At 43.0% G+C, this 117079-nt stretch overlaps 3 protein-coding genes, 1 non-coding gene and 2 pseudogenes across 4 annotated transcripts; 4 read left to right on the top strand and 2 right to left on the bottom strand.

The window, feature by feature from the left end:
- Window positions 1-13107: 13107 nt before the first annotated feature.
- Znf786 (zinc finger protein 786) lies at window positions 13108-25115 on the bottom strand. The gene is made up of 4 exons (XM_020186086.2): window positions 25007-25115; window positions 21874-22000; window positions 20066-20218; window positions 13108-18838 (listed from the first exon to the last, which is right to left on the bottom strand). Exons 1-4 carry the CDS (start codon window positions 25097-25099, stop codon window positions 16797-16799), a joined length of 2415 nt encoding a protein of 804 aa, XP_020041675.1. The 5' UTR covers window positions 25100-25115; the 3' UTR covers window positions 13108-16796.
- Window positions 21232-21335, bottom strand: LOC141421186 (small nucleolar RNA U13). Its single transcript, XR_012445843.1, has one exon. It is a non-coding gene; the product is annotated as a small nucleolar RNA U13 (small nucleolar RNA).
- A 17801-nt stretch (window positions 25116-42916) lies between the features above and the next one.
- Znf398 (zinc finger protein 398) lies at window positions 42917-82937 on the top strand. Its single transcript, XM_074061212.1, has 6 exons — window positions 42917-43160; window positions 45800-46195; window positions 60336-60462; window positions 61004-61117; window positions 71366-71479; window positions 73305-82937. The coding sequence occupies exons 1-6, from the start codon at window positions 43137-43139 to the stop codon at window positions 74459-74461; spliced, it is 1932 nt and encodes a 643-aa protein (XP_073917313.1). The 5' UTR covers window positions 42917-43136; the 3' UTR covers window positions 74462-82937.
- Window positions 55977-57938, top strand: LOC141418893 (centrosomal protein of 83 kDa-like; annotated as a pseudogene).
- On the top strand, window positions 57788-58657 carry LOC141416821 (uncharacterized; annotated as a pseudogene).
- Window positions 82938-86269: 3332 nt separating the features above from the next.
- On the top strand, window positions 86270-110778 carry Znf282 (zinc finger protein 282). Its single transcript, XM_020159289.2, has 8 exons — window positions 86270-86542; window positions 88768-89187; window positions 96878-97004; window positions 97488-97607; window positions 99474-99593; window positions 101073-101186; window positions 102073-102186; window positions 107733-110778. The coding sequence occupies exons 1-8, from the start codon at window positions 86378-86380 to the stop codon at window positions 108509-108511; spliced, it is 1959 nt and encodes a 652-aa protein (XP_020014878.1). The 5' UTR covers window positions 86270-86377; the 3' UTR covers window positions 108512-110778.
- Window positions 110779-117079: the final 6301 nt, after the last annotated feature.

Here is a 117079-nt window from a genome sequence, read left to right as displayed (position 1 = left end):
AGCCAGTTCGCTGGTGACAAATGGAGAGAATGGGTTCCCGAATCTGGTTTTTGTTCGTGGCTTCTTGGTTTCTTTTTTTCTGCTTGAGCATAAAAAGTTTGCATTTCCTGGGTAGTGGATTGAGGGGTGGGGCGCGGGTGAGCGTGCAGCAAAGTTAGTACGGAGTTAGGAAACCCCGATTTCGCCTTACGAACAAGCCATCAGATTTTTGTCTAAACTTTGCCGTAATTTTCTGCAAAAAAAGGAGAAATATCAGATAGGCAATCTAGTGGTTTACCCAGATCTAGATACAGTGTTGAGGTTTTCCCTGTTGACTGTTTTGGAGAGGAAAACTTAAGTTTGTATATCTGAAAAGATGCCTTTGCTGTGCATTAGGATTTGATATATATTTTTTTAACACCTGGGGATTAATATGCCTGAAAAGTTAAGACAAACAGGGGGAAAAAAATCAATAAAACTCAAGTGTCCTGTAGTGTTTTCGTGTGTACACAGATTATTGAGGTAGAAAGTGAGGCACTCAAGTTAGCAATTAGAAAAATTTAATCAAATTTTACTGAAGTCCTATGAATCCGATGACTCCGCAAGTCAATTTTGTAGAGCAGAAATACATTATGCAACCGACTTTTGACACCAGAGTAGATAGGAAATTGTTTTCTTTAAGTGCTATGAATGTAGACTATCAAAAATTCAATATTATCTTAACTGTCCAAAAGGAATGAACCGAGTCAGATTTTTGTAGTTTCCTATGAATTTTTATGACACTGAGAAGTGAAGGCCCCGTTTGCCCAGATATGGGACAAATACACTAAGCCACTGTTGACATGGGTATAGAAGGAAACCTATAGAAGTGCAGGTACAACCCACACATTTTGTGAAATTAAGGTAATAACATTCTTCTTAAAAGCATTTAGAGCATGGCAATAGAAGTTCATTCAACAGCAAACCATGATTCTTATCAAGTTGGAAAGCTTTTTCATTCCCAAGTCTCATGCTATTTTGTTGTAGGTACAAGTTGTGTGGGAGACCACTTGCGCATCAGAGTGGAAAATGACAAAGAACATCTCTTAAAGGAGGGGGTGGGGGAAAGGGGGGAGAAATGACCCAAACATGTATGCACATATGAATAAAAAAAACTCTGAGATCTCCATAATTGATTATAAATTTAGAAAGGCTGTCTGTTAAGTCACAGAATTGGACCCTAATTGGAAATTCATATAAATGAGCATCCTCCTGGTTTGTCCCCTGAGTTGTTATTTAATACTGTTAGGTTAGGTTTATAGGCCAATTTGAACATGTGTTTTCTTCCACTCCTGCTCAGCACTCTAGAGAAGTGGCCTATGGGGAAATAATCATCCCATGTAGACCATCTCCAGGTGGATCTGTGACATCCTGGCACTTAGGATACCATCACAAGTGCAACATCTATGGCTGGAAAACTAAAATGAAACCAGACACCCACACAACCTTCGTGCTCTGCATGCATGCGGTTTATGAGCAGTCTATTCGAGAATTAAGCCATGTAAGATGTGCTAGAGAACTCAGCAATGGCCCCACCTTCCCTTGATTCTGCTATAGTTTCCTTTCAGTAGAAAGGAGAAAAGAAGCCTTCAGAAGTGAATTCATTTTCAGAAATCTTTGCTTGTAGCCAAGCATTGGTAAATTGTGCCTGTAGTCCCAGCTACTCGGGAGGCTGCAGCAGGAGAATGGATTGAGTCTAGGCGTTCGAGGCCAACCTGGACAAAAGTGAAGCTTTGTTTCAAAACACAACAAAACCACACACACCACCACCACTAGAAATACAAATACATGTAATTTTATATCCTACATGTTGCTGAAAAATCACAATTTTTTTCTGTGCGGTTACATGGTCTTCTGAAGGAATTTAGCTCCTCTGAAGAACCCACCTTGATTCACAGTTACAGACTGAAATGAAATCCTGGGCCCACACTCAGAACTGTCTCTCAGGCAGCTGTGTGAAGATGCCTACTATATTAACTCCACTCTGTGCATTGCTAAAACACCATGCACAGATTCCATAGTGTTTTAGAATATAATAGTTCAGCTTCTGAGATTTTTTTTGCATTTCCCAATAATTTGAGGTCCTGATTGCCTTGGATGATGGAGGCAATGCTCACATACATAGGTGTGGCCAGCGAGTCACTGGATGGGGTGGCCAACTTGAAATTTTTGCAAGGGATTGCCTGTGATAATTTATTTCCAAGTTTGCAGAAATGGATAACTGGCCCAGGCATTTCTTTGTTACACCAATGGTCTTGGTCACTGTTTTTCCTATTCTCAGGTAAAGTAATTAAGAGTTTTACCACCTTGGAATTGAACCCAGCATCTACCACTTGTTAGAAATAGCTTTAAGATATTGGGGTGTCATGAGAGAGCGATGACACAACTCAGAAATCAACAGGCAAAGCAAAATTTACCTCTGCAGAAGGGTGCCCAGTGGGGAGTCCGCTGGGGTTTTTATTTCTAGTGTAATGCTACCGTCCCCTGAATTGGGCAGGTTCTGGGCTCACGGTCCAAGCATTTGGCTAATTGGAAAGAGGATATAGGGAGGGGGCTTTGAAGACGAAGTTCAAAAGCTGAGGGAAGAGTCTTTGCTCCCATTTCCTGTGTGGGGAACAGGAAGTGTTTCTTTTTCTCTCCCTGGCCCCAGTCTATACTTTATCCTGTTGTACTAAAATAAATCCTTACTAAAATTTAAAAAAACAAAAAAAGCTCAGGGAAGCAGTAACTGTTGTAGGTTATCAGCCCCAGGGCCTCTAGCTGAATTTTGTACAGCTGAGGATAACAGCCCCTTGTTTTTAATAGCAACTTTTATCACGTTAAGCAGAGCCCACGAAGCAAGCTTAGGGGAAGCGAGTTAGTGACACTACCATTTGTAACGGCAGTGGTTAGCGACTAAATCCTTCGACAGAAAAGACCCCACCTAAGCTCATTCTCACACCCTGAACCACATAGCGAGCCCCTTAAGATATTTATGATTCAAACTAAGAGTATTCTCTTACATCTCAAGTTTCACGATCACCAAATGCTAGAATATTTTAAGCATTTGGCCCTGTTATTAAAAAGACTGACACTATTGGGATTTGTGAAATTTAAACAGTAAAACTTAAATAGATACAAAACATTTCATATTAGAGACAAAAGGTATTGACTTTTTTTAGAGCAGATGTTCTGGAGTGAAACTGAATGGCTTCGAGTTAGGCCACCACTTTCCTCATTCAATATTTACGAAACACCTACTATGTAACAAGTAGTTTTCAGTGGAAAAATCTTGCATATATTTTATATTTCTGTTATCTTAAGAACATTTTTAAAATGTGGTTTCCTATTCCTCATTTCCAGTATTATATAAAAACCATTGATTTTGTATCTCAACCTTGATAAACTCACATTAGTTTTGGTAGCTTTGCTATAGACTCCATTTCTACACAAGCCATGCCACCTGGAAAGATAGATCGCTGCTTTTCTCTTGGCTGCCTTTCATTAGTTTTTCTTTCCTTATTCCACTGACCAAACCCTCCAGTACACTGCTGAAGAGAATTGACGGGTGTGGATATCCTTACCTTGCTCCGGATCTTCCGGAAAAAGAACTCAGTCTCTACCAGTACACGAGGTTGGCTATAAGTTTTAATAGATGCCTTTTATCAAACTGAAGAAATTCCCTATTCTTGGCTTTCCGAGGCTTTTTTTCCTTTTTTTGGTGGTTCCTGTCTTTGAACTCATGGCCTCACGTTTGAACCACTCCACCAGCCCAAGGAGGCTGTTTTGTTTTTTTAATTAGAAAGGGATCCCATGATTTTTGATTTTTTATTTATTTTTTTTTTTAGTATTGTTAATACAGATTACATATTGATTTAGTTTCAAAAGCAAAACTATTCATTCCTGGCTGGTGTCGGTGGCCAAGCCAGGATCAGTAGGATTGCGGTTCAAAGCCAGCCCGGGCAACGAGTTCTGCGAGACCCTATCTCGAAAAACCCTTCACAAAAATAGGGATGGTGGAGTGGCTCAAGGTGCAGGCCCTGAGTTCAAGTCCTAGAACTGCAAAAAAAAAACGAAACAACAACAAAAAACCCACTATTCATTCCAAAGGCAAAACTCATTGAGTCAGGATATATTACTGTTTTTATATATTGTTGGGCTTGGTTTTTTAATTTCATTTTTCTAACAGTTCTAGGGGTTGACCCCGCTTGTGCTTGCTATGAGCACTCTACCAGTTGAGCATCCCAGCCCTATTAAAAAAATTTTGTTTCGAGATAGGGTCTTAATAATTTTTTTCTGCGCTGACCTTAGTCTCACTGTCCTCTGGCAAGAGGACCTCCCCAGTTGCTGGGATTACAGGGATATACCACCATTCCCAGCTTGCTAAAATTTTGAGAGTTTTTGCATCTATCTTCACAGAAGATACTGGTCTTTAGTTTCTTTTAATGTATCTTTGGTTGGTATCGCAGCAGTGCTGACCTCATAAAATTATTTAGTGTTTTTTTTCTTTTTCAATTTTCTGGAAGAGTTTCAATACAGTTGGTATTTCTTCTTCCTTAAATTTGATATAATTCTCTAGTGAAATTTTCTTTGTGGGAAAGATCTTCACTATAAGTTAATTGTTTTTTTGGGGGACTGGAGTTGAACTTAGGGCTTGGCACTTGCAAAGCAAGTGCTCTACCGCTTGAGCCACATGTCCAGACCATTTTGCTCTTGTTATTTTGGAGATTGGGGGAGGGGGGGTTGGGGAGTTACTCAAACTATTTGCCCAGGCTGGCCTTTCCACTAACTGCCAATGTCACTGAAGAGAAAATAGCCAGTCGCTGGTGGCCACACCTGTAATCTAGCTACTCAGGAGACAGAGATCAGGCAAATCGTGATTCCAAGCCAGCCTGGGCAATTAGTTCTGTGAGACCCTCTCTCCAAAAAATCCTTCACAAGAAAAGGGCTGGCAGAGTGGCTCAAGGTATAGGTGTAGACCCTAAATTCAAACCCCAGTACTGCAAAAATGAATGAATGAATGAATAAATAAATAGAATACCTGTGCAGGTGTATGGTTACCACACCAAAGAGTCCTGGAGGAGACAGACAAGAGCCCTGAACCTTGCATGAGTGAGAAAGTAGACAATAAGGGGCACGGTAGTTCAGACTTGTAATCCTAGCACTCAGGATGCTGAGGTAGGTGGATCTCAAGTTTTGAGGCCAGCCTGGTCTGCCTACTGAGACCTTATCTCATAAAATTAAAAAAAGAAAAAAATATAAAGGAAGAAAGGAAAAGAAAGATACCAAAGCTTTTGGTAGCCAGGTCATTTATTTCAGATCTTTGGTTAGACTTTGAAAATAACTTTTGCCTTTTTTCTATACTTCCTAGAGCAGCCTTGCCTTTGAAGACCACCCAAAAGGCAGCTATCCTTATCTGTGCTGATGTGATCCTGATTCCCTGGGGTTAAAGTTATTCATGACTGGTTGACAACAAGATTAAAGAACAACCTGAATGTAAACTCTGACATAAGACACTGACAGTGACCTTGCCGTTATAAAAAATCTACTTTTCCACAAGAAACTTTTTTCTAAAAATACTGCAATTTTCCAGGTGCCAGTAGCTCACATCTGTAATCCTAGTTACTCAGGAGGCAGAGATCAGGAGGATAGGTCTCAAGACCCTATCTCGAAAAACCCTTTACAAAAAAGAGCTGGTGGAGTGGCTCAAGGTGTAGGCCCTGAGTTCAAACTCTAGTACTTCAAAAATAAAATAAAATAGTCCAACTTGTGCCATCAAATGTTCTTTTTTAACAACATTGCTAACCCAACTAGACCATGAGATTCATCTGTAATAGGCTGGTCTAGAACAGGACAGGTAGCAGAGTGCAAAGCGCCTTGTACTTATCTAGCTGAGCAAGCTAGGGCTTAACTGATACGAACAAAACATAGTTCCTTTTCTCTGCTCACCTTTCTCAGAATGGGCTCAATTCCCAGGTATTCTATCCCTTCATGGTTGCTAAAGGAATCTTCTAGCAGTTCCTGGACCTACTACCCTCCTTCTTCATATCTATTAAGAAAGAGAGACTTTTTGGTAGTTTCCACAGACCTTTTCTTTCTCAGTTCTAGCAGATTTCCTCAGTATCCCTCTGGTCTGAATGGTTATAGGCTCACTCTGAGTCAAATGTGGCCAAGGAGGTAGTGGGAATACACTAAGTGGATTAAGCCCATTTTAGAATAGATTTCTATTCCATCCATGTGTACTGTTTAAAAAAAACAAAACCCTCAAAGCACTGAAAAAAGCACACAAAAGAATAGAAGAATGGAAAATAATGTACCACATTTCATGCTATTCTGAAAAACATAATATTTAGTGAATACTATCCTAGATATTACCCTTCACATGACTGGTATGATAGGGAAATTAGTACAAAGATAGCTAGAATTAGCTTACTAAGTGAAAGCATGCACTTCATATTATATGTGTGTGTGTGTGTGTGTGTGTGTGTGTTGGTACAGGTTACTGGTGTTTGAACTTGGGGCCTCACACTTGCTAGGCAGGTGTCTACCACCTGAGCCACTCCACCAGCCCTTTTATGTGTGTTTTGTTTGTTTGTCTTTGTGGTGCTGGGATTTTAATTCAGGGCCTACACCTTGAGCTAAGCAACCAGTCCTTTTTTGTGATGGTTTTTTTTTTTTTTTTTTGAAATAGGGTCTCTCAAACTATTTGCCTGGGCTGGCTTTGAACCATGTGGCCTTCCTTCAAAGCCTAAAATATTTACTATCTGACCCATAGAGACTGATGTGATTCGGATCTGAGATGTATTCCAAGGGCTCATGGGTTAAAAGCTTGGTCCCCAGTCTATGGCACTGTTGGGAACTGGTGGAAAATTTAGGAGTAGTGTCTAGGAGAGGAAATTAAGTTGCTGGGGGCCTGGCCTTGAAGGTGATTTGGGAACCCTGGACCCTTCCTCTGTCTCTCTACTTTCCTTCTGTCACATACTCCCTGCCATGATGTACTGCCTTGCCATAGGTCCAAATACAGTGGGGTCAAGACCATGAACTGAAACCTCTGAAAATGTGAGCCAAAATAAACCTTTCCTTCTGATTTTTTGTGTTTTTTTTTTTTTGCCATACTGAGGTTTGAACTCAGGGCCTACACCTTGAGCCACTCCCTCCACCCACCCTGTTTTGTGATGGGTATTTTCAAGATGGGGTCTTGTGAACTATTTGCCTGGGCTGGCTTCAGACCGCAATCCCCTGATCTCTGCTGTCTAAGTAGCTAGAATTATAGGGTTTTTTCTTTTTTCTTTTTTTCCTTTGGCAATACTGGGGCTTGAACTCAGGGCCTCACACTTGCTAGGCAGGTGCTCTACCACATGAGCCACTCTGCCAGTCCAAACCCTTCCCTCTTTAAGCTGATTTATCTCAGGCATCTGTCACAGTGACCAAAAGCTGATTACCACACTGACCCTGGATCTAAATTCATAGTTTAAATAAATAGTTTAAATGGGTATCTTTATTTGGACGCTCATCGGGTTCTCTGACATATCAAATTCATCTATTTCATGATTTGTTTTCCCTTCCAAGGCCCCCTCCTCAGTTCTAGGCATCACTGTATACTGGGTAATTAAACTAAAAACCTTGGTTTCATCGTATTTCACTCCCCCAGCTTGCTCATTCTCCATATCTACTGAATATCTTGAGAGAACAACTTAAAAAGGGAGGAAAGGTTTATTTTGGCTCAGTTTCAGAGCCTTCAGTCCACAGCCCTTGGCTCCATTTCTTCTTGCCCATGGTGAGGCAGAACATAATGGCAGCAGGAATATGTAGCAGAGGCTATTCACCTCATGGTGGACAGAAAGCAGAGAGAGGTGACAGAGCGGAAGGAGTAGGGGACAAGATGCATCTTTCAAAGGTACACCCGTCCTTGAAGAAAAAATGAAAAAGGAAAAAAAAAGCTCATCCCTAGTTCCTTACTTCCTCCAACCAGACTCTACTTCCTCATGTTTCCATCAGCCCCTAATACCATCATTGAATTATGAATTCATCAATGGATTAATCCATCTATGAAATTAGAGCCTTCATGATCCAATCACTTCCAAAAGTATTTGGAGACCAAGTCTTGGTTGCCTACCAGTTGGCAACCAAGCCCCCAATACATGAGCCTGTGGGAAACAATTCATATTCACGCCATGATACCTCTTTATCTTGCCATTGTGCTTCCAATCTCCCCAGGTCCAGACTCACCCTATGTGGTGTAGCCAGTTTGCTCTGTAACATACAGATCATACTCTGCTCTTCTCTATAACCCTATGACAGTCCAATGCCTTTAGGAGTTGGTCCGAATTCAGCATAGCATCCATGGCTCTTATGAATTGGCCTCATACATGTTATTTTGTGCTAGTTCCCCCAAAACAATCCCATTATCTAACAATAAAGATGACACTCCTAGAGAGGCACTGGTGGCTCACACCTGTAATCTTAGCTACTTAGGAGGCAGAGATCAGAAGGATCTCAGTTTGAAGCCAGCCCCAGCAAATAGTTTGGAAACCTTATCTCAAAAATACCCAGCACAAAAAGGGCTGGTGGGGTACTTCAAGTGGTAGAGCACCTACCTACCAAGTATGAGGCCCTGAGTTCAAACCCCAATACCAAAACAAAGATGACACTCCTGGACTATGCAGGAAGATTGGCCAACCTAAGCTATAGTGAGAACCTGTCTAAAAAACAAACAAATAAGGCCGGGAGCATGGCAAGGTCAAGGTCCTGGTTTCAAGCCCAGTATGACCAAAACCAAATCATGTCGACCAAAACCAAACCAAGATGACCAGAACCAAACCAAGGCAACACACAGCGGTGAAAATGCTGGAACTGGCATTCTCACTATGTAGACCGGGCAGGCCTGGAACTGGAGAATCTACTGCATCAACCTCCTTAGTGCTGGGATTATAGCAGTGTACCATGATACTCAGTGGAAAATGTCAGACTACACAAAAGTGAACAGGTTTCTCTGCTGTAGGGTTTCTCAGAGCCTCTTAAAATTATGACAGTTGTAAATCTGCCCCCCTTCCTCCTTTAAAAGTAGTTCCCATTTCAAGGCTGGTGCTCTGGAGAACAGGAGAACATGGTTGGAAAAATGGATCCCATTCTAAAAGCATCACTAAGCTTTAAGGAACGGAAATTGGGTCTTACAACAGTCATCTTCCCCATCCATATGGAAGAAACCCATGTATCTGGAGATAATAAGGCTGAAGAAGAGCTGAGAGTGCACAAGAGAGTCCTAAAATATGGGCTGAACCCCTGTGTGTGAATGACAATCTGACCACTAGACTGTCTCCTTACATGAACCTATAATGGCTCATTTTCTCTTAGTTTTAATTTTTGTCATTTGTAACCAAAAGAGCTCTCATGCAATATATGTGCCTCTCTTAGAGGACTCTTTGTTCCTTGAGGGTAGAGATTATATCTTATCTTTCCACTTACTCCAGAATCTAATATATGGGAAGTGTACAATAAATGTTTGATTTCTCCTAAATTAAGAGGATGAAAATTCTGGAAAGACAGACATTGATTTAAGTAGTAACTACACCTCTGGCTCCTTTGTGGATTGTGTTGAAAATAAAGCCAAGATGCAGGGACTCCAAGAAATTGGTGCAATAATTTGATACACACTAGTATTAGAGGGTAATACCTGTATTTTGGAGACATGAACTGGGTGTGATATCAAGCAAATAATTTTTCACAGGAGATCCAACTGATGAAGAAGGTTGCTGTCTTGTTAACGACCAACAAAGCAGAGGTGACCTGCTAAGACTTCCTTAGTCTTTGACTTCAAGAATTACTTTAAAATTTGCACCAAAATTACATCTTGCCTTGAGAAACTAGAATCTCATAGGTGTTCCTCATCACATTCTTGTAAAGTTTCTTTGCATGTCCATCCAGATGTGGCCATATCACCCAAGGTCACTGCCACCTGGGCCACAAACCCATTCCTTGTGACTCAGGATTGCTTTCTCCCCATCCTTACTAGGCAGCACAGACCAGGGAAATTGAGGCATGGGAAATAGCAGCCAGGAGTTTACAAACAAGCATTGTACTAAAGAATAGCTTGATTAAAAGCATATAGAATCTGATTTCTTTGCTTTAAACATCATATGCTCTCATTAAGCTGCAACATTTAGTAAAAAGAAAAAGGAAGGAGAGACCAGCTCTCTCCCTCTGACCTTACCCATTTTGTGGGCTCTGAGAACTAGCAATACCTTTTTTTTTTTCTTTTTTTTAATGGTACTGGGGTTTGAACTGAAGGGTTTGAACTCTTGTTAGGCAGGTACTCTACCACTTGAGCCACTCCACCAGCCCTTTTTTGTGTTGAGTATTTTTAAGATGGGGTCTGATGAACCATTTTGCCCTGGCTGACCTCAACTGACAATCCTCCTGATCTCTGCCTCCTGAGGATTACAGGCGTGAGCCATTTGTGTCTGCTAAGGTCCCACCTCTTAATCCCTCTCAATAGGGATTAAATTTCAACATGAATTTTGCTGGGGCTTGCTCTGAGTGAGCTATGTCAAAAACAGACAAAAATGGCAGCACAAGGATATCTTAAAGAAAGACACTTATCCTGGGAAAAAACTCTTGGGAAAATGACTCCACTGGACATAAAAAGTATCTATAAAGGAAAACACTTATTAAAAGAAGACGGACACCTGCTTTTCTTTTTGGCAGTATTGGGATTTGAACTCAGAGCCTCACCCTTGCTAGGCAGTCACTTGAGCCACTCTGCCAGTCCTGGATACATATCTTGAAGGGAGCATTTGGCAGGACCCATCCTTTGTTTAAATGGATGTTCAAACATCTATGTCATAATGACCCAAATTTAATGAATGGGCCAACCTTGAAATCTGTGAGTCCAATTGATAAGGTAATAGCAAAAACAACTAATCATACCAGGTGTCAGAACGAAGGGGAGCACTTATCCTAAGGTGAATTAGACCCAAAACCCAAAACTCACCTTCCTTACAAATTACCCGCTATCAAAATTGCTCGGTGTGTCCCCCTTAGAGCACCTACACTCTACCTGTTAGTGTCTGCTTTCTGCTTGCTTGCTCAATAAAGTTCTGCCAAATTGTCTTACCATTGTGACTTGTTCAGAAATTTTTATTCTGCAATCAAAGTCAAGGACTTGGGACAAAACACTGAGTGGAGGGTCCCTAACTTAAATGGAAACTTTTACAAATACTCACCAGCCACAAGTGATGTTCATTAGCAAGTTTTAAAGCCCTTTTATCTTTGTTCATATCAAATGAGGAGTTACTAAAGGACTCTTGAGAAGGAATAATTTTCAATATGAGAAATAGGTGAAGACTTTGGTGACATAAATCCAGGAAGAAGCTCAAAATGATTTTGCTAGTCTTCTTTTGAGACAGGGTCTCAATATGGAGCCCAGGTTGGCCTCCGATTCCCAGATTCCCAATCCTCCAGCCTCCACCTCCTGAGTTCTGAGATTGTAGAGCATGCAGAAGTTAACAAACTCTGCAAACAAAGCAGACTGATACCCTGACAGGAGTGAACTAATGAACATAATAGGCCTTTGTTTTACAGGAATAAGTGTGCAAGCAGGAAGTAGTCAAGAAGTCAGTCATTGGAACTGCCCCAGATACTTATTTCTGACTGGAGAAAGGAGTCATTTGATTCAATTAAATGAAAACCCTCCTCAGGACATTGGTAGTTGTGTTAAGCACCTACTATAGCACATGGTATAACCATGTTCTACTGTGTGATAGAGTACACACAGACTTTGCCTTGCACATTTTCTCTGAGATCTGATTACAAACGACCATGTATTTATAAGCAAGAAATAAGTTACATCTGCAGAGACTTCTACAACTGGAATTGTTTTGCTCCACTAAAATGAAATTTAAGCTGAAAACTGACAGTTCGCTTCAAGAACACAACTGTCAGAAATAAATGGCGAACCATCCATTACCTTCTATAAAATTTTTGTACCACAAAATCAAAACATCACTTTCCCTGGAAGTTACAAAGGCAAATAAGGAAAATGTTCTTTAGCTTATTAATTTGAAAAATGTGAACTAGCAGCTTGATTAGATGGTAAAGACCCCAGAGAGGCAATACTGTAAATACTAATCATTGATACTTATGTGTATCTGTTGGAGGGAGGAGGGAGAGCAGAGAACTGGAACTCAAGAAGCCGGGCTCCCCTCTCAATCACGTCAGCCTCTCTGAAACTCACTTTACTCATCTTCGCAATGAGGGAGTTGGATCATCGTCTCTGAGGATTCCATTCAGTGACTTTTTATGTATTTTGCATTCCTGAGAAAGGTAATGATGAATTGCCACGTTTCTTGGGAAACACGGCTTAATTTAGGCCAGTATCAGGAAGCTGAGTTACTGCAATCTCATCCCCCACCCGCGGGGGCGGGGATAGTCTTTGAAAGGCGTGAAACTAAAATAAAATTGCGACCACCATTATAATTTTCTAAAGAGCTGTAACTAAAATGCCGATCTTTATTGATTTCACTTTGGTATATTACTTTCGTACTATACTAAATAGTCCCCTTACTGGACCCTTTCCTTTTCTCACTCACAATTGCTCTTTCCTTTCTCCTTCCAGCCCTTCCTCACTCACCCAGGGCCTCCCAGCATCGCAGGGCGCGAGCGGAGCTCCAGGGAAGCGGACACGCTAAGCCAGCCCTGGACGCAGGACCGTCGCTCATCAACAAACGGACTCCGCCAGACTTTGTTAGAGCGCCCACTGGGGCCCACGACGGATGGGCAACGAGGCTCAAAACCCAGCGTCCGCTTCAAGGAACGCCGCGTGGGGCCGGCACGCGCCCTGGGACACCGGCGGCCGCGGCTGCAGATTTTCCGTCCAGACATTCCGCAGAGGGGCGCGCCTGGCCCGACCGACCGCCCCTGTCCCTGAGCTGGCACCGCCGCCGGCCTCAGCATCTGATGCCACCTGCCGATTCTCCGCCCCGCCCCAGCCCTCTCGCGAGTACTCAGCGAGGGCCCGAGACCGCGGGCGGAGCCCAAAAGGGCGGCCTCTGGTCAGTCTGTGCTCGGGGCGGGGGCTCGCCGCGCGCAAGTGCGCCGGAAGGCCTCGGAAGGGGCGGAGAGAGGGGCGCGAGAACACGCCGGGGGCGGGTTACTCACAGAGTTGGGGAGCCTGGCGGTAAGGAAGGTGATTATTAAACTAATCGTCTGCACACAGACACACTCTAGAGAGAAGGACACTGTTACTGCGTAACCATTCAAGGACCACTGTTGTAACAACTAGCCGGATTCGCCTGTGCAGTCTATGTAGTAACTTGGCTAGATGCCACGGTTCTGTTAGTATAAAGCTCAACTGCGTGTGGCTACCGCTGCTGCCGGTGGGGACCGAGTGACTGGCTGATGGCTGCAACGGATAAGAACGCATGTAAACTTCCCGGCTCCTGTTTGAACCCCGGATCTGCGTGAAGCGGGGTATTTGACTCACAATTGATCTAGCTGGGAGGATAGTGAGCAGCACCGTATGGAACCACACTGTCCTTTTTTGTTCCCTCTACTGGGTGTTTCTCATTAGGTTATGATACTGGTTTCCCCTGGTCACAGTTAAAAAATCCTGTTTTTCTTTACCATATTCCCATTTCATCGTAAAACGTCTGCAAACTGTATTTTGTTACACTTAGAACTAGACTTTTAGCTACTTCACTTAACTCCAAACTGCCCGTTTTAGGATGGAAACACTCCCTTAAAACTATTTTTGTAGAGTGAAGCAATGAATTACATTCAACTTGAAAGAAGTTGCCATTTTGTTCCTAAATAATCCCTTTGTCCCCCCACATCCTAAACGGTTTCCATTAATTCCCAAATTGCTTTTCTTCCCTATTTAACAGAACAGTCCTCTTCCCAGACACCACTGGTAACTGACTACACCTGTTATTTCACACTGAACACTCTTCTCCATTCTCTTGCCCTTCTGTTTTTTCATATTTTGAAAACTGTGGCTTCCCCCTCCTCTTCTGCAATGAACTAGCTGGTTTAGGTAACTGTGTTGGCTTGTTTGAGCATTAGTTATTTCTTACCCATAGAACATGCATTTCTTAGATTTTCTTAGATTTTTCAATTAAGTGCAGTAGAAGAACTCCTGCCATTAAATCAGATCTGCAGTGTCTTAGTCCAGCTACTATCTAAGTATGAGACTGTGGGCAAGACAATTTATTGTGGTTTTTGTTTCCTCTGTAATATTGGAGTTTGGAATAAAAACCTTTCTGCCCCTTATAATTCTGAATGAGCTTAGAATTATTATATATATATATATATATACAGACTTTATATATCCTGTAAATTCTAAAAACAATTAAAAGAAGTCTTCAGACCTCCTTTGGGATACTGAATTTTAAATTTCACTTTTATATTACTTTGTTTTTCATGGTAGAACTGGGTTTTGAACTCAGGGATTCACACTTGCATCTGATGTTATTATTATTTTTGGAGATGGGGTGTGTGGAGAACTATTTTGCCCAGGCTGGCCTCAAACCTTGATCCTTCTCATCTCTGCCTCTTGAGTAGGTAGGATTACAGTCATGGCCACTAGCACCCAGCTCGGTCTATTACTTTTTGAAATTTCAAAATTGCCTTGTGATCACAAGGTAATTACATCTGGGGCTGGTGGAGTTGCTCAAGTAGTAGAGTTCCTGCTTAGCAAGCGTGAGGCCCTGAGTTCAACTCCCATACTGCCAAAAAAAAAAAAAAATGCCCAACCAAAAAAGGTAATTACATCTGAATTTCCACCCCCCATTTGCTTGATTTCTTTTACCCACTCCCAAATCACATCATATATGCATATATATTATTAAGAAATATATAGGGCTGGGAGCCTGTCTCAAGTTGTTAGAGTGCCTGCCTGCCTAGCAAACATAAGGCGCTGAGTTCAAACTCCAGGACCACCAAAAAACAAAACAAACAAACAAACAAAAACCCAGGTATTAATAAAAAATGTGAAGGTAAAAAAGGAAAAAAAAAAAAAACCCTTGGTTAAAAAAGTATAGGCAAAACCCCAGTATTGCACAATTCTTCTCCTTTTACCTTGTTTTCCACCTGTTGGATCTTGTGCTTTATTTTCTGGCAGATTTCTGTGACTAATCCTACTGTATGATTATTTTAGATTTTAGCCATCACACTTTAAAAAATTAATTAGGAGTTAATTTTGTTTTCAGATACTTTATTTTTCCTAAAACTTCCTTTTTATGATAATGGTGCCTTCTCCAGTTTTTCTGAATGTTTCTGAATTTTAGCTTTTATTCCTGAATTATGATTTGCCCAGGATATACATTTTCTTACCTTGGTCTTTCTCTTTTAGTTCAAAGATTTTGATTTTTTTTTTCTCAAATGATTTTTAACCTTTGCCTACCATGCATACTTAACAATGTGGCAATAACAGGTCAAGGTGGTACGCAACTATAACCCCAGCACTGGGGATTGAGCCAGGAACACTGCGTATTCAAAGCCAAAAAAGAATGCAACAATAGACATCTAATTAGGATCATGTGTAATTGTCCATCTCATTCTTTTCCTATAGACAATCTTTGGAGCTAGTGTTCCAGAGAAAATCATCTGTGAAACACTGTTTTAGAGTAATGTCTATTACAGTCCCTTGGAATTCCCTCTGAAAATTGGAGTTCTTTGTGTGGAATGTGACTTTGTCCCTAGGGTATGCACTCTTGGTGTTCATATAACCTTCGTATGAGCAAATGTAACAAACTGGGCAGGCCTCACCTTTTTCTTGGACTTACTTGTATTACTGTGAACATTTGCTTTGAAACTCCCTACTCTAAACTGTTATTACCTAGTATGTGTCCTTATTAAGCTGTTTAGCATTGCTATTTTGTCATAACTCAGCCTTTAGTTCTGCTCAAATATTCACTCTTGGGAATGTCTTCACTCTTTTCAGCTTCAAGTAGCATGTCTTATCCCCTAACTCAACCTCTCAATCTGTGATCCCTTCCATACCTCTCAGCAATTTCAATTTGTTTCCTCAACTCAGATTAGTATTTCCTTGCATAATCACCAAGGAACCTGCCAAGAAACTTCAGCATTCACAGGAACAAAGATTCAGGGAATTCATCTTATTGCTTCAAAATAAATGAACCAAAATCAAATCCAAGACCATCAGACCAGCAACAAAATTCAGTGGACTTAGCCCACTTAAGTTAGGATCATACGCTGAAGAGAGAAAAGAAAAGTAGAATTGACTTTTATGAGCCATTCCCGTCCTTTCAGCCTTGAGAATGGTACCGGAAGGATTTCCATCTGTCTTAACTCAGGCTGGGGTTTAAGAGCTAACTTTGCATTTGGGTAGAAATTACCACCTAAGATGGTAGGCAGATCAAGTGTCTCTTTTTATCAATGCATAGAAAATATAATTAATTGGTGATGTTTCAGAAGCAATAAGAAAATACAGTCAGGTGCCAGTGGCTCACACCTGTAATCATAGCTACTCAGGAGGCAGAGATCAGAAAGATCGAAGTTCCAAGTCACACTGGGCAGAGTTTGTGAGACTCTACCTGGAAAAATCCTATCACAAAAAAAGGGCTGGTGGAGTGGCTCAAGGTGTAGGCCCTGAGTTCAAACCCCAGTAAGGAAAAAAATTTAAAAAAAGAGAAAATGCTTTATGTTTTCCCATACTCCTGATCTGCATTACATTCTTGGTCAAAGTAGGACCCTTTTTCCTAAAATGCCTTGAGGTGGGTTTGGCTGCGGTTGCTGAGGTTTCCTGAGCAACAGTTGGCTGCCGATTTGTTATGCCACCTGCCTTAACTCCAGTCAGCTTCTATCATTGCCAACAGTTGGCTGAGCCGTTTCTTGGTGTCAGGCTTACTTGGAGCAGGACAGGGCTTTGTGTGCACTCTTATGTGCTGAGCCAGTCTAGACTTATAAATGAAGCCCTTCCCACAGTCCCCACAGGCAAAGAGCCTGTCTGGCTTGTGGATGCGCTGGTGCCTGAGCATCTGGCCCTTTTCCCGAAAGTTTTTATCACATTCTGGGCATTGGAAAGGTCTTTCCCCTGTGTGCAGGCCTTGGTGGCTGAGCAGCTGTGCTTTCAAGCGGAAACTCTTGTCACATTTTGGACACTGAAAAGGTTTCTCTCCCGTGTGCGTCCTGATGTGTTCCAGCAGCTTAGACTGTTTGGTGAAGCCCTTACCGCACTCACAGGAAAACGGCATCTCCCCGCTGTGCAGCAGCTGGTGAGCTTTCAAGTCCGCTTTCGTGCGATAGCTCTTGCTACACTCGGGGCACGGGAAGGGCCTCTCCCCTGTGTGCAGGACCTGGTGGCTAAGCAGCTGCCTCTTCAGGCGGAAGCTCTGATCGCATTCGGGGCACTGGAAGGGCCTCTCACCACTGTGCACGCGGAAGTGCTCCTTGAGCTTGGACCGTGTGGTGAAGCCCTTGCCACACTCCCCGCATGAGAAGGGCTTCTCCGTGCTGTGGGTGTGCTGATGAGCCTTCAAGATGCCCTTCACACGGAAGCTCTTGTGGCACTCAGAGCACTGGAAGGGCCTCTCCCCACTGTGCACTCGCAGGTGATCGCGGAGCTTCCACTGGTGGGTGAAGCCCCGGCCACACTCCTTGCAGGAGAATGGCCTCTCTCCGCGGTGCTGGAGCTGGTGGGCTCGCAACATGCTTTTCAGGCGGAAGCGCAACTCGCACTCCGAGCACTGAAAAGGCTTCTTGTCTGTGTGCATCAGTCGCTGGTGCTTCAGCAACTGTCGCCTTAGGCGGAAGTTCCTGCCACACTTGGCACACCAGAACGGCTTCTCCCCGCCGTGCACTTGGACATGCTCTGTGAGTTTACACAGTTTGGGAAAGGCCTGGCCACACTTCCTGCAGGAGAATGGTATCTCCCCACTGTAGACACGCTCTTGGACTTGCTGCAGGTGGCTGAACGGGAAGGGCTTTTCTCCTGTGTGCGTCAGGCAGAGGTTGGCCAGCTTGGACCTTGAATGGCAGCAGCTGCCACCTTCTGTGCATGAGCAGGGCTTTTCCCCACCGTGGCTGTGGCCGCTCCACAGTGCCTGGGAGACGCTGTCCTTGTGGCAGCACTCCTCAGAGTTCAGGCCCAGGCCTGGCTTTTGTCCTGAGCATACACAGGTGCCTTCTCTTTGGGAGGCTGGCCCCACCACGCCATAGTGGCAGTGGTGAGCCTTTGCACTGCCCATTGAGAAGAAGCTTTTGTCACATTTGGGGAACTGTGTAGGCTTCTCTCCCTTGTGCAAGAGGTGGTAGCTAAGAGTCTGCTCATGATGGAAGCACATTTTGCATTTACAGCTCCAGAATGGGCTCTTCTTTATACGGTTGGCCAGGTGTCTCAGCAAATACTGCTTCCGGCAGAAGCGCTTCCCACAATCAGAACATGGAAAGGGCCTCTGTGTCCCCACAATGGTCCACTGCTGTTGTGTATCAGCTTGTTTGTTGACCTTCCGAGCCCTACACGGTGGGTCCTTTGAGTGGTTCTTTTGGTGCTTTGCTAAATCATTCTTCTTCCAAAAGCTCTCTCCACAGACAGGGCAAGGATGTTGAGTACTCTGCCAGGAGGGGACTTCATGCAAGCCAGGGAGACCCAGAATTCTGTCACATGAGATTTCTTTTTCTTGGTCAGACTCACTAGAGCTGTGCAGCACTGCAGTTAAAGCCTGTGTGTCATGTCTCCGTGGGTTTGTGAGGCTGATGCCTTGGTCAGGCCTGAAGGAAATGTCTTCCCTTTCTCTTATATCGGGCCCAAAGGAATACTGGCTCTGAAGAGGATATAACTGGAAATAACATTTAGTTTCTCCTGATTCCACAGCTTTCTGGCTTCCTGAAATTGAAAACAAAAAATACAGTCTTAGCCAGGCACTGGTGGCTCATGCCTGTAATTCTAGCTACTTGGGAAGCAGCGATCAGGAGGATTGTAGTTTGAAGCCAGCCTGGGCAAACAGTTCAAGAGACCCTAACTTGAACATATCCCACACAAACAGAGCTGGCAGAGTGCCTACCTAGCAATTGTGAGGCCCTGAGTTCAAGTGCCAGTACTGGCCCCTTCTTCCCCCTGGAAAAGAAATAGTCTTCCTGTCTATGGCCCAAGTAAAGATCATTAGTAAGGTGATCTGTAATGGTGACCTGGGATGTCTGAGCACCTTGCTTCCACTAACCTACCTAAGCACGTAGGGTGATCTATTTCGTGACCAAAATGAGTTTGGCAACAGTCTGCTGAAACTGAACTGAGCAAACCTATCTTATAATAATATTGAAAAGAGGAAAATAAGCTCTGGAATCACACTGCCTGGGTAAATGAAACCCATCTGCCCACTTTGTGAACTCTGTCACACTAATCTCTTCTAGCTTCGGCTTCTTAGCCTGTGAAAACAAGGAGTCAACAGTACTTTAAGAGGGCGTGAGTAAATGAGATAATGTGCATGAAGTGCCAAGCATGGTGCCTGGTATGTGTGTGTCCTCTCTGCAACTGCTGAATACTGACACAAACAACTGCAGGACCCTCAGACCCACCCCAGTTTATGTAGAGACTTACCTGGAGCCCCAAGGTGATGATGGCATTAAGTTCCTTAACAATTAACTAATACCACAGCTATAGGTTGTCTGTGCATTTCTCTGTCCCTAAGCCCATACAGCAATAATTGGCTCTATTTCTCTCTCTCTCTCTCTCTCTCGTCTGCAGGTAGTAGAGAAGCCATCTTGTTCTGTTTTTCTTCTTTACCATCTAGTACTAAGAACAGCTTCTGTTACCAAGCTCTTATTGTGTGCCAGGGGCCACTTTAACACTAGACACACTAAGCCTGTTTCATGATGTAGATACTTTCACTAGCTTCATTTTATAGGTCAGGAGTTGAAATGTTGAGAGGTTCAATGACTTGTCCAAGGTCATCTGGAAAAGCCAAAATCAGACTCCATCTCCCAAACCCACACTACTCACCACTGTGCTTTACAGCAGAATGTGTAAGACATCAAGTCTCCGGTCAGCCAAACAGGTAGACAAGATCACAAGAAGTAAAATTATGAAATCTCAATGTGATGTCTTAATACTTACTCTCCAACAGCTGTCGATCAATAACTGGGTCAAAATACACATCAGCAGAGGCATGAGTCACTTTTCCTAGTTTCTGTGCTTCTCTCCAGCTCCTGAAGGGCTCTCTTCCATGTTCAATCCAGGATATTAGTTCTGGTTTAGGAAGTCCATCATCTGCACAGAGAAGTTAGACAGGACAGATCAGCTTCCTCGAGCATGATATTTACAGCACGTTAACTTGTTTCCAAATCTCTCAAAAACTGGCCAGGTGTGATGTTGCTTGCCTGTAACCCCAGCCACTTGGGAGGTGTAGATCCAGAGGATGGGGTTTTGAGGCCAGCCTAGGCAAAAAAAGTTAGCAAGATCCCATCTCAACAGGCCCAGGCATGCTGGTGCACATACCTAGGAGGTATAGGTAGGGTGATCAATTGAGGTCTGAGATCAACCCCAGGCAAAAATGAGAGACCTGGGCAGGCAGAGAGGCTTAGGTGGTAAGAGCACCTGCCCAGCAAGAGTGAGGCCTTGAGTTCAAACCCTAAGGCCACCAAAAAAAAAAAAAAGAGAGAGCGAGAGAGAGAGAAAGAGACTCTATCTGAAAAATAAAGCAAAAAGAGGACTGAGTGTATGGCTCAAATGATAGAATACCTGCCTAACCACATGAGGCTAGGTCGAATCCCACTACCACCAAAATAAATGAGGAGCAAAACTGCCTACCCATCTAACAAAGCTTCCTAGTCTATCTGGGCCTGTTACACTAGTTGTGCTGTTTTACTTTTTTATGGTCCCCATAACAAGTATCCAGCAATGCTGTATTTTGCCCCAAAACACAATGGCAAATGTTTCAATATTCTTTTTTTTTTTTTGGCGGGGGAGGAGAGGGGACCAGTACTGGGGTTTGAACTCAGGGCCTACACTTTGAGTCACTCCACCAGCCCTATTTTTGTAATAGGTTTTTTTGAGATAGACTCTTGGGAACTATTTGCCCAGACTGGCTTCAAGCTACAATCCTCTTGATCTCTACCTGCTGAGTAGCTATGATTTATAGGCGTGAGCCACCAGCGCCTGGCTAAACATTCTTAATAGCTATTTAATAATAGCCATATATGAGGGGTTGAATTTTAAAGCTGAGGCAAAAATTTCATTAAAAGGGTTTTTTAAAAATAATGCTTTTTTTTTCTTTTTTTTCACATCAGAAGGGTAATATGCCAGTGTTGTAACAAGGTTTGAGGGAGGCACATATCACGCAAAGACATGAACACCCAGTCATCATGCTTGTGAACCAAAGAAGGATCTTTTTTTTTTTTTTTAATAAAAATATTTCTAGGGTTGAAGCATGGGTCAAGTGGTACAGTGCCTGCCTCGCAAGCACGGGGTCCTGAGTTTAAACCCTAGTACCACTCCCCTCCCCCCACAAAAAAGTACATGCATATAACGTTTGAAAAAATAAAGAGCACAAAGCTCAAGTGCTATCTGACTTTGTGAAATCTTACCATGTTGACACACTTGCTTCAGGTTTTTTAAAGATGGGCAACATCACACAATTTAAGCCCCCGAATTTGGTATTTCTCTCCACAGATAAGCACTACCTTGAATGTGGTGTGTATCATTCCCATGCATTTCTTTTATTGTAGTTTTTCAGAGTTTTTTTTCTTTTTTGGCAATATAGGGCCAAACATTTGCTATGCAGGCACTCTGCCAATTGAGCCACTCTGCCAGCTCTTTTATTGTAGCTTTTAATTTTTTGTGTTGCTGGGGATTGATCCAGGACCTCATGCATACTGAGCAGATGCTACTACTGACCTATCCTCCCAAAGTTGAATGCTTCTTACCTAGAGAGACAAGTGTCTCATAATTGGTTCTCATGACGTGCTTGTAAAGTTCCTTCTGCCATGCCTCTAGATTCTGCCATTCTTGCTCTGAGAAATAAATGGCAACATCCTCAAAAGTCAGAGGTAACTAAAATGATAGAAATATACAGAATAATCATGATTGCTGCAAAAATGACTCCAGCTCCTTCTTTCCATTAATTTAAACAACTTGTCTAATGGACAACTGTTTTGTTTGTTCAGTAGCCCCTTCCTTGGGAAAGATTCTTTCCCCTTGTCTAGTCATCAAATTAATAAAAGTAATTTCTGCTCTAACACTTTTTTGATACATGAATTTGTTCAAACATGACTGATATATTAGGGAATGTGTTAGAAAATTTCATATTTTTTATAAACACTAATTTAGTGGTTCTCAATCAGGGCAATTTTGTCCTCTAAGGGTCATCAGGCAAAAATCTGGAGACTTCTTTTTGTCATCATTGGGCAGAGGGTACTACTGGCATTTAGTGGGTACTGGCCAAGGATGCTGTAAACACCCTATGATAGCATGGTTCCCACACAGAAAATTATCCAGCATAAAATGTCAATAGTGGCAAGGATAAGGAAATGTGCACTAGCTGAACAGAGATCTGAGCGCTGTTGGACACACAGAATGCACACAAACACATCCTTCAAACATCTGCCACTACCCCAGACTACCTTGTGTTATGAGCCCTCCTGTTCCATCTCAATTCATGTAACCTGCCTGTCACCACTTCTGATAACACCAACCAACTTCCACAAGCAAACTGCAGGTAATTAAGGGTTTTTGTTTTAGTGGTGCTATGGACAGAACCCAGGGCTTTCAGTATTCTAGACAGGCTCTCTACTACTTGAGCTATCCCTCAACCCAAGTTTCTTTCTGAATCATTTAACATACACGAAACTGCTATTTTTAATAGGTTCCAATCTTTCCTTTTTAATTTGACATGAAGTTTTTGAGTGTCGTATGCCTAACATTTCTCCCATAAGCTCTAATTTTTATTGCACAATTTTGCAGAGCACTAGGATTTTTAGAACTGCATGATGTATCATAGCATAACTGAATGTTATGTTTTTATTTGCTTGATAAACTTATTCTCCTGGTCTCTGACTTTAAAGTTCTTAAAAAATGCTCAGAAAGCCTTCATTGTTTAAAAGAGCCAGAAATTTAGAGATTATAACTAGCCTCCTAGTATTCAATTTAACTTTTTCTTCAGATTTTCTTTCAGTGAAACAAACAGAACCTGACAGATGAAACAAGTTCCTTTGGTTCCTCTTTTCAATATTGCTAACCTATTCTTCCTTTGAAGATGAATGTGTGACTTTTCAGTTCATGTTTTAAGCACACATGTATTATTTCATATATTTTAGGTATAAATGTTTATTAAAATATAACTTGTATTTTTCACTCAAAATTCTGAGATCTGTCACTGATATATATAGAACTAATTTATTTTAATCTTGTGTAGGATTCCACTGTCATAATTTTTTATTCTGTTATCCATTGACAATTTCTTTTCAGTTCTGTGAACAGCATGGTCATATTTGCTCACACTTTTATTGAAACACATATTTTTATTTATATAACTTCTTTACATAGCTTTAATAAATTAGCATAAATTAATTGTACAAAGGGGTTTGTTATGATATTCATACACATAACATGTAACATGTTTTGATCAGTTCATCTAATTCATAATACTTTCTTAACTCCCCTCCCACCTACGTCTCCTTTTAAGTTTTTAGTGGGTTTCATTATACTATTTTCAATATGCACATATGCATACATATATATATAATTTCTATATTGATTGTTGACTACACAGATACCTTCTCCTTGTCTTTTGCTTACCTTTCATTTTGCTTTTTCTGTTTTATGTTGTACAGAAGTTTTGAAACACAAATATACCAGTGTCTTCTTGGTTCTCTTTTTTGTGTCTTGTTTAAAATTTTCTTTTCACAAAGATACTCTACATTTTCTTTCAAAAGGTGCAAATTTTGTTTTATGTTTAAGCTTTTCATTTCTATTTTTTTAAACACAGAATTTTGCTGTTGCCCAGGCTGGTATGGAACTCCTGGGCTCAAGTGATCCGCCTTAGCCTAGGACTTGGTACTACTGGTTCTAGATTTTTTTTTTTTTTTTTTTTTTTGGCGGTACTGGGGTTTGAACTCAAGGCCTCATGCTTGCTAGGCAGCCAGCCCTGAGTGGATTATTTTCGAGATAGGGTCTCTCCCCCATGTAGCTAGGATTACTGGCGCCCTGCCTCCATCTCCATTTTGTACCTATTGTCCTTTGCTCTGAGTCTTTCTCTTCTGCAATCACCTTAGAATCGAGGAAGGACAGGAATGATGGATAACATCATCATGACAACGGACAAAAACGAACCCCAACAGTAAAGCCTCCTCAGGATGGATCACCTGCCTGACTTTAGATAACTTGGGTACCGCTCTCAGAACAAGGGCTGAGATAATAAACCAGACCACACCTGTGACTGGGACTGTCACAAGCATACCTTTGTCCCCCGCCCCCAGTTCTTTGTCTATTTAAAGCTAAAGTTCATGTCTGTACCCGAAGATGGGCTAAGTGCTTACTCTACGTCTTCCCACGGCATCCTCCAAGCTGTGTAATAAATCTCCTTTCTTTGCCTTCACCATACCTCTTTATCTGGCAAATAGGGGCGAGTGGCCAGCCCTGGCATGTAGAATTTGGGCCTTGGGTCCAAAATTCCGGTTTCACAGCATGTTACCTGTACAGATTTTACTCTTCTACCACTATTATACACACTATCAAGTTAGATGCTAAATTCTGACATTTATGTCCCGCCAAATATTCCAAGGACTCAAACGTTTAAATCTTTAAAAACATCTGCTCTGAATTCAGTGACTTAGCGTGAAGTCGCGCTGGCATGTCACCCGCGTCCGCCCGCAGACCGCTTCTGCAGTCTCCCCGGTGCGGGCCTGGCCACGGATGAGCCCTGGGGCTGCGCCACCCGCTGCCTCCTAAGCGGGACCCAGGCCCAGTCCGGGTCCCGAGCCGCCCAACGCGGTCCTAGGACGCCGCATCCCGGAGACCCCCGCTCCTCAAAAACGGACGTCCGCCCAGGCAACCCCTTACCGGAGCCGGCTTGGCCATGGCCCACGTGCACTCGTTCAACCTGGGCCTCCTGAGATGCCCCTGGTGACACCGCACGAAGCGACTCCGCAGCATCCCGCTCGGCCCCGCCCCCGACCCTGCCAGGGCCGCCCCAGACCCAGCGCGGGCCCCGCCCCCGGTGCGTGCTGGGACGCGGAGACAGCTCTGCCCCACAGCGCCCCCTTCAGGGCGGGAGGAGCGGGCGCTCCGCCAGGTGGGTTCTCACGAGGGTTGCACCCAAAGCCCACCTGTCTGTGATGATGTAACAGGTGCAAGTAGACTGCTTTGCTGAAAAGCACTGACTCCCTACTTGGGCCTTTAACTAAAAGCAGGAGAAAAGAATGGCATCTCTACCTTCTTTTTTTTTTTTAAACTTATATATATTTTTTTCTGCCTTCATTTTGTATCTATGTTTGCTCTAAACCATTCTCTTTGCAATCATCTTTGATTCCAGGAAGGACAGAACTGATAACAACTTCATGACAAGGGCAGGAAACTACCCCTAATAGTAGAGCCTCTTCACGATGAACAACCAGCCAGGATCTGACTCTGGACAACAGCTCTGCAACCTCTCCCAAAACAAGGGCTGAGATCATGAGCAACCACCCCACACCTGTGAGTGGGACTGTTTAACCATACATACCTTTTGTCCCTTGGAGACAGCTGAAAGAATTGAAGAGAGGGTGGCAATTAGAAGATAAAAAGAGATAGAGTCTAGGGACACACCACCCAGAGACAGATCTAGACACAGGTCAAGAGCGAAAGTTGGCCTCAGTTGGTCCCCACTGCAGGCCTGAGCCAAGGACAGGGCTCACAAAATCCACCTGGGTGGCAGCCCAGGAATGGAGTGGGGAGGGGAAGGTGCACACTGGACCTGCAATGAAGTTGTGGAGGAGGCTCCCCCATTTTAAGGAAATTTGGTGGGCAAAGAAATAACAGTATAGATGGAATGTGAGGGGTGGATCCCAGCCCCCTTGGAGGCCCAGGTGGAACAGAAATGTTTCCTTGCACAAGAAATTCAAACCATGGTCCCAGAAAGAGAACACCAATTAAGTGCATAAAAAGGGAGACAGTCAATCGAAAGTGGCCTAACCTGAGGTATAACTTACTCTGAACACTTTTGCAGTGCATTATGCCCTTTGGCGTCCTAATAACTCTCTGGTTTCTCGAAATGTTGCGGGATATTCAAGCAGGGAAACTGGACACCAAGGCTTTTCAGGAAGCAATATTTATTAGCGTGCCAGCAGCGGCTCAGCGGATTCACATCCAAAGGCTTTCCTTATACACCATTCTAGGCAGGTTACAGAAGCAAGAAACAAAGTTTAATGCGTACATATATGGTTACATACTATTTCATTGGCTAGCTTTTTCTCAGTGCTGAGTGACCTTCACGTTCAGATTCTTTAAGTTTTAGCTCCCTGCTATGCCATCCCCTCCCCCCTGCTACATTATCCGAACACAGACTTGTTTGCTTCTTTTCTGTCCCTCCTCCCTGCTACACTAATTCTTGGTAAATTCTTTTACCAACCCACGGCTCCACAAAATACACCACAGCGGTGGCCAGGAACAGGTTATCTGGGTGGACAGAGGGGTACATCTGCCACGATGCTGGGAGACTGTACGTGAACTTCTGCCTTCTCTCAGAGCCAGAGACTGGGTATTTGTCCTCAAATCTTACCGTGTGGGCACTTCCGGTGACCCCAGCACAGGCCAAGTTCTCTCTCTTGTCCAGAGAAGCCCAGGGCAGGGGAGGAGCTCAGCCATCCAGGCCTCAGTCAGCTGTGAGCAGGTGACAGGTGGCCCAAGGGACGAGGGTGGGGTACCCACAGTATTTGTGGGAAAAAATGAGGAACGAAGAGGTGGAGACAGACTGAAAGAGGGCACAAACAGGGAATGAGAGAGCAAAAATGGGGAGAGAGATGGAGAGACACTGGAAGGAGAGTTAGATGGGGAGAGACAGAAAAAGAAGAGAAACTGGGTTTGTGCCTATAATCCCAGCATTAGGGAGGCTGAAGCAGGAGGATCACAAGTTCAAGGCCAGCCTGCAAAACACAGCATGATCCTGTCTCAAACAAACAAACAAACAAGGGGGTTAGGCAGGGAGAGACAAATAATGGAGAGGGTGGAGAGAAGAGAGTGGCAGGCGTTCCCAGACAACCATCCTCAAAATATATCCTGTTACTATTTTAGGTGTCAATCTAAACTAACAAAAAATGTGCAGCTTAGGGGAGGGCACATACAAGAGAACTAAAATAGTCTTTTCATAGGTATGCAAGGGTACACATATATGTGTTTGCTATGGACAATTAAAGATACACATTTTATATTTAAAACAGTTTGTAAAAAATATCGTGCAGATAAATTGGCCTTTTTGGTACATAGTGCTATGAATTTTAACATATAAATACATGTAATTGAAATTATAATCAGGACAGAATACCCTTTACTATATTTGACCCAATCCCTTCCTTCTCACATCTGTAACTCCCAACAAGAACTAATTTGTTTGTCCCTAGTTTTCTCTTTCAGTCTCATATGTGGAATCACAGTTTGCAACTTTTTTTTTCAACTTACAAAAGTTATATAAATCTCAACATAATTCGTTTGAGATCTATCCACATTGTTACCTTTATCAGTGCTACTGATTAGCATTCACAAAGTGGATGCCCCCATCACCCACTGAAGGGCTGCTGAGTTGTTTGAGATTTTGGCAGTTATTAAGAGGGCTACTACAAACATTCATGCCTAGGGTGCATCACCAGAAGTGTTTTTTTTTTGGTGGTACAGGGTTTGAACTCAGGGCTTCATGCTTGCTACACAGGCACACTACCATTTGAGTCACTGCACCAACCCAGAAGTAGTATTTTGAACTTCATGTTACAGGAGATTTGTGTAGGACTGAAAGCCTCTACTCAACCTTGCTGGCCTCAATACTAATTTGCAAGTTACAAATAAAGAAAGCAGGGTTTTGAGGAAAAGGAAAAACAGTTTATTATTGGTCAGATGAAAAGGAGGACAGGGACAGTCAACCTCTCCAAGCTGTTGCCCCACTTCTGAGAGCAAATGTCCGCCTTTTACAGGAGAGGAGAGTTCAGGGGCTCAGCTTGACTATGTGACAAGATGCATGGCCACCGTGGCCACTGGCCATGGTTCTGCAAGTGTCCAGCACCACATCTCTGAGGCTGTATGTCTTGGCTGACAGGTTTACAATTCTGGGCATCAGAAAGAGATAAGGGATAGAAGACTGCCTAGTTTAATTGACTAAAGGGAGCTAATGTTGGATTCCCCAGCATGTAGACAGAGAGGGTAAAAATGTCAGTTGAACTAACAAGCAGAGCAAACTGGCCACCATGCAAGCTGACTATACAAAAAGTTTTTCCCTTCTCTGTTCCCGGTTACATGGGTTGTCAAATCTGAAAAAGTAGAAAGGCTATAGTAATTGACAATTTCATAAAACAAAATGAATAGCCAGGGCTTTTCTTTTTTTTTTTTTTTTCCTATTTTGGATATTCCTTCTATACTGTTCTATTGTACCTGGATGTTAATTTGGTAAGTGAATTCTTTTTGTTATTTGTTCAGCCTGGCCACCAAACATCTTTTTTTAACCTGACAGGAAGGTAAATTTACTGCCACTCTCTTTCTACATGAATTATTTTCTCCTTCTGGTGATCATGTGTGAAGTTAATTATCATTATTGATCATATATTTGAAGGACTGAAGGACAGAATGCAGGAGGTCCCAAAAGGTGATAAGTGGTCAAGGAGACACTTCTCCTCCCTAGGAAATGCCCATTTGCGTCTGAAAGGCATCTCCACCACCAGGCAATGCAAAACACTATAAAACTCCACTCCCCACCCTGACCCATGGGATCACCAGTTTCCGGGTCCCTCTTCATTCCCCAATATGCAGTCTTTCTCTTCTCTTTTCTCCAACTAAATTCTCTACTAATAAAATCTTTCTGACCTCTGCTGTTAGAGTCTGTCTGTGCTTTCATTCTCAGAGCAGCTCAAGAACCCTGAGCACCTGAAATTCCTGCATGTCATCTATGCATCATATTGACTAGTATGATTCACAAGCAGTTGTATCTGAGACTGTCTTCTTAATCATTTTATACCAATAACGGAATAAGCTTTTATTCCTGAAGCCCTTACCACCAAAAAGCAGGCACAAACATTGATGCACATATTTGAGTAACAGAAAAAATAGCTCACATTTCAGCCTTATCATCATATGCTCAAAAAGTACCAGAATTTGTAGGATACCAAAACAAAGGATTTTGGAGATCATACAGCAACTGTAACTGATAAAACTCTTTTTGGGTCAGAATGGTTAATTACAACTCTCCAGGTATATATATCTGAAAATGTGGCAGTTTTAGTTCTACTTGGGTGGAACTCATGGAAAGTAGTTTTATTGTACCAGAACCACCAGGCTACTGAGGGTTTTATTTCTTAGACAATCAGTTGTGCTGCCTGAAAGCCCTGGTGAAGAGAACTCAGCTGAGTGGGGGACTTCAAGTTGTCCTGAGCTGCATTTGATCTAACCACTTGTGAAGTGGGACAAATGAGAATCCTATTATTAAATGGACTCAATACATTTAGGATAGCAAAATTCCAGCCCAATTGGAGTTTTACCCTTTCATGGAATTATGGCTGCACTGTTAAAGGCCAGTTCTTTGCACGAGGTGTCCCTGGTGTTGGCAATAATGGCGCCGATGGGTTTCGGTTCTTACTGCACCCTTAAGCTTCTGTTTCCCAGGGTCACAGTCCTGCCTCAAGTCTAGCTTGAATTCTCCTTCTGCCCCAACCTCCAATCAGCATGAACTATAAGATCCTAACCAATCAGATCATGGCGAGTCTCATTGAGGGGTATTTAAGTCCCTCCCTTTCTCTCTCTCTCTCTCTCTCTTTCTCTTTCTCTCTTTCTCTTTCTTGGCTCACTCCCTCTCCCACCCAGCAATAAAGAATCTCTTGGCCAGATCACTGTTCTCCACCTCGTGGTCACTTTTGGGGCCTACATTTGCCTATACCTAGGGCTACCCCAGGGATATTTCTGGGGTTCTGAGATCTTGTTCATGCTTTAACCTTGGATCTACTGCAGTTTCCAAAAGAGGTACACTGACGAGGCCAGCTGAGCTCTGGCTCAACATGTCTTGTCCCAAGCTAATGTTTTCCTCTTCACAGAGGCATGGTGACTCACCAAGAGGCTTGCGCCACAGGACTGCACCAACTACAGATAGCACTATGTATTTATTTATTTGCCACCTGGGGGTCAAACCCAGGGATGATTCTTATAGAGGCTTTGGTTCCAGCTGATTCTGATTCAGGTAATTTGGATCCACATTTTGTGTTATAGATACAAAATTTATGTAGGATGAATCCAAGGATTTTCTGAGAAAGGAAAGCTGTAAATTCCCTTAGGAGTAATGTTAAAGACTAACAATTCCAGAGACAGGTGAAGGTTTGCTAGAATAGCCTGGAATAAATTACTTTACCCTGAAAGATTACACCACAGAGCAAAAAAAAAAAAAAATGGAATGATATCATGGACTGACAATATCTTTTCCTTTGGTATTTGCCTAAGAGACCCTCAAGTTAAGTGTATTTCTTTAAGAATTGACATAAATGCCAGGTGTGGTGGCTCACGCCTATAATCCTAGCTACTTGGGAGGCAGAGATTCGGAGAATCTTGGTTCAAGGCCAGCCTGAAGTTTGTAAGACTCCCCCCTGCCCAAACTTAACCAATAAAAAAAGCTGGGTGTGATGGTGCTCACCTGTCATCCCAACTACTTGAGAGGCAAAAAAGGAGGCTTCCTGGGCATAAAGTGAGACCCTACCTCAAAAATAACCAAAGCAAAAAAGGCTGGTGGCATGGATCAGCTGGTAGAGTGCCTGGCACAAAGCCTTGAGTTCAACCCTCTAATACCGCACCCCCCCAAAAAAAAGTGTTGAAAACGTAGAGGGGTTAAGGAAATAACATTGCTTATTACAATGGTGGATTTTTTCGGTGATTTAAGTGACTCCAGAAGGAAGTAATAATTATATGGATAATCATTTTCACAAATGAAAGGATGAACACTTATTTTTAGCAATACAGAGAAATTCTCTCAAGAAATAGATACTTTTTTTTTTTTTTCCAGTCGGATTAGGATTTTTCACTCAGGGATTTGCCATAGTAGGGCCGGCACTCTTGAGCCACACTGCTGGTCCAATTTTGCTCTGGTTGTTTATTTTTTGCTTTAGTTATTTTGGAGATGGGGTCTCACGAACTATTTATCTGGGCTGGCCTCCAAATGCCATCCTCCTGATCTTAGCCTCCCAAATAACTAGGATTACAGGCATGAGCCACTGCGGTCCAGCCCTTCTCACATTTGAGAGAAAATGAAAATCCACTATGACAGAAAACCGAAGATTTCACTACCTATTTAAATAGGGAGGTCTGGCAATGGAAAAGCTGGTAGATGTATGGGGGGATCATTTCACTTTGTAATGATTCTTCCTTCAGGCTGTGTTTTCTGTATTTAGTGAAGGGATTCTCATACTTTTGGATGACACGAAAGCTCTGCTGAACTAGATCAGTATGTTTCTTAGGACCGCAGGTCTACCTCTGTGGTAGATTACTTGCCTAGGATGTACAAGGACTTGAGTTCAATCCCCAGCACCACCCACCCAGTCACCAAGTTCCTTCCGTGACTGGCAGTCTTTCTCTTTGCCTTGCTTATCTGACACAGTTGTCAAAGAGCTATCAGGTTCTGCAGATCATGTATCTGTACATATAGCCTGTGTTTTGTGAATTTTTAACCCAGCCTCAACTAGAGTCAACCAAGCTGCTGGCTCTACCTAAAAGGTGTCACTGCACGATTGCTGTATGGTTTGACGCTGGGGGCTTGTCCTTGTCATGTGTGACAATGTGAGTGGTGAGTGCCCCCAGGGATGTAAAGCTCCTTCCACTCATCACAAGAAAAAGGCCTCTCTCCACTATGACGGCACAGATGAGTCTTCAAACTCTTCTTCTGGACAAAGCCTTTGCCACACTCTGGACACTGGAAGGGCTTCTTCCTTTGGTGCTGGAATCCGTGGGCCTGAACACTTCTCTTTAGGCGGAAGATTTTATTACATTCTGTACACGGAAAGTCCTTCTCTGTTGTATGAACTCTGATGTGTTCCTTGAGTTTAGTCTTGTAGGTAAATTTCCTCCCACATTTGTCACAAGAAAATGGCTTCACTTCTGGCCCACCATGGCCCTCTGGTGGGCCTTCAGAGCAGTTTCCCAGGAAAAGCTCCTCCCATTTTCTGAACACCAGAATGGCTTCTCCCCACTGTGGCTGGCAAAGGTGGGCCTTCAGGCTCCTCTGTAGAAGAAAATCCTGCCACACTGTGAACTTGAGAAAGGCCTCTCCCCACTGTGCACCCGGGGGTGCTCAATGAGCTTGCACTGCTGGGCGAAACCCTGGCCACACTCCCTGCAACAGAACGGCTCTCCCCCTTGTGCAAACACACATGCTGCTCCAAGTTGGCCTTGTACCAGAACGTCCTGCCACACTCTGGACAACCTGGTGAGTGGTCTGGCTGTACTTCCGGTAATAGTTCTTCTCCAACTCATCACACTGGAACCACTTCTTCCTATTCAGGAACTTTGGGGTCCACTTGCCTTTCAGATTTCCCTCTGGGTTTGTTTTTGTGCTTTGGATATTTACAGGACTGATTCTTGGAGTGGCTCCTTTGGTGCTGTACCAAGTCATTCTTTAACTGGAAGACTTTTCTAAGACAAAGCAGGAATAAAATCTTGGCCCCGGCACAATTTCCAGGTGACCTGGGGAACCCAGAGGCTTACGCCCTGGGTCTTTCTGTCCTGATTACATGCTGCGATGATGAGATTTTTATCTAGAATCTCTATTTCTTGGAGACTTGGAGACTTTAAGGTGACTGCTTGACCTGATAAAATCTTTCTTTCCTTTCCTGGTAATGTAGCACAAAAATCCTGTTTTTGAAGATCACTTATTAAGTGGCATTCTTTCCCTTTTGTACTGAGAGTTCCTTGATTTTCTGGAGAAAAACTCACATTCACTAGCGACATGCCTGCTTGATAATGGGGTTCAAGGACTATCTTCACATCACGGAAGTGGGAGAGGCATCCCACAGATCTCAATGACCTTGTCAATCTGCCTCCCACAAATAAATAATAAACTTGTATTTCTTTCACCACACTTTAAGAGATGGCTTAACATGAAAAAAATTATGAGCAGATACATTGTATGTACCTACAGATGGTCCTCAGAGGGTAAGAAGTTCATAGACAAAAATGAGCCACTTCGAGAATCTGACTGTACCATGGAAATATTTAAATAACCTAGGGTCATGCTCTTGTCTCCCAGATTCCATAGAATTCAAGAAAAACTTTTTGGAAGAAATGCTAATAGAAAATATCCTAAGGAGTTGGAAGCATGGCTCAAGCAGTAGAGTATCTGCTTAGCAAGTGTGAAGTCCTGAGTTCAAATCCCAGAACCAGCAAAAAATAAAATGTACTGAACACACACACACACACATACACACACCAACTACTGAAATTATTTCCTTTTCCAAAGAAAGATATGGTAGACCCTTGCTGTATATGGAACCATATACCAGAGGTTTTTCCATTGCAGAAAAACCACAAATGCTCAAAGTGCATGGAGTTCAGTATTCTAAAATTCCTCAAATTTACCATACCATATATATGGTGGGTCTGAGCACCCATAACTCAAAACCACATGGAGTAGGCACATTAGTGTCACAAAAATTACTGTTGTAAACATTAATACTGCTCACCATAAACTAGGTCTTCTTTCATCCCTGCATCTCGAACACTGTGGTGCTTGATTAATTTTTCCCATAACACCCCCGCCCACTTCCACTAAAGACATTCAGTCTTTAAATCTAGAAGCTTCATTTTATCACTTCAATTAAGCACATTATGTGCTCTTTTTGGCTTGAGAGGATTACCATAACTTTTAACTTTTACCTTGCTTTTTCAGCACCATTTGCTTCTTCTTCTTGTTCTTTTTTTTTTTTTTAAGGTACTAGGGTTTGAACTCAGGGCCTCCTGCTTGCTAGGCAAGCACTATACCACTTGAGCCACTCCACCAGCCTCCATTTGCTTCTTGAGAGGCAGGTTTTCACAAAATTAAGGGCAGGGAAACACTCAGCAGATCGCGCAACAATTTAAACACAGCTGATGACAACGTGGGACTGACAGAGCTTTTCCTCATCAACCAAGCTGCATAAGGTATGTGAGAATTTAAAATTTTTGTTTCTGAAATTTGTTGCTTCTTATTTGGTGGTAGTGGAATTTGAACTCAAGGCCTCATACTTGCTAGGCAGGCACTCTGCCACTTGAGTCACTCTGCCAGCCCTTTTTTAATGTTGGGTTTTTTTTTTTTGAGATAGGGTCTCAGGAACTATTTGCCCAGGCTGGCGTGAACAGCAATCCTCCTGACCTCTGCTTCTGAAGTAGCTAGGGTTACTGTAGTAAGCTACCAGTGCTGAGCTGTTTAATCAATCAATCAATCAATTTATTTATTTATTTACTTATTTTACTGTGCTTGGTCAAAACCACGTGTAATAAATCCACAAATAAGCAGGTGGCTCATGCCTGTAATCCTAGCTACTCAGGAGGCAGATATCAGGAGGATCATGGTTCAAAGCGAGCCTGGGCAAATAGTTCATGAGCCCCTATCTTGAAAATGCCCATTACAAAAAAGGGCTGGTGGAGTGGCTCAAGGTTATAGGCCCTAAGTTCAAACCCCCGTACTGGGGGGAAAAAAAAATCCATGAATAAGGCAGGATTACTGTACTTATATAAGCAAAGTCACTACTGTTCCCAAGTTAAAGCCAGGATTATAGGAAACAGAGTTCCCTGCCAGATCTGGAGATGACCATTTCAGACCTCCACTCAAGCCAGTGTATTTCACAACTACATCTGGGCAATGGAGCTTACTCACTCGCCCTACCTCCCTTCCTTCCATCCCTCCTCCCTCCCTCCCTTTCTTCTTTCTTTCCTTCCCTCTCTTCTTTCCTTTCTTTCTCTCTCCCTTTCTTTTCTCTTAACCTGAGAGGAAACCTGAGTGGCCCTGCCCAGATAAAGATTCTGTGGTCATTTTATGACAACATGGGTCATGTTTCCAACTGGATCAGTTATTTTGCAAAAAAGCACTCAAAAGCTTCTGCCTAGATCATGACAAAATCATGCCTACCCATCTCTACAAATCCAACTTTTTATCATTGGAAGTTTACACTTCCCAAAAACTTTACTAGGTAGAGGAGCCAATTTGATTATTGGCTGAGTACCATGTAGTACAAAAGGAACAGCATTTATTTTTAGGGATAACCACCAAAGTCCTGACTTAAAACCCCAGTTCCATCAAAAAAAAAAAAAAAAAAGGAAAAGTATTCCCTTAAACATTAAAAGTATTAAGGTATTTTAAATGTTGCATTGATGCAAAGAATTCAAAAGGAATTCTTCCAAAAGGAATTTAAAAATCTCAAGTTATAAACATCTATAATAAAAAATTATACAGAATGGGATAATTTTCATTTGTCTATATTCAACTGGGCACAGGGGTGTGACAGGGAGGAGATTTCCCCTCAGGACTGTGACAAATGGATCCCTTGCTCTTTATAAGTGATTCTCATCTTCTTTCCAGGTTTTTAAAAAAATTATATGTGTGAGAATGTAATTTTTATATATATACATACATATATATGTTATATATGCACACGCATAAATTTCCCTCTTTATAAAAGTAATACATTTTCACATTTGTTATCTATTTGAATAAGACAAACTTGTATTCTCCATCAACACAATGTTTCTTACTGACTAGGTTTGGCCAACTCTTCAGAACGAAAGATCCAGGAAACAAGGCTAGGAAAACTCAAATGATGCATGACTTAAGTCCACCTTACTCACCAAAACATGTCGTCTTACCAGTATTCTTCATATCCAACAGCTTATCTGTAGATGAGCTAACTGCCTTTCTTGTTTTTTGGAAACCCTGATCTCCAAACAAATAGCATTCTCCCTTGTTCTATCCAAGTTCCTTCCATTCTGGCATGGAAGAAGTGCAGCCTACAAAGAATCCAAGCCGGACTTGGGTTTATTGGGTACATGACTCAAAATCACTTAACTTTGTATTCATTCTTCCCAGTGCCTAATGTCACATGTTTGACTTGTCATTTATAGTCCAGAGAGAATAAGTTAAAAATCCCCAAACAAGGAATGAATCCTTCAGATTACACTGAGATTATTTACTAAATTGATATCAGTAGATTTTTTTTTTTTTGCAATACTACGGATTGAACCCAGGGCTTTGCACATGTTAGACAAGCAATCTACCACTTAAGCCATGCCGAGTCCTAGAAATGGTTTTAATGACATAAGAATGAGACAGTATGGATAGTATGAGTTGGAGAAGTACAGTGTAATTTCCCCCAATTTTTCTTAATCCACTCCTTGAGTATTTCCCTGGAGATACCCAAGCATCTGGTTTCTCTTTCTCTACCCAGGTCACCTTTCTTCTCTCTTTATTCACATTGTACTATATTGAGTCTCAGCTTATTCTTTGTTTAGGGGGAAGGGCAGTACTGGGGTTTGAACTCAGGCCTCACACTTCACACTTGCTAGGCAAGCACTCTACCACGTGAGCCACTCTGCCAGCCCTGTTTTGTGTTGGGTTTTTCGAGATAGGGTCTCTCGAACTATTTGCCTGGGCTGACTTTGAACTGCGGTCCTCCTGATCTTGCCTCCAGAGAAGCTAGGATTACAGGCGTGAGCCTCAGCTTTTTCTAACTTAACAACTATGTCTCCTTCATAAGTGCCATTAATTTTTGTGAAGATAGAAAATTTACCTCACTCTGGCAACAGGAGCAGGCACTAAGATATTAATTAAAGAAACTTTAAAACACACTTAAAAATAGTTAGATTACTTAGTAATTCTAACCGTGGGAGAAATGGAGGAGAGTTGGGGAAGGAGGTAAAGAATTCAGAGTACTAATATACTCAGGGCACTGATACCACTGGGTATCACTAAAACTGTTATAGGCCCTAAAAGCTTAAATATTAGCCATTGTAACAAACAATTTCAAACTTGTGCTGGCCTTTTTCTTTATTTTTTTTACTCTGAGGTTTGGCACTCTACATCTTGAGACACGCCTCCAGTGCCCTGGTGTTATGTGTATAATGAGATCTCAAAGATATTCCTCTACTTCATCCACATGTCCTCCACATATAAAAGACTCATCTGTGAACAAATTCTGTCTCCAAAGAACAAAAACCACCAACTTTAGCAGAACACAGGATATTCTAAGAGGTTCCCAACCACTTATGGAAGGATCAAACAGAGAGAGAGAGAGAGAGAGAAAGAGGGTGGGCACAGAGGGGAAGAATAAGATGCAAACAAGGAAAGCTGATAGTTGCTTTAGGATAAGCACCCAAACTGGCTTCAAACCTCGCCCTTTCCTAAGGGAGGCCTCCCCAGTGTCTTGTTCTGTAGCAGGCACTGTACTGCTGAATGACATCCTTGGCCCATCTTGCATTCTTCTCATGAAAATCCACATCCTTTTCAAGCACTTACTAGTGTCCACAGTTTTAAAATTTTTAGACATCCTAATCAGCATGTAGTTATAACTTTTTTTTTCTTTTTTGGTGGTGCTAGTGTTTGAACTCAGGGACTGACACTCGGTAGGCAGGCACTCTACCACTTGAGCCCATGTACGCATATCCTAACACAGTTTCCAATTGCATTTCCTTCAAGGCTAATGATGTTGAAAAAATTTTAATGTGCTAAATTGCCAGTTTTTGGAGAAATGTTCGTTTTTGTCTTTTTACCCCCCCCCCTTTTGTTTTCTAGAAGAGTCTAAGCTTGATACCCCCTTTTAAAAATGAAGCTATTTTCTTATTGTGGAGTTTTGTGAGTTCCTAATGTATGCTGTGTACAGGTCCTTTGTGGGTATATGATTGGCAATTGTATCTTCCAGGTCTGTAGCTTGTGTTTTCATTCTCTTAATAGTATCTTGTGTAGCTAATTAATTTTGGTGAAGTACAATTTATAATCTTTTGGGGGAGATTGTGCTTTTGGTGTCATATCTAAGACCTCTTAGCCTAACCCCAGGTCATAAAAATTTTTTAAGGTTTTTTTTTTGTAGAAGTTTCAGAGTTTTATGTTTTAAATTTATATCTAGAATATTTGTATTTACTTCTGTGTAAAATGTGTACAGTTTAGATTGAGGTTCATTGTTTTGCATATGGAAGTCCAGTAATTGAAACAGAACTTGTTGAAAAGATTATCCTTTTATCATTGAATTGCTTTCACACTTTTATAAAATAACTAGTTGTCCAAGTTTGTAAGGGTATATTTTTGGACTCTTATTTTGTTTCACTGATCTATGTGTCTGTCCTTTTGGCAATATGACACAGTCTTGATTACTGTAGCTGCGCACGAGTGTTCAGTGTGGACATCCTTTGCTTGTCTCAGTCTTCAGGGAAAACATTTAGTCTTTCACTATTGAGTCTGATGTTAACTGTAGGTTTTTGAAGATATCTTTCATCAGTTTGAGGTAATTTCCTTCTATTCCTAATCTTCTCGGAGCTTTTATTATGAGAAGATGTTCGTTTTGTTAAATAGTTTTTCTAAATGTATGGACAGGCACAATCGTCTTATTAAGTGGTGAAAAATTAGAATCTAACTATATAAAATGCCCATATAATGAAATAACACATAGAAATTAAAGTCATGCTTCAGCAGAATATTTAATGCTATGGAATATTGAAGTATATTAAATAATAAAAGCATGTTACACAGGTTAGATATGATAATTATAATTACTCTAAAATTATTTTGCCCAATTGTATTCATGACAGTAAATAAAGTAACCTTTATAAACTAATATTTAGCTGGAGGTGTGGCTCAAGTGGTAGAGCACCTGCCTAGCAAGTGAAGCCCTGAGTTCAAACCCCAGTACCACCCCCCCAAAAAAGAAAGCACAATGTCATTCATTTTGGCTACCTGAAAACATCATGAGGAGAAGAAAGTCCCGTGTGCAACACAAGCATAACGAATCACCTTCGAGACATAACGTGGTTAAAAATATGGAGCGAGTATGAAGGACAGCGTGAAGCAAAGGAGAAAGGCTAGATGAAAAGGAGGCACCCCAAGTACACTTGTTCTCTTTAAACAGTGGGCTTTGTAAGAATGTTTTAAATTAGATATTCCCTCGCAGGTTGGGATCCATGAAGCTTCATGTTATTTATTCTTATCTTTCCCTCCCCTCCCCCCCCTCTCTCTTTCTTCTTTCATACTGGAGGTTGAAATCAGGGCCTCATGCTTGCTAGGCAAGTTCTCTCCCACTTGAGCCATGCCCCCCAGCCCCTGCTTTTTTCTTTATATTATTTTATCTTTTTCGCATTTATTTACATGTGTGTACATTATTTGGGCCACCTCCCTCCCTATTTTTTAAAACTTATAGAAATAATTGCTATAGAGTGGCAATCATTTTCGTTTGTGGTTTTTTTTTTTTTTTCTTTTTTTGGTGGGACTGGGGTTTGAACTCCAAGCTTTGTACGTGCAAAGCGGCACTCTACTGCTTGAGGAGTGGCAATCATCTTCAATAGTTAAAAAGAATTTTTGAGACTCCTCCAAGCTCTTAATTCTATATGTTGATTTCCTTTAGAAAACATTGCTAAAATCTTTTTCCTGATTTTATTCTACTGCTTAATAAACAAAAGGTTTATTAAATTTGCTACCACAGGCCAGGTGTGGTATCTCACACCTGTAATACTACTTCCTCTGGAGGCTGAGATCAGGAGGATTGAGGTTTGAGACCAGCCTAGGCAAAAAGTTGGAAGACCCATCTCAATCAATAAAAAGCTGGGTGTGTGGTGGCCTGCACCTGTCATCCCAGCAACCAGGAACCATAAAGAGGATAGTCATCCAGGCCAGCCCCTACATAAATGTGAAAACCTATTTAAAACCTATTTCAAAAATAACCAAAGCCCTTACTGGGCACTGGTGACTGTTATCCTAGTTGTTCAGGAGGCAGAGATCTGGAAGATCAATGTCCGAGGCCAGCATGGGCAAAAAGCACAATCCTATTTCAAAAATACTCAACACAAAAAAGGGATGGTAGTGTCTTAAGTGGTAGAGCACCAGCCTAGCAAGTGTGAGGCTCAAGTGGTAGAGCGCTTGCAGGTGCAAGACCCTGGGTTCAAACCCCAATAAGCAAACTCCCCCCCCTTCACACACACAATAAAAATTGCTACCACAGTATCTGACATATGACACATTTGGACATGAAAGATCAACAGTTCAACACATATAAGATTAGTGATTACTTCAACTGTTTCTGCTTTCCTGACTTAATGAAAGGTTCCTAGATCTCACACACACAGCAAATCTGACCTTGAGAAATATTTATGGAATATGAATCAATAAAGAGAAGTGCACAAAATACTAATTGCTCATGGACTAAACATGATGAAGGCTATGAGCACACTATAGTTTGTTCACACCTTCAGTTTTACATTCAGAAAATGGTTTTAGCTTAAATTGGCATAATAGAAGATTACTGTTTGTAAGCAGAAACAGTATAGACCACATCTACAATTTTTCTTCAGCTACTTACAAATTGTATTGTACACAAAAGATTTTAAAACTATCTTGTTGTGTACATTTTGCAAGATATTTAAACAAGATGGCATTAAGGTTATGGCTTTCAAAGGCTGGTAGGCTGAAGGCTTCAATTTTGTATTGTCCAGCAAAATTACCAATATAGAGAGACTTACAAATAATGGCTGCTTACAGAGAGAGAGCAGTTTTGAAAACGTGCTGAATAAATTGATGTGCCTTACCATGTCAGTCTTTTTTCCATGCTTCTTGCTGACAAAAATCTTTCTTTGATTCTATTCTAGGAAAAATGCTGAAATTGGTGTGCATGCAAGAAAAAGTAAACTGCAGGTGGGAGCTGTATTTATTTTTTAACTTTAAAGCCAACAAAATAGCTCTATTTCTAGATCTCAACTTTAAGGACAATATTTTCTCTAGCAGTTGTGTATAGTGGCAAGAGCAGACAAAGATGTTAGAAAATAGAAATTAGAAAATATAAGTGAATCTTACATCTGCTTTTGAAAATATATTATCTTCATGCAATACACAAAACTTTGGACACTGAAATTGCTTAATGAATGTCACTGCGATCCAAGAAAAAGAACTTTTCTGGTGGTACTGGGGGGGGGCGGTGTTGAACTCAGGGCTTTGCACTTGCGAGGCAGGTGCTCTCCACTTGGCCAGCCCTTTTTGCTTTTGGTCATTTTTGAGATAGGGTCTCACCTTATGCTGGCCTAGAGCACAGTCCTCCTAATTTGTTTCCCCAAATAGCTGGGATGACAGGCACGCACCATGGTGCTCAGCCATTGGTTAAGAAGGGGGTCGCTTGAATTTTTTGCCCAGGTTGGGCTAGAGCCAGGATTCTCCTGATCTCAGACTCCAAAGTAGCTAGGATTCCAGGCTTAAGCCACTGCCATTTGGCAGGTCAAAAATTTAAATTATAAGTACTACCATGTTGAGGGAGAGAAGCCAAACTTGGGAAGACAAATATCACACATTTTCACTCATATGTGGAATCTAGACCTGAAAACAATAATAATACCACATGAATGTAAAAGGAGCACTGTTTGGGGGAGAGCCAGCTGGAACAGGGAAAGGAGAGTGGTGGTGGGGGGGTGAATATGGTCATAGTGCATTATATGTATGGAAATAGCATACTAAAACTAACAAAAAGCCACTAAAGAGAAGGGGGAAAGGAGCTGTGAAGGAGTAATAGGTGAGGTGGATTTGATCAAAGTACGTTATATGCATGGAAATACCACAATGAAACCCCTTTGTACAATTAATACATGCTAATAAGAGAGGAAAATTACAACTAGTATACTTTTAATAATAAAATTATAAAACAACTTTCTTGGGAAGAAAATTCAAGGTTTTTTGTGATATTCTGATTCAGAGAATGGTGTCATTTGACTATCAACTGTTCACTGACCACAATGTATACTTAGGTATACCTCAAATTACCTACTGCGTGAGTAGCTACACTCTAAAAAATAGTGTAGGATGCTCAAGGTTAATGCCCCTGCAGGATGGTTCTCATACGTCTGTGATTTATGCACACTTTTACTGTCATAGGCACTGACTTGATTCCTTTGCTGAAAAGCAAGTTTGAGAGGACTTTGATTCATGCGCGTTTGAAAAGAGGTGTGTGGTGGAAACCCAGGGTTATGTGACTGTCTCACTGTGACACACGCTGTTAAACACACAACCCCCATATTACCAACTTTCTTCTCACCTGCCCCTTAGCACAGACCTATCAAATCATAACCTTAAATTTTATTTCTGCTGTCCTTAAAACAAATTCCCTTTTAGATCAACTTATCCAAGTAGGGTAATATTTGGTACCAACATGGGCCAGGTGGGATGTGAACCGCTTCACCTTGGCAGCCGCATTTGTACTTTCTGCAAACGGCACGTCTCCATCAGCGCCTCTACCCACGGGCTCGTTCTGAAGCTCCGCCCATTTGTACCTTGCCAAGTAGGGCTGTCGTCCAGCAGAAGCGCTGGACCTCCATGAAGAAAAATACTGCCCAGAACAAGCCCTTACTTGCGGCTGGGCCCTAAAGTATCATTTGTGGGGCCTTCTTCGGATGCGAGAGAAAACAGAGCCCACGTGGGTTGCAGACACGCAGCCTCTGCGCGCGGCAGCCGTGGGGGCCGCCAGGGGGCGCGCTGGCCGCGGCGGACCGCCCGGCGAGCGGCGCGTCTAGGCCTGCGCGGCTCCGAGCGCACTCGCTGCTCAGCCTGCGCCCGCTGAGGGGCCGCTGCAGCCGGTGCGGCGGAGGCTGCTCCCTACCCGGCTCCGCCGCGTCCCCGCGCGCCTGGAGACCCGACTGCTGCGCGAGCCGCGTCAGTGCTTGAAAGACAAGGACGGGCCGTGCCGCGCCGCCTGCGGAGAGGAACCGGCGGCGGGGCCCGTGTGGGGCGGCGGCGGCGGCGGCGGCGGCGGTTCGCGGGGCCGGGCAGCGCAGGGCCATGGCCGAGGCGGCCGCGGCTCCGGTAAGGGCGGCGCGATATGGCTGCGAGAACGGAGGGTCCCTGCGACTCGGGTGTCGGGGAAGGGAAGGAGGAGGGGGGGCATCTGGGGGCGGCGTCCCGCCACGTCTCGCGAGCCCGGCTGTGCAGCCCCCAGGGGCAGCGGAGTCCCTGTCCGCAGCCCCAAATTCTGCTCCTCCGGGGGCGAGGCCCGGGGAACCCCCGGTTGGAGGTTGCAAGCCCAGACGTGCTGTCCCGCGTCATGTCAGTCTGCAGAACCGGGAAGTGGGCTTGGGTGGGGGTGTTTTGCAGGCCGACAGCTTTTCTCCCTGCTGTGGGGACCTGTCGTCACACATTGCAGTCACCTGAGAGTCGGGTGCGCCTGCCAAAGGACAGGCGTGACAGCGGGGCCCCGCGCCCGCACACGGCGAGCCCTTGGCGGATCCGAGCGTGTGCTGATTTACTGCAGGCCTGCAGTGGGCCCAGCAGTGCGCCAGTTGCCAGGGCCACCAAGGCAACCGGGACAGTCCCTGCACGCAGCCATTCACGAAGAGGGACTGGTCAGTAGAAGAATGACTGGAAAACAGGGCTTGAACTCGCCACCTAAGAAGCCTTTGGCCTCCTCCAGGAGAGATGTTTTAATAGGTCAGGAGCAAGACCGGTCCACTGAGGAGTAGCTGGAGAGTGAGAAAAGGAAGAGGAGGAAAATAGAGCAGCAGCAATGGGGTGGGGAGCAAGAAGGGACTGCCACCTTTTCTCTTGGACATATTTTTTTTTTTTCGAAAACCTTTTTAAGATGGTAAGAAGTCATCGTGTGTCCCGTAGAAATGTACTGGAAACCACGCACATAATTTTAAATTCTCTAGTAGTCATGTTTAAAAAGTAAAAAGAGCAGGTGTAGTGGGGCACACCTGTAATTCCAGCACTCAGGAGGTGGAGACAGGAGGATCCTGAATTTGGGGCTAGCCAGGGCTACATTGTAAGACCCTGTCTCAAAAAGACCAAAACAAGGGCTGTGGTGTAGCTCAATTGATAGAGCACCTGAACCTCAAGTGTGAGACCATGAGTTCAAACACTAGTACTGTACCCTCCCCCGCACCCCCAAAAAAGAGAAGGGGCTGACATTCAGGGCATAAGTGGAGAGATTGGCTTTAAGTAGGGTGAAACTTCTGAGTCAGGAAGAAGACAGCGTGTATTAAGTTACTGATAAGTAGGAAGTGAAAAGGAATATGGAGAGAAAATTGGAAGAGTGTAGGTGGAATTACTTCAATTTTCTTCTCAAAGTAGAAAGCCAAGTCATCTCCTTTGAGTGAGGGGGCCGTGTGGTCAAGAGGTTTTGTACTCCTCATGACTCCCTGAATCAGGAGAGGCAGCATCGCCTGAGATTGTTAAAAACGCAAAATTTCCATTTTCCTCCCAGACCTACTGACCAGACCTACAAAATCTCCAGATTTTTGTACCCATTAGTTTGAGGGTTGGTAATGGCTACCTTATAAAATGGGAAAAGAAGCCTGGAGGGCACCTGACAGTCTTCAGGTCCCCACTGAGATGGAGATCATTGGTGTGTGCTGACAGCAGCTCACGTGGCTGTGTGATTTCCTTTAGTAGGTCTTACCAGCCTGCTTACAGAAACAGAATGACCAGATTGAGTCAAGGCTGGGGATTGGCTAAGCAGGTGAGTCAGAGAAACATGAGTTAAAGAGGAATTAAAAGTGGCTGGAATGGCCAAGCAGAGAAGAAAGCAAAGCCAGGAATAGGCAGATAAGCCAGGAACAAATGGAATCATCAAAGGGCTGAAATTATTATTAATGGAATCGCAGACCAGGTGAAATGAGAATAAAGGACTGCAGTAGAGGAGGTGGTAGCCAGAAAGTTGTTATCAAGTTAGAGAGTTAGAAGGCTTTGTTTAGATCATCCTAGTCCAACCTGCTGTTTGTTACAGGAATTTCTTCTACTCTTTGATTCAAAGTATGTTCAATGATAAAGCAGCCTTTTACTTTCTTGGAAAGATTTAGTTAAAAATTATTTATTATAGACCAAGGTTTGTCAGCCTGAAAAATTTCTAGGTGTTGATCCTAGTCTGCCTTTCAGAGTGATGTAGAGTAAGATTAAGCAAGTCTGTTCTGTCTTCTGTTTTATAACCCTCAAATATTTAAGATCAGTTGTCATGTTTTCTCCAGGCTCACCATCTCAGCTTGTTCAGTTATTACTGAATGGTATGGTTGTGGCATGTAAACTGGATGGCCAATGGGGCCAGAGCATGTGTCTATAAGGGGTTTGTCAGACGGTGCTGAGTTCAGAGAAACCTGGAAAGGATCTTTGTGTACTTTTGCTTTTTCTAGAGATAGAGGAGATAGTAGCAACCTGAACCTCTAGGCCTGATATTAGAGGAGACGTGCCAGACTGGTTCTTAAAAAACCAGTTCCATTTATTCAGTATCTTTCTAAATCCATTTCGGAACCACCAAAACAGTTCTGTTGGCTTGTGATGCCAGTGAGCTCCAAAACAGTTAGACTGATGCAGGCGCTGTAAAACTGTTGTGAAATTGTGTTAAGATTAATCTCAGCCGGACTGTTCAGCAGTCCTTATCTGATTGTTGTTTGGAGTTAGGGCTCCTTCTAATACTCTATGTCTTGTCTATCCCATCTCTCCATTGCTCACAGACTTCTGAATGGGACACCGAGTGCCTTACATCCTTGCAGCCCCTTCCTCTTCCTACACCTCCAGCAACAAATGAGGCACACCTGCAGACCGCAGCCATCTCCCTGTGGACAGTGGTGGCTGCTGTGCAGGCCATAGAGAGGAAAGTGGAGGTCCACAGCCGGCGACTCCTACATCTAGAAGGCAGAACAGGGACAGCAGAGAAGAAGCTAGCCAGCTGTGAAAAAACAGTGACTGAGCTTGGGAACCAGCTGGATGGCAAGTGGGCTGTACTGGGGACTCTGCTGCAGGAGTATGGGCTGCTGCAGAGGCGACTGGAGAACCTGGAGAACTTGTTGAGAAACAGGAACTTCTGGATCCTGAGGCTCCCTCCAGGTATTAAAGGAGATATACCAAAGGTAATACTTCACTTTTAGGTATAAAGTGATACACTGGTAGCAAAGGGATAGTCTTGGTCAATCAGTTGCTTAGATATTTTTACTTTCTTTTTAAATTTCTTAAAATGTTTTAATGGAAGTAACCATGAGGGTGTTTTGTGTTTATCTATTTGGGAAACATTTTATGTTCATTCTGGTGCTCATTTAGAGTGTTAAGCTGCTGGTGTTTTAACACTTTCCCAGCCAGAGTTGGCTATCTGGTAGATGGGTGTTTTTGCCTTTGCTTTCTCCTGTCTTACTTAAACAGGAGTCACTTCTTTGTTTTTCTTTTTTCTTTTTTTTTTTGTTGTCAGTACTGAGGTTTGAATTTAGGGCCTCCCACTTGCTAGGCACATGTTCTACCACTTGAGCCAATCCAATAGGCCTTTTTTGTGTTGAGTATTTTCAAGATAGGGTCTTACAAACTATTTAGCTTGGGCTGGCTTCAAACCCTGATCCTCCTGAGCCATGTGCCAGCTTTTTTTTTTCCTTTTTTTGGCGGGGGGGGAGGGTACTGAATTTGAACTCAGGGCCTCATATATGCTAGGCAGGTGCTCTTACCACTTAAGCCACTCTGCCAGCTCCACTTCTATCTCTGTTAACTTGAAGTTTAAGGGGGAGAATATCAGTGAGGAATCTAAATTCAGTATCAGTTAATTTGAATTTGTTGGCAATTCTGGTGAAAAGTTAGAGGGAGGACAAGGTAAGAGATGTACTGTGACATGGTTAATGTAAGTGTTGGAGAATAACTGTAGGTCTAGGATTGATGTGGATCCTGGCCTTTATAGAAGCAGCATGCTGGATGTGCCACACTGCTCGAGGAAACAGCCCCTAAAGCAAAAGGAAGTAAACCTTATTCTAAAGCTATGGCAGACACCCTTCAGGCAGCCAGTTTCCAAACATGCCTATTTACTGATTTGTTCAACAAACATTTCTTGAAAACTTCCTATTTGATCTGCATCCTAAGGACATAGCAGTGAACAATTCACTAGTAAGCTCTCTTGGGGCTTATATTTTTCCTGGGGAAAGAAAATATAAACACATATACAAATACATTTAAATACTTTGATAAAAGTAAATCAAAATACTTTCTGGTGGTCTGTTTTCAAGAGGATGTCATCTTCTCTGAAATGTTACAGGATGTCAGAGAAGTTCTCATTAAGGAGTAATTTTTAGGCTGCGAGTGAACTTCAGGGAAGGACCCCAGTGAGAAGATTTGAAGAAGAGCTTTCCAGGCAGAATAGAGTAACTGATGCAAAATCCCTAAGGCGCAAGAGATTTGTAATACAAAGGAAAATGAAAAAGGCCAGTTAGCTGATAGGCATGCTTGAATAGGCACATGATTGGAGAAATGGGTAGAGGGTCAAATCATAAAGGGCAGTATTTTTCAGTCCTGGCTGTACATAGGAATCACCTGACTAGGTGGTGTTGCCTGCTTCTAACCCCAGGACTCAGTAGCTAAGGCAGGAGAATCATGGAGTCCTTCCAGATGTTCTTTGGGCTCACTTAAATTTAGTATTTGTTACTAGAAGAGCAGTTTGGGTAAGTTAAAGTTATTGTCTTCCCTAGATAAATGGATAGCATTTAAATTGTCCATCTTGCTGGCAGAGTAGCTCAAGTGGTAGAGCAAGTGTGAGGCCTTGAGTTCAAATCCCAGTATTGCCAAAAGCATATATAAAATAATATGATTCATCCTAATTATTTCTTCATGAAATTAAAATGTATTTGATTCTGGTCAAAATGGTTTGAAGGTGTACTAGATTGAAATATAGAAAATAATTTTTTGTGTCCTTGCTTTGTTGAAAATGCCTTTACTCTACCCTTACATTTAAATGTTAAGTTCTAGGTCCAAAATAATTTTCCCTCAAAAAATTTCTTTCTTTGTTTTTAATTTTAATTAGTTTATTTCTTGATGCTATGCTGGGGTTGGAACCCATGGCCTCATACATGCTAAGAGAGCTTCACGACTGAGCAACATCCCAGCCCTATTTTTTCTTTTTAATATGGTTTTATATACAAAATTTACTATTTTAACCATTTGCTACTTAATGACATTTCAGTGGCCTTAAGTACATTCAAGTAGGAGCAATCATGAGCCCTCTTTATCTCTAAATCTTTTCCATCTTCCCAAACTGAAACTCTATACTTTTACACTATTCATTGCCCACAGTCCCTGGCAATCACCATTCTTTTTTGTGGTGCTGGGGATGGAACCTAAGGCTTGCTCATGCTAGACAAGTGCTGTACCACTGAGCTACATCCCCAGCCTTTACTTTCAGTTTCAATAAATTTGACTAGGCACCTACTATATAAACAGAGTCATGCAGCATTTGTTCTTCTGTGAATGATTTATTTCATTTAGCATGATGACCTCAAGGTTCATCCATGTTGTAGTATGTATCAGAATGTCCTTCCTTTTTAAGGCTGAATGATACTCTAGAATTTTAAAGTCATTGGGCCTTTGTCTCATGACATCAAATGCTGTCATTATGAACTCCTCATTTGTTTGTATTTTTCCCTGTCTGGAAGCATTGTATGTTTTTCTAAAATGTATTGAGGGTGTGTATGGGTGGAAGTTTAAAAAATTTTATTTTCACCAGGCACTAGTCGTTCATACCTGTAATCCTAGGTACTCAGGAGGTGGAGATCAGGAGGATCGCAGTTCCAAGCCAGCCCAGGCAAACACTTCCGCGTGACCCTATCATGAAACACCCTTCACAAAAATAGGGCTAGTGTAGACTTGAGGTGTGGCTCAGGCAGTAGAGTGCCTCCTTTACAAAAATAGGGCTAGTGGAGTGGCTCAAGGTATAGGCCCTGAGTTCAAGCCCCAGTACTGAAAAAAAAGTTATTTTCAACACTTAATGTGACAGAAGTCTGATGTCATCAGCTCTGAGAAGTTTTCTCTTATGTTTCTATTTTTGTAATACTTCTTTTCCCTTCTCATTTTTAACAATTATATATTTAATTTTCAAGAATATTTATTTTAGACTCCTTTTAAAGCAGCCTGAATTTTTAAAATGGATGCTATGTATGCTCAAATTTTGGTGAAAATGTAGATTAGAGGTTTATTTTGGTTTATTTTTCTTCTAGTACTATTGGTAGTGTCCGTTCATCTTGGTACTGTTACTTATTTTTGAATATTGGCTAATCCTTGGCTGGTTGTTCATATTGACAAGTAAAGAATTAGGTTGATTAACAGTTATATGAAGCCGGCATGCATCTTCTGCAATGACACAGGTCTTTTTATTCAAGAGTTTGTTCTTTGCAAGACAGGACCCTTCCTATAGGTGTTTCATCACACCAAGATGCCTTGGCAAGGAGCAGATAGGTAGAGACCACCCAGAAAGTCAGGTGGTACCCTAAGTCGTCAGCACCCTGGCTGGAAATCCATGCTGTCTCTAGGCAGGTTGTTAAATTTTTTTAGAGGTGAGGGCTCTGGTTTCAGTTTTGAGATAAATGCTGCTGCTGTCTCTCTCTGGCAAGACTGATGAGGTGGAAAAGGAGGGGCCACTGTTCTAAAAACAGGCCTCTAAACTGCTGTTCATAACCACTTTTTACTCCTATGTGTCTGCCAACTTTAGGTTCAGAATTTCTTTGGGTTCCTTGACTGTGGCTCTCTCCTGTGTGGCCTCTCTCAGAGGAGCTGACTATTGACTATTGAGAACTGCCTAACTCCTCAGCTCTCAATGAGAATCTCACCAAAAACTGATCTACCCAATGGCCCCTCCTTGTTCTTTGTTCCATTGTGGATATAGTCTCTCCTGACCTTATTTACTAGTATGTCAGTGGAAGAGGAAAGTGAATGTGTTTAATTTAAAATTGAAACAAGAGCTCCATCCTGGTCCTTTATTTTTGTCACTATTTTGTCAGATGTATTTTGTGTGTGTGTGTGTGTGTGTGTGTGTGTGTGTGTGTGTGTGTCTGTTGAACTCAGGGCCTCAGGCTTGGTAAGCAGGTGCTCTAAGGCTTGAGCCACTCCACCAGCCTTGTTTTGTGTTGGTTATTTTCGAGGTAGGATCTCACAAAGTATCCCCCCGGGCTGGAACCGCAATCCTCCTAATCTCTCCCTCCTGAAATAGCTAGGATTACAGGCATGAGCCATCAGTATTCATCAGATGTATTTTTGTTATAAACTAAAACAGATTGCTTGTAGTTAGGCTAAACAAAAACAGACTATTAACTTTATAAGTTTATTCAGCCTGATTTTAGTTACTGAGCAGAATGTAAAGAATAGTAGTTTATGGTTCTAGCCCCTAAGGAACAAAATTTCTAACTAAGGAGAAAATATCAACACAAATAAAACAATTAGAGAGGGAAAATAGTATTAATAAGAGCTATCATAAATTAATAGTACTGTATGGATCTTGAAATCTTAAATACTATGTTAAATTTATGAAAGGGAGTATGTTAAGACCTATACAATACCAGTGAGTTGTGATCTTATGTAATAAGTTAATATTCAGTGCAAACTATACAGAATCTGGAAAATGGACTAGAGAAGAAAGTTAGTCTATATTCAGCTCTGTTGAAGTTTGTCTTCATTTTTTTTAGAATAGTTTCTCTAGTCTGGGTGTGGTTGCTCATATCTATAATCCTAGCTACTTGGGAGGCAGAGATCAGGAGGACTGCATTTGAGGCCAGACCTGGCAAAAAGTTCAGGAAACCCACACCTCAACCAATAAAAGCTGGGTATGGTACACACATCTGTCATTCCACTATGCTGGAAGCTTAAATAGGAGAATTTTGGTTCAGGCCGGCCAGGGCATAAAGTGAGGCCCCATCTCAAAAAAAAAGCATCCAGGCACAAGAGGCTCACGCCAGTAAGCCTACCTATTTTGGAGGCATAGATTAGGGGGATTGTGGTTTGAGGCCAGCCCAGGTAAATAGCTCTATCTTGAAAAAACCCAACACAAAAAAGGCTAGTTCAGTGGCTCAAATGCTAGAGCGCCTGACTAACAAGCGTGAGGCCCTAAGTTCAAACCCTAGTACCACTAAAAAAAAAGAGAGAGAAAGAAAGAAACTTCCTAAGAAAAGATGCACAGGAGGCATACTTTTTGAGTCCTTGCATATTTGGAATATCTTTAATTCAATATGGGATTGATATTTTAGTTTTTAAGATTTTGTGAAAACACTTCTCCCTCAGATTTTGAGCTATTACTTCATTATCTTTTACTATACAGTGTTGTTTTTGAGTAATCTGATTTTTATTCCTTTGTAGAAAATTATTCCTTTCCCTGGAAGTTTCTGGAATCTTCTTTGTAGAGTTGATAATATGAAATACCATAATGATGTGTCTAGACACAGATTTTTCTTTTACCCAGTTGTGCTGTGTGTTTAGTGTACTCTAAAAACTTGTATTCTCCTAGAAAATTCTCTTTAATTTCTTAGTTTAAAAAAATAAAATTTTCTCCATTTCCTCTGTCCTCACTTTCTGGAACTCTTATTAGTTAGCTATCGAACCTCCTAGGTTTAGTCTTTGTATTAATTCTCTCTTTCTCTCTCTTTCACTTTCCCCTGCTTTCTCTTTCCCTTACTCTTTCCTCTCCCCCTCCCTGCCTCTCTTTCTCTTTTCTCTCCCTCTGTTCTTACTTTCTGGAATTCTTACTAGTTAGATATCGAACCTTCTGGATTTATTCTTTGTGTTTATTCTCTCTCTCTTGCTTTCGCTCTCACTCTCTCACTCACTCTGTGTCTTCACCTCCTCTACCTTTCCCAGTCTCAACACATTGCTCAGGTTGGTTTCTAACTGTGGCCTCAAGTGATCCTCCTGCCTTACCCACCCAAGTAGCTGCTATTTCAGGTATGTACACCACACCTGGTTCTCTTTTCTTTACCTGTCTTTGTGTTCTATATTCTGACAGACTATCATGACTTTATCTTCCAGTCCTCTTATTGAATTTTTGTTTTCATTTTATTTATTTACCTTTTTATTATTATTTTTAGTAGGACTTGGGTTAGAAGTCAGGGCTTTGCACTTGCAAAGCAGACACTAACACTTGAGATGCCAGTTCATTTTGTTCTGGTTGTTTTGGAGATGGAGTCTGTTTTTTTTGAGATGCTCATGAACTATCTGCCCTAGCTGGCCTGAGGATCTCACCCTCCTCAGTAGCTAGGATTACAGGTATGAGCCACCAGTGCCTGGCTCTTTCATTGAATTTTTAATTTTTTTGGTGGATCTGGGGCTTGAACTCAGGGCCTACACCTTGAGCCACTCTACCAGCCCATTTTTGTGACGGGTTTTTTTTCGAGATAGGGTCTTGCAGGCTGTTTGCCAAGGCTGGCTTCAAACCGCGATCTTCCTGATCTCTTGTCTCCTGGGTGGCTAGGATTACAGGCGTGAGTCACCTGGTGCCCAGCTCATTACGTTTTTTAAGTTTGGAAAAAAGTGTAGCCATACTCAAAGATATATACATTTTATTCACCCAGTGTCTGTTGTCTGTCCGCCTCATTGTCTTTTTTTCCATAGCATCCTGATTTTACTTTATTGTAACAGTGTTTTCTTTTTTTGGCAGTACAGGGGTTTGAACTCAGGGCCTCATGCTTGCTAGGCAAGTGCTCTACAACTTGAGTTATGGCCCCAAATGGTCATTGATACTTAGTAATTAGTTTACATTTAAGAATAAAACTGAGAAAGCTGTCAGGTGAGAGGAGGCAGAGCCAGCCATTACTATACATAACCCAGTGCCAGGATAAGAAAGCTTTATATCAGGTAATGACATCTGCGCTGGGCACTTTAGTTTCTCCAGATAACTCTTGTATTTCTTCACAGAAGAATGTTCCAGTCTTTGCCGACGGATCAGTGCCTATCTTTAGACCATTCTGTGCTGGGAAGTGGGAGATTCTGTCCTGAATATGACTATTTCTTATGTGAAACTTTGACTACAGGGGCAGAACTCATAATTATCCTCTTCAGTTTTCTTGTGTAAATGTAGGACTACAAAAGTCCCAGCCCTTTTAGAGTTATCCCAGCCCTATTATAACTGTTCCTAAACTTTCTTGTCCACGTTATTAATTTGCATATAGTCATATGCACCTTTTGGGCAGAAACTGTATTTTAATAATTATGGTGCTTAGGGAGAAACTTGTATATGTGGATTCTCAGAATGTTTGGTTATGTGAATTAAATACTGCTCTGCAGTTGTTCCTAATGCTGAGTGACTATTTATAAGCAATGGTCTCCTCCCTCCCAAAACTCATATCCTCTAGGTCTATCACCTTATTCCTTAAAAACATTTTGAACTACAGGATGGACTGAATCTTAATTTTTCCAGTATTTTGCAACTAAATAGACGTCTACACTTAAAGATTTGTTGAATGTAGCTGAGTGTAGGTGGCTTAGGAGGCAGAGATCAGGAGGATCACAGTTCAAAACCAGCTCCAACCAAATAGTTTGAGAGGCCCTATCTAAAAAAAAAACAAAAACAAAAACTGAAACCATTCCCTCTAAAATCAGGAACCAGACAAGGATGCCCACTATCTCCACTCCTATTCAACATAGTACTGGAATTCCTAGCCAGAGCAATTAGGCAAGAAGAAGGAATAAAAGGAATACAAATAGGTAAAGAAACTGTCAAAATATCCCTATTTGCAGACGACATGATCCTATACCTTAAAGACCCAAAAAACTCTACTCAGAAGCTTCTAGACATCATCAATAGCTATAGCAAGGTAGCAGGATATAAAATCAACATAGAAAAATCATTAGCATTTCTATACACTAACAATGAGAAAACTGAAAAAGAATGTATGAAAACAATTCCATTTACGATAGCCTCAAAAAAAAATCAAATACCTAGGTGTAAACCTAACAAAAGATGTGAAAGACCTCTACAAGGAAAACTATACACTTCTGAAGAAAGAGATTGAGGAAGACTATAGAAAGTGGAGAGATCTCCCATGCCCATGGATTGGTAGAATCAACATAGTAAAAATGTCAATACTCCCAAAAGTAATCTACATGTTTAATGCAATTCCCATCAAAATTCCAATGACATTCATTAAAGAGATTGAAAAATCTACTGTTAAATTTATATGGAAACACAAGAGGCCACGAATAGCCAAGGCAATACTCAGTCAAAAGAACAATGCAGGAGGTATCACAATACCTGACTTCAAACTATATTACAAAGCAATAACAACAAAAACAGCATGGTACTGGCACAAAAACAGACATGAAGACCAGTGGAACAGAATAGAGAACCCAGATATGAAGCCACACAACTATAACCAACTTATCTTTGACAAAGGAGCTAAAAATATACGATGGAGAAATAGCAGCCTCTTCAACAAAAACTGCTGGGAAAACTGGTTAGCAGTCTGCAAAAAACTGAAACTAGATCCATGTTTATCACCCTATACCAAGATTAACTCAAAATGGATCAAGGATCTTAATATCAGACCCCAAACTCTTAAGTTGATACAGGAAAGAGTAGGAAATATTCTGGAGTTAGTAGGTATAGGTAAGAACTTTCTCAATGAAACCCCAGCAGCACAGCAACTAAGAGATAGCATAGATAAATGGGACCTCATAAAGCTAAAAAGCTTCTGTTCATCAAAAGAAATGGTCTCTAAACTGAAGAGAACACCCACAGAGTGGGAGAAAATATTTGCCAACTATACATCAGACAAAGGACTGATAACCAGAATATATAGGGAACTTAAAAAACTAAATTCTCCCAAAACTAATGAACCAATAAAGAAATGGGCAAGTGAACTAAACAGAACTTTCTCAAAAGAAGAAATTCAAATGGCCAGAAAACACATGAAAAAATGCTCACCTTCTCTAGCAATAAAGGAAATGCAAATTAAAACCACACTAAGATTCCACCTCACCCCTGTTAGAATAGCCATCATCAGCAACACCACCACCAACAGGTGTTGGCGAGGATGCGGGGAAAAAGGAACCCTCTTACACTGTTGGTGGGAATGTAGACTAGTACAACCACTCTGGAAAAAAATTTGGAGGCTACTTAAAAAGCTGGACATCGATCTACCATTTGATCCAGCAATACCACTCTTGGGGATATACCCAAAAGACTGTGACACAGGTTACTCCAGAGGCACCTGTACACCCATGTTTATTGCGGCACTATTCACAATAGCCAAGTTATGGAAACAGCCAAGATGCCCCAGCACTGACGAATGGATGAAGAAAATGTGGTATCTATACACAGTGGAATTTTATGCAGCCATGAAGAAGAACGAAATGTTATCATTTGCTGGTAAATGGATGGAATTGGAGAACATCATTCTGAGTGAGGTTAGCCTGGCCCAAAAGACCAAAAATCGTATGTTCTCCCTCATATGTGGACATTAGATCAAGAAACACAACAAGGGGATTGGACTTTGATTACATGATAAAAGCGAGAGCACACAAGGGAGGTATGAGGATAGGTAAGACACCTGAAAACTAGCTAGCATTTGTTGCCCTTAACGCAGAGAAACTAAAGCAGATACCTTAAAAGCAACTGAGGCCAATAGGAAAAGGGGAACAGGTACTAGAGAAAAGGTTAGATCAAAAAGAATTAACCTAGAAGGTAACACCCACGCACAGGAAATCAATGTGAGTCAATGCCCTGTATAGCTCTCCTTATCTCAACCAGCAAAAACCCTTGTCCCTTCCTGTTATTGCTTATACTCTCTCTACAACAAAATTAGAAATAAGGGCAAAACAGTTTCTGCTGGGTATTGGGGAGGGGGAGAGGGAGGGGGCGGAGTGGGTGGTAAGGGAGGGGGTGGGGGCAGGGGGGAGAAATGAACCAAGCCTTGTATGCACATATGAATAATAAAAGAAAAAGGAAAAAAAAACACAACAACAACAACAAAAAACCCAAAACCAAAAAACCATCACAAAAATGGGCTGGTAGAATGGCTCAAGGTGTAGGCTCTGAGTTCAAAACCCAGTACTGCAAAAAAAAAAAAAGAAAAGAAAAGAAAAGTAACATGTCATTGTGTGAAACAAAATACTGAGAAATAGAGAAAATGGTTGGCTGTACCAATACCCTGAGTGTAGGATGGTATCACGTAACCCAGGTCCTCATTACTTGACCCCAGTGCCTTGGTGAGATGAGTTGAGTAGATGTTGATGGTTAGAGACGTGGAAATCTGCCCCACTCAGGTCTGCCTAGAGCACCTGTTACGGTTAAGTTTTATGTGCACTTGCTGCAGTTACTGTGTGTAGGTATGCTATAATTTGACCTGCTGAGGTTTTGCTTTAGCAAGAAGGAAATGGGAAATACTTTTAGAAAGAAAACTGAAACAGTAAGAAAGTCAGAACTTATTTTAACATGGCTCCCAGCTCACTTTCCAATGTGGATACTTTTCCCAATAGTTTTCCTCCCGGTGGAGACAGTGGGCTGACACATTCTCTTGAGCTGAGTTCCAAAAATGTTGACCTTGAAGGGTGAGGATGTGAACATTGTAAAACTAATTGTCAGACTCTGAAAGCCGGACATAGAAGGTTTTAGAATGAGTACATAAAGTTACAAAATGAATTCAAGTGTCTGTTCAGTGAAAAGCAAACTTACCAAGAAAAATTTCAGCTGTGCTTCAAGAACTAAGAGGGGAATTAAAGAAAACTAAAGACTTAGAAGGAATGAAGTTGTAAGGTATTTTCTCCACAAAAATTGGAGTTGTTAAAGAGTCTAAACACAGCAAGAATTAGAAACTCAAATGAGAAAGTGTATTTTTGGAATCTGGACGTAGAAGTGGCCTAAAATAGAGCTGAATATGATAAACTTCTCTACAGACATATGTTTCTCCAGTCAGAATCTAAACATCAGAGGTTGGGGATGTAGCTCAGAGGATGACTTGCATGTGCGAGGCCTTGAGTTTAGTCTCTAGTACTGCAAAATAAAAACAAACAAACAACCCCCTCCAAAAGCCCTGAACAGTATGAAGAAGAATGTAAATGTATTTTTGAAGAAAAAAATAAAATGTGAATCCAAGATTGCAAGGTTAGAGAAAAATGAACTCCATAATCAGATACTTAGTGTTGATCTCATAAGAGATAACAAATGACTTCTTCCTTAACAAGTTGAAGAAAAAGTCCACTTATTTCAGAAATTAAAATACTCAGAAGCTGAAGTAGCAAAATGAAGGACTGTTAAAGAATTTTGATGCTCAGGTAGAAAATATCCAAAGAATACAAGTGTGGCAGTTGTCTGAGATACAGGCTACTGTCAGATCTTCAGAGGCTGAATAAGTCAGCTCTACCCTGGGCTAACTGCTTGGGAAAAAAAGCCACAGTCAGGCTGGGGATATAGATTAGTGGTAGAATGCTTTTGTAGTATGTATGAGGCCCTGAGTTTGATCCCCAGCATACAAAACAAACAAACCGCAATCAAGCAACAATAAAATATCCTTTAAATTAGTAAATTGCATAAAAATGAGCAAGAAATAAATATATTGGTCAGTGAAGAACTGAAAAGTTTAAACTATATTTAACAGATAAAACTGGTGGCAGCAAGATCTAGGAATGAGCTAGAAAGAGAAAAGAATAAAATTCAAGATGAACTGGATAGTCAATTAATTCTCAAATCAGCTGTTGAATACCACATAGTACCCTTAGTAGAGATGGAGCCAAGGGTGGTGGTATGCGCCTGTAGTCCCAGCTACTTGGGAGGCCAAGGCAGGAGGATTGCTTGAACCCAGGAGTGCGAGTCTAGCCTGGGCAACATAGCAAGACCACATCTCTTAAAAAAAAAGAAAAGATCATGAATTAGTATGTAAAAGTATATGCTGGCAAGGAAGTAGGCTGTCAAGTGTTTGTGGTATTGCAAAATGTACAGCTAGAGTTTGAGGTTAGTGTATTCAGTGAAAATGATGTCTGGAGGCAATCTGAAAAGAGTCAGTGTGAAGAGAAACTGTGAGCTTCACAGATGGCAGGAGTTGGCCATAAGGGAACTTAAGGGTATTAGGTTAAATGTCAGCAAATTGTGAACACTGAAAACTCAGAGAAATGAAAATTCTGACCTGAAACAGCAGATCAGTAGTTCTCAGACCAAGTGACCTCATTTGCAGAGTCAGAGAATGATTGCTGAATTTAAACCAAAAATTTAAGGAAACAGTGGAAAGGTTGAAACAGGAATACCAAAATTTAAGAAGCCAAGCTGAAAGTATAACTAGCAGGTGAAAAGACATTGGAAGAGGAACAGACATAATTGTTGAAAGAAAAGCATAGTTTTCATGAATGTATCACAGAGAAGAAATATGTCATCAAGCTAAAGAGAAATGACTGAACTGCAATGGCCTAGAAAGAGAGAAAATCACATCACAAACACAAATGGAAGAGATCGCAGAAGAAAGCAGAAATCTTGGAGGCTCATGGAAAAGAAGGAAACAAAGTCAGATGTTAAAAGGCAAAATGTTCCATTTGAAGAATATATAAGGCACACCCTGGAACTTTGCCCCCCGAACCCGCCCCCAAAAAAGGTCCCAAATTGACAAACAGTAAGAGGAAGATGCCTTTAGAAGACATCACAAGATCTGTCCAAAGGAAGAGAAAGAATGTAAACAGACATCTTTCAGAAATTAAAATCCCAGGCAAGCTAGTCTTGGTGGTTCTTGCCTGTAATTCCAGCACCTGGGAGACTAAGGCAGGAGGATCTCAAGTTTGAGGCCAGCCTGGGCTGTATAGCAAGACCTGTCTCAAAAAACCCAAACCAATACAAAAAAACTAGCCAATATGAGAAGAGGCTTTTCACAGTCCCTTCTGAAAGCTCTTTAAAAGGGAAAATGGGATATAATTAGTGAGAATTTCTGTGGTCCTTAGGGCTGGTGGTGATATCAAAGCTTTACCATCTCTAGTGGATCAGAATACAAAAAACTAATGGGAATCCTTTCATGAGAAGTAAATGATAAAATTGATTCTTTTACCCACAAAGTAAGATTTCTTCAAAAACCACCTTGCTTTGCTGCAAGTACATTGACCAAGGAATAAGCTGTATTGTCAAGTGGTAAGAAAGGATAAAAAGCTTGTATACATCCAGGTGGGAGAATACATATTTTAATTTTTTTATTATACATACATGCATTTGGTTCATATAAACTAAATCGACATATAAGACATTGAAGAGATGAAGATTAGTTCATAATTAAGATCTGACATTTTGAACCTCAACATTCAGGAAAAGGAAAATGAAGACTTTTTACATCATTACCAAAAATCAGTAAATTTGGAGGAAAATGTTTGTTAAAAAACAACAACACAAAAAAATATTCAAGAGCTGTGCGCCGGTGATCCTAGCTACTCAGGAGGCAGAGATCAGGAGGCTCACTGTTTGAAGCCAGCCTGAGCAAATAGTTTGTGAGCCCCTATCTTGAAAATACCCATCACAAAAAAAAAAAAAATCAAGGCTTAGAAAAAGACTTAAAGATATACAGAAAAGGCATAATGAATTTTGAAGTTTAATTTTGGTTCCATACGTGCTTCCGATGTCAGTTCTGTTAGCTCTCGGTCATGAGGCATGGAACGTTCCTTTCCTCCTTATGCATCAAGAGGAGCTCTATTTGGCAAAAGACTAGAAGAACTAGAAACAACACAGAACTAGAGCTAATCTTCTGCAGAATGATATTCTTGGATAAGGGCAGATCAAAATAAGGAAATGAGAGTCAATGAAGCTGGAAGTTTTAACATGTGTAGCACTGAGATCCTTTCTTACTGTTTGCAAAACACTTGAACATGCCTCAAAAAAAGGTGCCAGCAAGCACTTTTTTTGTGTGAGCATCAGTGGCTCACACTTGCAATTCTAGCTACTCAGGAGGCATAGATTAGGAGGATCGCAGTTTGAAGCCCAGCCTGGGGAAATAGTTGGTGAGACCCTATCTCAAAAAACACTACCCAAAAAAGGGCTAGTGGAATGACTCAAGGTGTAGGCCTAGAGTTGAAAAAAAAAAAAAAAACAGTGCCAGCTATGTGCTGTATTGCATGATTGAATGTCTGGAATTTTAGCATTGTACTAATGACAAGCGGAGTATTAAACATTTTCAGAACTATCTAAAATATTCATTGACAACCCTTTGATAATGTAAAGAAAAAATAAAAGCAACTAATTGGGGGGGAAGATTTATTGAATGACTGAATTGCACTGGGAGAAACTAACCCATGTGATTATAATTTTAGGTGCCTATGGCATTTGATGATGTCTCTATCTACTTTTCCACTCCGGAGTGGGAAAAATTAGAAGAATGGCAAAAGGAACTTTACAAGAATATCATGAAGGGCAACTACGAGTCTCTTATATCCATGGGTGAGGCTGAGTTGGCACTTTTTGAATGAGGTGACAGCAGCTCCAGGAGCACTCAGACAGTACCTTTTCCTCCAGTGTCATCATTCTCACTCTGTCCCCACACACTTCAGAGTCTGGTTCAAGCCAAAGAGCCTAGTTCACACTCGATACGTAGGAGATCGTAACCTCTCCTTTTGTCACGTCACAGGGCAGAGAATGAAGTTCCGGGTGGTGAGTGGGTCAGCTGGCATCTCCCAGGTAACCTGCATTAAAAGGAGGCTGATGCTTCCCACTGAGGCATCGGCCACTCTCACTCCATGAAAGGAGCAGGCAGGCAGAGCTAGCCTAGTACACATGCTTTTGCACACATCACATTTCCTCTTACCTGCTTTCCTGAGTAAATGTCATAAATAGTTGGAGGTGGATTGGGGGTGGGAGACAAATGGAATCTCAAATTCCATGAAACTGTGGACTTCACAGATTCAGCTAAGCCTTGATGAAAAATAGGTGTCATACTTGTGTATCTCTTTATTATATACACTCTCCTTTTATCCTCTCCTAGATTATGCTATGAATCAACCTGATGTCTTATCTCAGATTCAACCAGAAGGAGAACATAATACAGAGGACCAAGCAGGACCAGAGGAAAGTGCAATTCCTGCAGACCCCAGTGAAGGTAAGGAGAAGATATTATCCACTCCTCAGCTCACTTTTCTAGTCAGATAAAGGGGATCAACCACTAAGAAAGCAGGACTTAGGGGCTTCCAAAGCCATTCATTGTTAAAACAACCAGACTTTGAATAGGCACTTCAATATTTGGAACTTAGAGATCACCTGTCCAGTGCCTTCACCCAGTAACACCATACAGCTAAGAGTTGTTAATCGCTTTCCCTGATAAAAGTACTGAGACCTAATGGTTTAGTAAAATAAACATGTGCTTATATAACAAAGGAACAGTCATCCTCATCTGGAGTAAAATGGTTCATGGGAAGGTACACTTGGTCCTTTAGAAGCAGCTGAGAGCTGATGACTCACGCCTGTAATCCTAGGTACTTGGGAGTTAGAGATCAGGAGGGTTGAGGTTTGAAGCCAACCTGGGCAAATAGTTTGCAAAACCTTATCTCAAAAAACCCAACACAAAACAGGCGGAGGGCTCAAGTGATAAAGCACCTGCCTAGCAAGTGTGATGCCCTGAGTTCAAACCCCAGTACTGCCAAAAAAGACCCCAAAACAGGATAGAAGGATCTAGAAGTCCATGTGGTTCCTTCATGGAGCCCTTAACTAGTGGAATCTGATGTCACCCACATGGGCAGTATGGATGTTCTCAGGTCTGAAGTACTAACTGGGAAAAGATTAGAAGTCAAAGTCCAGATGTATGTATGTTTCTTCCTGTCCCGCTTTTGCTATCAGAAAATTCTCTTACATTTTAAAGGAACTTTTATTACCATCTCATATATTGTTATTTTTTCTAACATTTTATTATGAAAATTTTTAAACAGTCAGAAAAGTTGAATTTTATAGTGAATACCTAGCTGTCCAGGTTGAGGTTCTACCACTAACATTTTACCAACCTTCTTTATCATGCCTACATACATCTCTTGTATACCAGTATCATCCAGCCATTCATCTATCCTTTTTTTTTTTTGAACCTGAACTACCTAAGAGATCAGACATGGAACTTGCTATATGGCCTACACTGGCCTCAAACTCGCAATCCTTCTGCTACCACCTCCTAAATGCTGGGATTACAGGCGTATACCATATATGGCCCATATATGTTATTTTTTTAAAGAGTATGTAATGATTGCACTTAGGTAATGTAACAAATTGAATTTGAGTAATTTCTGTATCACAGATATAAATTACGAGTCTAAAATAATACAGAAGATTACGGAAGGATTCATTATTGGAAGAATCTGTTTAGTCTACATTATTAATTATGTGACATAGCTCTCAGCTAGTATAATTGAGTATATCATTTTATCTTGAGGACAAGGGAGAAAAACATACAAGTAATTTGGCTCCATAGTGATGTTTCCAAGTTTCATTTAGCTACCATCTTTTAAATTTTTTAAAATTTTATTATTATTTTGTGGTATGGGGGTTTGAACTCAGGGCATTATGCTTGCTACGCAGGTGCTCCATCACTTGAGACACACCCCCAGTTCTCATTTAGCAACCATCTTGTGAATTTATTTTTACCTTGTTTTTAAAATTCCATTTCTGAGTAGTCTATGTACTTGAATACATTTTTTTTTACTGAAGATGAACAATGTATTTGATTTGTTTAATACTCTAGTTTTATTGTTGATAGTTTTAGCTTGCATTGGTGATTATCAACTTAGATATTTACCCAAACTTGCAAATAGGATTCATGTAATTTGGGCCAATCAGTAGTAACACTTAAATAAACAAACTCACAGGACTCAGCACATAGTCATACTAAGGCTAAGACTTATTACATCAAAAGGATACAAAGCAACACCAGCAAAGGGAAAAGGTGCGTGGAGGAAACCAGAGATAAACTTCCCAGCGTCCCCTACCTGGGGAGTACCACAGGACACTTGTTTCCCCCAGCAGTGAGTTGTGGCAGCACATACAAAGTGCTATCTATCAGAGAAGCTCATTAGGACTCAGTGTCTGTGCTTTTTCTTGGAGCTGTCACATAGACTGACTGCCTCTGCCTAGCATGTACCAAAATCCAGTCTCTCAGAAGGAGAGCAGGTAGTCGATACAATCCATACTGTTTAGGTACAGTGAAGGATGTTTAGGTACATTTAGGATGTTTTGGGCCAGTCAAGGACAAACTGTAAGGAGGCCATTCTCAGGACAGGCAGTCTCAGGCTGTGTTGAATTTTCCTTCTGTTGGCATAGTAAAAGAGCCCTGGTTCCTTTCCATGGAGAATACTATTTAATCACTATCTGATCATTGAGATATGTAAAATGTCTTGTTCCACACGTGTGTGGGGGGGGGAGGGGGAGTATTCTAATGCTATAGCATGTTAGTCACAGTATTTGTTTTTTGTTTTTGGTAGTACTGGGTTTTGAACTCAGGACATCTCATTTGCTAGGCAGGCACTCTACTACTTGAGCATTCGGCCAGTTGTTTTTTGTATTGGGTTTTTTTTTTTTTTTTTTTTTTGGCAGCACTGGGGCTTAAACTCAGCGCCTCACGCTTGCTAGGCAGGTGCTGTACCACTTGAGCCACTCCACCACCAGCTGTGTTGGATATTTTTGAGATAGGGGCTCACCAACTATTTGTCCAGGGCTGACTTTGAACTGAGATCCTCCTGATCTCTTATTTCTGCCTCCTAAGTAGCTAGGATTACAGGTATAAGCCATTGCCTGGCTAGTCACAGTATTTAAAGAGTATCTTTTTGGACTGGTGGAGTGGCTCAGAAGTGGTACAGTGAGTGGTAGAGTGCCTGCCAAGCAAGTATGAGGGTCAGAGTTTAAGTTCCAGTTTGGCGAAAAAAAAAAAAAAAAGAATATTTTTGATGGATTAGTCTCCATTTAACTGTTTAAATCCTTTCTTCATCTTATTCTGATATAAAAAAATTGATTCTTTTTTTTTCTTCCCAAGCAGCTTTTCTCCTTAACATTATCATGTTTATTTTTATTTATTTATTTTTTTGCAGTACTGGGGTTTGAACTCAGGGCCTACACCATGAGCTACTCCACCAGCCCTTTTTTGTGAAGGGCTTTTTCGAGATAGGGTCTCACAAACTATTTGCCCCAACTGGCTTCAAACCATGATCTTCCTGGATCTCTACGTCCTGAGTAGCTAGAATTATAGGCATGAGCCACCAATATCCAGCTATAATGTTTATTTTTAAACAGTTTTAATATACCTTGTAATTTGTTGTTAGACCAATGTTTTTATATTAGAGTATTGATGTGCTTTTAGAAACCTCAATTTTCTAAAATATAATTGGGATTTATCTATATTTCCTACACAATTAAGCCCATAAATTATTGTTGTATTATTCTATTTAGAGTTAGGAAGAATTACTGTGCATTATAAATGAGTGAAAACACATAGAACAAATACACTTGGGAACACACATTGTACCATGTGGGACCCCCTCCTTCTATTTCCAATATCTTGGAATTAATTTTTACGGTCTACCTCCATCAACATGGTCTGAACCCAATGAAAGAAAAGAGAAGTTATGCCCTCTTAGGGAGCAATCATTTATTCCTGCTGCTTTAGATAAAAATCTCATACAATTAGTGGAGAATAGCCTTGAATGGGAAAATATAAACTTGAACATTTCTGAAATTCCTTAAGTTTATTACTATGGCCAAATAGTAATAACACTAAGGGTGGGTGTGTGGTCATTATTTGGTTACTAGTGGTTTTAATATTGAGCTCCCAAATTTAATTCCTTAGAGAAAAACTTTACCCAATAAATTGAAGTGAAATAATTACTGAAAGCCAATTTTGAACAGAAGCAAAGACAAAAACCACTTGATCATCTCAATAGATGCAGAAAAAGCCTTTGATAAGATCCAACATCATTTCATGATAAAAGCTCTAAGAAAACTAGGAATAGAAGGAAAGTTCCTCAACATTATAAAAGCTATATATGACAAACCTACAGCCAGCATTATACTTAACGGAGAAAAATTAAAACCATTCCCTCTAAAATCAGGAACCAGACAAGGATGCCCACTATCTCCACTCCTATTCAACATAGTACTAGAATTCCTAGCCAGAGCAATTAGGCAAGAAGAAGGAATAAAAGGAATACAAATAGGTAAAGAAACTGTCAAAATATCCCTATTTGCAGACGACATGATCCTATACCTTAAAGACCCAAAAAACTCTACTCAGAAGCTTCTAGACATCATCAATAGCTATAGCAAGGTAGCAGGATATAAAATCAACATAGAAAAATCATTAGCATTTCTATACACCAACAATGAGAAAACGGAAAAAGAATGTATGAAAATAATTCCATTTACAATAGCCTCAAACAAAATCAAATACCTAGGTGTAAACCTAACAAAAGATGTGAAAGACCTCTACAAGGAAAACTATACACTTCTGAAGAAAGAGATTGAGGAAGACTATAGAAAGTGGAGAGATCTCCCATGCTCATGGATTGGTAGAATCAACATAGTAAAAATGTCAATACTCCCAAAAGTAATCTACATGTTTAATGCAATTCCCATCAAAATTCCAATGACATTCATTAAAGAGATTGAAAAATCTACTGTTAAATTTATATGGAAACACAAGAGGCCACGAATAGCCAAGGCAATACTCAGTCAAAAGAACAATGCAGGAGGTATCACAATACCTGACTTCAAACTATATTACAAAGCAATAACAATAAAAACATCATGGTACTGGCACAAAAACAGACATGAAGACCAGTGGAACAGAATAGAGGATCCAGATATGAAGCCACACAACTATAACCAACTTATCTTTGACAAAGGAGCTAAAAATATACGATGGAGAAATAGCAGCCTCTCCAACAAAAACTGCTGGGAAAACTGGTTAGCAGTCTGCAAAAAACTGAAACTAGATCCATGTTTATCACCCTATACCAAGATTAACTCAAAATGGATCAAGGATCTTAATATCAGACCCCAAACTCTTAAGTTGATACAAGAAAGAGTAGGAAGTACTCTGGAGTTAGTAGGTATAGGTAAGAACTTTCTCAATGAAACCCCAGCAGCACAGCAACTAAGAGATAGCATAGATAAATGGGACCTCATAAAGCTAAAAAGCTTCTGTTCATCAAAAGAAATGGTCTCTAAACTGAAGAAAACACCCACGGAGAAAATATTTGCCAACTATACATCAGACAAAGGACTGATAACCAGAATATACAGGGAACTTAAAAAACTAAATTCTCCCAAAACTAATGAACCAATAAAGAAATGGGCAAGTGAACTAAACAGAACTTTCTCAAAAGAAGAAATTCAAATGGCCAGAAAACACATGAAAAAATGCTCACCATCTCTAGCAATAAAGGAAATGCAAATTAAAACCACGCTAAGATTCCACCTCACCCCTGTTAGAATAGCCATTATCAGCAACACCACCAACAACAGGTGTTGGCGAGGATGCGGGGGAAAAAGGAACCCTCTTACACTGTTGGTGGGAATGTAAACTAGTACAACCACTCTGGAAAAAAATTTGGAGGCTACTTAAAAAGCTGGACATCGATCTACCATTTGATCCAGCAATACCACTCTTGGGGATATACCCAAAAGACTGTTACTCCAGAGGCACCTGCACATCCATGTTTATTGCGGCACTATTCACAATAGCCAAGTTATGGAAACAGCCAAGATGCCCCAGCACTGACGAATGGATGAAGAAAATGTGGTATCTATACACAATGGAATTTTATTCAGCCATGAAGAACGAAATGTTATCATTTGCTGGTAAATGGATGGAATTGGAGAACATCATTCTGAGTGAGGTTAGCCTGGCCCAAAAGACCAAAAATCATATGTTCTCCCTCATATGTGGATATTAGATCAAGGGCAAACACAACAAGGGGATTGGACTATGAGCACATGATAAAAGCAAGAGCACACAAGGGAGGGGTGAGGATAGGTAAGACACCTAAAAAACTAGCTAGCATTTGTTGCCCTTAACGCAGAGAAACTAAAGCAGATACCTTAAAGCAACTGAGGCCAATAGGAAAAGGGGAACAGGTACTAGAGAAAAGGTTAGATCAAAAAGAATTAACCTAGAAGGTAACACACGCACAGGAAATCAATGTGAGTCAATGCCCTGTATAGCTCTCCTTATCTCAACCAGCAAAAACCCTTGTTCGTTCCTATTATTGCTTATACTCTCTCTACAACAAAATTAGAAATAAGGGCAAAATAGTTTCTGCTGGGTATTGGGGAGGGGGAGAGGGAGGGGGCGGAGTGGGTGGTAAGGGAGGGGGTGGGGGCAGGGGGGAGAAATGAACCAAGCCTTGTATGCACATATGAATAATAAAAGAAAAATGAAAACAGAAAAAAAAGAAAGCCAATTATGTAGCACTTGTAATTCAGAAGCCATAGTGTACTCAAGCCAAAATTCTAGAATAACCCAAAAAGAAAATAAGTTTACTTCTAAAAATTGCACTCTTGGGGAAATATCTTTGACTATCATTTTTCTGGGTTTATTGCTATAATTCCATGTTTATCTCTGGACTTTAGTCCAGTAAGGCTATCTGTTCTTAAAGAAAATGGATGATTAAAAAAAGAAAAAAATGGGCTGGCAGAGTGACTCAAGTAGTAAGAGTACTGCCTTGCAAGTATGAGGCCAGTTCAAACCTCAGTGCCACCAAAAACATAAATAAATAATAGAAAATTTATGATTAAGGCATATCTTAATTTATGATAATCTTTTATTTGCCTCAAGACTATTTCAGGTTAATGTATTTGTGAACAATAGTCAAAGCTTAGTACTTTTACACAAGTACTTAACATATTCACCTGGCTATGTTGCAGTCCCACACCTGTTTTACAAAAAAAGATTTTTTTAAGTATTTATCTTTTTACCAACGGTAATTTCATGTACTTTTAGTGGCTGGCAGAGTGACTCAAGTGGTAGTGCACATGCCTAGCGAGCATGAGGCTCTGAGTTCAAACCCAGTACTTCCCCCACCAAAAAGAAATTCAAGTGCTTTTTATTGTATGTTTAAGAATTAAGATTTCAACATGTTTCCTTGTTGTTGTTTATTTGTTTTTTTTGAGACAAGGGCTCATTATATAGCCCAGACTGTCCTCGAATTCTTGATCTTCCTGTCTCTACCTCCTGAGGATTACAGGCGTGTGCCACCATGCCTGTCTCAACATGTATTTAACTCAATTACTTTATCATATCTTTACACAAATCCCTAAACCTTGAGTTTTCAGCACCTTTTCATGAAGTATGGCTCAAATCAATTTAACACACACATATACACAATCAAATTAACTTAATCAAATTCATTCTTAACATAACATTCAACCAAGTTTAATGTCTAGACCTTAAGTTTTTATATTGTCTTGTGATTAGCTTTTCTACTTTTAACCACTCTTGAGCAGGAAACCTTAGCATTTATCCCTTATCTAATCAGTATTTAGTTTTTCTCTATTTGCTGGCTTTCTCCCAAACCTACTGTTTGCATGTTGCAATGATTTTACTTTCATTTTGAGTGTCTTTAAGTATCTGATGTTGGAGTGACATTGTGGTGACCTGGCAGTAGTCGCTATACTGTCATTGAATAGGTATGTGCACTGGGCTATACCATTATCTAAGTTCTCCCATTCCTTTTATTTCACTTCCTCCAGGCCTTCACATTACACACTCGCACCACTTTCACCAGATTGTGGTAGACACTACAGTATTCCATGACAGTAGTGTTGAGAACCAATATCTTAAATTTAAGTCTTAAATTGTCCCTTCTTAACCTGAAACTATTCAAATACATAACATTCTATGAATTTGTAATGATATAATAACATCAAAAAGTCAAAACCACTTGATCACATTTGGCGGTTTCTAGTGCATAAGAAAATTGTGAAAGAGAAGCAGGTAACCATGTGTGAAAGTCATGTGTACAATGGTTAGAAGTTTGTTCTTGGATGTGTTAGGAGCCACTCTTCCCCTTGAACACTGCCCCCTCTGCCTTTTTTTTCAAATACATTTTGTGTGCAAAATCTAGGAGGGAACAAAGATAAGACTGGGCAAGTTTAACATACTAGCCTTGCTTGTGGCTCACAGTAGGCACTGGGAAAGGCAACTGCTGCCCGTGCTGAAATCTGTACTTTCCCGTCTTGCCATATAAAGGACAGTCTTTGGGACCTCGTCTCATCTAGCCTTTTCTTTCTACTCTGGCCCATTGTTATACACCAGCAGTCTCTAGCTGATTTGAAAGGCATTAGGAGAAGTGAATTTGATCGAAGTATTTTAGATGCATGTAGTAAATACCACAATGAAACCCCATTTATACAATTAATTTATGCTAATAAAAATTAAAATTTTACCCAGTAAATTATATCTTGATTTCATAAAATAATATAAGTAAAATATTTTTTCCATGCAAAGGATGAAATGAAGGATAATTCCATACAAAAGGAAACAAAAGACAAATGAGACTAATAAATTGAAGATTACATTGAGATCACAGCTTTTGATAATATACAGTGATAAAACAAAAAATTCATCCCCATGACTTCCCTCATAAAATAAAAACATTTTACATTCTCTGTGAAAAGTGCATTGGATTCTGTCTGCCATCAACAGCTGCCTGTTTCTTACCAATACCAAAATACAAAGTCTACAATATCATCTCACTTAGAGTTTGTGTAGAATTGAGTTCTAATACAGTGGTGAGCTGAGATCAGTTTGTATCAGTTCATGTAGGCTAATCTACATATCCCTTCCCAACTCCATGTTCTGTGACATCACATAGACAGCCTGAAATAAAATATTACCCTGAACAGAAATTGGCAAATACTATGTCCAGGACTTTTTTTTTTTTTTTTTTTTGGGTGCATGTATGGGGGCAGTACTGGGGTTTGAACTCAGGCTTAGCATTTGCTAGGCAGACACTCTACCACTTGAGCCATGCCTCCAGCCCCTCCCTGCTTTATTAACTAAAAAAATTTTTTAAAGGACATTAGGAAACCAGTTGTGGTGTTGCACACCTATCATCCCAGTTTTGGGAAGGCTAAAGCAAGAAGATCATGAGTTCGAGGCCATCCTGGGATACACTGTGAATTCAGAACAGCCTGGGAAACATAGCAAGACCCTATCTCAAGAATAAACCCCAAAGGAGGGGGCGGGGTGCATTGAGCAAAGCAGTTAGTTGTGTTAATTTGCTAGGACTAAAACCATAACCTACCTACAAGGATTTTTTGAGAAATAACTATAGAGGTCTTGAATTTACTCTCTGGATCTTTTCAGCTTGCCAGATTGTCCTTTTAGGCTTAAAAAAAAAAAAGTCACCTGGGCTAGAATAGCAAGCACAGATGTTTCCACACTGACCAAATGAGGCGTGCTTGTGTATTTGTGAATCCTTCGGGAGTGCTGCTGTTTTCTTTCAGAAAGAATCCTCAAGACCTGAAGGACTTGGTGGTGTGTTTTCATCCCTTCCAGGGCCCAGGAAATAATGACCTATATCATTTAAGAAACAAAAATAAAATGATCTCTTGGAGAGAGCCAAGAATTGGGAATCTGAAAAGTATGTTTCTGAGAGTCAGATTCTGTTTAAACTGACCTAACTTTGTAATTCTAGAACTGTACTTATCTTTTAATTAACATTTTTAGAAGTCTTTTTCTTTGTGTTTTTTTCCCCTGGCATATTTTAAAGATTTGGTGTTTCACTATAAGTACTTCCTTATTGGCCATTTGTTTAACTTCTGTAGGCCCCTCTACTTAAAGGGAGAAAATATTGGCTGCTCCATTGTTTCACAAACAGAAAAAAAATGGAAATATTTTTAATATAGGAGTGCTACCAAAATGAAATGTAATATTGGTCCTATATTAGTGCAATGTGTCATCTCTAAAATAAAAATCACAATTTGTCATCAAATGGACTCACTAAAAATAATCAGTGAGTGATCAGTGTATTGTATATAAATACCTCAGTTTGATTTAATTCTGAAATGGTCTCCAGAGTTGTGTGCATTTCTTTAAAGGAGGGTTCTGTTTAAGTGAGTTAGAAATAAGTACTTGGAGCGTGGTATGGTGTAAACCTATAATCCCAGTACTTGGGAGGTAGATGCAGGAGGATCTTGAATTCAAAGCCAGCTTGGGCTACATGGCAAGAGATCCTATACCAAGAAATAAAACAAAATGAACAAAGGAAAAAACATAAGTATCTAGGAAAAATGCAGTGTTCAGCTAATTGACATGATTATTTTACCTTCTTGTTCAAGTCCCTGAAAACCATTCTCTTTTCTCCCCCTCAAATAGAGCCTGGTCTTTCAACATCAGATATTCTGTCTTGGATTAAACAAGAAGAAGAACCTCAGGTTGGGGCCCCACAGGAGTCCAGGGAGAGTGACATGTACAAAGGCACCTATGCTGGTAAGTAACAGATGGAAGGGATGCTCATATCCAGATCCAGCTCATGCCAAGAGTAACTGAAGAAAATGCAGCTGAAATGTAGCTGTAGGAGCAAGGAAGTGGGAGGACAAAAGAAAGATGTGGTTAATTGAGTTAAAAATGAAATCAAAAGACCATTGAGATAAATTTTAACTGAGCAAATAGAGTACTTTAGTGCAAAAACAAATTAGATTATTAAGTTGGGTGTTGTATCGCACGTCTATAATCCCAGCTACTACTAGGCAGATAGAAGCAGAAAGATTGTGAGTTCAAGGCTAGCTCAGGGAAAATTAGTGAGACCCTATCTCAAATACTGGGGGTGGCTCAAATGGTAGAGCACTCGCCAGTCATGCTGGAGATCCTGGATTCAATCCCAGTTTTGCAGTATTGCAAAAAAATAAAAATAAATACATAAAAATTGGTGGGGTTGGGTATATATAACTCAGCGGTGAAGCTTGTGCCTAGCATGCACAAAATCCTGGGTTCAATCCCCAGCGCCATATTAAAAAACAAAAAGAAAAAGAACTGTCAGAGGAAGAAAAATAGTGCATATAGATGGACCAAAAGAATGAGGATGAGGAAAAACAATATTTGAACATAAATGAGGAGTAATAGGGAGATAGGCAATGGAGACAAAAGCACTGGAGAGATACAAAAGCGAAAGTTAATTCTGAACCCTCTGCCAGTGAAGGGAAAAACAGAGATGGGAGAAGAAACAGCTTTTCTCTGAGGCATTTAGCACCATCTGTGTTTTGCCATTTGAATTTAAAAGAGAATCTCAAGGTAACAATTGATGCCTTCTGAGCGAGGGGCTTGGCTCAAGTGGTAGAGTGCCTACCCAACCTGCAGTTCAAACCCCAGTACCACAAAACAAACAAAAATACAATTGTGTTCCTTTAGACTCTGAGAAGTACAAATGAAAAAGAAATAAGGGCTGGGGGTATGGCTCAAGTGGTAGAATGCCTGCCTAGCAATTGTGAGGCCCTGAGTTTTTGGCCCGTATTGCCAAAAGTCTCAAAACCAAACAAACGGTATCTTCAAGAAACTTAGACTTAAGGATACACTATCAAGCTAGCATGCCTGTTGTAAAGTGCCAAGGGTGAGTAGAATGGATGACGTATGAAAGAAATGATACGTGTGCAGACCATTCATCAGTTTTAATTGAGGTATTTAGAAAAGGCGTAAGGAAGGATAGGATGCTGCCAATAGTCTTAGAAGACTGACTGGTTTGATATGGCTGGATATAATTTGGGAAGATGGGAAGAAAGGAGAAGCATTCTTCAAAAGGGAGGACAGAATGAGCAAAGATGCAGAAGTGGAAATGCTCTCTATAGTGAAGAATTTATCTGGCAAAACAGAGAGGAAAAGGAGTAGATAAATAGGTGATTTTAGATTCTACCACACACAACAGGCAACAGAGAAAGTTCTCGAGCAGAGGTGAAGCATAATGAAAGTAATGTGGAAGAGATTGGTGCAGAGGTTTTCCTTTTCCAAGCAGGGAGCATGGCAACCTTGACCAACCTGTTAAGGCTGGATCAGAGGGGTTGGTAAGACAGCTGTAACTTTTTGTTGGTATTACTAGGGTTTGAATCAGGGCCTCGCATTTCCTAGGCAGGCACTCTACCACATGAGCCACTCCACCAGCCCTGTTTTGTGTTGGGTATTTTGGAGACAGGGTCTTGTGACATATTTGCCCTGGCTGGCTTCCAACCACTTTTCCTGATCTCTGCCTCCTGAGTAGCTAGGATTACAAGTGTGAATCACTGGCGCCCAGAGACAGATGTAACTTTTAAGTCCTTTCTTTCAGATGAAGAGCTTGTCATCAAAGCCGAAGGCCTTACTAGAACCTCCTTATGCCCTGAGGCACCCGTTGCCTTCTCTGCTCCACCACCAGCAGCTGCAAAAGATGCTTTTTCAGACGTGGCTTTCAAAAGTCATCAGTCTGTACCCATGACTCCTTTTGGACGTGCAGCCACTGACCTGCCTGAAGCCTCAGAGGGACAAATGACCTTTACTCAGTTGGGTAGCTACCCCCTCCCACCTCCAGTCGGGGAGCAAGTGTTCTCATGCCACCATTGTGGTAAGAGTCTCAGCCAAGACATGTTGCTGACGCACCAATGTAGTCACGCTGGTGAGCACCCCTTAGCCTGTACCCAGTGCCCCAAGCACTTTCCCCTGCAGTCTGACCTCAGCAGCACTTCCCAGAACCATGCTAGTGAAACACCCCCCACCTGTCCACACTGTGCCCGGACCTTCACCCACCCCTCCAGACTCACCTACCACCTTCGGGTCCACAGCAGCACCGAGCGCCCTTTCCCCTGTCCTGATTGCCCCAAGCGCTTTGCAGATCAGGCGCGACTCACCAGCCACCGGCGAGCTCATGCCAGTGAGAGGCCCTTCCGCTGTGCACAGTGTGGCCGAAGCTTCAGCCTGAAGATCAGCCTCCTGCTGCATCAGCGGGGACACGTCCAGGAACGCCCCTTTTCCTGCCCTCAGTGCGGCATTGACTTCAACGGCCACTCAGCCCTGATCCGCCATCAGATGATCCACACGGGTGAGCGCCCCTATCCGTGCACGGACTGCAGCAAGAGCTTCATGCGCAAGGAGCACCTGCTGAACCATCGGCGACTGCACACTGGCGAGCGACCCTTCCAGTGCTCGCACTGCGGCAAGAGCTTCATCCGGAAGCACCACCTCATGAAGCACCAGCGCATCCACACTGGCGAGAGGCCCTACCCCTGCGCGCTTTGTGGCAGAAGCTTCCGCTATAAGCAGACGCTCAAGGACCACCTGCGGACAGGCCACAGCGGAGGCTGTGCAGGTGATAGTGACCCCTCCGCACAGCCATCGGCCCCACCTGGTCCACTCTTAACTGTGCTTGAAACCGCTGGCCTAGGTGTTACCATAGAAGGTCTAGAGACCAATCAGTGGTATGGGGAAGGGAGTGGAGGGGCAGTTTTGTAAATCTGTGGCCTCATTGTTATTTGTGTTCAAAGCAGGGCAGAAAGTCCAGGAGAAAGTCCACGAGCCTCCACTGTCCACAGTAATTATCTGGCACATCAAGAAAGTTGTGGTTCTCAATCCTCAACTGGAGACATGCTTTGTTTTGAAACTTCATGGATAGTACAAGAATACTATATTTTGAAATCCAGAAAGGCCTGTAGAGGAGTCCAGCATCCTTATCTTTTCAAAAATACCACAAAAGCAGAAGTTATAAGTACTGCAGAGAGGTTGGGAAGCAATAGTTGTCCTCCCATTATCCTGTCATGGGATAGAAGAGAGTAGATCATGTGTCTGGGAAAAGAAAGATGTGTGAGAAGAACCCCTAAAGCTTGAAGCCCATTGTGAGGCATGAGAATGTTCAAAACCTTTTGCTAATTCTTTGATAGGTGAGGTGATTGTTGGTAGAATGTACTTTAGCTGCTCTTGCTGTTGCATTCTTGACACCAGCTAAGCTCTGTTCATACCTTCGTAGTCACCTTTCCCTGAAACATGATGACTCAGACTGCCTTCCTAGATCACCTAGATTGAATCTGCTAATACATTTTGTTTAATATTGAGTGAAAAAGAAATCTGACTTTAATAGTTTATTTATGGGAACAGTTCTTAGCTTATACTGGCTTAATTTGAAGCATTCAGACTCATACTGGCATTTAATCTGCCAGAAACCTTTGCCAAGGTCCTGGTTAAAAAATTGGGAGCAGAGTTCTCAGTCCAACTTTAAAAAGTTAGAGATCCCAGAGAAATATCTGGCACAACAGTGACAGAACAGCCTAAAGTCTGTGCCCAAGCCATGTTTTTGGAGTCACTTATGTTAAATATCCCTTAGATTTTCCAAGCCAGTAAGCTGGCTTTTCCATTCCTGGTGTCTGATTTTCTTTAGTCATTAGCAGCAAAACTCACAGCACTTTCTAGAAGCATTAAGAAGTTTTAGAAAGTGCCACTGAGCTCTGGGCTTTCATTTTCTCAGCAATGCAATAGCAGTATTGCAGTGTGTAACTCTTGAGTCATTAAAAAAGGTGTCTGCTCCCCCCACCTGTCCCTACCCCCCTGGCAGTAGGCAGACAGAGGCAACTTCTAAACCACTGAGAGCTACGCATCATATGTAGACAAGAACTGCCTGTCTTGCCTGTGGTGCTTTTATGGAGCTGGCCTACCATGTGTCTTTTTTTTGGGGGGCGGGAGGACTCATTCAATCACCTGGGAGCATCTGAGCCTGGTTCTGTTCATAAATGTCTTTGCAACTGGTGTAAATTCTTTTCCCTTATGGCTCTCAAATTTTTATCTGTAAGATGAAGCTGTTGAAAGGGAAAAAGTGAACCTCTAGAAATTAAAAATAGAGCAAAAAAAAGAAAAGAAAAAATCTTGTGGTATATTACTTCTGTGCCAAAATCCTGTCTCTTATCTTTGGCTTCTGTCCAGGTGAAGCCAAATGAGGCAGTAAAATCAAAGCAGAAAAGTTCTTGTAGAAACTGGATTGAAATCAATTTGATTTGTTTTGTTCTTACTTAGAGCCTGAAGTAGAAGACAGAATGCAGAATCCCTATATCTTGGGCAGAAAAGTTGTTTATTCCTACACTCTTTTGTTTGTCATCTACAATGCCTGGAACAAGGTCTGGGACTATTTAGACACAACATTTTCTTGATAAGTGGTAAGGAAGGGACCCATTTTCTCCTTATCATTGAGCCCAGCCTTCATTCTGACTAGTTATTTATAAACATGCTAGGAAAGGATGTTAGCCCAGTTACCTGTACTCCTGGAAAGGTTCTGTTGTATTATTTGCAGTTCTTTCTCTCTCTCTCTCTCTGTCTTTTTTTAATTTGGTAGTACTGGAGTTTGAACTCAGGGCCTTATGCTTTTCAGGCAAGCACTCTTCCACTTGAGTCACATTTCCAGTTTGTTTTGCTTTAGTTATTTTTTGAATAGGGTCTTCATGTTTTTGCCCTGGGCTGACCTTTGCCTCCTGTATAGCTTGGATTGCAGGTGTATACCACCATGACAGGCTTATTTGTTGACATATGGTCTCACTAACTTTTTGCCTGACTGGCCACAAATCATAATCCTCCCAATCTCTGCCTCCTAAGTAACTGGGATTACAGGCATAAGCCTCCACATCTGGTAAGATAATCACATTTATAAAACACTACTTTGTGATATACACAATACCAAGGACCATGGGTGACATAAGAAATGTGTATAAGACTTGGCCTGCTGTCTTAATTTTCAGTCTATAGGCAATGAAAAAGCCCAAGGGAATAGATAGGCAGATGATAGGCAGATTCCTGGTGTATTGGGACAAAGAGCTTTCTAGCAGAATCTGACCCACCCATGGGTAAACGTGGGAGTTCTGGGAATTCCAAAGCCAGTGTTCTGGCTTCACTGGATCTAGTAGGAACTTGAGTGTGAGGTTCAAGTCTGGTTTGCATCTGGACCACCCAATGTAAAGAAAAGAGTCAAAGCACTATCTTCATGTACTGAGCTCTTTTCTGGATAGATTGGTGCATCTGCCATTGTGCACTGGAGAAGGGATTTCAATCCCAGGTGAGATGTGACATGTGGGACTAGATAGTGCCCAAAATTCATTTTAACTCAAAAATTTTATCCAGGACACAGAGATTAGTAAATTAGTAATGAAAAAGAACTGTGTACTCCAGTTCTGCATATGGCTGTCATTGCTCCTTCTAAGGAACTGTATCCAGGAGGGATCTCAACTTGGTAAAAAGTGAACATAGTTCCAATACCAGCCAAGCCAGAGCCATAAAGCTGGATGGAAGGGAATGTGCAGGGCCATTGTGGATCCTAACCCTTAGCCTGGGTACAAGCAGGTGCTCAACTATTGTGCAGTGCATTCTCCTTTCCCTCCATCAGTCCCTACCAGGTAGAGCCCAGGCCACCTCTGTGAAAGATTAAAAAATGGATCATTGGAAAAGGTAAGGTAAAGTCCAAGAGAAAGTTTTCAGCATGTGGAGGAGGAACCCTTGGTCCATCAAGTACTCCTGAAAGAAACCATGCATTTAACCCTGCAGTTAAAGAAACACCTGGGGCCTGGTTGTCATGACCAGATGACACGGGGAAGAGGAAACCCCAGAAGTGTGTGCCTCACCTGTCTGCCCTCTGGACTTTTACACATAAATTCTATCTCCATTAGAGTGGGTCTGGGTGTTGACTCTAACCAGATTCACTATTTGCTTACTAGATTTTTCATTGTCACCATTGAATGAACTTTTGGTTCAGCCACAGATATGAAAATAAATGAAATTGGTTGATTAGAAAGTAAAAGATAACTTTGATCCTCTGCTACTGAACATTTGGTAGTAGAAACACCTTAGCTGGATTCTAGTTGGAACTGGGTTCTATATAACTTCCCTCATATTAATAATCAGGTTTGCAAAGTTCCTGGGAGTGGCTCCCCTGGGCTTCTCTTGAGAGACATGTCTGGGCTCGAGGTGTGGCTCAAGAGGTAGAGTGTCTGCCTAGCAATTGCAAAGTGCTGAGTTCAAACCCCATTCCTGCTGAAAACAGAAACGAGAGGCATGGGTAGCTATGTCTATTTTGACCAAACCCTGTGTCTTATTAGGTGACAAAAAATGCTCACTGTCTCAGTCCCCCAAAAGCCTTGTTGATTAAAAAAAAAATCTTTAAAATCCCAAATTTGTCAGTCTTCCTCTGAGGAGAGGCAGGACATTTCTCTCTTCCCATGCCTTAGATTTTTAGACAACAAAACACCCGCAGTTGCATGAGGGCTGCATACTAGGAAGTCTTTCCCAAAAATACTCTTAGAACTGAGGATCTCTGACATATAAATCTTTTCCTGAGTGATTAATGGATACTTCTGGCCCTGTTCGATTCACTTTGGTTGTTGTTTGTAGAAAGGGAACAGTTACTTCTCACACACTGTACACATTTGTTTTGGCAAGTTTCAGACTCCTATACACAGATAGTCAAAGATTAGATTGGTGGGAGGATGAGGTAGGGCAGGGGTGCACAGGACCTTAACATAAGGGTGGTCATGAAGGCTATATAGTATTAATGACTAAGAGCAAGGACTCTGGAGTCAGACCTAGATTCAAGTCCTAACATCATAAGGAATGTAACAGATCTATTATTTAGCCATCTTGAACCTTAATTTCCTTATCTAAGGTAGGGATAATGATACCTGTGTCCCACAGGTATTAGGGCTTAAGAGGAGACCAACGTAAAGTGTTTGGTACGTGGCCCATGACACAAAGAAAGGAGTGGTTTTACAAGACCAATTGGAGAGGAGGTCATGAAGCCAGGTTGAATGGGGATGGCAAGTGTCAAGAATCGAGGCTGCTCAGCAGAAACACGATTGCTGGATGTCTGAGTTTTTCGTATGCCATCTTCTTTTGCTCCTGTTTAGCCTCATCTTTTATGTTTTTCTGCACCTCCAAGCTCCCATAAGTTTCTGTGTGCCATGACCCCACTTGGCTCTGACTCTTGGTTTTACTTATTTCAGAGTCTATAGTGGAGAACCTGGCCTACCTCCTCTTTCTATGCCAAATCCCAGAAGTTTTCAGCCAATCCTTGGGGTTACATGCTTATCCTGGTTCAAGCTGGAATCAATAGTAAAAGTTTTATGGTCCCTGCACCAGCGTCTGTGGATTTGGTAGACTCATTTAGAGATGGGCAGATAGTAACATAGTGTGACATTTCAGTACTATCAGGGTAGAAAGAATACTTAACCTCTATCAGGGTTCCTTCAAAGACTCTGCTTCATAAGCAGCATCACAGGCCAGAGTAGATTGTCCTTGAACAAAAAACCTGGAAGGTGTGCTTTATCTTGCAAAAGGAGTCATTTGTCACTAGGAGTCAAGGGATGGTGTTATTCATCCCGTTCTGACCCTGCTCCAGTTTCTTTTTAAATGAGTAACTGACCACAATCAAACACACACAGGTGGCTTTACCAACTTGGTCAATTAAATTTGCCTCCCCATCACTCCTAAGACAAAGAAGGCAGAACTATACAGCCCAATCAGAGCAGCCTCAAAAACTATGCTGCAAAGCTGTCCAAGATATCCATTACATTTTGAATAAAGGATGTGACAAAACCTCAGTGATGTGGCTCTGTGTTTATTAGCAAAGCCAGTATTTACTGTAAAACCTTGTTACTGACCTAAAAATTAAGATACCTAGGCACAGATGCTGTATCTTATTTTGGGTCCCTCATGGAGTTAGGCTTGTGGATGCTCAATAATTGTATTGTGGGAAGACCACCAGAATAGGAATTAAAAACTGAATTCTTGTCCTAGTTTAGCATTCTCAAATTGATATGGGGCAGATAATTTATAAAGATCTAATTTTCCTAATTCTAGTGTGAAGATTGAGCAAGATGGTAATATGTGGTCCCTTCCACTTAAAATTACAGAATTTAAGGTTTTACTTCTGGGTCTTCTTTCCTTGGCTTGATTCCGCCTAGGTTTTGCCCTATTGAGTAATTACATCAACACAGCAAAAAAAAACACTTTGCATTACTACAAAATAAAGTATCTCATTATAGTCATTCCAAAGCCACACAAACTGACAAATTTCTAAGCAAAGTATAAAGTTTTGTTTTAAATTCTTATGAAGTAGACATTTAACTGCATTTTTTTTTTCTTTTATTATTCATATGTGCATACAAGGCTTGGTTCATTTCTCCCCCCCTGCCCCCACCTCCTCCCATTTTTTTTTTTTCAGTATTGGGGCTTGAACTCAGGGCCTTCAACTTGAGCCACTCCACCAGTCAGTCCTATTTTTGTGAAAGGGTTTTCGAGATAGGGTCTCACGGAATATTTGCCCAGGCTGGCTTTGAACCGCAATCCTCCTGATCTCTGCCTCCTGAGTAGCTAGGATTACAGGTGTGAGCCACCGGCACTCTGCTTAACTGCATTTTTAAAGCACAGGAAAATAAAAGGAAAACTCCAATATAATGTTTGTGTTAGGGTTGTTTGGTGATTGTTTTTCCCTACAAGTTTGGTGTAATATAAAGCATTTGTGTAAAGCATTTTTCATGCTTTTGTAAGAATGAGCATTATCCTAATGAAAAAGGGCCTGGGAAGGAAGTCAGGAGGCCAGAGTTTTAATCTTGTTTTTAATATCCTCACTTGTTGTGAGGATAATAACCTAGTTTACAAAGGTGCCAGGGTAAATGAGGAAAGGTTAAAAAGTGCTTCGAAACATATTTTGCAGGTTTAAGAAGAAAGTGTTGATACAGTAAGTGTAGGAGAATTGTTGACAAGTCAACTTCCTGGGTGATGTTATACTTTTCTACATTTAAGACTGTACAGTCATCATTTCCTCATTTCCATCTTACTTTCCTGTGCTGGGAAGAAGCTAGCATGAGACTATAATTTGGGGAGCAGCAGGAGAAGCATTTACTGTGCATATGCAGATTAAAAACAAAGTTTAATATAGGAAATACCAGATTTGCCTGTATAATGTGTTGACTTCTACGACGAATATTGTAAGAAAACCAGTTTTATGTATATAAAGAATTATGATAGATCAGGAAAGCTGTATTCCAGGAGAGATTGGATTAAACATGCAGAATTCAAAATTAAGAATGTACATGAATCTGTGTACATCAATCATTCTTGGTCTTCAGTTTATCATTTAAAAAAAAAGTGTCAGAAAGACAATATCTACTAGCCAACCTCAACAAATACACAACAGGATAAAAATGAACAAGAATAAGTAAACCAATCATATTTATGTTATTGGCCACTAAGAAATAATTTAGGATTTTTTACTTCCCAGGTGATGGTGTGGTGCTATGACCCGGAGATGAGCAAGGACTGTTTTACTAGCTTGTTCTTTGCTGAACATGAGAATGACCCTGGGGTGGGGGTTAGGAGCTATCCATGCCATAGCCCACTCTGGGATGTTTTCATTGCTGTGTGATGGAGCTTGAGTGTTTTGTTTTTCCAAATTCCCCCCAAGTAATTCTAATGTGCCTGTGTGATTTAGAAGATCATGAAAGAGAAAATGAGTTACTGAACTGGAAATGGCCAATTAGCCTGCTTTACTGGAACAGGTTGTTGTGGATTGGAGACTAATAAAAGGTCTTTGAATCCACAGTGGGAAGTCATAATTTGATTCCAGAGGCAGAGTTCAAGGAAATAGATGGGGGAATGTTGTCAAAAAAAGTTATAACTGCTTTCCATAGTTGGGAGCGCCACAGGCAGCAAGAAAAGCAACATTCACTTCAGCTGTGCCTACTACAGGCAAAGTCCAGAGACCTTAAGATGCTGGCAGAACTGGATGAGCACAGATGAGAACTGATGCCCCATGCCTATACTGGAGACCTTCCTAATTTCTCTCATGGTGAGGCCTACACCTTCTTCTAAGAGCAGTTTGCTGAAAAACAAAGAGGGACTTTGGTAACTTCATTACCAACCTGGATTTAACAATCATACCTTATTAAGGTTTTTTTTTTTCCAAGATAGGATCTCAGAAACTACTTGCCTAGGGCTGACGTCAATGCTCTCTCCCCCCCATCTCTGCCTCCTGAGTAGCTAGGATTACAGGTGTGAGCCACTGGCGCTTGGCCTTATTAAGGTTTTAATACTTTATTTTTGCATGTGGAAAAACCAATATGTTTTTGGCATGAGCACTAAACTTTATTTTGAATGAATTTTGACCATTTTCAGTAATCAAATATGCACTTAAAAGTTGAGAAGATTCAAAAAAACATACTGTAGTTGCCACCATGCAACATGTTATCTGCATAAAGGGTTTTAAGTCCCAGGGGTCTGTTGAATGAGACCTGTCAAGTAACTGAGCACTTACCTACTTACTGCCACTGAAGGAACCACAGAGTCGTTATATTACCCATCTATAGTGTCAGACCTGTGAATGAACTTGAGGAAAAAAGTCTTTCTTCTAAACTTTGCACAGGCTTAAAGCAATTTTGAGTGAAGCAGAGAAGGAAAGAGAGAGAGAGAGAGAGAGAGAGAGAGAGAGAGAGAGAGAGAGAGAGAGAGAATAAGTTTCAATTAAAATGTTGGCCAAGATGGGCACCAGTGGCTCACATCTGTAATCCTAGCTATTTTGGAGGCTGAGAATCAAGGTTCAAGGACAGCCCAGACAAGTAGTTCCCAAGACCTTATCTCCAAAATAATGAGAACAAAATGGGCTGGAGGTGTGGCTCAAGCTATAGAATGCCTGCTTTGTAAATGTAGAGTCCTGAGTTCAAATCCCATCACCTCCTCCCCCCAAAATCTGTTCCACAAAAATAAATAGATAAAAGTGTTGGGTAAAGGTGGGTCTGCAAAAGGAAGGGATGTTGAAAACTCAATAGTAAGAGCAAATTGCCCTTAAAACTTTTATGAAATTGTATAAAATATTTGGGATCCCCACATTAACACTTTCTGCCACTTCTAAGTAGTCTTGTAGTTTTATCATCCTGCTCCCAGAATCCCTCCCCTCCAGAAAGCCCTGCTTTTTTTTTTAATTTTTATTGTTTAATTATTCATATGTGCATACAAGGCTTGGTTCATTTCTCCCCCCTGCCCCCACCCCCTCCCTTACCACCCACTCCGCCCCCTCCCTCTCCCCCCACCCCCTTGATACCCGGCAGAAACTATTTTGCCCTTATTTCTAATTTTGTTGAAGAGAGAGTATAAGCAATAATAGGAAGGAACAAGGGTTTTTGCTAGTTGAGATAAGGATAGCTATACAGGGTGTTGACTCACATTGATTTCCTGTGCGTGTGTGTTACCTTCTAGGTTAATTCTTTTTGATCTCACCTTTTCTCTAGTTCCTGGTCCCCTTCTCCTATTGGCCTCAGTTGCTTTTAAGGTATCTGCTTTAGTTTCTCTGCATTGAGGGCAACAAATGCTAGCTAATTTTTTAGGTGTCTTACCTATCCTCACACCTCCCTGTGTACTCTCGCTTTTATCGTGTGCTCAAAATCCAATCCCCTTGTTGTGTTTGCCCTTGATCTAATGTCCACATATGAGGGAGAACATATGATTTTTGGTCTTTTGGGCCAGCCTAACCTCACTCAGAATGATGTTCTCCAATTCCATCCATTTACCAGCGAATGATAACATTTCGTTCTTCTTCATGGCTGCATAAAATTCCATTGTGTATAGATACCACATTTTCTTGATCCATTCGTCAGTAGTGGGGCATCTTGGCTGTTTCCATAACTTGGCTATTGTGAATAGTGCCGCAATAAACATGGGTGTGCAGGTGCCTCTGGAGTAACTGTGTCACAGTCTTTTGGGTATATCCCCAAGAGTGGGATTGCTGGATCAAATGGTAGATCGATGTCTAGCTTTTTAAGTAGCCTCCAAATTTTTTCCAGAGTGGTTGTACTAGTTTACATTCCCACCAACAGTGGAAGAGGGTTCCTTTTTCCCCGCATCCTCGCCAACACCTGTTGGTGGTGGTGTTGCTAATGATGAAAGCCCTGCTTTTGATTTTGTCACAGTCAGGATGTGAATGACATTGTAGACTAGGGAGTTGCCCTCGAATCAAGGTCGGCATAACTAGACAGTGTCCTAAAGCATTTTAACCAGTTGTTCCTCAATAGGTAACTGCCTCGAGGTCAACCAGTGATTTCTGGAAACCAGTCTAATGGTAGGATACCTCCCAGTACAGGATCTCTTCTACCCTCAGATATCTCAGCTTTGTCAGCCCATGGTTACCAGAGTACCTGTAACAGGGCTGACAGTGTGGTTGTAGCAGCTCCTCCCTCATGTCTTCTTGTTTTTCTTCTGGGAAATGCCCCTTACTCACCCCATTTGCTACTCTCTTCTTGTATCCGTTAAGGGTTTTTATGGCCAGTGGTTGCTAGGTTATAAAATAATGTTAGTGCAATGAAGCCTGTACATTTAATTCTGTCTGAGTTGAGTAGCTTTGTTTTCATATAAAAGCGAATTGAGCCTCTAGCTCTGGGCAGCCACTCTGTCTACAAGGGGTGAAGGTGTGGATGATCTAGTGAGAAATCCACCTTTTGTGCTATGGTGGTGTTTTACTGTATATAGAGATGTAGTTACAACTTGTTCAATACTTAGGACAGTTAAGAAAGTCTTAACTGTTTTATCCTGAAGAGATTGTTTAACTACTTGGGACTAACCTAGTCCTCCATTTTCCCTCTCTAGGAAAGAAGAAAAATAAGCTGATACTTTATGGGTCAGAGTGTGTGTTCTGAGATGTGGCTTGCTGGTAGAAATGAATTTGCCTAGAGCTTTTCAGACTGAATTTTCCTGGATCCTCTAATAATAATGAACATGGTTATTTACAAAAGGGTGGGAGCAGGGAGCAGCTTGTAGTCAGGGAAGGAAATCACTGGCTTCTGGGAGCATAACCATTACTAACTCCTAAACTTCTTGAGGATAATAATACAAAGCCCATGAATACTCATTTTTATATCGTGGAAGTGTGCCTAACAGGGAAAGTGTCACCAGAGGATGGATGAAGGGGCTCCTACAGCTTCCCAGTTTCCACTCAAAATCTCAAGTCCTTGAGATCCACAAACATTGAAAAGCATTTCAAGGTGTCTCACAACAAGGAGTCTCACAAGGTGAAAGTCCTAGTAAGGATTTATTTTAGTATAGCAGGAATAACATATAGCTGGAGGGAGAAGAAAAAGAGAGATAAACATTTCCTGTTCCCACACAGGAAATGGGAGCAAAGACTCAAAATGGTGGTCCCTAACTCCTAGTTTTATACTGGAAAGCTGGAGAAATACACATGGTCAAAGATAATGGGTCCTGGTGGCTGAGGTGGCTGACAGGGAGGGGTCACCCTCCCAAATCACACCCTAAATCCAATAGGATGCTTTAGAACTTCCTTTCCTAGACATTATTATTCTCCACCCATTCAAGAATCCTTGCAGCTTCCTAACATCTCAAAGAGAAAAGCAGAAGCAGGTAGCTCCTCTTTGTCTCCCAGTTTTTATAACTTAGCATCTAAAAGATGGGAGGGGGCCAGCTGTCCTGACTCTTGTTCCAATGTGAGCGTCTGGCCTTTTAAATATTGATTAAAATATAATTTTCCTGTCTCCTCATCTAACTATCCTGCTTCGAAAGTACTTGATAATTGCCCTTCTGAATACAGTCCTCTGAGCACCTTGCCCCTTGGGTCCATAATTCTCTTTATTTTACTAAGCGAAGTGGAACTCACAGGTACTGGCAGGCTTGCCTCTCCTCAGGGTGATCAGCTTGGAGTTGTCTGTGGTTAATAAGATAAGGACCGGTTATTTAGGAAGACAAAGTAAAATGATGCTGTAGATAATTATAAGGACTTATTTTGAGTGGAAAACTGCCTTTGCTGAGGGCCTATTATATACCAGGTTTTATTCCCATTTCATTTAATTTTTACAACATTAAAATAGACTAGACTAGGCATTTCCCTTCGCTTATATGGGAGAACACGGGAGGATCAGAGACATAATTGCTAGGATTTTGGAATTTAAACTCAGGTGTTTTCAACCACAAAGCTCATTCTCTGCCTAAACAGCATCTGGAGCTTAGTAGGTATTCAGTAAAAATTTCAAAGGGCCAGGCACCATTTTCTCCTGGGATGCCCCAATAAATATGTAGAATTAACAGAAATCAAGCCCAAGGTCCAGGACCCTGCACGGCTTGAGACTTGAAAGCAGGCCATCCCAGGCCAAGGGAGTCCTGACCTCCGTCCGGGCCAAGATGCCCCATCTCGGTGGGGGGGTGGCCCGGGCGGGCCCCGCAGGCGGGCAGGAGCTCCGAGGCCATTGGCTGGCGCGCCGGCTGCGGAGGGCGGGGAGCCGCCGAAGGGGACTGTTTGCTCCTACGGGCTGTAGATGGAGCTGTCCGGCCCCGGCGAGGGGGAAGGCGCCTGGAAAACGTTCTTCTTCTCCCTGGCCGGCCCGAGCGGGGAACAGCACTCCCAGGATGCAGTTTGTGTCAACACGGCCGCAGCCTCAGCAGCTGGGCATCCAGGGCCTGGGGCTGGACAGCGGGAGCTGGAGCTGGGCCCAGGCTCTGCCCCCGGAGGAGGTCTGCCACCAGGAACCGGCGCTGCGCGGGGAAATGGCCGAGGGAATGCCGCCCATGCAGGTGGGTGCAGCCCCCACCGGCGCCATGGCCGCGCCGCTGCCGTGGGGGCGGGGCGGGGCCGGCGGGGCCTGGGGGAGCCTCGCGGTGCCCGCGCTGGACGCGGCCCCCGGCGGCCGGGCGTGCGGACCGACGGGCCGAGCGGGCCCCGACGCAGGCCCCGGGCGGCAGGCCCTGCCGTGAGGCCGCCGAGGAGCTCTGCCGGCCGGCGTCCGGCCAGGCCCGGTGCCCACCGCGATGCGGGGGTCCAGGCTGCACTGCCCGGGACCTGGCGTGGCCGTGCGCCCTTCACTGGGCCCGGCCGGGGCTCCCCTTTGCGCCTGGCCTGCCGAGGCTCTTGCGGGCAGGCCTGCTGCCCCGCCGCCAGGAGCGAATACCTCGTCCATGTTTACACTGTAGCCAGTTTGATGAAAAGATTTTAACGTGTTTTACTACCTTCTTTCTCCAAGTACAAGGAGGAATGCACTTTTTCTCTGCCCCGGGGATGATCCAGGGAAGGGACCACGCAGAGGGAGGGGACTTTGTGGTCTTGGGTTGGCAAACTTGGCTGCGTATTGGAATCGTTTGAGCAGCGTTTAAGACAACTGACGACGCCCAAAGCCGCGTCCCGGAGTCGGTAACCTTCGAGTCCCTGGGAGTTAGGAGGCACCAGAGTGCCAACGAGTTTGAGAAGCAGTGCCCCAGTGATGGGCATCCAACAGACGGAAGAGGGTTGAAAAAGGCCTGAACGCTTCCTTAGAGGGGAGTCTTGGAGCTGTCCCCTGGCCAGACTCCACACAGCTCCCCTCTGCTCCCACCTCATTCTCAGCTGGGTTGTAACAAGTCAACCAGGAGTTACTATGTTGCCTTTGATTTTTTCAGCCTTAGAACTTCAAACTCAGGAAAACTAAACTGGCCCCCGAATTAGCAAACTTAGCCTCTGTCCACCCTATCCTCTTCCTCTGGGAGTGAAACCTACATGAACCCATGGATGGCTTTGCTGAACATAGGGCTGCCCCTTACCCAGCAGGGGCTGGCATTCCCAGGGTCTTGCTCTTCTCGCTCCCATGTCAGGGAAAAAGGACATTGTGAAGTGGTCCTCTGACTGTCACAGCTGGTTTGAGAAAATGGCTTCATGCTTGTCACAGGCTGTCCAGCTCAACTCAAAATAACAGGACTCCATGTTACCCACCCTGAGGGCCTCTTCAGCAGCAGCAGTGAGAACAGAAAGGGTCGCCTCCTCCTGTCAGGGTGAGAAGGAGAGTCGGTTATCAGCTTGTGTCATCATCCTGAGAGCCTGGGTGCTGGCACAGTATGTACCCCGCACCCAGATTACCAATGAACCTTTACCACCCTCCCCTCTCCTCTCTTGGCCATAGCTTTCAGCCTAGGCCTACTGGCCTCATCTTTGAGATGAGTGTTGTTGCAGGAAGATAAAGGGGTACCCCCTCTCCAGGAGTCAGGGAGGGGCCCAGAGCTTTTCATCTTATTCCCCTTAGGGGTGAAGGTCTCTAATTAGTGTCATTTAAAAAAAAAATCTCTTTTCATTTTGCAAAATATGTGAAAAAATAGTTTTATATGAAATAATAAAAAACAAAACAAAACAAGTGCTGGTCTGCTCCCTAGCTTAAGTGCTCTGGCCTCTCTCTTGGTTACAGTCCTGGTAGAAATAGTGTTGGCAGCAGGTTTGCAGTGTTTGTGTTACCTGTGGCACTAGCCCTGCGCCAGATAGCAGCGCAGGGCAGTGCTGTGGAATGACCAGCGGCTTCTCTGTACCTCAATTTCATCATCTTTCAAGCAGAGATAATCATTCTTGCCCTAACCTGCTGAGAGATTGCTGGGAAGATTAGTGTCAGACAACTTACATGAAAATTCTTACCTTGAAACAAAAAAACATGAAGCAAATACGAAGTTTGTTAAGTCTAGCCCATGAAGAAAGTAGAGAAAGGGTTCGGGACATTTTAGGCTTTGACTTGGCAAGGATCAAGATAGGCAAACTAGGTAGCAGCCTGTTTCACATGGCATGATGGGAGAGTGGTTAGTTGAATGGGTGGATGGCCGGTCTAGCTATTGCTGGGGGCACCATAGCTGGAGGTGGGGAGTTGGTTGACAAATGACAGCATGGAAATTATTTGTCCCGTTTCAAGCTATTTTCTCCTTCCCACATACTCCTGTTTTTTTTTTTGTACTTTTTCTTCCCCCCCCCCCCACATATTCTTATCCCTATCACTTTCTCCCTCTGCACACAGGCTCAAGAATGGGACATGGATGCCCGGCGACCCATGCCTTTTCAGTTCCCTCCCTTCCCAGATCGGGCCCCTGTCTTCCCTGACCGCATGATGCGGGAGCCCCAGTTACCCACAGCAGAGATCTCTCTCTGGACCGTGGTGGCCGCCATTCAGGCTGTGGAGAGGAAGGTGGATGCCCAGGCCAGCCAGCTGCTAAATCTGGAGGGACGCACTGGGACAGCAGAGAAGAAGCTGGCCGACTGTGAGAAGACAGCTGTGGAGTTTGGCAACCACATGGAGAGCAAGTGGGCCGTGCTGGGGACTCTGCTGCAGGAGTATGGGCTGCTGCAGCGGCGGCTGGAGAACCTGGAGAACCTGCTACGCAACAGAAACTTCTGGGTCCTGCGGCTGCCACCTGGCAGCAAGGGGGAGGCCCCCAAGGTATGTGGCGGGCTAGGGGCAGGGCTGGAGGTGAGGAACTGCACAGGTGAACAAACCTTTGATTTCATCTTGTTAGGCCTCACAGACTTGGCTGACTCCCTGTTGTCTCATTCAGTGTCTTTTGTCTCTCCATAACCTGTCTTGAATGTTGTACCCCAGCAGGGCTGACCTTTATTCCCACAGCCTTGGTGGTTACCATCCCTCACTCTCCCTGAGTTGTCTGCAAAGATCTGTGGCTCTTTACTAATTGGTTTTCTCACTCAACACCAACCAGTGGACTATTTGTCATTGGTTATCTTTGTATATGTCTGAACTGTGGCTAGAGAAAGTCCCCAAACCATGCTGGCTGAAATCACTTTCAAGTCATGATCACTAACCTCAGGTGTGCCTTTCTTAGGTTCAGAATTCATGCTCCCTTGGCTGTCCCACCCTCCTGGCTCATCAACACTGCACTTTCAAATCAATGGCCCGGCTTTCTATTTCTCTGAGAGAATCCCTCAAAAGAGGCTTCCCTGTACAGCAACTCATTCCTCTATCTGCTGCCTCAGTGCACATGCCCTCTGCCTCCCCTGCCTCTGTGGCTCTGTGCCTACCCCCTGCCCAGTCTCTAGGGAGGTCCCTCTAGCATCCCTCCCTATTCTCTGGATCATCTCCACCAGCATGTGAACTTTCTGGACCCCTCCTTGGTCCCTACACCTCCCTCCACTAAGTGCTTTACATCTCTTTCTACTTGGAGCTTCTTTGTCTTTCTCTTTGGAGCACAATCCCTTAAAAGATTTCTAGGACTAGAGGTGTGGCTCAAGTGATAGAGTCCTACCTAACAAATTCAAGGTCCTGAGTTCAAAACCCAGTACTGCCAAACAAAACCAAAACCAAAAAAGACTATTGTTTAAGTAGAGTTGCTTGTAATTAATATCTCTAATTCTTTCTTCTCCATTTTCTCCTCCTTCCCTTTTTAGTGTAATGGACCTCGGAGTACACATCAGCTTCAGCATTGTCACCTCTTTGCTGGTTTTATTTCTCCTACTTCCTCGCTCCTAATTTTTTTTTTTTTTTTTTTTTTCTGGTGGAACTGGGTTTGAACCCAGGGTTTCACACTTGCAAAGCAGGTGCTCTCAAGCCAAACCTCAAGCCGCCCCAACTCTTTTTTTTTTTTTTTAGCAAACTCCAGACATTAATCATTTTGTTTATAAGTATTTCAGCTCTAAAAGGTAACAACTCTTTAAAACATATCAACCTCCACGTTACCACCACCACTATAGTAAAAGCTCTACTCCAGCATCTAGTTGATATTCAAATTTTCAATTCATAGTTTTTCTTCATTTTTTTTGTTTGAATCAGAATTTAAATAATGTCCACATATTATGATTCATTTGTCTCTCCCATCTTTTTTGCTAATCTGTAGGTTCTTCTTCCATCTCTTATTTTTCCTTGCATTTTACCTAGGAAAGGAACTGGACCATCTGTCCTGTTGAGCATCTTACTAGATTCTGCTGATCACATCCCGTCCCTCTTGGTCTCATTGAACGTGTTTCTCTATTCTGAGTATTCCATTTGCTACCTGGATGACTCTCTGGAACCTACTGTCCTCAGGCTTTTGTTCCTACTCTTCTGTCCTATTGGTCTTACTGATTTCCAAGGTATAAGTCCTATTGATTTCCAAGGTATAAGAGCCACTGGTTGGATCTCAGTTCTCATCCTTCTGGCCTCATCAGCAGCAGTGCATGCAGGTAGCTACTCCCTCCTTGAAACACCTTTCATGTGGTTTCCAGGATTTATCTCTCTTTTAATTCTTTCCCTCTCTTGCTAGCTGCTTCTTCTCAGTCTGCTTTGCTGGTCTCCAGCTCAGTCTCAGCCTTTTGCTCTTATTTGCACTCCCTCCCTCATGACTTCATCCAGTCCTGTGGTTTTAAATGCAATCCGTGTGCTGTGACTCCCAGACACGCTCGTTCCCTCCTCCTTCTCTGTGTCCTGCCCAGGCTTCCTTCCTGGATGCCAGATTCACATTCCTATCAGTTAATTCAGCATCGCCATCTGCATGTTAGTAGCTTAGATTTAATGTGACCAGGCAGAACTCTGGGTCTTCTGCCTGAAGTCTATTCTACCCAAAGTCAACTTCATCTCTGCTGAAAGCGGTTCCATCCTTTCACCCACTCAAGCCAAAGCTCTGGAGTCCTACCTGTCTCCTCTCTTGTTCACACCCTACTTCCAGTATATATCCACAGTGCAACCACTCCTCATTACCTCCACCACCAAACCATCACCTGCTTGGCATCACCCTCATCTTACTGATTCTTGCCACTGCCCCTTGACTGGTCTCCATCCTTGCTCCACCCCATAAATCTGTTCTCAATAAACCAGCCAAAGCAATCCCTTTAAAATGTAAGTCAGTCATACCACACCTCTGCCTAAACCTCCCAAGTGGCTTCTTACCTTATTTAGAATAAAACCCTAGGTTTCATCTGTTCCCCATTTTTCCAACCCCATCCTTTCCACACTCCTTCTTGTCTGCTCCCTACCAACACTCTGGCCTCCTGCTGTTTCCCAGTGTCACATATGCTCCTACCTCAGAGACAATCCACAGAAGCTCCTTTCTGGATTTCTGCATGACTCCCTTGCTTTCACCAGGGATCTGCCCAGCTGTTGCTTTATCGGTGTGCCATCCATGGCCACCCTATACAAGTCCCTCCTTGTATACTCTTTTTTGTTTTGTTTGTTTTGCATCACTGGGGTTTGAACTCATGGCCTTACAGTTGCTAGGCAGGGCCTCCTTGTATGCTCTTTTCCCTGCACACTTTTCCCTATCTCTACTCTAATTTTTTCTTAAGCATTTATGCCATTGGTATGTTAAACATTTACTTTTTTTTTTGATCTTTTGGTTGGCTTTCCTCAACCAAGATGCAGATTCTCTTGGTTCACTGCTGTATCTTTGTGTCTGTTTTTTCAGTACTGGGGTTTGAACTCAGAGCCTACACCTTGAGCCACTCCACCAGCCCTATTTTTGTGGTGGGTTCTTTCGAGATAGGGTCTCATGAATTATTTGCCCGGGCTGGCTTCAAACCACAATCCTCCTGATCTCTCCCTCCTGAGTAGCTAGGATTACAGGTGTGAGCCAAAGACGCCCAGCTGTATCTTTGTGTTTATAATAGCATCTGGCTTAGAGTTGGCATGTAAAAAAAATATTCACCAACTCTCAGTGGCTGGAGCACTACCAGCTCCATGGAAGGGACCAGGTCTTAAATGGCTTAGTATCTGCTGAGATAGGCAACCTGTTGACTCAGAGTTGAGCTGTAACAGTGGCTTTGGTTCCTGCACAGCATTGAATGTGATGTTGGTTATGTTGCTTGTCTAGCCTGATCAGCATTTTCCTTCACTGCCCTTTGCTCTTTTCTGTACTGCATGTTTTAACTCGGTACAGTATCCTTGCCTAGCACTGTCATATGTTATATGTGTTGGGTTAGGCGTTAGGAGTCTTTGGTTGCTGTGTGTTCTTGCATGATGGTGGAATGGTTATGGTGTATGGAATCAGAGGGCTTGGGTTTGAATGTTGACTATGTAGGCCACTGTCAGTTACCTATTGCTGTGTAATAAATTACCCCACAGTTTGACCATCTAAAAAATAGCCATCACCTCATAGTGTCTGTGGGTCAGGAGTTCAGAAGCAGCTTAGCTGCATAGTTCTGCTCAGTCCTGTGAAGTTACAGTCTGGCTTTTGACTGGAGGTGTGGTTATCGAAGATAGCTTCTAAGGTTCCTCCCTTACCTGGCTGTCAGCAAAAGGACTCCTTTCCTTCCCCAAGACTGCTTGAACTTCCTTACAACATGGCAGCTGCCTCCCCCTAGAGTGAGGGAATCCAAGATGGAGCTGCAGTGTCCTCTATGACCCAATCTTAGAAGCTGTACGCTATCATTTATTTGTTTGCAAGAAGCCAGTTTATCAAGTCCTACTCACACTCAAGAGGATGAGAATTAGGCTCCACGTTTTGAGGAACTGTCAAAGAATTCGTGGACGTGTTTTAAAGCCATCATAGACTTAGAGCATCACGAGAATGTTAGTGAAGGTTGCTGGCCTCAGTATAGACCACGCTGTGTACTCTTAGGTTAGATGGGATGCATTCTCTTTATCCGTTTGGATTCAGGAAGGATGTTCTTTCAGATCCTTTGGGCCTGTTTGGTTCTATTGTGTCTGTTAATTGATTCCTAGCTAATTCATGCACCGTCTTTCCAGCTAGAATATAGGCTCCCTCTAGTCTCAGATTTCTGAAGTATCCTATCACAGTGCAGCTTTTTATTTTTTATTTATTTATTTATTTTATTATTCATATGTGCATACAAGACTTGGGTCATTTCTCCCCCCTGCCCCCACCCCCTCCCTTACCACCCACTCCGCCCCCTCCCTCTCCCCCCCACCCCCTCAATACCCAGCAGAAACTATTTTGCCCTTATTTCTAATTTTGTTGAAGAGAGAGTATAAACAATAATAGGAAGGAACAAGGGTTTTTGCTGGTTGAGATAAGGATAGGTATACAGGGAGTTGACTCACATTAATTTCCTGTGCGTGTGTGTTACCTTCTAGGTTAATTATTTTTGATCTCACCTTTTCTCTAGTTCCTGGTCCACTTTTCCTATTGGCCTCAGTTGCTTTTAAGGTATCTGCTTTAGTTTCTCTGCGTTAAGGGCAACAAATGCTAGCTAATTTTTTAGGTGTCTTACCTATCCTCACCCCTCCCTTGTGTGCTAAAGCTTTTATCATGACAGTGCAGCTTTTTAAAAAGTGATGTCTGAGCCGGGTGCTGGTGGCTCATGCCTGCAATCCTAGCTACTCAGGAGGAAAGAAATCAAACCCAGCCCAGGCAAATAGTCCGTGAGACCCTATATCGGAAAAACCCATGACCAAAAAAGGGCTGGTGGAGTGGCTCAAGGTGTAGGCCCTGAGTTCAAGCCATAGTAGTACACACACACACACACACACACAAAAGTGATGTCTGTTTCCAAATGTGAGATATGATTCTGAAGTTTTGATTCTCCAAAGAAATGCCAAAATAGGCAAAGGAGCTGTTATGTTGGAAAAGCTAACAAACTTATAATTTAGTTTGAGGTGCTTATAGACAATTAAATGGAGACACTCAGATGGCTGTGGAAATTTGAAGGGAGCCAAGAAAATTTCAGAGTGTTATCTGCAAAGAGGTAACAGTTGTAGTAAAAAGAATGAAATTGCCAAGGGAAAAGTAAAGAAACAGGGAAGGGTAAGGGCAGAGCAGAAAATAGTAAAGAAGATGTGTGCTGGTTGGACCACAGGCAACCTAGTTGTGGAAACTGAGCAGGAGAAACTTCTAAGAATGTGCTCTGACCTTTCAAAGAGGTCTGAAAGGGTGAGGATTTAGCAGCAGCTCACTGATGATCTCCAGGGTATAGTTCCAAAGAATGACTGGTATATAGGATTTTTTTTTTTCTTTTTTTGTGGTACTGGGTTTGAACTCAGAGCCTTGTATTATATTTGCTAAATAGGTGCTCTACCATATCCCTAGGCCTTTTGGCTTTTAGTTTTTTTTTTTTGTTAAAGAATTTTTTATATTTTAATTTATTTTTGCAACACTGGGGATCGAAACCAGGGCTTTCCACATGCTGAACTCCAGCCCTTTAGTTATTTTTTGAATAGGGTCTAGCATTTATTTATTTATTTTGCAGAACTGAGGCTTGAACTCAGGGCCTTCACCTTGAGCCACTCCACCAGCCCAATTTTTTGTAATAGGGTTTTTTCGAGATAGGGTCTCATGAACTATTTGCCCAGGCTGCCTTTGAACTGCGATCCTCCTGATCTCCGCCTTCTGAGTAGCTAGGATTACAGGCGTGAGCCACTGGCGCCTGACTGGCCTGGACACTGGTCTTCCTATTTATGCTTCTCCTGTAGCTGCGATAGTAGGCACATACCATCACACCAGCTTTTATTGGATGAGATGGGGTCTTGCAACTTTTTCCCTGGGCTGACCTCGAATTGCTATCCTCCTGATTTCTGCCTCCTAAGTAGCTAGGATTACAGGTGTGAGCCACTGTGCCTGGCTCAAAGACAGATTTTAGGAGGTTAAAGTATGCATAGATTGCAAAAAAGGAGAAATGGAATATGTCTCTTGGGATGTCTCAAATGAAGAGCATGAGTTGAGTAACTTGAGGCAGCAAAGTTGAGGGAAGATTTTTCTTATGTTGGAATGACACTGAAGAGAAAGAGCCAGTGATGGGGAGAAACTAAAGTATAGAAGAGACAAAATTGTTTGGGTTGAGTTTTGCAGGGAGGACATGGAGGAGAAATGAAGGGCACACACTGGCAGGTTTGACTTGGCAAGAAGGAAAGGGCAAGGAAGGAGCTTGCCAATGTCCACGTGAGATCAGAGACAGACTGGTGGAGATGCAGGAAGGCCAGAGGGGTGTTTGGGGAGTGAAGTTTGAAACAACCTTCCTGGGGAACATAGTAAAGTATCAAAAAACAATTGGTTTCTGAAGCAGCCATGGGACAAGTGGTGTGAATTTATGGCAGATGTTGACTAAGAATTCTGTGTTTTATCTAACAACAGGGTATTAAAATGAAGAAAGGAGGCTGTGTCAGTTTTCTTACATTGGGGATTTGCCTAAGTCTGATGGGATGCCCAAGGAGTTAAAAATTCCAGTTATGATTTTATATACACACGGGAAGCACACATCACACTTGCACAGGGTGCGCTTGCAGCTTTGTGTGCTGGCTTGAGGCTGCCATTTCTAATTGTTGTAAGGGTACTGCCCACTCACCAAGCTGTATGCCAGGATCTGTGCAATTGCTGAATCTAATTTGCACCAGTGTGCCACACAGACTGGCTTTGGCCCTGCACACACAGGCATGAAGACTAATGGACAAGGACATGGGGATGGGGGTGAGTGGAGAGATCAGATTTCAGAGTGAGAGTGGGAGGCTGGCTCACCAGGGATGTAAGAGGAGTAGGAAGGAAGCTCGTGTGGTCAGAGAGGGAAGCTCAGTGATAAAAGTCACAAAAGTGAAATCGTTTTGAACAGTTGGGTTCGAGGTGAGGTGGTTCTGGTGAAGGCTGAAATGAGCATAGACAAGGCTCCTGGTCAAAGTGAAACAGTGGTGTTATGTAGCAGATCAGAATACCCTCACTGGTGAGTGATTGATATGAGGCTGTGACCCAGAACACCTTGTGAGGATGGTCTATCCTGAGCTTTCGCATGTGCCTTTGACTTCTGTGTTTTAGTGACAAATGTAACTGTGTACACACAAGTGACCTGACCTGAAATACAGGTTTTATCACAGTGTTATACTATACTTGGCTCCTTGATACCCACACTGAGAACCTTCCACACCTCTGTCACCTGAAAGAAGAACATTGACTACAGCTTTTCCTTTAGGTGTCCAGTTGACCTGGAAGTGAAATAGGAAAGGATAGGGTTCAATGCTTTAAAAAAAGAAAAGAAAAGAAAAAGAGAAGAGAAAGGCAGTGTTGACCGTCATTGCTATTGGAAGCCTGAGAAGGTCAGGGATGGAGAGGTCTGACTTGATGAAAATGGACTGATATGTGCTGGGGTTCAGAGCTTGGGGTTTGGGAGCAAAGGCCAGGCTTTAAGCTAGGCTGACACCCATGGCCTACAGATGAGAGGGGTGAGGAGCAGCAAGAGGCGCTAGACTAAACCTCCTGTTGGCCCAGGTCCCAGTGACTTTTGTCGACATTGCTGTCTACTTCTCTGAGGATGAGTGGAAGAACTTGGACGAATGGCAGAAGGAGCTTTACAACAACCTCGTTAAGGAGAACTACAAAACCCTGATGTCCCTGGGTAAGGACACCTTCCCTGTCCTTTGGTGAGTGCTATCTGGAAAGGGCTGTGACATGTATATTAACCTAAAGGAAGAAAACTGTTTGTTTTTGGTACTAGGAACATAAAACAGTTTATGGTAGTATAGAAAATAAAAAACCCAGTGACAGAGTCGGTCACGAGAGAGTTCTCTGTAGCACTACCATTACAGAGTACAATAAAATAGCACATTTGCTGTTTTGTATGTTGCACCCCAAGAGTGTGGGGTAAGCCATAGTTAGTATGATGTTGGCTTTCAGAGATCAGCTCTTTCTGACAGTGAACCTGGGAATCTTTTCAGGATTCTTCATAAAAGGTTACCTACCTTACTTACATAACTGCTGCCATGCAGAGATGTGCAGATGAGAATGGGGAGGTGGCTAGTGGAGATCTCTTCCATCTCCCTTGATCTAGTTTCACTGGTCAACCTTACACAGCCCTCTATCCCTTCCTTCTCACTTCTAGATGCAGAGGGCTCAGTGCCCAAGCCAGATGGCCCCACCCAGGTGGAGCCCAGAGAAGAGCCTTGTGTGTGGGAGCAGCGGCACACAGAAGAGAGAGAAATCCCAGTGGATACAGACACAGGTGATGGCTGCTGAAAATAGTGCCAGGTCCAGGGAAGGGCGGGAGAGGAGTGCTGGGCATCCCACACAATGCATTGGGAGGCACTACTGCAACTGGTCAAGAGAAGGGTCTCCTGAATTGCCCTTGGGGGCTAGTTCTGCTGTGGTTGAAATGTAGCAGTTGCTTATGGGAAGAGACCTTGACCTAAAACCACACCATGGTTTGTTTAAGCCATGGTAGCTCTGAACTCATAGGTAAACTGGGTAGAGAGATGAGGAGGGACTTAGGCTTGCAATACCTCCCAGGCCTGATTGGGAAAGAGAGAACCTAGATTTGGGAGCAGACAGGCTGCAGACCTAGGCTTAGGGAGTTTGGCAGAGGAAGAGAGAAGGGAGTCTGACGGGGAGGCGTGGTTCCTTACTGCCTGTGTGTGTTCTGCAGTCGTACACCTCATTCTCCACACACACACACTCACACTCACACTCACACTCTGCCCGTAGGTACTCACCCCACAAGGCTCTTTCTTCACTCAGAAAGGAACCCCAAGTCCTGAGAATTCACACTTGGCAGCCTTCACTGGTATGGAAGTTGCTAGGGGCCTAGCCCCAGCTCTGCCCTAGGGGTCTTTCCCCAGGGTCGTAGCTCTCCTGAGCGGGGTGGACAAGGTAAAATCTGCACTTGACTTGTATCTGCCGGGCTGCGTGAGCACTCAGCGGTCCTCAGTCCGCCCTTGTTTGTAAGTGGAGGGAGTTTTCACGGGGCTTGTAGCACTCTTCTCTCTTCTTCCAGTCTTTTCTTTTACTGAGGTGTAATTTGTGGGCCATAGAATTTCCTGCTTTAAAGAATACTGTTTAGTGATTTACAAAGTCCTACAATCTTCACCACTGTCTAGTTCTAGAACATTTTCTTAATGAGAACCCCCATACCCATTAGCAACCACTCCCCAGTCCTCTTCCCCCCAGCCTCTGGCAACCATAAATCTGTTTGCTGTCTCTGTGGATTTGCTTGTTGTGGATGTTCATCTCAGTTGCTCCTTCCCCACCTTCATCAGGCACTGCAGATATTTAGTTCAGTAGCCGTGGTTACAGCAACTAGTGTAATGTGGTCATTTCTTACATTTCACGTCCTGTGACCTCAATAGTCTCACTGAGTTATCAAACCATTGCTGGTCACAAAACATAACATGGACTACTACTGTGCCTACTTTTTAGATGAAACAGACAGACAGACCAAGAGAGGTGAAATGACTCATGTACCAAGTTGGTGGCAGAGTTGAAACCAAGATCTCCACCTTCAAATTCCTCACCCAATCTCTTTTTCTGTTGCCTGAGCTGTCTCTTGCCAGGAGCTAGTACATTGTACCATAGAGTACCAGAAAAAGAAAATGCCCTTCAGTCATGTCTTGGAGTTTTTCCTAAAGGATTCATCATTGGCTTTTATGCTTGAGGATGCTGTGCTTTATCCACCCAAGATCAGGGCACAATTGTGCCTCTTTGCACAGCGTGTCTGCTTCATAATCACATATGTGCTCACATATGTCTGTATATGGTCACTTGGGTAAAAAAATAAGGACAAACAATTTTTACACAAAGATCAAACATGTGACCAAGTCTGGGTTAGTCCCAACCAGTTGCACAGCATTTTGTTTCCAAAGTCTCTCTGGCCTTCTCACACCTCATTTTGCTGTTTACCTATCTTTTTTTTTCCTTGAATGTCGGTCACTTCTCTGCTCCTGGAACCTTGGAGTCTCCTGTGGCTACAGTAGAAACCCAAGATCCCTGTACTCTCCCCCAGCAAGTGCCAGCAGCCATGCTTCTGACCTCAGAATGTCCTGGTGAACAACATACAGAAAAAAGACTCCAAGTAGTATGGTTTTTTTGTCCCTAGTTGCAGAGCCCCTGGTTCCTGCACAGGATGTGCCCTCCCAGGTAAAGCGAGAGGAAGCTCTGTGTGTGCGGGGCCAACGAGGCATGGAGGAAAGAGCCATCCCCACGGAATCCATCACTGGTGAGTGGGCCAAATAGGTGTCTGCCCCAGGACTGGACAGGAGAGTGTGCACGGTCTACAGTCCCCTGCTATAGCATGTGTGTGCATGAGGTTGTCTACCATGTGTGCCAAGCCAGACAGCAGCACAAGTAATGGAAAAACTGTAGGTGAAGGACTGGGCCAAGACAGAGCTTCTTCAGGGGTACAGGTATGGCATTCAGTAGAATTTGCAGCTACTTCTGGCTTGGCTTGTTCTCTTTCCTCTCTTTGTATTACTAGTTTTGAGCTGTGCCTCTCTCCCCTTTAAAAACAGTATCAGAGCAGAAGTACTAAGTGTATAGCATTTTACTAGGTTCTATGGGTGGCAAAATATAGAAGCTGGTAAGACCTACTCTCTGACCAGGAAGAGGTTTCATTGCTTTCTACAAGTGTTTATGGGCTGCTGCGTCCGAGCCAGGCTTCCCCCTGCCCGTGTGACTGTGGGGAGCTGCTCATAGATGCTGTTTCAGCTAGGCTCTGTTTAGGTGAGACTCTGTTGCAACATGTGTGCACAGTCAGTGGGGTGTGTGTGTGTGCGCACGCACATGCACTTACATGTATGTATATATAGAGAAATTTGTTTTAAGAATTTGCTCATGTGATTATGAAGGCTGGCAAGTCCAGAATTCAGGATGGAGACTTAGGAAGAATTGATGTCTGCTGGTGGAATTCCTTCTTCCTTGGGGTTGGTCCATCTTTTTATATTAAGGCCTTAAATGCGTTGGATGAGGCTCATCTACATTATGGAGGGCTATCAGCTTTATTCATAGTCTGCTGACTTAAATGTTACTATCATCTAAAAAATATCTTCACAGACACATTGAGAGTAATGTTTGACTCCAAGTCAAGTTGACACATAAAAACAGCCATAACAAGGTAGATTAACATATTCTAGCTCTTTACATGACCACTGGTGAGCTTCATACCTCATACCCCCTTCGCAAAGACAGCCCCACAGGCAAGAAATTACAGCATACAAGCAGAGGACAGCCCTTCACTGGTCAGATATTGTCAGACATTGCTATCTCTAAAGAGACCTTTAAGAGATAAGAAGATAATAACTGATAAATAAGGTTTAATAGGGTGATTCATCTAGAAAAGTTCTGTTTAAATGATGAGTCTAGAAGTCTTCCTGGAAGGATCATCTTCCTGGGAAATGCCTCGTGCAGATCCTCGGTTCCATGGTAGTCATGACACTGGCGTGGGGACCATATTCTGGTGGGAGATTAAATATCTAGAGTCACATTTTTTTTTTCTGTGGAATCCACTGATTTGCAGCCAACGCTGTATTTCTTGTGGACAGAGTAACTTGAATCTTTAGTTAATTAGAATAATTTAGTTACACTTATGCCTGATCTTTTGGGGAAAACAGGTAATTGCATGAAATCAGGTTTCCTGAAAACACAAATGGCGGCAATTCCTGTCCTCTAATGCCTTTGCTGCTCTCATTCCCTTGAGTAGACTCCCCCATCTCTGCTCAGGAGCTCTTGTCCCGGATTAAGCAGGAGGAGCAGCAGTGCGTGTGGGACCAGCAGGATTTGGCAGAGAGAGATATTCCCACGGACCCCAATTCAGGTGAGAAAGATACGGGCGTGAAGTTTGAAGTCAAAGGAAACATAAATTGATAAAGTATTGTGTCAGTGGAATGGATACTAAAATTGCCTTAGCATTTATTTATTTTTATTTTTTTATTTTTTAGCAATTAAAACAACCAAAAAAGCTTTAAAAAGCTGTATATATTTCTGTGTCAGAAAATAATTTAGATTTCCTGGAATTTCTTTCAAGTGAATACTAGTTAGATATCTCCCATGAAATTTATGGGAAGGGCCCGGGCATTCAGGGATGCTCACTTGCCAGGGCTGTGTGTGTGTATTAGTGTATGTTTGCAGAACTGGGGGTCCATGTCATCCATTCTAGAAGTTCTAACACTAAAGTCTCACACTAGGCAGAGAAGGTGAGAGGCGGAGTCTAGGAATCCTTAGAGTTGGTCACCATGGCAAGGGAGAAATTGAGGAACCCAGCAGATGAGAAAGCTGAGCCTCCTTGGTAGAATCCTTAGGCTTCTCTCGGTTCTGACCGCTGATTTCTGAGTCAGGCCAGTCAGCCATGGCACTTGGGCTGTCAAAACTGAGTTTTCTGAAGGCCTGTTCTGGCCCTGTGGTGCCTCTGGTGCTCAGTGGACAGTTGGAAGATCTGAGTTCCAATGTGACTCTATTGTTGCCCAGGCTTTGGGAGGAACCTCCTTGTCTCTGGCTACCTCAGAATATAGCAAGCAGCAAGTAAGAGCTCATATAGGAAGGCGTTTGAGAAGGCAAGAAGGAGCCCCATAAATGCAACACAGATACTGAGACCGCCACCCACCTGCGAGCTGGAGCTTCTGCATGCATTGGTTTTCGAACCTTTGGTGGGATGCTGGGTGGAAACGAACAAAGTCTAAGACCGCCTTCTTTCCTGGCAACAGAGTCCCTTATCTCAGCACATGACATTTTGTCCTGGATCAAGCAGGAGGAGCAGCCATACCCGTGGGGCCCACGTGACTCAATGGAAGGAGAGCTCGGACTAGACTCTGGCCCCAGTGAGTACTGTGTGCCCCTGCTAAGACGCCGGGGTGTTTTGTCTAGGGCTGAATAGCTGAGGTCTGTGATGAGGGTTGCTTGCTTCAGACTCTCTACTTTTCAGGTGATATTCTGTTGGTGGCAGCCTTTCAGAGTCTGTCGTGACAGAACAGGACAGTGGATGCTCTTGTGTGAAATGGAATTTAGAGTCAGGCATGGTGCTCATGTCTATAATCCCAGCACTCAAGAGGCAGGAAGATTATGAGTTCAAGGCTAGCCAGGACTACATAGTGAGACCCTGTCTCAAAAAAAAAGAGCTAGATGTGTTGAAATGGAATTTAGGAACTTGGCATGGTGGAATGATAGGAGAGATCTAGAAGACTGACCACTGGCACAGGAGGAAATGACATCAGCCACCTCCACAGAGCACCCAGCCACTATTTCTAACTCTGGCCTTGAAGGTCCAGGAACCAACTCATCAGGCACTGCTAGGAAATTCTTCCCCAGCCCTTGTCCTCAGCACTACCTTCTTATTCTTCCAAGCTGGCTAGGAGCACATGGGCCTGGAAGACTGTGCAGGTATAGCAACAGAACTAGGAAAGCCCCTGGAGAACTTGCCAGGCTTTGCAAAGAACCATTTTCCTACTTCAGTTTGGATATGACAACTCATAGGATGGTTTCACTTGTGATATTTTGTCTTTGGGAGGCCTTGGAGCCCTAGCATTGGAGGAGATGCCCAGAATTGGGAAGACAGGCATATCAAAATATTTCTCCAGCTGCCTAGTCACTGTAGCCTCTTCAGGGTTTCTCTTCTTTCTTGCAAAGGGAGCCTCTCTTGCTTACTAACATTGGAATTTGAAACTAGTAACTCATCTGTGGTTTCTTTGAGGTTTAAAACAGATCTAGTTCGGTGTTTGCCAGGGAAAGTTGGATGAACTCTTGTAAGACATGGTATTATGTGGAAGAGTCTTCTGGAAAGAGATTGGAAGGAGAGAGGGGGATAGAAACAGGATGAAATGCAGAAACAGGTGATACCTGGTTTGTCAGTCTCCTTCCCCAGCCCTGGGCTGCTCAAGAGAGAAGGAACTGGTGTCCTGTTTGACTCAAAGTCAGACTTCAGCCTAATTGGACATGGTATTTTAGCAAAAGAGGCTCCTGATTTTATAATTAGTGAGCATGTATCGAGTCTCTACTCACAGACAGTGTAAGTAAGACAGGATTAAAAATCCAGTTCACCCAAAGTTAATTTGTGTGAGCTTCCATTGAAACAGAAGTTTGAATAGGACTTTGGAGTCCAGTGGCTATCATGTTCTTTGGAGGGAGTGGTGGTCAGGAGCCTTGGGCTGAGCCCCAACTACACCCTCTTGAAATTCCCACATTATTCACTACCTTGGATTAAAACAGTGGCCCCCAACCCTTTTTAGTTTTGACATATATTAAACAAAATTATAGGCATGATGGTGCATGCCTATAATCCCACACTTGGGAGACTGAGGCAGGAGGATTGTCAGTTCAAAGCCAGCCTGGGCTACATAGTAAGTTCCAGGGTAGCCTCTGACACATAGTGAGACTATCTCAAAAAAAAAAAAACAACAAACAAAACCAAGCAATGAAAGAAGCAAACAAAAAACAAAGCCCCCAGATTTAGTGCCCTTGCTATGCAGTGTTGTAAGCATGCAGCAGAAGCTGGGAAGAAAGACCTTTGCCTTTGTAGGCAGGGGCTCGATAGTAAGTAAACCAAGAAGCAACCAAGGTCAAGCCAGGGAGTGGCAAGCGCTCCAAAGAAAACAAGAGGAAGAGGAGGCAAGAGGGTTAAGGACAGAGTGGTCAGGAAGTCCTCCCTGGGAAGTGATGGCTGAGTGTTCCCTAGTCCCCGAGAAGAAGCCGACCACAGGACAGACCAGGAGAGGGAGGAGCAAGGGCTAAGGCCAAGGAAGCTTTGGGGGCTGAGGCTGGGGTGGTAGGCAGAGGTCATTGGCCAAATTGGATTGCACTGTAATAAGAAAGGAGTCTAGCAGAGGTGTTCAACAAGTAGTGACATGATCTGATTTCCACTTTTATAAAGTCAATTTGGGAATGAACAGACAGTAGGTATGGAATGAGAGGGAGCTGGGGAAGTGTTTTTGAGGCTGGTAAGTTTGCTGTCGCCCAGGTGAAGGGGTGATGGTTGGTCACAGTTGACACAGTAGCAGTACAGGTGGAGAGAGGGGATGCATTTTAACCGATGGATGAGTATTGGGTGAGGAATCAAGAATGCCTCCTAGGTCTGGGTCCAGAGGAAATGGGTAAATGTTGGTGCCATTTTCTGAAGTCCTGAGCCCTGGGAAACAACCAGGTAGCTGTGCAAAGTGTTTTACTTTGGTTCTATTAAAATTTGAGGTGAGGTGACATCCAAGTAGCAGAGTCAAGTATGAATATAGGAGTCTGAAGTTCATCAGAGAGCTCAAGGCTAGATTGATTTGGGTTATAAAATGAATGACATCAGGCATCAGGTATCTAGAGTTGGGTCACATTTCACAGGTTGAGGCTACCATCCTCTACAACATGGCCCTCATTTCAGCTACCATTTTGGGAGGTCCTAGGTCACCCTCACTTCTGACCAGCTGGCTCCAAAGTCTGGGATTCCCACTATCCCCTCAGGTTCAGGCATGTGCTAGAATGCCTAAAAATCTCAGGAAAGTGCTATACTTATGATTATAGTTTTACTATAGCCAAAGGATTCAAATCAGAACCAGCTAAACTTAAGGGCTATATCCCAGGAGCTGAGGGCAAAGGCAGTCAAATGATTGCATATAGGTTATTTCAAGCTCAGGACAATATGAGCTCTGAGGATAGAGAAGACAAAGTGGGTGGTAAGGGAGGGAGTGGGGGCAGGGGAGAGAAATGACCCAAGCATTGTATGCACATATGAATAATAAAACAATAAAAAAAAATTAAAAAAAAAGAGAAGACAAAGAATTAAAGAAATCCCAGATTGTTGGGCACAGTGACTAATACCTGTAATTCTTGCTACTCCAAAGGCTGAGGTTGGGAGGATCATGTTTTGAGGCCAGCATGGGGAAAAGTTTGCAAGATCCCCATCTCAACAGAAAAATTGGGTGTAGTGTCATCTTAGCTATGGTGAGGAAGCACGTAAATAAGACTATCATGGCCAGGCCAGCCATGGCAAAAAGCAAGATCTTACCTCAAAAATAACCAGAGTGAAAAGGGCTGGAGGCATGACTCAAGTGGTAGACCTCCTGCCTCATAAGCCTCAAAGCCCTGATTTCAAACTCTAGTACTAGGAAGGAAGGAGGGAGGGAGGGAGAGAAAGAGGAATCCCAGGTCTGAGCCTGGTAGAAACTAGAAGAGTATGGTCTCCCTAAACCTGCGAGCGACTGAGTATGCATGACAAGGAAGAGGCTGTTGGAATTGACAAATTGGAGATTGTTGGACCTTGACAAAAGTTGTTTCATTGGAATGGTGGGGATACATGCCTGACTAGTAGTTATAAAAGAGAGAGGTGATTAAGTGGTAAAATTAGTGAGGATAACTCGATGGATGTGGCTATGAAAAGGTGTAGTGCAATGAGATGAGAAGTTGGCTGGGGCAGGGACATGGGACCTGGGGCAGGTTTCCTTTTAAGTTTTAAGTTTGGGGATGACTAGAACTTTGTTTCCAACTGCTTTAGAGCCCTGATGTGAACTGCCTTAAGGAATAAAGTTTATTTTCTTATGTAAGTCCTGAGGCAGTGCAGGGTCAAACTTAGTTGGTTCAAGGACTCAGTTATATTTTTGAGGAACCAAGTTCTTTCCAACTCCCTTTGCCATCCTTAATCATCCTCAGGTTGGTGGCTCATTGGCTCATTTCCTGTATGTTCTAAGGGTGAGGTAATTTCCAAAAGCCTCCTTCCAAACTTCTCCCTCCTCATTAGCCAGAGCTTAATCACATGCTTATATCCGAATCAGTTAGCAGCAGCAACTTGAAAGGAAAAGCCCTCATGTCCATGTTTGAGGAGACATAGCTAGAGAAGGAAGAGAAATGATGCAACTGTTGCTGAGTGGGAAAGCAGAACCCACTAGAGACAAGAGCCAGGACACCAGCCATGAGGTTCCCCTCAAGAGAGTTACGCAGTTTTCTGCACAATACGCAGGAACTTGAGCGAAGTCACAGGATTGCTCCAGGCAAGCACAACTGTGGAGAGAAGAACAAAGGTCGCGTGGGTATTTGCCAGTGAGTAACTGGTGCTGGATTGTGGGAGCTAAGGTGGTCAGTCAGAGAGAACAAAGGGGTGCACAGCAAGATGGGACAGCAAGAAAACAGATGAAGAATTGTCAGAGTAGAATTGTCTTACTCTGGGTTCCTTGGGAAGCATCTCTTTGCTGTGGAAGGTACAGCAAAGACCCACAAAGCAGTTGCCACAGGAGCCACAGCCAATCCCATAGGATACTGGCATACTTATCTGAGACGTCCTGAATTGAGGAGAGGGGAATTAATTTGGCTTTTGTCCCTAGCCATTTTCCTATGGAGATTGTTGTCTACCTAGTCAGTATGGACTGGGACAGAAGGGAGGACCCGGGCCTGGTCTGTGTAAGAGTGTTTTAAGAACAGGCCTCGGTAAGACACCCATGAGCCTGGAAGGTGGGGTAGAAACATGACAGATGTGGTCAGAGAAGCGGACTTCACTTGGGCCTTGGGCAGAGGAGGGAGCATAGGAGAGAAAGAGATCCCAAGAAGAGATGGGGGGGGGTAGATGCAGACTTCACCAATGCCACAGTACTTCCACAGGCTGTCCCTAAATGGTTAGTGGGACTCCTGCAGAGAGGAAGGAATGCCAGCCAGACTGGGGAGAAGATGAAGGGGGAGGCGTAAGACTCCTAAACATAGGGAGCACCTCCGGGGTGGCAACCGAGGTCACTGTTCTGATGTTCAGAGCTTAGACTTGGTCCCCTGCTTTCTCCGAAGGCAGTGGAGCTATGGATTTGTGGCCCGGAGACCCTAGGGTGCAGGGGAAAGGCTTGCAGAGATAGGAGTTGTTTCCCGGGAGGCAGGTTCTGGAGGGCTATGAAAGTGTTATGGGGGGGTGCGGCGCGTGCCCTCAGGCTAGGATAGGACTCACACCATCCCAGCTGCCTGGCCTGCTCTGCAAGCCAGCCCCTCAACCTCAAATCCTTTGGGGGTTATAGTTCCAACTCCCTGCATTGCATTCTTCTAGGCAGGTTTTCACTTTGGATAAAGTTAGACCAATTCTTTCCTTCTGATTGAGAGAATCTCTAGAGATAACTTAGCATTGCCCTTCAAACTAGTTATGTTTCGTTCCTTTCAGGTAGTCTGCCTTTCCAAGGTGGCTTATGGCTAGCAGAAGTGCTTTCCTTTTCTGCTCTGCTACCTGCCTGACACTTCTGATGCATGGTGGTTTTGGTAGGCTGGAGGGCAGTACAGATGACGACCTAGCTATCATCTGTTCAGTCCCCTCACTTTTAGAGAAAATGAGGCCCCAAGAGCCTATGACCTGCACCCCTCCTCAGGGTACTGGAAGAGAATGCTGTCAGCATGTCGCATCTTCATGTTTCCCCCCCCCCCCCAGGTGACAACCTGATGCTGGTGAAGAACCCGCCCCAGCCCCAGTCCCAGCCCCACCAGCAGAGCCTGCCCACCCTGGCAGTGCCTGAGAATCCCGATGGCCCTGTTAATCGCGGGCTGCTGGATGACAGTTTTCCCGCGCTGTCGGGGGAGCGCAGCTCGGTGGAGGCTCAGCCGGGCGGGGAGGGCAGTGCAGGCAGCAGAGGCGGTGGTGGTGGCTGCACAAGCAGTGGCACCGGTGTGAGCGGTGGCTGTGGCAGCTGCTGCCCTGGCGGCCTGCGGCGGAGCCTCCTCACGCATGGCGCGCGCAGCAAGCCCTACTCATGTCCGGAGTGCGGGAAGAGCTTCGGCGTGCGCAAGAGCCTCATCATCCACCATCGCAGCCACACTAAGGAGCGGCCCTATGAGTGCGCGGAGTGCGAGAAGAGCTTCAACTGCCACTCGGGCCTCATCCGCCATCAGATGACACATCGCGGTGAGCGGCCCTACAAGTGTTCTGAGTGTGAGAAGACCTACAGCCGGAAGGAGCACCTGCAGAACCACCAGCGGCTGCACACGGGCGAGAGGCCCTTCCAGTGCGCGCTCTGTGGTAAGAGCTTCATCCGCAAGCAGAACCTGCTCAAGCACCAGCGCATCCACACTGGCGAGCGGCCCTACACGTGTGGCGAGTGCGGCAAGAGCTTCCGTTACAAGGAGTCACTCAAGGACCACCTGCGGGTGCACAGCAGCGGCCCAGGCCTAAGCAGCCAGAGGCCGCTCCAGGCGCCACCGGAGAGAGACTAGGGCTGGGCTGGGGGGTGGGGAGGGCTGAACTGGAGCCAGGGCGGCTGGGGCTTCTGAGGTCCCACCATCCTGCCCTACTGTTCTCAGCGCACCTTCCCACCCTCTTCCCACCTCCTGCTGGAGACCAGGCACAGGAATTGCACTCTAGACAGGGTACCCCGAGGTTGGACAGGGGTACCCCAGGCCTGTCTGACCTGAGTGGACAGCAAGCCCATCTCATAGAGTGGGCCGAGTGGATGGGGAAGGTGCCAGAGGGTCAGCAAGGAGGCGAGAGTCGTTGAATACGCCTCTCAGACCACCTAGTGTGCCCATTGGCCACTGGGGTCACAGATTGTGATCAGGGAAAGCGACCAGGGAGTCTCAAAACCCTCCTGAAATAAGGAAATCCGATCCTAAGGTTCGGAGACAACCTGAGAAAGGAAGTGAAGGTGCAATGGTGAGCTGAGCGGTGTGCTAAGGGGACATCCTCAAGACAACACTGCCTCGCGCTTCTGTAGCGCTTTATACTTTTTTAAGTGTTTTCTATCCGTTATCTATTTTCTCCCTTAGCCTGTCTCTCCGAGATAGGTGGGATAGGGTTTTCCTGATGTGGTAACTGAGGAAAGTGAGACACAGGTGAGATGGTTTACCCAAGATTACACGAGAAGAGCGTGGCGGAGCCACACCAGAGCTCTGGCCCCGCGCAGTGTCTCCACCGCAAACACTGCCTACCTCCGTCGTCTGAGAGACCACTCTCACCTGGCCTTCCTGGTCTCTCCTCTCCTTTTTCTCCCCTGAAGTCCCCGCTCCCTCCCAATCTAGAAGCAACAGGGGCCAATTCCTGGGGTTACTGGGAACGGGGAACGGATTGGCTGCAAAATGCCCAGGCTTGTACTCCAGAAGACTTTCTTCACGTGAGCGCCTGGGCCAGTAGCGCCGTGGATCCCCAGCCTGTCCTTCCCACCTCCAGTCCCTTAATCGGTGCAGCAGCAGCAGCAGCAGCAGCAGCTTCTCACTGCACAGTAGGGCCCCGCCCTCTGGAGGCAGCTGGTGCCCTGGGTCAGACCTCACCCTGATGATTTACTCCAGTTTCCCAGGGCCAAGGGTGAGAGAGACCTCTGCTGCCAGAGCAGCCACCAAGGAACGAGTCTGCCCAGGAGGACTGGGCAAGTGGGTGCTAGAGTCTGAGCCTCAGTCTCTCTCCTGCCCTGGGCCTCCCAATTGGTGCTATGTGTTAATTGACCGTGCTCATGGACGTGGACACAGACCCTACTATGCTTCGACTCCGCAGGCGCCTGGGGAAGCGCCCAAAGAACTCCCTTTCATGTTGGTGCATTGCTCTGGGCAGTGGCAGTCTCCATTTCAGCGTCTTGCATGGCCAGGCACTGGGGTGGGGTGGCATGCCCCAGGAACCTTGTTTGTGTCAAAATGGCTTTTCCTGCTCCCCCATGGATTCCGCTTCTCTCCCAGCCAGGGAGCTCAGTGGGCGGCCACTGCTTGGTGGTACTGCCTTTTGTGAGCGTTCAGCTTCTGCCCTTTGGTTCATCTGCGCTGCTCCGCTTTCCTCAGACCCCTTTTTGCCGTGCAAAGGGAATTCTTGAAATTAAATAAAAGGTGTCCAGATTGCAGACTGCATGTTCACAAGGCTGGAGGAGTCTCCAGCATGGCATCCTACAGTAAAGCCTCAATGAACTGGAATCCAATTAACTGGGATTTTTTTCCTCCCTTCATTCGGCTGTTTGAAGGAGGCAAATTTTAGACAAGTGGAGATGAGAAACACATACAGGGTTCAGTGGAGTGCTGGTACAACAGAAGGGGGCCCTCTAGTTCAGGGATTGGTTGGAAGGGAATGATAGGTTACTTCTCAAAAGCATAGGCAGAAAATATTTTCTTTAAATCATGGAAAGAAAGATCCAAATTGTTTTGGCTGTTGGAAGTGTGAGGAAGAGAGAAATTGCTAATGACATACGGGTTTAAAACATTTGATTGCATAGATTGAATCTAATCACTTTATTTTACCCTCAGACAGCTGGTTCCCAAAGAGGTTTAGTGACTGAGCTAGTGAAAGCCAACACTCTGGTTTCCTGGACCCTAGACTGGTGAATCCCAGCTACATTATGGTCCTCTGGCCTTCATCTTCCAAGTGCTGTGATTCCAGGTGTGTGTGACCATGCCCGGTCAGAAAATGGTGTTCTTTAAAGTATTGTTTTAATTAAAGAATTAATGCATGCAGTAAAAATACAAATAGTGAATGGGAAAAAAAAAAAAAGACAAGAAGAGCAAAGTAGTCTGTTTAGAGCTGCTATAGCCTTCCAGACCTGTGTTGAATTTCCCAGACAGGTGTTTACTTTCTGAATTCCAGGTAACCGTTCTGGACTTTCTGCTCCTAGTAGCCTGGAGAGTTCAACAGTAGCATCAGAGTTGCAGCATTTCTTTCTCTGCACTGCCCCATGACTACCCAGTACAAGCAGAACTCTGTAAAAGCCACTGTTGAGAAGAGCACAGAAAGGTGCAGAGGATGCTGAGAAAGGTGGTCAGCTCAGTGAACTTTAGGTTCGTCCTCATTCAACATTTAGTGAATACCCACTAGTCAATAAACAAGTTAAAACTCAGTCCTTGCCGTCTTCAAGCCTGAAATCTAATAGAAGAAAGAAGATATTTGTGAGAACAAAATGACTAGAAAGCTCAGGAGAGTCTCAGTAAGCTTTACCCCCAGAGCTGATAAAAAAAACTGGTGACCTTTGGTATATTGGCCTTTGTATTTTGTTCACCAAATTACCTTTGAAATGTTTAGCACATGTCAGCCAGCATGGACACTAATGGGGTATGTGTGGTAGGGGTTGGGAGACTGATCCACACAGAGAGGAAACTGGCAACCCAAAGACAGTAGTGTTTGCTTGACAACAGGTGCACGTGAGACGCAGGAGGTCACAATGCTGTATGCAACAGCAAACTTCACAGAGAGGTGAGGGCTTGAAACCAGATGGATGGAGCAAAAGGAAAGGAGGGGGCGGGATGAGGACAAAACATATGGCCAGGGTTTAGGGGTGTGAAATTGTGATATAGTTGGATGGTGAGGCACAGCCAGGCCATGGAAAGCCTTGAACACCCAGACTGTCCCATATGCAGGTTCCTAATGAACCTGGGCCATTGTGCCACAGCCCCATGGAACTCATCAGAACTGGAACATGCATAGCTCTCAAAAGAGCCAGTGAGAATGCAGTGGAAATCCTGAGAGGGTAGCATAAACCAAGCACTACTGAAAATGTCACCATAACTGACTCTTAAAAGATGTGGCCAGGCACTGGTGGCTCACGCCCATAATCCTAGCTACTCATGAGGCAGAGATCAGGAGGATCACAGTCAGTTTGGAGTCAGCCAGGGCAAATAGTTCACAATACCTGATCTCCAAAAAAACATCACAAAAAAGGGCTGGTGGAGTGGCTCAAGGTGTAGCCCTGAGTTCAAACCCCAGTACTGGAAAAAAAAAAAAAAAAAGATTTCGTTCCTGGGTATTGGCAGGAATTGTGTGTGGAGGAGTAGGAAATTTCACACCAGGTCCCTTAACCAGCCTATAACATACAGTATTGGCCCATCCAATTGTTACTGTTATAAAATCTTGCAGTAGAGCATGCCCTCAGCACAGGGCTGGTGTCTTTTCTTGGCTTGTCATTTACTCCAATGGGGGAGCTTAGTGAGTTTTCTTTGATTTCCTCCACAAGAACTTTGTGTAGTAGATTTACTCTTTAGAAATCATAGAAAGGGTCTCATTTTAGCCTAGCACAGCAAATGACCAAATTAGACCTAAACTATTAGCTATCTCTGTTCTTAAATGACCTTGAACCTTTCTCACCATCAGGAATTTCTCAGAATTTGCTATCTCCCTACTTCTCCATCTTGGATTTCACCTGCCTCTCTCTGAGGACCATTTACCCCTTCTCTCCTGGATATTCAGGAGGAAATCCTTGAATCCTAATCTTTTATGGGGAGCAATTTTGTTTTATCTTTGCTCACCTGCCTTCCAAGCCTTGCCTCAGGCCTCTTTTTCCACACTGGCCAATAAAAATCTGGCTAAATAAAATTCTATCATCTTCCTAAGAGGAATTCTGTACCAGTTTTTAATCAATTAATGATTTTTTTTGTGATGCTTGTATTTGAACTCAGGGCGACACCTTGAGACACTCCACCAGCCTTTTTTTTGTGTTGGTTTTTTTTTTTTTTTTTTCAAGGTATGGTCTTGTGAACTGTTAGCCTGGGATGGCTTCGAAATGCAATCCTCCTGATCTCTGCCTCCTGAGTAGCTAGGATTACAGGAGTGAGCCACTAGCACCCACGCTTCACTCAATGCAATTTTGAGTTTACATTAATACATTCAAAATTCAGAATGTTAATAAAAGGATATACAGTGAAAAAAAAAAAAATCTAGCAGGGCTGGGCGCCAGCCACTCACATCTGTAATCCTAGCTACTTGGGAGGCTGAGATCTGGAGGGTGGTAGTACAAGGCCAGCCTGGGGCAAATAGTTCAGGGGACCCTCATCTCCAAAATAACCAGAGCAAAATGGGATGGAGGTGTAGCTCAAGCACATGAAGGCTGAGTTCAAAACCCCATCCCCACAAAAAAATGTAACATCGTGATGGCCACACCTGCAGGAGGCTGAGCTAGAAGGAGGCTCACTGAAGCCCAGGAGTTTGAATCCAGTATCAGCAGCATAGTGAAATCTTGTCTGAACAAACGAACAACAACAAGAACAAAACCAAGTTTCTCTGTGTGGAAGCATCTGAGTCATCAGTTCTTACAAATACATATATTTTTTAATACTCCCTCTACTACCAGTTTTGCAGAAATAGTACAATACTATATACTTTGTTCTTTACTTTTCTCTCTTTTAAAAAATGTCTTTTTAAAAATGTCTGAGTTATTCTGACCAATTCATAGAAAACTTCCTCATTCTTTTTTGTAGTTGCATATTTTTTTTCTTTCTTTTTATTTCTTTCCAGTACTGGGGATTAAACTCAGGGCCTTGCACTTTTTATTGGCAAGTACTCTGGTTAGTTTGTTTTTCAGATTGGGTCTTGTGCTAAGTTTGCCTGTGCTGGCCCTGAACCATGATCCCTTGAACCTGTCTCTGCCTCCTGAGTAGCTGGAATTACTGATGTGTACCACCATGCCCGGTCATATAGTTGCATATTTTCATTGACTGGATGGACCTGGTTTATTTCACCAGGTCCCTATTGGTTGCTTGGTCTTTAAGGTTGCATTTTTTTTTTCTCCACAGTGCACCTGTGACAACAACACAGACATATTATCTTTCAGTGGATACTCACTGGTCTATCACTGCTCAAATTTGCTCCCCTGAGCTCAGCCAGGTCTGTCTCTTGACCATGTTGATATCATACCCTGTTTATTCCCACCTTGCTCTCATGGAAGCCTTGTCCAAGTCCTGGTCTCTCAAACCCCATCTCTGTTCTACTTCTTCCCTGAAGACTGTCCCATTACTCTGGGCTATGTCTTCTCCTGATGCCAGAGCTTTTAGAAATATCTCCAAGTCCAAGGAACCATGTGGTTGAGAAAGACATAAAGACAGGATAGAAAGCACTCTATACTTTCTGCCTGGCTTGGTAAACAGAGCTATAAAACATTTTTTTGGGGGGGAAGGGGAGACAGGGTGTAACTATATGGAGACAGGTTGGTCTCAAACCTGAGATCCTTTTGCTTCAGCCTCCTGCCTCAACTCACTGCTGGGATAGTGGTACTGGGGTTTGAACTGAGGGCCTTGTGATTGGCACTTTACCACTTGAGCCATTCTCCCAGCTCAACTCCCTATAACAATTGTATTAGTCAAAGTGCTTCTTATTGCCGTCAACAGAAGTTGGATGATCAACCAAAAAGGGGACTTTCTGGAAGGATCCTGGAATCATTCACAAACTCAAAGGAACAGTTGAACAACCAATCCTGGACACAGACAAAAATGTCTCTCATAACTGCTCCTTTCTGTGTATTGGGTCATTCTTCCAAACCAATTCACTCCGAAAAGGAGGGACAAGACTATTCCTGATCCATTTAGTTACCGCTTCCCTAGATGAGGCTTTTTAGTTAGAAGAATTCCAGAGAAGAGCTTGGATTGGTCCAGCTCAGGTTATATGCCCACCCTGCCTCAATTACTGTAGCTAGCATACCAGAGCTATGGCTGGGCTGAGCTAAGTCAGGTGCTTGCCCTTCAAACAGCCAATGTGGCTAGGCTGGAGTTGCCACCTAAGAAGATAGCAGCACACATTTGAATTATATGGCTGGAGACTTGGGAGGAGTGTTTCCCAAAGCCCAGAGGAAGAGAGGTGTACCAGGCTGATGGTGTTAATGGGTGTACACTGTAGACACATGTACATCAGGGGAGGCACCTTGAACCCAGGTGTGTTCAATCTAGGTTCTCACTGACCTGGAAGCCTAGTGTGTCAGTGTGTGTGTGTGTGTGTGTGTAGGGTGATAAAATGTGAGAAAAGGAACACAAAGGCGTGGTCCTTGCCATCTAGAGATTTGAAGGTTAACAAGGGGACAGAAAGGGTCTCCATGGAGTGCATATAACGCCATGGTCTATAAACGTTCTTGAGTAAAAACTGGGCATATTATATGTATATATATATGCTAAACGTTTATGCTATAAACCATTCATGCAATAGAAATTTTAAAGGATAAGAGACATATTTTGAAAACATTAACTTAAAGCATATTATTTGTTTGTAATGCAAAGATTTCTTTACATGAGTGAGATGACATCTAAGATCACTTTCAGCTCTATGTGAAGCACTCATTCTATACATGTAGTGATGGTCAGATACAAATATTAAGAATGCCTATCTTCTTGATCCCTCTAATGCCACTGCCACCAGTGAGAATTGTAAACCACACGTATAAGTTTTTTTTAAGAGGCCTGTGTCAACATTTGAATGTCAGTGGGAAAGAATAAATGTGTGACTTCTAAGAGACACAACAAAGTGATTTATCTTGGTGAATTCATTGCAGTAAAATGCAAAAGCAAAGCAGAAACAAGGAATTTCCTGTTACTGAGTGTTGCTGTGTACCGGCACTTTACATAACATTTCTTCTAGTTCTACCAACAACCCTAGCATGAGAAGTTCATGTTCTCAATGGGAAGATAAGGACACCAAGACAGAGTGAACATAAGCCACACCGATTAGTGAAGGAACCAGGCCTCAAGAATAATAACAATCACAAGCACCCCTTGAGCTCTTACTCCGTACACTCTCTGTTCTAAATACTTGACTTGAATTCGCTCATTGAATCCACACAGATCTGTGGGCTAATCACTATTATTATTCTCCGAAAGTAAGGACGAGATGGCAGTACCAAGAAATTAAAGTTTACTTGGGTGCCGGTGGTTCACGCCTGTAATCCTAGCTACTCAGGAGGCAGAGATCAGGAGGATCATGGTTCAAAGCCAGCCCAGGCAAATAGTCCGCAAGACCCTATCTCAAAAAACCCTTCACAAAAATAGGGCTGGTGGAGTGGCTCAAAGTGAAGGCCCTGAGTTCAACCCCCAGTACTGGAAAACAAACAAACAAACAAACAAACAGTTAAAGCCCTGCCCAAGGTCCATGGTAGGTGGCAGTGCTGGGCTACTACTTCCTAAATCACTGCCCTATACCATCTCTGCAGGCCTCCAGTGCCTGGTGCTGCCTTCCTGCTAGGTTGGAAATTTGATCTAAAGCCTTTTGCTGAGTCCCAGGTTCAATGTCAGGGATGCTGAATCATGTTGACTCTTGAGAGCATGATATACAAGCCAGAGTATCAATTTAACAATTTCCAGGGTATACTGGAACAATTTTCAGGGGCGTACTTCTCTCAGAAGCCACAAAGGAGCCTGCCTAGAAATGGAGTAAAGGGATGAGTTTTATAACCAAACTGTTTAATGACTTTTGTGTGCTATGTCTTGCTATGTCTGTTTCCACAATCATGATACATTTCTTTCTGTATCTGACAGCAAGTGTTTATTGGCCTGAGAGAGTGAGACCCTGTTAGTATCTGTATGGGTGACTAGTCTCTTATGGCCAACCCATTCTTTCTTTAGATTTGTTAATGATTCAATCAAGCTCCTGCCAATTTGGTTGCCCTGAAAATCATGTCTTTTCATATCCTTACTCTCTGATTCACCACTCATTAAAAAATATTTGGGTACACTTCTGAGTACAATAAATAGAGGGTACAGTGGGAAGATAGTGGAAGAGACACAAACACCTGTAGAGTCTGACTTGAGCTCTGTAGGTGAAGAAGGAGTCAGGTGAAGAACGAACATCCATTTCACTCTCATTGTCTTTAGAGAGACAATGTGATATAAATAACGCAAGTATGGTTGTAGTACTGTTATTGATATTGGGTTTTAAATACATACATGGCAATGGAATGGCAATGTGACCAGGCACCAGTGGTTCATGCCTATAATCCTAGCTAGTTGGGAGGCTGAGGTCTGGAGGATAGAGGTTTCAAACCAGTACAGGAAAATAGTTCCCAAGACCCCATCTCCAAAATAACTAGTGCAAAATGGATTGGAGGTGTGTCTCAAGTGGTAATCCCT

Source organism: Castor canadensis, chromosome 2 (genome assembly GCF_047511655.1).
Source record: "Castor canadensis chromosome 2, mCasCan1.hap1v2, whole genome shotgun sequence".
Classification (NCBI taxonomy): domain Eukaryota; kingdom Metazoa; phylum Chordata; class Mammalia; order Rodentia; family Castoridae; genus Castor; species Castor canadensis.
The sequence above is the reverse complement of the archived record's forward strand: the minus strand, read 5'-3'. Positions and strand labels throughout refer to the sequence as shown.

What these genes read in the sequence shown, in the direction of transcription:
- Znf786 (XM_020186086.2), bottom strand. Translation starts at nt 25,099, where the DNA reads ATGCTGCGGAGTCGCTTCGTGCGGTGTCACCAGGGGCATCTCAGGAGG. An exon ending in CCATGGCCAAGCCGGCTCCG is followed by an intron (nt 22,001 to 25,006) that starts GTAAGGGGTTGC and finishes CTATCATTTTAG; the next exon opens with TTACCTCTGACTTTTGAGGA. An exon ending in TGAGACACTTGTCTCTCTAG is followed by an intron (nt 20,219 to 21,873) that starts GTAAGAAGCATT and finishes TTCTCTGTGCAG; the next exon opens with ATGATGGACTTCCTAAACCA.
- Znf398 (XM_074061212.1), top strand. Translation starts at nt 43,137, where the DNA reads ATGGCCGAGGCGGCCGCGGCTCCG. An exon ending in CCGAGGCGGCCGCGGCTCCG is followed by an intron (nt 43,161 to 45,799) that starts GTAAGGGCGGCG and finishes CATTGCTCACAG; the next exon opens with ACTTCTGAATGGGACACCGA. An exon ending in TCCTGCAGACCCCAGTGAAG is followed by an intron (nt 61,118 to 71,365) that starts GTAAGGAGAAGA and finishes CCCCTCAAATAG; the next exon opens with AGCCTGGTCTTTCAACATCA.
- Znf282 (XM_020159289.2), top strand. Translation starts at nt 86,378, where the DNA reads ATGCAGTTTGTGTCAACACGGCCGCAGCCTCAGCAGCTGGGCATCCAG. An exon ending in AGGGAATGCCGCCCATGCAG is followed by an intron (nt 86,543 to 88,767) that starts GTGGGTGCAGCC and finishes CTCTGCACACAG; the next exon opens with GCTCAAGAATGGGACATGGA. An exon ending in CGGACTAGACTCTGGCCCCA is followed by an intron (nt 102,187 to 107,732) that starts GTGAGTACTGTG and finishes CCCCCCCCCCAG; the next exon opens with GTGACAACCTGATGCTGGTG.